Genomic DNA, 130,878 nt, shown 5'->3' on the forward strand with positions numbered 1-130,878 from the left:
AGTAGTTCTCAGGTGTTTTGCTAAAAAGCCTCTGTAGAGATCTTCACTCCAGTACGTCATCCACTGAGCAGCAACAACAGAACCTCCTCTTCATCCAGGAAAAGAAGCGTTTCATGCGGTTCTTCTTTTTCTTCTTGCCTAAAAATCAACAACAACGTTTAATACCTCATCACCCCAGATTAAACAACAACTCAACAATTTAGAAACAAGATTGTCATTTCTTACTGGTGCCATCCGAGCAGAGGCTGATGGTGTCCAAGCTGATGGTGGGGATGTCCCAGTAGATGCCAGTGGCAAAGTCGATGCTGGTGTCATCCGAGTCGATGCTGGTTTCATCCGAGTCGATGCTGGTGGCATCCGAGTCGATGCTGGTGGCATCCGAGTCGATGCTGGTGGCATCAGAGTCGATGCTGGTGGCATCCGAGTCGATGCTGGTGGCATCCGAGTCGATGCTGGTGGCATCTGAGTCGATGCTGGCGGTATCTGAGTCGATACTGGTGACAACCAGATCAGGGAGACGAGCTTCAGCAGGGTGGCAACTGAACGTATAAATGCACACAGTTAGCATGTTTAGTAACACATTATTGGAAGAGGTGTGCACCACTGTGTGCACAAGATTGCTAGATTAATACTGTATATTATAACTATAACAATAATAATAATTAATATTAAAGATAGTGCGACTTGACGCTGCTCATGGGGGAATTGTTGAGTCTCTGTAAATCATGAATAAGTCATGGAGTGTGGTCCTGACCTACTCTATATGTAAAGTGTCTTGAGATAGCTTTTGTTGGGCACTATAAATAAAATTGAATTGTATTGAATAAGACTGACATGACACATATCATTAAAATGAAGGAGTCTTTATGAATGCTTATGACTGCTGTCATTAAGTATCATTCAGTAAATTATGACACTTCTAATTCAAAGTTAACATTGTTTGAAATGTGTGTTGTGACAACTTGGCATTAAAAGTGTCATCATTTACTGTACTTAATGGAAACAATCATAAAAGACTCCTTCATATTTATGACAGGTGTCAGTCTTATCTGCATCACTTCAAATAATGTGTTTTGTCCTGACATCTTAAAATAATCGGGTTACATTACGGCTCCGTTTTATTTTTGTTGCAGAGATGAGCGTCACATCCAGAGAAAATGTCTTACCTCATTTCATTTTCCAGATCAGCTGACTCTTTCAGTTGTATTCGGTTCTCGGAGGCAGCGGGTTGAACCATGATGACACCATGTGACAGTGAGAAACTTGTGCTGTTGAATCAAGACAAAAAATTCAATAATGTTATTAATTATGTCATTGAGCTGATCATAAAACAAGTTAATAGCACTTATTCAGTGGGAGGATGACCATGTAAGGGATGAGTGAACACCTACCTGTCCTCATCACTGAGGGTCGCCTCTTTTGTCTTGTTGATCCAGATCTCGGCCTGGCCGGTGCTAGTTGTGGCTTCCATAGACTCCTGAGATTCATCACTATCAAAAGATAAAGTCACATTGTTAAGTTTTGGCCAGAAAATGTTGTGATTACTATCGTCAGTGCAAAGCCGTAATCTTAGAGCTCACAACTCACCATGCACAACACCAGGTGTTGAGGTGGGGTCTTCTTTGGAGGTAGCTCTTTGTAATAAAGGGGTGGTTTAAAGTACCAAGAGGTGTAATCCTGACCTTCTGATCCCATGTGAGTATTGCCTTCAACAGCTCAATGCTCTGCTCCCTGTCTTCAGCTTCTGTCTTGTTATCCTTCTCCAGGCGCATCTAGTTTAGTAAACAATTGGGAAATACAGCATGTCGTGGTCACATACAGTGGTCAAGTTTTCTTTTCCCGGATCATGAAAAGACATTGATGAAAGTCCCTTTTCAGAACACCTACCTCTTTCGCTTGGTCCAAGGAACGGAATGTGTAATACCTGAAATCTTCGGAGTCATTTCGTATGTTGTAGTACTCCACAGGCGTCTAAAAGAAGGTTAAACATTTAAAAAACACATATGGCAATACATTTAGCTGATTATGTTTAATAACCGTAGAAAGTACTATTGCAAATTTGAATAATTGGTATTATACCTTCAGTATCCACTTGTTGTGGACTGTTCTCTTGAAATACCGGGCAGATTTCCAACCAGTATGGAGGAGATGGTCTGGTGGTGGACCCAGGAGGTCGACAATTTGTTGAATCTGGAGACAAACACATTGCCACACATTAGATAATCGATGTTGAAATGAAGCAAACATAAAATAAGTAAAATTCATTTTTAAAGATATGCATTTAATTTTTTTTAACAGAAGGCACTGATCTACTAAGCCTCCTCTGTGAGTATGAGTAAGTGAGAACATGTCTGAGATGGAGAATATCGTGTTGTGTGCTGCATGTGTGAAAGAGAAACTTCAGATCAATCTACAGATCTGATTCTCCTGATGTTGTCCGGGGTTCATATGTAAGAAACAGCTTTGGATACTCCTAAATTCATGTGGTCGATGTTATAGCTTGGTTAGACAGGTGTTTTAGCTTGGAAAAACACCCTTTATCCACTCAGGTGAATCCAGATATTAGTATCATATATCCTGTAAAACATACTTATCATGCTACTGCAGCGGTTTGGTGATTTTTGAGCAGTATTAGTGGTTACAAAAACTGTTTTAATGTCTTCACCGTACTGCCCCGAGCTAATCAGCGACTGTCCATAATTTATAGTTCATACATGCCAAAAACTGTTTCGATGGGTGTACGTATTTGCCTAAAAAGAGCTTCACTTTAAGGTTTAAGAGACCCAGATTTAATGTATGATATCTAATCTGTCAAATGAAGATTGATTTGAATCTGTGCCAGGGAGTAGCTCAACAAAAACTCAAGGACATTTTCAGTCCATTAGTTTGAGTAGATTTCACCCCTTGAGTTTCATACTTGGTCATATTGTGTGTCTGTGATTTACTGTGGACACCATAGCGAACTTGTAGCTGGTAACTAAAATGTCAAAACAACTGGAAAATGAGTCCTAGTTTGTAAAATCCCAGATGATTTTCTGATTCATAGACTGAGGCTGACCAGTGTCTTCATAGAGTAGATGCAGCAGGGCTTAATCTTGGAATTAAGCCCTGCTGCATTATATTGGAATTGAATATTGGAAAGCAGCTAGAGAATCCAGGTATAATCAATTACTCACTGCTTCATAGTCAGTCATCGCAGGGAAGAGCATGCAGCCAAACAACATGACCGCCATCACACAGCCCAGTGACCACATGTCAATGGCCTCAGAAAATGAGTTTCCGAACATAATTTCTGGAGACCTGAAAGGCAGTTCATCAAATAAGAAACACTGTTATACTTTAATGATCAAACTGAAACCTGATTTGCAGTTACAAACTAAATAATAGCAGCAGTACAAGACAGAAGGTAGGAACTACTCAGCCCTGAGACAGCGCTCTCCGTGTAAAAAAGAATCAGTATAATTACCTGTAAAAAGGTGTTTGGAAAACATTGAAAAAGGTGGCTTCAGATCTGAAAACTGCCATGCCAAAGTCGATAAGTTTCACCCTGAATGGCTGTCTTTTGTGATCCACCATCATGATGTTATCTATTTTCACATCAGCATGGATTATGCCAACCCTCTTCAGGGCATCGAATGCTGTTGCCATCTGCAAGTAGTAATAATAATGATGATAAGAATTAAATGTACACATAAAAACAGAATTCTGATTTTACACATAATAAATGAATAATAAAATAAGTTAATGTCATAATTCAAATTTTAAAAAGTACACCGTCAGAGTTTGAAACAAACAGAACTTTTTTTTTTTTTGGGCTGATGCGGTACTCTACCTGCTCCATGACAATTCGGACATCTTCCAGACGCATAGGGCCCTTTAAATCGATTAGGTAGTCCTGAAGGCTGATGTCCAACATTTCAAACACCAGACCAACAGTGCCGTGGAGGTTGCACATGCCATAAAACGCGATGATGTTAAACCTGTCCATGTTCTTGTGCATGAGGGCTTTTAGCATTTGCACCTGGGGAGACATGACAAGTTGGAAGATGTTCACATGGAATAATTAGCCCTCCTCAACCACAACAACAATTATTTTTACCCAGAAATATTAGTAACAAAGGTCAACAGTGACATCAAAAACAACAGTGTCTCACCTCTCCATATAGATTCATGTGTTTTTTGTCAAACTTAATGGCCACAGTCTTTTCAGTGCTTTGTTCCACACATTTGAACACTTTTCCAAAGGTACCTTCGCCCAGAACGCTCAGGATTTTAAAACTCTCTTTTTGGAGCTGCTGCTCAGGGCAACGTGATGTTGATCCTTCCATGGATGTATTTGTTGGTTAAACAAACAACTGGAAATGAGGGGAGAGCAAAAGAGAACAAGTGTATATTTTTATGCCTTTTCATGTTATGTTATGGAAATATTGAATCAGATTGTTAAGACTTCATTTAAAATATCAAGTTGCTAAATGTAATGTACATTGTTACAAATTATGAGACATCCCTCCTAGTATTCACAATATTAACTGACACTTATCTTGTCACTAGGAAGACTCCTTAATAGTCCTAAAAAGCTTTTTCACAAAGCTGCTGAGACCAATTTTTACTAAGGAATTAGGAGAAGTCTTTAGAAATGTCACACGATAAAGTAAACATTAGCGTCTCACCACTTCCATTGTTTGCGAGCAAAGGGAAGAATGCAACATTAGTTTCAGGAAGTAGGGCAAATTCACGTGTAGTTTAATCTCGTCCACTAGGAAGAATCGCAGCATCAGGCGATGGTCTGTCGCCTGCATTTGCATACGCTTAGAGTAAGGGCGAGGTTGATCCCGTTTCTATGGATAATGTATTGGGCCAGTGAATTTTTTATAGAAATATTGTAGGAGGGATGTTGCCAAATCCAAATAAATATTTGAAAATAAAATATAGATCAAGTGTCACTGATTTAACATGAAACAAAGACTAATAGAGGCAACTAATGAGTAAAGTAAATGTGCATTTAATTGTCAGCCTCTTACATGTCTGGCAGCTTGTTAACAGAAGGTAAAATTAAAGCCAACTGGATGCAAAAAAGAAAGGAAATTCTTAAAGAGAAATTCAGAGCCAGTATAACTGCATAAGCCAAAAAAGAAGTGTGGGAAAATACAGTACATCAATGCAGTATATGAAGATTTCATTTTTAGCATTGTTTGTGATTGGCTCTTAGTGACTACTCCTAACTTTTCACAGATTTAGCAGCTGCTTTTAGTGCTAAAATTGTGAAATACTCTTAGACGAGTCCTAAAATTAGTACTGACACCCTCTTTGTTTAAGTAAGAAGCTACTTTTCGCCTTAAAAGGATTTGTGCATACGGCCCCTGTAAAATTGTGTTACTTTTTGTACAACATATGCTTAATTTGTTCCATTCTATATTTCACAGAGTTGTAGAAAAAAGATTATATGTATATATATATTATATATCCAACCTTTCACCTCTATTAAATTTAGAAAGGAAAATATGAGGCTACTTCTAACTGACTTAATAGATGTTAACATTGCACATTTCTCTCTTCCTCTCATTGTATTTGAGAGAATTTAGGATTTCATCAAAGAGAACAGTAGAGTGACTTACCTTACACAGCTAGGTTTCAAAGTTTGGTTCTTTGGGTCGGTTTAGCGGTTGATTTCGTTGACTATAGAGGTTCATCCAGCGCTTGTCTTGCCAGAAGAGCTCAGAAGAATTAATTACCTGGAACCTGGCTGTCTGTGACATTAGTTCTGGAACACCATTATGATGCCAGGGCCAATTCTAAAGGTCTGTTACCTCCAACAGCATTTGTTTTAAATCAAAACAAAATGTAATGAAGCATCCATTAAGTATATTCATCAAAAATGTATACTCTTCACTTCCATAGAATTGTGAAAACAGCACTGAATGGGTGTATTGGGGGTAGTGGGTTGATGCAAACATGCAAAAACAGTGGTTTGGTCTTTGTACAGTTGATAGATCTGGCTACTGTTATATTTAATGATGTTTTTAACTAACTCGATCAATTATAATGTCTCCTGATATTAAATAATGGCTCACAATCAGTCCCTGAGTTACTGACCAGAAACCAGAAATGTTGAGGATTTTTTATGATGGTGTTTAATGGAAGAGAGGCTTGTGACTCTTGTTATTTAGAAGCTCACTGAGCCAAATCCATAATTCTTATTCCCTTAATGAGCACATTGACTGAAAATGGAAAAGAATATCTACATTTTGACCTTTAAATTGTGTAAGACAAGTAACAATTGTGGGCGTGAGAGCAAGTTATAGACAGTTGAAGACGATTTTGTCACTCTTCTGCACCCTGGCTCTGCAGTCAGACACTGTAATCAACCCAATAAACACAGAAAAAAGTTGAAAATGCACAGAACTTTAACAGTGATGAAATGTCATACAGGAAAAGCAGAAGGATTTGGAAATGATTTTAAATTTGGAATAGAAGAAGCCCGAAGAGGATTTTACGCTTGCTCCATTGACTTTCCATGTTAAAAATAAAACATGAATTATAAAAAGTATAAAAAGCAGAAGAAGAAGAAGTCATAGTGCCTATGTCCTTCAAAGGCTGAACAGTTTGATAGTTGAATGTTTTTTGTAGGTGAAAGTATGCAGCAGTAGAAGCGAGCCAAAAATGTACGGAAACAAGAATGCATTTCCTGCAGAAATGGGTGGAAATGTTGAAAAGCTGAATTTCTATAGCTAAACTGTAGAAGGAGTAGCAGAAGTAGTAGTAGAATAGAAGCAAATGGTAAATGGATGTATATATTGCCTTTCTAGTCTTCTGACTAATTAAGGCACATTACACTATTTGTCACATTCAGCCATTCAAGCAATTAGGGGTTCAGTGTCTTGCCCAAGGACACTTTGATATGCGGAACGGAGGAGCCAGGGATCAACCAATCTCTTAAATGGAAGACGACCAGTTCTACCTCTGAGCTACAGCTACATTTTCGTTAAAAAATTATTTCTTCATTTTCAACCAGAGCAACAGCTTGGGTGAATTAGGGCGGGGGGTGGGGGGGTGTGGGGGGTTGGATTAATCTGCCTCACTGGATGTAGTCTGTTGGAAAAAGACATGCCATTGGCTCCATATTTCAGCCAACATTCTCCCAGTTATGCTGATGACACTCAAATAATACTGTCTATCTGAACTCTTAGAAACGCCTTTTTACATTGTGGCTGTAAATGTTGCTTTCAGAAGACCAAGAAAATGAAGAAGAACGATCCTCCTTGATGCATTCATTAAACTTCAGGCATGAAACTCATTGAGCTTTAGTGAGGTAAGGGGAATGTAACCAAGACTTTCGCTTGCTATTAGATTCCACAGGGCCCTTTTTCAATTTTCCCATTACTGCTGCGAAATCCCTGTTGGGTTTGGTTTCAGACATGTGAAGCTTTTTAAAGTCAGAGGTGAAACACCAACCTTAATCGGGGAGTTGAAATGCCTTTAGTCTAAAGAACAATCAGGCACTGCTGGGATTTCAACCCAGGATCTCCTTTTTTTAGTGTTTAAGAAAAGAATATTGGACCCAAAATACAACCCCAATGGTTCCAGTTGTGTGGCTGCAAGGTTCAGAGCCACATTCTCTCCAAGTAAACAAAGTCCCTTATTCGAGTTTGTCGAAACTTTGATTTTCCTCCAATCCACCAAAGTTTTAGTAAAAAAAAAGAAAAAAGAATCTATTAAATTAACAGACTGACTCAGCAATTTCTACGCTACACACGATGTAAGTATTGTGAGTCAAAAATTAATACATTTTTAATGAAGCACTGCTGGGATTTGGAATCAGGATCTCCTGTTTACAAGACAGCCACAGCACCTCCTATAGTTGTATCTACCTGTTGCAAGAAAACAAGGAGCTAGTAAACGTGGATGTAAACAGTACTGGATTCAACGTATTAAAGCTTGGCTTTGCAAATAGTTTTGAGGAACAAAATAGATTCAACTTCAAGGAACCACTCATTGAGCTTTATTGAGGCAAACTTCACATAAGTGTGACATTTGTTTGGAAGGAGATTTCACAGGACACTTTTACTTTTCACTGTGTTGCAGTGAAGGAGTACACAAACACCCAGTGACATGACTATTGGGTGTGGTTTCAGACACAGGTGAAGCTTATTGAGGTCAGAGGTGAAACCAACCTGAATTAGGGAGTTGAAATGCCTTCAGTCTGAAGAACAACCAGGCACTGCTGGGATTTGGAGCCAAGATCTCCTGTTTACTAGACAGGCACTTTGACCAACTAAGCCACAGCACCTCATAAAGTAGATACTTCTTCATTTTCTTGCGCTTCTGAAAGCAACATTTACAGCCACAATGTAAAAGAGAGTTACTAAGAGTTCAGTTAGACAATATTAGTTGAGTGTCATCAGCATAGCTGGGAGAATGCTTGCTGAAATATGGTGCCAATGGCATGTCTTCTTCCAACTGTCTACATCTGGTGAGTCAGACTAACTCAACTTGTAAATTTCCCCCAATTCACCTAAGCTGTGGCTTTGGTTGAAATTGAAGAAAGGAGTTTTTAAAGAAAAAAAAATGCTCACTATCAAGGAAACTTGATTAACAATCAGGCACTGCTGGGATTTTAACACAGATTCTCTGTCTACAAGAGAGATAGTTTGACCAACTGATCCACTACACCTCTGAAGTTGGCAGCTTCTTATCTGTGTTCTTGGTCTGCTGAAATCAATATTTACAGCCAAACGCACATACATTTATTCATTCGGTGTTCTTGTGAAAAAAACTATAGTGTATGCTATTAAGTCATTGCAGGAAACATCATACAGTGTAGCAATGTCATAGGAGCAGGAGAATATGGATCCCTATCACATAACTTTTCAATCGAGGCCTGACAGGCTGAAATAGCTTTACACCTTAGCTATTGCAGATAAGAAGACGGTTAACAAGGCTTCAGCTTTATTGGAGGTGCAATCTAAGTTAGCCGATGTCCTCATTAACTTCATAGTTTATTAAAACAAACTTTATTGTAAACAATATTATACAAACCGGATTCCAAAAAAGTTGGGACACTATACAAATCGTGAATAAAAACTGAATGCAATGATGTGGAGGTGCCAACTTCTAATATTTTATTCAGAATAGAACATAAATCCCTGAACAAAAGTTTAAACTGAGAAAATGTATCATTTTAAGGGAAAAATATGTTGATTCAAAATTTCATGGTGTCAACAAATCCCAAAAAAGTTGGGACAAGGCCATTTTCACCACTGTGTGGCATCTCCCCTTCTTCTTACAACACTCAACAGACGTCTGGGGACTGAGGAGACCAGTTTCTCAAGTTTAGAAATAGGAATGCTCTCCCATTCTTGTCTAATACAGGCCTCTAACTGATCAATCGTCTTGGGCCTCCTTTGTCGCACCTTCCTCTTTATGATGCGCCAAATGTTCTCTATAGGTGAAAGATCTGGACTGCAGACTGGCCATTTCAGTACCCGGATCCTTCTCCTACGCAGCCATGATGTTGTGATTGATGCAGAATGTGGTCTGGCATTATCTTGTTGAAAAATGCAGGGTCTTCCCTGAAAGAGATTACGTCTGGATGGGAGCATATGTTGTTCTAGAACCTGAATATATTTTTCTGCATTGATGGTGCCTTTCCAGACATGCAAGCTGCCCATGCCACACGCACTCATGCAACCCCATACCATCAGAGATGCAGGCTTCTGAACTGAGCGTTGATAACAACTTGGGTTGTCCTTGTCCTCTTTGGTCCGGATGACATGGCGTCCCACATTTCCAAAAAGAACTTCAAATCGTGACTCGTCTGACCACAGAACAGTCTTCCATTTTGCCACACTTCATTTTAAATGATCCCTGGCCCATTTAAAACGCCTGAGCTTGTGGATCTTGCTTAGAAATGGCTTCTTCTTTGCACTGTAGAGTTTCAGCTGGCAAAGGCGGATGGCACGGTGGATTGTGTTCACTGACAATGGTTTCTGGAAGTATTCCTGAGCCCATTCTGTGATTTCCTTTACAGTAGCATTCCTGTTTGTGGTGCAGTGTCGTTTAAGGGCCCGGAGATCACGGGCATCCAGTATTGGTTTACGGCCTTGACCCTTACGCACAGAGATTGTTCCAGATTCTCTGAATCTTCGTATGATATTATGCACAGTTGATGATGATAACTGCAAAGTCTTTGCAATTTTTCGCTGGGTAACACCTTTCTGATATTGCTCCACTATCTTTCTGCGCAACATTGTGGGAATTGGTGATCCTCTACCCATCTTGGCTTCTGAGAGACACTGCCACTCTGAGAAGCTCTTTTTATACCCAATCATGTTGCCAATTGACCTAATTGGTGTTAATTGGTCTTCCAGCTCTTCGTTATGCTCAAATTGACTTTTTCCAGCCTCTTATTGCTACTTGTCCCAACTTTTTTGGGATTTGTTGACACCTTGAAATTTTGAATCAACATATTTTTCCTTTAAAATGATACATTTACTCGGATTAAACTTTTGATCTGTCATCTACGTTCTATTCTGAATAAAATATTGACATTTGCCATCTCCACATCATTGCATTCAGTTTTTATTCACAATTTGTGTAGTGTCCCAACTTTTTTGGAATCCGGTTTGTATTAAAACAACGGAAATACCAGTAAAAGAAGGAGTTTTACAATGTGCACATAAATATACAGATCAAAGTTTAATTTCATAACACTTAATTCATCTGTCAATGCTGTCCATAGTGTTCTTCAAGATATGAGAAGTCTTTATGAGGCATGACATGTCACCTGTGATGGAAGTCTCGGGCCTATTGGCGGTTCATTCATTGTTTATCAAATATTAATCTCGTTATCACTGGGAAAAGTAGGAGAACTGTGTTGTTATAACGGGAAAACGGAGGAAACCCTTTGGGGATTCCGTAAAAAACAACAACAGACAAACAACAAACTTCCATATATCATCGTGTTGTTCCCTGAAGCAGAGAAACCACCGCTCACACAAACGAACTGCCAAAGGCCAACCGGAACCTGAATCGCGCTTGTAGGAAGACTTTGAATGCGGCACCGGTGTCCCGTATTCACTTCCGTAAACAAGCAGTTCTCTTCCTCTGATGAACACATGCGCTTGTGTATCTACCTTTTTGTATACAGTCTACGGGCAGTTATTCTGAATACACGTTAATATCTTTAAAAAAACCAACACACATTGTCCGTTAAAAGTCGACTGTTAATGACCACATCGAGTAAAAATGAAACCAGTTCGTCTTTTCCTCTCCAGCCGGGTCTTTTAGAGTAAAGACAGCTAACGTGACTCTTTAACATGGAGATAGACGGCCGGGACTTCTTCAACTCTCCTCCTGTCAAGACGGTCAGATTTGGAGGCAATGTGGAGGAAACTTTAGCTAAACATAAACAGGCGAGTAGTGACATGTCAGTCCACTTGTCTCCACTAACGTAATATCCCTAAAGAGTGATAAACGGAGACTATTTAAGTGCTGCTCGTATGATAATAGTAATACTGAATGTGAGCTCATTGTTGCTGTAGTAACCAGGGGGACGTGGACTTGTTGGCAGCTTTCCGTGTATGATTTGCTGTTTCTCTTCTTGTTTGAAGGGAGACTCGAGTGACTATGAACTCCTGAAACATCAGCTGGCCGACCCTGAGATAAAGGTACAGTAAAGCAACAGTGTGTTTGAGGTGATCTGGGGTCGGTGTAATGACAGTCATCTCTCTCTCCTTTGGAAGGATGCTCAGATCGTCAACTGGCTGCAAGAGTTTCGGAGTTGTGTGACCCAGCTAACCAAGGACCATGAGCAGCTCATTTATACAATCTTGGTGAGTATGCAAAGACAGAGACGGAGTGTGAAAGCCTGAAGAGTGCTCACTGTAGCCCATCATCATATTCAACTGCTACTGCTGCTTTATGCATGGAAAGGAAAACACAAGTGACCATTCAAGCTATAAAACCACAATGGAATATAATCGGTAAAGCTCTCATCTATTCTGTCTGGCTCTCAAATATCTGTTTTCCTCTAGATCAACTTTTCTCATTTTCTTCTTTTAGTCTTCCCTCCTCTTTGTAACTTTTATTTGAGAAAGTAACCTCTTAAAAATGTGCACGTGGCAATTGTTCACATTTATGATAAATGTATCCATAACCCCATGGACTCTAGCTCGTATGTGTTTCAGCAAGATTTCTGTTCATGGTAAAAACTTTTGGCGCATTCGTTCTTCTTCATTCTTGCAGTAAGTATTTGCGAGTGACGTGAGCCCCCGGATCGCCCTCTCTCTTTCATCCAATCAAATGCTAGCATGCTAGGTCTTGTCTTTCTCAAAGGAAATAGTTCACAATGTGGCTCAGTGACAGAATGGGTTGTCCTCCATTCGAGAGATTGGCAGTTCGCTCCCCCGGTCCGCATGTCAAAATGTCCTTGGGCAAGATACTGAACCCCAAATTGCTCCCAGTGCTGCACATGGGTGTGAAAATGTGGTGTGATTAAATGGTATGTAGATGTCCACTGCCATATGGGTGAATGTGACAAGTAGTGTGAAAGCGCCTTAAGTAGTCAGAAGACTAGAAAGGCGCTATATACAAGTCCATTTACAAAGCCTCGGAAGGGCAGTTTAATATCTATCTAATATGATTTCTTTCCAAGGATAATGCAAACATTAAAATATTGGTAGGGGACTTCTGCCCTCCCAAAATGTTTGCAAACCTTGATGGCTAATATTGTCCTCTGGTGTGTGTTTTTCTAGAGGCTTCCCTGGGTGGGCCGGAGCCAGGCTGTGGTTGAGGAGTACATGGCCTTCCTTGGTAACCTGGTATCAGCACAGACTGTCTACTTGTGTGCTTGTCTCAAGATGGTGGTCTCCCACTTCACTCCCAGTATGTTCCCTTGACTGGTGGTAAAATAATCCAAAGTGTATACGCTTAAATAAGGAAGTTAAGCTCTCACAGCGGTGTCAACGTAGTTGAGTGTTTTTGGTTATTATCAACATCACTAGTCTGTTTCCTGACTGTCTGCATTTTACGTCTTCAGTTCAGTATGAGTTTATATCTAAAGGCAAAGGGTGAACAGTCACCATGTAATGTATTTGACTGAACTCAACTTTATTTATATAGCACCTTTCATGGAAACAGGCAGCCCAAAGTGCTGCACAGAGCAACACAGGGAAAAAAAACAATTAACCAAATAATGCAACAGCATAAAGAAGCAAACACCGGGAGCAAAAATAATATTGAAAAAAGAATGATTCAAACTTAATCAACCCAAAACATCACTTCAAATACAAAGAGATAAAAAGGTCTTCAATATCCTTTTTTTTTTAAAAACAAAAAAAACAGAGATCTTGCCATTCTCATATCCACAGGCAGTGGATTCTTCAGATTAGGGGAATAAAAACAGTAAGCATAAGGAACATTTAAAAGAAAAGTAATGGAGGATCTTAGTGATCTGGCATGATCATAAAATGAAAGAAAGTCTCTAATATATGGAGGAGCAAGATCCTAAAGCCTTATGAATAAGTAGCTGGGACAGTGTCTTAAGCAGTTACGTTTCCTTGGTTTAGTTCAACTTGGTTAAACTCAGCTTCTTAATTAGCTGTATTTTTCTTTATGGACTCCTGTGGTAATCCAGTAAATATGGAATTACAATAGTCTAAACGGCTGGTACTAAAAGTGTGTGTGTAAAGAGTGACTGTGTATCTGTGTTCCCCTAACAAATAATGTGTGTGTTTTGTTTCCAGAGAGAGTGACCATCTGTGAAGGAGGAGTTTATATCTCAGATTCAGATGATGAAGAGGAAAGTAGGTGTCCTCCCTTTTATTTCAAGTGAACTTTTAATACATTACATTTGGGTTTCAAACTGGGCTTGGGTGTATCCATTTTTCCATACTTTCCTGACATTTCACCGGGGCACACGGTATAGTCTTGTATGAAATTGTCTAGCCTATAATCCTGTATGTCCAATATGCAATAATGTTAGCCTATGTAGTTAAGTCACGCTGGGTTTAAATACTTATAGCTCATAGAATAATGAATGGAAATAATGAGTGGAAAATAAGCGCCCTTTTTCCATAGATTCTTTCTGGGTGTGTAGGTGCGGCAGTGCCAAGCAGCCTGTAGGGCTGAAACGGGGGCAAAGGAGATCAAAAGACGGTCAGGCGAACAGAACATGTCACTTATTCCGTAACTGAGTCATCTATGTGACATTTGTTTATGTTCTCACTACAGTACAGTGTAGAAAAGGGCACTGCAGGCAGACCCCGCTGCCCCAGGGACCATCTTCAGCAGGGACCGGTAGAGCAGCATGTATAGGCCCTGATCCTCGCCAGAGGAGGCGCCACTGCTGTCAGGGTCAGAGGTCTCCATCTCCCGCAAGATCTCCGACTGCATGTCGAAGGCGGAAACTTTCTCAAGGGAAATGGTTCACACAGCTTTGCTCATGTTGACTGGCTCACCTTTATTGTCAGGACTAAAGGCAAATTAACAGGGGCAGCAGAACTTTAACCTTTTACTTGTCCACTCGAAGTCTCCATCTTTTTCAGGTCAGCTGCCTGTGCCACCCTATTTCAAACACCACACATCTTCTATGATTCAGGAGGATGTGTTTTATATCTGACCTTAGTGTGCAAGTTGCATTTTGCTGCTTGCTGAATTCTAGGGAGGTTCAAAGGGAAGGGCAGTGAGAATGTGATGTGAGCATTAGAGAATGACTTTAATCCTATGACTGAATTGTGAATGTTAAATCCAAACTCTCCACACTGCTCTTTTGTTAAGACCTTCCCAGAAACTTTGATCAGTGTCACCAGGCGTTGCAGCTCATCACCAGATACGTTCCCTCGTAAGTCACTTATTATTATGACGCCTTTTTTGTCTTTTTGTCTTCTTGTCTTCGTTGTAAAGATTTGGCTTTATACTTTTGCAAGTGCTGAAACTGAAACGAACCAGATCTGAATTTCAAATAACAAATGGTTTTCTTAAACAAACCAGATTACTGATCACTACATTTATTTCACCATATTCATTTGATAAATGTAACACATTGTATTATAAATGGTATACTTGCATGTACACCTCCCGATAAAGTTAAGTGAAGTTCAGTCTTAGAACCTGTAATATTTCGGGCTTTCCGGTGTAGCCAGCGGAAATACGGGCCAAGACTTGCTCTTCCAAGTGGTAGTCATTGTTTACAGTCCCATTAGCAACTTGAGATGCAAGAATGGAGCTGGAGTTGAGACATGGTGTCTCTATAAAAAGATATGTGCATATGAATGCAGATAAATGAAAAGCTAAATAGTCATCAGGAGATAGTAGATGGGTTGAGTCGTTGCGTTTCGGCCAATGCGTTCCGCCTCTTTCGCTCTCCACAAGGACTGTTTGTTTACCTGCACGTAACCAAAGTCTGCTCAAACCTGATTGGTCATTACTTCTCTGGCTACAAACGAAAACCAGACCGCATTTGCTACCCAGATCTTGTCCTGTTCCCTGCAGATTCTGCTTTCATATGCAGAGTCTGTTTACAGTGTCACAGTCAAGTTACATCTGGTTTAAACCCGATCACATACAATATGAAGCTTCGTAAAACATTGGGTCTGGCCACCGTTGATTCACTACTCAGACTATGCCCTGGGTGGCACTAAGGGCACACGCACACTGTCCGTCCGTACCGTGCCCTGGGCTTTAGGGTACTTGCCCCCCCCCCCTCCAGGCTCGTTTGTACTCACACTACCTGGGCCTCGGCGAATGCTTCTTGCTGCCTATACGTCATCACGCCGTAACACATCACACGCATTGATTGACGTCATCGCGATGCGTCGCTTTGTTTACAAATCTTTCCATAGACCTCAGAGTTTTTGTGCGTCTTGTCGACTGATTTTGAATATTTTCATCGACCAAATCTACAGTAAACACTCCACCTCCGCATCACACCAACGTGAACCTTTCGCCGCCATTGTTTTAAATGTCCACGCATGATCCGTCCTTCTTTTTTCTATATCCGAACAGGCGCACATAAAATGACATCAGAACCGCCGTAGGCCTCGTGCTCGTACACGTGTGCATGCTTGTGCTAGTACATGTGCAAACGTGCTTTACAAAAGCCCACCCCCAAGCACTCACACTGGTCAAACGAACTAGACTTTAGCCGTGAAACGTCCTGGGGCACGGTACGGATGGACAGTGTGAGTGCGCCCTAAAAGGACACTTGAAACCTCCCTTTATTTAACATTGTAGGAGGATTCATGGGTGATCCTGCATGATTAAGTGGTCAGTGAACACAGTCATAGTGTGTCGGTATCAAACATTACAAACAAAGAGGTTGTTTCAACTACACCACAGGGACACATTAGAATGTGTAGTAGCTCTGCCCTTGTGTGTATGCAACTTAACAGGGTTCAAGCCAGATTTAACTTCACTTACATTTAACTGCTTGTATGGATTACTGTTTTTGAAAACACGGTGCCTGTACTGTATTTATAAATACAGTACAGGCATGCGTTATTATGCATAAACTGCCCGAAACTTTAATGTTCTGTATTTTAATGATTTGTCCTCTTCTTTCAGTACAAGTCGCTTTCTGATGCCTATTGTGCAGGAGAACTTCCCCTTTGTACAGAAATCCTCCAGGACACTGGTAAGAGACAACAAAATGATGCTTCACTTTATACAGGACAATAATAACCACACACTCACTACCATCAACTTGTTACCTGGAGTTCTCTTCACTTCACCTCGTCTCCACGGTCAGAGCTTATCAATACTACGGCCTTTAATAATTTAGGGCTGCGGCCCGTTTAATACCGGGTTTCAGTTCCCATCCCTTGTGCTTACGCTAGGCTTAATGCACCACTTTCTCTCGTGTTGAAAAATTCCAATCCAGAGACAATTTCAGAGCGAATGTAACATGACCTGTAACATTACAGGGCTCCAACACTAACTTTTAAAAGTGGTTGCCATGCTGGTAAGAGGAGAGGGGGAGACCACTCGCTGTAGACAACGAGCAGACGCCTGTTCTGTGTTCTCTCTACATTGTTTTTAGGTTCAGATGATACAGCTTGGGCTGGACGCAAAAACACATTGGCAAGGCTTTTAAGATGTTCAGCCATTATTAGACAGTGTGAGTGGAAATGTTGGGTCTCTGTAAATCATAAATAAATCATCAGAATGGTCTAGACCTCCTCTATATGGAAAGTGTCCTGAGATAACTTTTGCTATGATATAACACTTTAAATAAAAATGGAATTGAACTGTATGTGATTAGTTTTGGTTGCAATAATCAGAGCGCTCAGACAAGCTGTGGAAGTGTGGAGAAATAGCAACGTGGTCACTTGTCTTTCTACAAAAACATCCTTTTCATTTATGGAGAAATGTTTTGCGGCTCAGACCCGATGCTCATTATGTACTGTGTATTACAAAATATTGTGTGTCGTCAAATGCAAGAACATTTTCGTATTCCTCTCTTATCTTTCTGTAAAAACTGTAAATGACCCAGGTAAACATGGTGAATGTCACCCGTGTGTACATGAGCACGCAAGAATTGTAAATTAGCATAAGTAAAGCTCCAATAATATCATATAAGGCTCTGCGTCCGGCGTCTTGTGTCCTGTTGAAAAAAGGAAAATCGATTATTTTAACAGCGTCAGCAGACTTAAGGGACCTGATGAACCTCAGGAATAGGGACAATAACCAGTGGGTCACCTGAGGATCGTACTGTTAGTGAAACACAGAAGAAGTGGTTCAATATGAAAATGGCTCGCCACAGTAAGGTGATCGATGATTGTAACTGGTGAGGGTCAGATCATTGAAGCCATTTTGTAGTTTGAGATGTTCATATTGACATCGCAACAGTAAATTGTGATTTTCATCATTAACCCAGTAGTGTTTTGTTGATGAAAAGCGTGTTGCTTCCCACAGGAGTGTTACGCCCACAACCTCCTGAGGGTGACCACGTACATACCGTCAATTCGACGAGACGTGCTGGAGGTGATCGTCGGAAAGATGCTCAAACTGGACGTAAGTGGTTGAACTCCAAACAACACAATTGATCCAAAGCGCTCTACAGGGAAGAAAGGGAGGTGGGGGGAAAAAACACAGTTTTATATTTAACTGACTCTGCTGAAAGTGGATGTGGTCTCTCTGGAGGCAGGAAACCTGGTGGCACCATAACATAATAATAGAGAATCCATGTTTGGCTGCAGTGAGGTAGTCACAGAGCTTCAGGTTATTTGTGTTGGTTGCAGAAAGACGCGTAGGAAGCCTTTCCAGGATTAAAGATGTTACCTGTTGTGCCTATCTTGTGTTTTTCATGTTCTATTTAAGTAGCCATATTGATTTCACATGTTATTTCATCATTAGACCGTAACGTCACATACATGACTTCTTCCACATGGTGCCTCCTCCTGTCTCTAACGGTGTGTGTGTGGTATATTTCAGGTGAGTGCATCCAGGTCAAACATTGAGGAGGCCGAAGAGAACGCCGTACAACAGCAGCAGGCGGAGGAGCGGACTGAGGAAGGACTTTTTGACATGGTAACAACAACCAGCAGTGCTTTGATGACTCCTCTGGGTATGGGGGAGAGTTTTAGAAAGAAATGCTCAGTGTAAGGACAAGGACATTTTAACAGCAGCTCATCATATTTACGCTTCATCACAGAAAAAGTACTTTATAAATTAGAATAGAAAAATCCTCCCTAACGTAGGGCTGGGCGATATGGGCAAAATCTTCTATCTTGAAATAACTCATTTCATATCTCGATAACAAATTATATTACAATATACCGTGTTTCCTCGATCATCAACTTATGTATTGGTTTGTTTGTTTGTTTATTTATCCATTTATTTTTATTTGTTATGTATTTATTTTGTCAGAATTGGAAAAAATGTCTGGTATCAAGCAAAGATTATCTGGCAGCTACACTATTGGAAATGACTGCAGTTGGGTTGGAACAAACTATATGACGCTAAATGAATTATTGTAGCATGTCGGTTGGGTGTGCAGACTGCTAAGCAAGATAAAATAAATTATAAATACATGAAGGTCTGCAAGAGAGAAGTTACTTTCAATGTATCACAACAGATGAAAATGTTCAATGTGGAGAAAAGTGACATCACAAATGTAGAGAGGGTGTGATGCATTTGTGTTACAGTTGTTGAACTTTTGATTCCTCTCTGAATGACACAGACTGTCTCTGTGTTTATGTGTCTCCATCAGGATGAGGACATGTCAGCAGATCCCCCCTCCACACCGGCTGGGATGGCTCACCCAGTGGCTGATAGGCTGGACACTCTCATGGCTGTTCTGATGGCTTATATCAAGGACGTCTGCCATGTCAATGGTAGCTGAATAACACAGCTTTTACACAAAAGGACCCTAGATGACTGACCAGTAACAAACAGAGTTTAGGGAGGCTCTGCCTGAGTGAAATATGTTTGAAAGAATTTCAGACATCTTTTTTTAATCCAATAAAATGTCAAATGTACTTTGTGAACTTGGAAGCTTTTGCATTTATGTGTAGTGAGTGTTTGTGTCTGTGAAGTGTGTCATCCTCTTCTTTCCTTTGTTTTCTCTCTCTCAGGCTCTCTTCATGTGGAAAGGACTAAGGATCTGTACAAAGATTTGTTGAGCGTGTTTGACAAACTAATTCTGCCGACACATGCCTCCTGTCATGTCCAGTACACACTCTTTTACCTCTGCAGCTTCAGAATGGTCAGTACTTCCCACACTGTGCGTGCGTGTATGTGTGTGTGTGTGTGTGTGCGTGCGCGTGTGTAATGATAGAGAAGAAGAAGGATGTAGGGTTTAGCCTTCAGTCTGGTCTTCAGCAGTGAGACACATAATTAGTTGGACTGAGGTGTCTTGACTTAGACAGACAGATAAGTTGCTGGCTAGCTGGTGAACATATTGGAGCATTTAGCAGCTAAAGAAACCAATATTAAATTCAGGAGTTGGTGGAGACCAAATGTAGCTAAAAAAGAGGGAATTGTGGGCTGACATTATTCAGATGGAAACAAACACAACTCTGAATGAATGCTAATGTTGCTCTGTGTTCCTACCATATACTGTATAACTGTATAACTGCATGTATGTTGGGGGAGGGAGATACGTCCATCTGGCTGACGTTTACCTCTGAGGAGAAGTGAGGGTCAGCAGCTAGCTGTCACTCAAGAGGCCACGCCCCTAATTATTCATACACTTTAACCTCCAATAATATAAAAACTAGCCTGGTACAAAAAAGTCACCCTCCCCTCAGTGTTGTCATGGAGATATGACCTAAGCATACAGACTAGAAGGTTTAATTGTGCTGTAAAAACGTCCTGTTTAATGGAGAGCTGCAGTTTTTGGCACTTCCTTATTGGATCAACCAGGAAGTCACTGTGGTGGGGGCCTGGTTCTAACATGTTCACCTTAACAAACTGTGTAACATGGTAATATTAGAGCCTGGACATCTTTTATACTGGTACCAATATGGTGGAATATATAAAAGAAAAGGACCTTTTCTTTGTGGACTATGCACATATTTTCCACCGATAAGACTGCAAAGGTACTCCGAAGAATACAGAAGCCCTAAAGGGTCATACACTACATACATCTTAGTTCCTCTGTTTTCCTCTGTTTTAAGGAGATATTTTATCGGAGATCTGGAGAAAAACGATAATCGAGTCTATTAAATCACTGCAGGAAACATCATTCAGTGTAGCAATGTCAGAGGAGCAGGAGAATATGGATCACCATCACAGACCTCTTCAATCGAGGCCTGACAGGCTGAAATAGCTTCATGTCTTTCTATTACAGATAATGTTCACCTCAGTGTGTGTCATCTAAGAAGACGGTTTAATTTCATAACAGTAAATAATAAACTGAAATCATCAGTGTCAGTGTTGTCTATAGTGTTCTTCACGATATGAGAAGTCTTTATGATGAATGACATGTCAGGTGTAAATGGAAATACCTGCGTAATGACACCGTTTCTTAATTGCCCTAGGCATTGTTTTCTGCATTATATGTTCTGTAGAAAAAGTTTTCATGTCGGCACTTATCTGTGGTGGAGAGGAGGACACTGAAAAAACTGTTATCCATCATGGATAATCCTCTCCACCCTCTCCAACTCACACTGGTCAGACAGCGGAGCACCTTCTCCAGAAGGCTGCTTCAGCTTCGCTGTCGTAGCAACAGATACAGGAAATCTTTCCTGCCACAATCCATCACTTTTTATAATAACTCTCTCACCTCTGCCTGACAGAGAACTCTGCTCTCTCTACTGTTTTTTTTGTATATATTATTATTGTTATAGTATATTTTGCATATTTTGTTGTAAATATTATTATTATTTATTGTTTATAGCCCACTGTGCACTGTATATATACACTATGTCTATATTGGATTCTATGTATGTTATGTACAAAGTTTTTATTTGCTGACCCACTACTGCTGTAGCAAAATAATTTCCTAGTCTGGGATCATTAAAGTCATTCTATTCTGTTCTATCTGACATTATTTGCGCCAAATACCAATAAATACCAATTTGTCTGTGATAGGCCGATATCGGCCAATAACATCGGCTCTAGATAAGATGTCATTTTTGGTGCCAGAGCTTCCAAGTGGCCAAAATATAATGAACAGAAATTAAATATTTTCCCTCTACAGAATAAAAAACTGCTTTAAAAAAAAAGAAAACCACTTGCTTTCACTTGAGAAAAATCCGTAGCCAAAATCGAGAAACGACGATTGTGATGTTTGACAATAACAACTTTTGGTTTTACATGCCAGTCACATTGTTGTCAGTGTTTTTTCCTGTGTGTCGACAAAGAACTTCACTTTCAATACAGCCAGTCACATGATCATTTAAAATCTAAATTGTTACATTTAAACATAATCAAGTGTCAAAGTGCCAAATGCTAGATCACCTGTGACACCTTTTCCGTACACTTGAGTATATTGATTCTTTTTATGAAGACAAAGGTCTTATTTAATTATTTCATCTACTTTGACAAGTGTTCTCTTTGTGAGATTAGGCATTTCTGGGGTCATGTATGTATTGTATTTCCTGTACTCTAGGCTTTGGCAGAGGCTTTCCTGGACCACCTGTGGAAGGTCCTGCAGAATCCCTCTCAGCCGGCTATCCTCCGCCAGGCTGCTGCTGGATACCTGGGGAGCTTCCTGGCCCGAGCCAAGTTCATCCCTGTGCTGTGAGTTCATTCTGCTGAAGAAAACTTAAAGGCAGCTTAAAGTGTAATTCCGGTGCAAAATCATCCCATGATCTTTTTTTTCTGCACTTCTCTGTTAATAGTTGTCTCGATGGCTTATGTGATATAAGCCATCGAGACAACTATTAACGGAGAAATCCCGGAGAGTCACCGATTAGCTCGGGGCAGAACTGTGAAGGCATTAAAACGTCTTTTTTAACCACTAATACGGCTCAAAATAACAGCAAACCTCTGCAGTAGCATGAGAAGAGTCCCTACACAGAAAACAAAGCACCAACAACATAGTCAGTGAACCCAGAGTTTATTAAAAGAGTGTTTTAAAGACTTACCTACTGGCCCCTTTACCAGCTCCTCTCATAGTAAAGTCCATTCAAGTGGATTACCAAAGTCAGTCCAAAAGGAAGGAGCCCATTGGTGCTTTGTTTTCTGTGTAGGGTCTCTTCTCATGCTACTGCAGAGGTTTGCTGTTATTTTGAGCAGTATTAGTGGTTAAAAAAGACCTTTGACCGTACTGCCCGAGCTAATCAGTGTTAGCCACATCTGACTGTTAGTAACTCTCGGTCTTCTCCGTTAATAGTTGATACACGAAAATTACAGGAATTACACTTTAAAGTCGAAGTGAGCAGTTTATTCCTCTGTGAGCATGTTCATCCTGCTGTTGTTCTAACCCAGTGTCCTCTCCCCCTCTGTCGTCGTCCTCTCTCCTACAGCACCGTGCGGGCCTGTCTGGACCTGCTGCTCCCCTGGATCCATCGCTACATTGACAGCCAGGACAGCAGCGGTAAACAGGCCTGCTGCGACATCAGCCTGCACGGGCCCTTCTACACCGCCTGTCAGGCCGTCTTCTACACACTCATCTTCAGACACAGAGCCATGCTGGAGGGCAGTATGAAGAAAGGTACACAGCTCTGATCTGTATCATCATGTCATGTCACCACCATGACAGGACCGCATCATTTCCACTAGTGGAGCTCTCTGTTCAGCAAAGGGTTAAAAATAATCCATTTCAATTCTTTGAGTCTTTATCTTTAAACCAAGAGCTCTATCTAGGCTGTCTCAGGAAATAAAGAAAATGCTTCATGAAGCTTAATTTAGTTACAATCACTGTTGGTTCTTAAACTGTGTCTAACCACACAGAACAAATAAAGTGTACGAAATCGTCTTTCAAATACTTTAATAGGATCTAGCATAAACACAAGCTGCTAAAAGAGCAGGAGTAGGATTAATTACAAACAAGATATACCCGAAGTCATCTAGACTTTACCGGGCAGAAATTCAGGTGTTTTTGTTCGTTTAATATTACAAATGAAGTGATAACCAATTTGTTAAATATTCTTTAGCAAACCATTAGTGTATACATTTTCCAGAATAACTGTCTTTGTGTGTGCGCGTGTGTTTGTGTGTTTTTCAGGTCTGGAGTACCTGCAGAGTCTGAACCTGGAGCGGGTGGTGATGTGTCAGCTGAACCCCCTCAAAGTCTGCCTGCCTTCAGTCACCAACATGTTTGCTGCCATCACCAGGTACACACCCTGCCTCTGCTCTGCCATTGCCTCCAGTCACGAGCCGGGCCGAGCTTAATGTCACTAAGATTAACAACCAAATGCTTATTACAACCGGAAATGTTGTCTTTTTCTGAACATTCTAACATAGTAAAACTATTTTAGTACAAGCGTTACAAAAGTAAAAGTACCTGTTCTTCAGTAAAATGACCTCTGTGACTGATAGATTATCATATATTTAATAATATTTAGAGTAGAAGTTATTAGACTGACACCGATGAATTAGGGCAGCATTTTACTTCTGTAGCTGCTCGAGGTGGAGCTTCTGCAGTTTGAACTACTTAAAGAACAGTTTAGTCCAGTGGTTCCCATACTGGGGTCAGGCCCCTCCAATACCCCTTTTCCACCGAGACATTTTGAGGGCCGGTTCAAAGCCGTTGGGATTTTAGAATTTCTGTATTTTATTGTTGTTTTTTTGTCAAAATTAACAACTTTTCTAAAGAGACATGTCTTCTTTAGTATGCTTAATCAAAAGATTAAGAAAGTAACAGATTAACATAGTTAAGTTTTTTTTAAATGTTTATTCACAGCACAATAATTATAAACAGTTCCTTTCAGAAAAGTGTGTTGTAGTCCACCATTGTTGTCCGCATTTCTGGGGAAACCTCAGACGTATACAGTGACCTAATGACGTGGCTCTCTAACCTGTGGAAAACCTAACAGGTTCTGAAGAAGGTTCCCAAGTTGAACCAACAGTGACGCCACCACCAACAGCAGCCCAGCACTAGAACTAGGTCTGGGTCGGTCAAAAATGGGGGCAAGAGTGGTCTCTGAGTGACTTTTGCAAGTGAAGGCCAGGCGGTCCCTGGCACTTTGGGCAATAATTAAAAATGCTGTTGTCACTTTTCATCCCTGGTCGTTCACAGCAGCTGTGTTTATGTCGCAGGAAGTATCAGGTGGTGTTCTGCTACACCATCATAGAGAGGAACAATCGCCACGTGCTGCCGGTGGTCCGCAGCTCTGCAGGGGGAGACAGGGTGACCATCAACACCAACCCTCTGGACAGCTTCTTCCCCTTCGACCCTTACCTGCTAAAGAGGTACACTGGCTCTTGATTCTCTGAAATGAAATGTTTTTCAAACTTTTTTATGTGCCAAATTTTACCTCCCTACAGCAATCTCCGTGTTGAAATTCTGCTGAAATGACACATTTCTTAGAGGTCAGGAATCGTGGATGGATTCTGTAAAAGTGGTACTACAGTTCATGCTATGATTAAATGTTTTTAGCTGAGGCATTCAGCCTTCACCTTAACCTCTCTAAAGAAACACAAATGTATTGCAAACTGTTACAATACATTTGTTATTACAAAACTCTATTGTCATCACAAAGTCTTAATCTTTAAAGGATTATCTGTGAAATGAATGTTCATTCTTGACAAAAAATACTCTCACCACAAGGTCCATTCGTAGCTGTAGCTGGAGAGAGGGTCTCAAAGAACGAGAAAATTAGAAAGTTCCATCCAGATGTTGTGGTGAGATTGTTTTATCACTAACTTGTGAAATGTTCATAAATGACAGTGTCCTGGTGGAAACAATCTCTGGTCTCCGAGGTGTTGGACTCGTGGTTGTGCGCAATGCAGTGATGAACAGAGGAACTAGCATGTATGGACAAGGGAACTCAGCATTTGATTGTTTTGTGTGCGTGTGTGCGCACGCGTGTGTGTGTGTGCAGGTCTTGTCAGCTGATTGAGCCACTGTACCAGGTCTGGGAGGAATTATCAGATGCAGAGCTGCTTCCCACAAAAACAGGACAACAGGTGGTGAGCATTGTTCAAGGAGTATTTACTGTGGAAAACTGCTGAAATGCACAATGTACAATCCCACCTTAACTGGAGCTGACACTTCCCATAATGCACCTGCTTAGTAACTTTTTGTGAGACCCTTCCTGGTCTTTCAAACTCTACAACCTAGTATTTGTAGCTTCGGGGGCGAAACAAGAAAACATGAACTAGAAATGTATGTCTTGTTGTGTCTCCTTGTACATGCACACAGATTCATATTCAGTGTGATTTTCAGGCTCACGGTCACTTAAGCTGAGGTTGTGTTGTTTCATTCTGTGTCTGTCAGGGCTCGAGGGAGGACGAGGACGACTTCCTGTATGGGGACACACCCCAGGCAGAGGGCATTGTGGGGATGACGCCCAGCTCCTACGACTCGAACCTCCGCAGTCCGAGCAGCTTGGGTTCACCCCCAATCGCCTTTCAGAGACACTGTTAATGCACATTACATTTAATCTATGAGTTTAGTTTATGTTAAGATTATAAAGATGCAAACACAAACTGAAAAAACACATGACGCAGTCACACTCGAAGAGATGTGACTGAACTATGTTCATACAGAAATGTTCAGTGTCCGGGGATTTCTAGGGCTACACGTTCTCATTCAAGCATTTTAACTTTTTGTTTTGATTAATCAGTTAAGGCCATGTCGGCACGTGCAAAAACACTTTCTGTGAGAGACCCAAACTCCTGATGATTATGAGAGGTATCTTAAGTTTTAAATAAACTGTACATAGACTGTTGCAGGCCCTCAGCGTGTGGCTGTAAGTTCTGTAGGGTAGAAGGTTCAACTCAAATTAAACTGAGCTTGAGAAGTTGTGTGGGCAGTGATATTTTGTTTATTTATTCCTATTGCAGACGACACAAGTCTCCCACAAACTTATCTGAGATCCAAGACAAGACAAGACCCCTTGAGTCTACACTGAATGCACACTTCACTCATTTTCCTGCGCATACTTGTAATTTGGATTTCTATTAGGCAAGGCAAGGCAAGGCAAGGCACGCCTTACATGCAAAGAACATGCTTTTTCTCATACTGTATGTCTTAATATACCTGCATTCCTGCTAAATGTATATCTTGCTTGATGATGAGCAGGTCATTAGAAAGTGTAGAAACCTAAAACATGCTGGGCAGTAGCTCTCCAGGAGCAAGGTCAGGCACTGACAGAGACCCACAACCCAAGACAGTGAATCAAGGTTTAACTTCATCCATAGCAACAAGGTCAACCTCGCCCTTTCTCTTAAGACTTCTCCCAGTTCTTTAGTAAAAGCAAGGCTATGGAAAGAGGCAAGGACACCAATCAAAGATGGCGGTGCTTTGGGGGTAAGACGCATGTGCAGTGGAACTGGAGCTACACTGTTCTCTTTCTATGATAGTGCGCCACCAGATTTTACCGTGCATGTGTCATACCCCCAAAGCACCGGCATCTTTATTGGTGACTTAGCCTCTTTGAACTAGTCATGAGTAAAAGTTGGTCTCATTAGCTTTGTGAAGAGGTTTTAAGACGAACGATTAGCTAGGAACTCTTGGTGGTAAGATAAATAATAAATACAGCCCCAGATTTGTAGGCATTCTATTATAAAATGGCCTAAGTCAATGCTGTAGACTGTAGAAGAAATGTTCCTGGGGAGGCATATTCCAGACCCTCCTGTTTGGAGAGAGCCCCAAATGTTTCCAACATCTGCCCCCACTTTTCATCAGAACACATAAGCTGTGTTCAAAACCGTTCCCTATCACGGGAATAGTGCACTATATAGTGTGTTTGCAGTAGTGGTTTTCAAATTGTCATTGGTTAATATCGTTCACTATAAATACCCACAATGCAGCTAATGTGAGTGTACATGCGATGTATGTACAATGCAATGCAGTCGTGTTTTCCCAGAGGAAAAGAAGAAGCAGAAATTCCAGCATAGTGTCTGAAATCTTGTTTGGTCATTCCCTATATTGTTCACTTTTTAATAAACACTATAAAGGGAAGAGTGAATCTCATCATCATCATCTTCAACCGCTTATCCGGGGTCGGGTCGCGGGGGCAGCAGCTTTAGCAGGGGACCCCAAACTACCCTTTCCTGGGCCACATTAACCAGCTCTAACTGGGGGATCCCGAGGCGTCCCAGGCCAGTGTGGAGATATAATCTCTCCACCTGGTCCTGGGTCTTCCCCAAGGCCTCCTCCCAGCTGGACGTGAGTGAATGAACACAGCTATTTTTTGAGATTACCTTTGTAACACATTAACCCTGAGATTTGTAAAGTCTTGTAATCTGAGAGGCTTTAGTTACTTCTCTGGGGAACTGTAGGCTGTTACACTTCTAATACTGTCACTCTGGGTAAAACAGTTTTAGTACTGTGAGAAACTGGAATAAATGCATCAGATTCAGTCAGCAGTAAGTCCTTTAATATAAAACAGTAACAGAAAGATATGAGGCCACACCAAAGATGCACTCTTGTTACAGTACAGGACATGTCAGTATGTTTAAAAGCTGTCCGTATAAATCAAATGAATGTTCCATGTGTAGCCTATGACTGATATCTGCCTAGACTCCTCGACTACCAAACACAGGTTTACACAGCAGGAGCTACAGCAACATTACGGCCACTCCATCAACATGAACCATGCGGTATGAAGCCACAGATGACGAACACTGCTCGAGTCCGATTTCCTCTCAATACTTCATTCTTTGCCTTTCATTAATGAATAAGGGCACGAGGAGAGTAACCAAGATGGACGAAGGGACACTGTTGGTTTTTTCTACTTTTTGCTCAACAGTCCAGAGCCCCTGTGGCAGAGCTAACGAGCGACGGTGTGTGATGGAGGCAGATGGCAGCGAGTTATTATGACACAGAGGAAAACTAGGAACAGACCAGCTCTGGATTGACCCTTCCAAGCTAACAAGTCCTCCTCTACATGCAATCCATGGAGTGGTGATGGGGGGGATAGAAAAGTGGTCAAAGAGGAGTATTAACAAGGTTTACAGCAGCAGTGTGTGTGTTGTGGACTTGGTCATGCAGCTCCTCCAACACCACCTGCTGTCAGAGTAACACAGAAGAGAATTCCAGCAGACTTTTTATTTGGCAGAGCACTTCTCATAGAGACTTCTGTACTGGCGAATGACGAGGGTCCTCGGGTCACGGCTGAGTGCCACACACTGCTGAACTGCCATAAAGATCGTTGAATATTTCAAAAGAAGACACTCATTTTGATGTGTGAGCAAGCTTTGGCATTAAAACAGTGGTTGTTCAATGTGTCACTGTAGATTTGAATTTATTGCAGTGATGATATTATTTTGAGGAGATGTATTGGAAGGAGTCCACTATGGGGTAGCCCATTCAGCCTCTTCAGCCTGCCCAGGTCCTCTCACAGTCCTCTTTGGCTCTTTGTTGCTCACATGTGATGACGGTTGACATCTGGGACTGGCGCTGCCTCCAACGCACATGCTGATGCTGCAGGGCAATCAAAGTTGGACAGAAAAAGACGTTCGGTACATACTGCACAGTAACAATTATTCAATGTCATCGTCTAAATTTGCATCACAGAAAAACAAGAAATAGAAAAAAGGATAACTGAACAACCAGCCAGGAACAAATACAAATATGTGCTTCAGGGGTGCACTACGGAAGCCCTGAGATGCAGGTAAGATTTTCTTTTTTTCTGGTGATCCATTTTCTAAGTCTGATCTGAATTGTTTCCTTTCCTGTGCTCATGACTTAAGAACAGAGGAAAAAACATTTTCAGAATCATTTTTGTATTACTTGTTTTCTCAAGGTCTGATTTATTTGGGAACCATTAATAAACAGAAGTGCTCCAATGCTGAAATGCTATCATGCTATCATGCTATCAGGTTAACTAGATTCATTTAGACAGCAAAACCATTCATTTAGCTCCCAAAGTGGAGCATGACAGAAAACGTTGGGACGTCTGAGCTACACCATCCATCTTGGAATAATTATATATATATATATATATATAACAACAAAAACGTCTCAAATTATTCGTTGATTATCAAATGTGGCTACAGCGTGGTGTTTTCTGTAGTTTTCTAGTACCTTTGTCATCAGCAGTGGGGGAGCATACTCCCTCCACCAGCTCCTTGGCCTCCACAGCCAGTTGGAAGGCGGGATCAGGAAGTGGTGACGGGGTGTCGGGGCTGTCGGTGGTGGGAGATGACCTGCTGCTCCTGATATACACAACACACACGACAAGAGCGGTTACAGCGGGACTGTTACTGCAGAGCTGTGGCCGACTAATGTGATGTTCAGAGTCTCTTACCCGCCTTCTCCTCCAAACAGGCTGGGTGCTGTCAGCACTTTGTGGACATTCTGAGGAGAGACGATGTAAGAGTTGTGTGAGGTTCTTTGAAAATACTGTTTTCTTATTAACACTGAACCAGTAGAGATGTCTGGGACCGTACTTACAAAACATCTTAAGGCTAGAGGCAGGCCTATCATGCTGATTTAGGAGTGCCCCGTAGCTTAAGACTTCTCTCATATCATTAGTGAAAGTTGAGCTCAGCAGTTTTGTGAAGAGGTTTGAAGAGGAAACTCTTAGCTGGGAACTTGAAGTGCTATTTATGGGCCCAGGTTTATCATGTGTTGCAGAGAGCTGCAGTGTGTCTCTCAGCCACTGGGGGACAGACCGGCTCCATGATAGTTTAGGGGACTAGTAGCACATGGGGATGTTTGGATGTATGAGACTGCATCAATGACATGTGGCAGAACATATGCTGATTGTCATTGGAGTCCGTTTCCATCTATTAGCAGGCCTGTTAAGTAATGAATTACCTTTATTGTGCTATTGTAGGCCAGAAAAAACTGTAAGTACTGAATGAGTTCAAATCACCTGAGAGATCTGTATGCTTTAAAGTGTATATAATAATTTATGAGTGATTCTAAATACGTTTACAAATGAAATAAATACATAGCACAATAGCATATAAAGTCTTCTGAAGTGATATTTAAAGAATGAGCACATTTAATATGTTAAAGCTGCAGGCGGCAAGTCTGGCAGATCAAGTTGACTCAGTCAAATGTCGTATGTTTACAACTCTCATGCCCCTCCCCCACTACTTCTACCACGAGCAATTGTTAACGTCATTCAGCGTATGCCTATCTTGAGATGTGTGCATGTGATATTGTAACATGCACAATGGAGGAGGGGGGATCTGTGGCTGAAAGTCATCTCTCACACAGCTCTGCGCTGAGTGCACAGGGTGATACGGGCGCGGATGATTTTTGCAAAACAACAGACAGACTGCTACTTTTAAAGTATATGTCTGGTGTTATTCAATAGTTTTCTCACTGTCAACAAATCCAGTGAAAATACCAAATGTGTTTGAGCCCGTCTCTCTGTCTCACTCTGTCTTTGGTCATCATCTCCAAGCCCATTGGTTCCCACTGAAGACCTACATCTTTAAAAACACCTCACAAATATAAAGTTTCATTTCTTAAAAAGAAGTAATTTCTTGAAGCAGACGTGTGTGTTCATGGTAATGAAGGATCATGTCATCCAGTGCAACAGTGTGGCTCGTTGATGTCTTTTTAATGGACAACGATGGATCTCTAAGGCACAGAGGGGAGTGGCGCGTGTTGACGATAAGAAAAATATAGAACTTATCTTTTAAAAGCAGAATGCAAACTGTGGTCGAGTCTCATAAAAAAAACAACATATAAAACTCATACAAATAAAATAAGAATGAAAAGAGAAAAAAAAGGATTTGAACGTATGCAATCAAAGCTGTACCTGTGCAAAGCCCAGCAGCTTCTTGTTGGAGATCTCCAGGTGTTTCCTGCTCAGCTCAGACCTCCTCAGCTGGCAGTCGATAGTTGTCAGCCTCTTGTTGAGCTCCATCACATCCTCCTGCTGAACACACACCACACACACACATTCAATCAATAAACAATGGAACAGCAGATACAGTGACTGTGAACTTGATTTGGAGGGAGTTAATTATACTCAGTCAATGATTTAGAAGAGTATTGACCTTGTGCATACCTCAACTGACATTGCTGTAAATAATAATCCACAGATTTTTTGTCGACAGGTTTTTCCCCTCCTCCGTTCTAGGAAATCCCGTCCACACAAGCAGGAGTTTTCTAAAAGATCCGACCCAACAATACCTGTGTACGTGTGTGCTAGGCTTCAGTTAATCACAAAATATCTTACGAAATATCAACTGACCATATAACCTTTTGCCACATGGCATCAGAATCTTTAATATGTTTTTTTACGAGACTTGTTGTGACATTTTTCCAGAAGAGGCTTCTTTCTTGCCACTTGTGAAATTGTTGTCACATGCACAGATCGTCCAACCTCTGCTATTAAGACTTGTAACTCCTTTGAGGTCACCATGGGCCTCTTGGCAGCTTCCCTGATCAATCTTTTCCTGGCTCGGTCATCTAGTCTTGAGGGACGGCCCGAACTAGGCCAGGTCTGGGTGGATCTATTTGCTTTCACTTCTGGACAATACTCTGAGCGGTCCTCAGAGGGAGGGTTAAAGCTCTTGAAATCTTTTTATATCCCTATCCTAACTTGTGTTTATCCACAACTTTATCCCGGAGCTCTTTTGAGAGCATATTTCCAACCATGGTGAATTATTTGTGTTACCATGCTCTACTAGGAGTGGAATCATCAAGGAACAGCTGATTTTATTCTGAAGTAAAATCAAAACCACCACAGTTGGTGTCAGGTGGAGGCCAGTTAACTTGGTGATCTGGAAGGTGATTGGTTTTACCTGAGAATGGTTATAATGGTTATTCTAAAGGGACTCATCACTTTTTCAACACTGCTGTTCTAGTTCATTTCACAAATTCACTTCTGGTTTTACACAAGGTGTTGTCTGCAAAGAAAGGCAAAGGGGAAACAAAGAAACAATAAAGATGGAAAGAAAGGGATGAAAGATATAAAGAAGAAGTGGTAGGAGGAAGGTTCTAGTTAATCAGACCATGTTACTCAGAAGCTGTCACATTTGTGAGAAGGGTGAAGGGGTTTCAAACACTTGCTGTCCTTATTTCTTTTCTTTCTCATTTCCTCATCATCGTTGTCACTGGATACTGCTCTGCCTCACAGCTGATTCATGTGAGGCTGTATGCCCGCGTACAGCCAGAGGATTTACCACCAGAGATGAAAAGCCACAGGTAGTGAGGCAGTAAGCCTGAGAGCCAGAGGAACAAAATACAAAGCCTTCTTTTCATCAAAGCAGGCTGCTGGTGAAAACCGAGGCAGAGCTCTGTGACTCAGTCAGCGGGACAACGCGGCCTGATGTGCTTCACAGAGAAAAGCTGATGGTGCTGCAGGGCCTCCAGCTCATGATGGAGGATGGATGGAGGACAGAAGAAAGGGAAAGCTTGGCTCAATGCTTTTTAAATTCCACACAACATTATCCGCGGGGAGAGGGTTGTTGATTTAAAGCCAGTGTGTGCAGATGAACGGTCTTTGGCGTCCCCTCTGTGAATCGGAGCAGCAGAGGTCCGCTGAGATTGGAAACGACGTTCATCTGCACACACTTCCCAGAGTCCCACACTGCCATGACGTGTTGGGACTAACGCATTACAAAGGAACATATTAAAGTTACTGTCCGCAGTGTCTCATTCACCGCTGTTATGTTTTATTCAGCAAATTGTTAGAAATGAGCGGAAACAAAAGCTGTCCGTATGTAGTCTAACTGTTTATCTTACACTCACCGGCCACTTTATTAGGTGCACCTGTATCAGCAGTTTAATGGATGTGCAGCCGACAAATCTGCAGCAACTGCGTGATGCCATCATATCAATAGGGACCAAACTCTCTGACAAATGTTTCCAGTATCTTGTTGAATCTATGCCACGAAGGAAAACGGGGATCCAACCCGGTACTAGCAAGGTGTACCTAATAAAGTGTAGTTTGCCACATATCTTATAATGTGGCATATTCTTGTGAACACCTGCTGGGTGAGACAAAGCAGCCCCTCATATCTGCACACGGCTAATTAATATGCACGTCAGTGACATCATCGGACCCTGAAATGTACCTGAGGACAGGAGAAAGGACTGACACAAACTGATGTCTGTGCTCTTCAGTGTTTATAAACTTGATTTTGATGTCAGGACTATCATTTATTTTTTTTGACATGTATGATTTGTTTCCAGTGAGATATTATTGAGTTTCTAAAGTGACTTTGCTGTTGTAAACATGACTGTTGCTGCTCTGGAAACAACATCTATTATATAAATAAAATCTAATCCTATTCTGAATTTATTCTTTTTTTAAATAACATATATTTTTAGACGCTATTATCTAGTAATGAAAAAGAACCAATAAGAGTAGTGATGTCCAAATGAAGCTTCACAAAGCCTTTTCTTTATTTTCTGAGTCCACTAGATGGAGCTCTCTGTTCAAAGGGTTGAAAACACTAAATTACCATTCTTTGAGGCTTTTTTTTAACCAAGAGCTCCATCTAGTGGGCTCAACACATACAACTCATGGTTCATGAAGCTTCATTTGGACATCAATACATAAGAGTATTGATTAAGAATCTATCCAAGAGTATCGAAGAGTAGTAGTATCAATACAATCCTATTGACAGCCTACCCGCCCCTACAGACCGAAAACGCAATATCAGCTGAGTTAACTACAACAACAGTTCTAAAATTAACGTTATAGACAGGCTTTCAAGGGCAGTATTTCAAAGTATGTATAATTCACTTATTCAGAGTTATTATTGGGATTATTGGGAAAGTATTATTAATATTGATGCCCTAACACGTAATCAGCATTGTAATGGTGCAGCTGGTCAATGCAAAGTTCATTCCAACTGCAGCTTTACCTTTAATTTCACATTCTCTATTGTCGGGCATGTATTTTAATTGTCGATCACATGCTTTGTATGTAAATTCCAAATCTACAAAGGAACTAGTAACTAAAGCACTCAGACTGAAGTTGTGGAGTAAAAAGTACAGTATTTCCTCTTCAAATGTTGTAAGAAAAGAAGTAGAATACAATGCACAATAGAAATAATGAGAGATATATTTTGATGATTTAAATCTAGCTATGTGTCCTGGCAGTGTGTGTGAGTGTGCAGATGAACAATGTTTGTCCCAGAGATCAGAGCATCAGAGGTCCGAAATCCACCTTTATCTGCCGAGCCAAACACCGTCCATCTGTATGCACTGCCAGCATTTCCACAGCATTTGGTTTGTAATCGTGAAAGTGTCCATTAAATGCTTGCGACTCACCTTGCCAGGCTCCGCTCCTCGTGCTTGCCTCTTGCTGGTCAGCTGGTTCTTCAGGTCTCTGATCTCAGCCTCCAGCAGCTGGATGACCTCCTCGTAGTCCTGCTCCGCACTACTGCCGTGCCGCTGGCCTGCCTCGGCCTCCGCTGCCTGTAGACGACTCTTCAGACGGGTGTTCTCCTCCACAGTCAAACATGCTTTCTGAGAAGGATAGCAGAATGTTCGTGTTGGACGCAACAGAGTTCTACAGCTGAGTTTTTCCTATCACATTTGTGAATAAATCTCACAGGCATTAAAACTGGTTTCAACATCCAAACTGATGTTAAATAACATGTCTCCACGCATTGCCCAGGTTCGTCTCTCACCTCTGAGGTCTTCTGCAGCTCATCCTCCAGGGTTTTCTTGCTGTGCTCCATGTCCTTCAGCATCACCTGCCAAGAGAGGCAGCAGATGAAGCCCAGGAGGTTTTTACAGTTGTAATCATTAGGTCTGAGGGTCTGAGCCTTCCATAGCTCGGTGAAACCAGACCATATAACAGAGTAGCATTTCCATTGGCCCTCATTTATTGCTCATTTTATTTAGTTACAATATGACAAATGTCAGTTGTTTTCACACGAGTGTCCTTGAGGAAGACAGTAAACTGAAGTTGCTCCAGATTAGTTCAATTTTAACTTTATTTATCCCACTAGGGGCAATTAGTATGAGCAACACAGTACGCCAACAGACACATTAAGGAGGGTGGTTGCCGTGGTGACGGAGACACAGGAAGAGAATGGGTAACGTTAACTGTCCTCGTGAATGCCTCTGTGTTTACTTTTTCATGAACGATAAACATAACGTCACCCCTCCTGATCAGTCTTTACAGTATTGTTTGAGGAAATGTGTCGTGTGTGTGGCGTTTTGTATGTTCATTGTTGTTACGGTAAACAGGAGAGAGCGAGTCGCTCTTCCTCATAATATATCGTTAATTCATTTTCTAAATTAATCTATTTGCCTACCACAGACATTATATATATTTTTGCAAAATAACGCAAATTATAATACATTTTTACGCAAAATTATATATATATATCAATAAATTAAAAAAATTCTTCCGATTACTCGATGGAATAACATTCTTTTTTCAGTCTTTTGTGCCGTAAAAAGCGAACACATTGTGTGAGTGTGTGTGTTCACCTTGAGCTGCTTCATCTGGGTTTGCAGCTGCTTCACCTCTGTCTGAAACTGCTCCATCTCCTCACTGCTGTAGCTGCATTCTGATTCATATGTCTGCACACACACACACACACACACACACACACACACACACACACACACACATTTATGACTATTTTTCACAAAGTCAACAAATTGTCTTCACCAGCCTTTAACAACTAACCACTATGATTTGGTCTTTTTTTTTTCCAAATATAATGTATAATATAATGTAATAACGATATGTGCTGCCTGTCTGTCTGTCTGTATCTGCTGTGAGGGTTGCTTACAGGGGAGTGGAAGGCAGATGTGTCCATCAAACTAGCTGCTTCGTGATAGGAAAACATGAAGGGACCGGCCCCTAACCCTATCTCCTCCAGGTTCTCCTGGAAAATGTTCCGGGTGGCCTCCACGAAGTCTGAGAGTGGACAGACAAGCACAGACAGAAAATAATTGATATGTTGAACCCGACAGAAAAGGTTATCGTGGCTACGAGAACCCCAAATAATACATCTAGGAAGAGATATGTGTTTCATACAGACATAAATAAATAAAAGTTTACATGTTGATTTATGCTATTAATAATTTGTCTTACTTTTTTTTTTTTTTAAATATCTTGAGCTAAAGTTTAATCATAAGTGTGTTTAATTATGGCCTCATCTAAGATCAGTTGGAACATTTTACAGTCAGGCCTAATCCACATGTACACAGGTATTTTGGTTAACAGGATTTTTCCCTTCTCCTCTCTCAAAAAAAAGGTCCCGTCCACACAAGTACTGTTCAAACAATTCGCTGTCCAAATGAAATGGAAAAACACAGTGATGCAATGGCATGTGCATGTCAAACCAACAGACAGCAATATACCCCTAGCCCTGAAGCCATGTTAGCCAGTCATGCATAGAAGAAGTAGAAGATGTTGGCCAATCAGAAGCCTTAAAAGGCTAGCTGGAAGGCTACCTGGCTGCAAAGGTGAAATGATCATTCTGTAGCGGACGTGTCTGTGTGTGTAGAGCAGGCCTTAAATTAAAAAAACAAACTGAAAAAACGTTGGCTTATGCTCCTTAACTTAAACTTCATTACCTTCATTTCATTGCATAGCTTTGTTTCAAATGACAGTTATAGAGCATTGCATACAGATTCGTGGAAATGCAGCCCTTTGACTGTCTGACTGGCTGCAAACAGACGCACAGACACAGAGCTGCTTCATGGTGACACAATGTGACACCAAACTCAAGTGACATAACCAGTAAGTGACGTGTAGCCGTCACACGGAGCCTGTGATTTGACAGGATTTCAACACAGATATTTCACCTTGCTGTTGAACCAACTGGAACTCTGTGTGTGTGTGTGTGTGTGTGTGTGTGTGTGTGTGTGTGTACGTGTGTGTGTGTGTGTGTGTGTGTGTGTGTGTGTGTGTGTGTTTCACCTCCATAGGCCACAGTGCCTTGGGGGTCTGTGATCAGACTCTGTCTCAACTTCTTCCTCTTCTCTTCTGTGACATCCAGCCCGAGGAAGGACAAAGCCTGAGAAACAGAGTCAGAAAAAAATAAATATAGATGAAGAAGAAGAACTATAAACTGTCATCAAAATAGTCTGTTTTGTAACAAAATAATTAAAATATGAGAAACACCCTTAAACAAAGTAAGCTGCCCTCTCATTTAATGAGGAAGTATTGTAAAATATTGTACTTGGCTTAAACTTTAAAACTTTCTGTTTCTCCTTCTCATCTTCTTTCATTGGCTTTTTTCCTTTATCACATTTGCTCACATATTCCAGTAGATCTCAAAGCTAAATATAACCATAATCCATCTCTGTCTCTGTCTCTGTCTCTGTCTCGCAAAAGAGCCAACAGATCAAGAGAGAATTGTACTCGACATTTAAACTCTCTGTGTCGCTCTAATCCCATTAATGAATTGGTAGATTAGGATCAACCTACGGCTGAGCTAAATTAAAATCAAAGCTGAATAACAAAATTGCACAGAGGGCAGCAACAGAAAGTCAGAGTACGAGGCGGAGGAAAATAGAGACCATCAGCAGAGAGATGGGAAGCTGGAGGGCGGGGGGTTGGGGGGTGGGGGGCAGTAAGAGAATGTGCTGATAGTGTAAAAATAATGTGCAGATGAAGAGTGCAAGTGTGATAAAGCAAGCAGAGAGAGACTGTGAGACAGAGAGAGAGATCAATAATTAGATGAAGAGAGAGCTTGGGGGTGGAAAAAGTTGCAAGCAAGTGAATCAGAATAAGAAGAATCATCCGTGTAAATTCCCTTCATGGAGTTTCTTTAAAACCCCCGAAAGAATGAGTGCAGAAACAGACTGAATCTTCCATACAGGTCACAAGGGTTCTGTGAATGTTTTGAGTATGAAAATGATGTGCTGTGTCCTTCACAATCATCAGATCTCACAGCCTATGTTAGACAGTGCTCTCCACCACCATCAACAATAATATAATAGTGAATACTAGCAACCAGTATTTGTCATTTGGTCGGTCTCAAAGTGTTAGATAAGAGAATCATGTGAATCGGGTGAGATAGAAAGGTGTATGAGCATGCACTTACCAAGAAGTGCCAGGAGAAATATATTTAACACTTTACCCAGAGGGCAGGACTCACCAAGTCTAACTTGTCTGATTTGAGGCGTATGAAGGGGTCCAGTGTTATCTTAGGTTTGGCCCCTGTTGGTGACCGCTGGCTGGTTGAACCTAAAGAACGGAGAAAAAAAGAAAGGAGGGTGGAAAAAAGAGGGGGAAGAAGAAGAAGAAGATACTTTTTTTTTTTAAATGGTTGATTTTGTTGCATACAAAAGGGAAGGCAGTGACCAGGAGTCAGGATGTGTATGGAAAAAATCATTGTTGAAAATACCCTATCTGTGGGAGATATCAAAGCAGAGGCTACTGGCCTTTAAACAGGATGAGGGGAGAGTATGTGAGGCCACAGAACACTTAGTAAACAACAGGAGGAGAAATATCATTGGATAATCTGTAATATCAGAGTGGATGGACAGATATTCTCTGTGGATTTGGTGGAAGTCGCCGTGATAGGGGAGGTGTGTGTGTGTGTGAGTGTGTGTCTGTGAGTGTGTTTGGGTGGGGGGGATGAAAAGCAGATGATTAAAAAAAGAGGAGTGGAGGAAAGGTGGATGATTATATAGATGAGAGTGAGGGAAAGCAGTGAGGGAGGGGAGGGCAGACAGCCAATGCCTAATATTAATTTGATGAGTTTGTCTGTCCCAGATTTGTGTGTCTGCTTTCTACGCAAACCTTTCCTCTGAGTGTCTGTGTCTGCACACCCCCTGTTGCTCGGGGTATGAACTCATTTCAGAAACAACCCTGCTCCTCATCTCATCCAAAGGATTTGCACCCTCTACTCCCGTCCCCCACCCCTGACTGGAGGTGATGATAGACAAAACCTATTAGATTTTGAGTTTGTGAAATAATGGCATATTTTCAAAGCACCCTGTGTAAACCTGAGAATAAGACTCTTCGTGAGAAATCTTAGTTTAGAAATATCTACAAAAGATCAATATAAAATGTGTGCATAAATTATATCATGATATGTTGAGGCAAGCCAGGTCAGACTGCCATAGTTAAAGTCGTATTCCTTTTTTGCAGGTTAATGGCCCCTTTCATTCATCCTACCCCTGCTCCCCTGCTTAGACCACAGCCATCTTCAATCTCTTGGATCTCAACTACACACCTTTAATGTATCCTGCATGGCTGGGACGTTATTGTGGTGGCAGAATCTAGCCACAGACAGACGTACAGTATAAACACTTGGTGAAGTACTCTGCGGTAATTCCCACAACAGATGGTGTCTGCAGGACCACATTTTGTCATGATGACAAACATACACACAGACTCATAAAGTTAAACTGAAATTCCGGGGTAAAATCACCCAAGGGTCTTTTTCGGCAAATTCGGTCATCAAATAAGTCATCAAGACAATTTTTTCATGTATGAATTATTAACAGAGATATTCAGGGGAGTCGCTAACAACTGGCCGTGGCTAACACTGATTCGCTCGGGGCAGCAAGGTGAAGACATTAAAACAAAATAACAGCAATCCTCTGCAGCAGCATGAGAAGAGTCCCTACACAGAAAACAAAGCACCAACAACATAGTTAGTGAACCTGGAGTTTATTAAAAGACTGTTTAGAAAGACTAACTTATGGCATTCTTTTTCAAGCCTGCCCTCTTTGGGTTCTTTGGGTCACAAGCTTTCCTAGGAATTATGAAGTCGTCCTTTTCAAAATGTTTGCTGCAGACACAGTAATCCCTCTGCGTAAGCGTCTCGATTGGCGCCTCAATGTCCAGATTCAAAACAATAAGCCACTGGTTTATCAGAGCTCCGTCATCTTACCGCAATGGCAGCCTTTGAAAAGCTTCTGGGTTCTAAGCTCTCATTTTTGTTTCACAGCCGGGAAAGATACAAACACAAACCATTCTGTCTCCCTTAACTTCAAGTTGCCGGCAAGTTGCAGTCACTGTCGAGTCACAATTAACTCATATTGACTGATCCAAATTTGAAGTGTCATCATTAAGATATACTGTGATAAGGATATAATTTCATGGTAGCATGTTAACATATAAACCTAATTAATATTGAACTATTAAGGTTGGATCTATTTGATTTTCTTTTAAGTTACTATCTATCAAAGAGTGATTTGTGTTTATTTAAAACAATGGTGATTGATCATGTGACCCCCTTATGAACGCACGTGTTGCCTTTTGCTGAGTAATACAATCTGTGTGTCTGTGGGGACATTCGCGGGCTGGATGTAAATAAGCCTCCATGTTAGTGACGCTGCTGACAGCGGTTGGTCTGTCGGCCGAGCTCGTCACTAACGGTAATGCTGCGTTTACTTGTAATCGGAAATCGAGAACTTTCAACTTGAGTCAGGCTTGTAGTAAGGGCAGAAGTGTAAGATATAGGAACATGTGTGTGTGTGTATGGATTTAAGAGGGTAACATATAGGGGACGGACCGTAAGTAGAGGTGAATGTGTTTCAATAAAGTTTACAAAAGAGTTCACCTTGAACGTGACAAGATGGAGGGCTCTGACAGAACAGGCTTGCCTGCAGTTACATTTTACAGCCGAAGAGGCCGCAAGAAACAATGTATCTCAAATCTTATAGATTACAACTTTAAATATAATAAGTCAGAAAAAAAATGACCTTGCAGTGTAAACTGTCCAGTACCTCTTTGACTAGTAACTGGCACACACAGAAGGTGCACACGGATAGCTATCCTGGTGGAGGTCAGAGGTCAGAATATAGACAACTCCAGCGAGACTAAGTATGCTGCTTATCATAGCTGAGCACAGGAAACTGTACTTGCCCCTGTACTCGCCTGCGACTTAATCCCTGTTAAACCAGTGCATCAAGGTACCGCTGAGTAGGACCCCAGGTGATGATAGATGCGTGCAAATAGGGTTTTACACATACCCACACCACTACGTTTATCTCCTTAACAAGATTGAAGGCCTTTGATGACGTGTCCCCATGCTGCGCTTTAGAGCAGGTCAGACACTGCATGAGAGATAAGAGATGAGAGGTAAGAGGAACGTCGGGCCGTCTGGGAGCTCAGCAGAGTCAAGTAGATGAATATTATGCATGACCCAGTGTCACCAGTGGAGTGAGGAGGCTTACGTTAAAGCACAGGTGCCTCCCAGCAGCAGGACAATCTAAGTAAACCTTACTTATTCTTACTAACGACTGTGATGTCGACTGTTGGGATAGAGGCCTGCAGTTCTCCCCCCTTCCCCTACATCCATTTATTTCTTTTGCAATGACACCCTTAGTGCATCTGGGGCTTAGTGCCGTCCAAGATTACTGTGAATGGTAAGACATACAAACATGCCAGACTGTTAACTTGTGCAGCCAGACTTTTCTCCAACACTGACACAGCGCTGTGCAGATCGACTAAACTTTACTATACCTAAATTGGGATTAAATCGTCAAGGCTTCATCCTTTCTCACCATAATTGAACGAGAATGAAGCCTTTTTAAATGATTTATTGTCATGAGTCAATGTCACTCTTTTATGTAAAAACTACATCCGGACAGTATTTCTATCTGCTCACCTCAACGCAAACTGCTGACATCTGTCATGGCTAGCAACTGGCTTAACCAATAAGAGTCTGGATGTGAGCTAAGTGGTCACAGCACCTAGAAAATAACCTTGACTGGGGTAATCCAGGCCAATAGGATTGGGCCAGTCTGTCAGGTGGCGTTGAGCTGGGACCCACAGACGACCCTTAACGTTAGAGCTCCTGGTCTTTCATTTTTATCGTCACGCATGCTCTCTTGAACTAAAAACTGCCTGTTTAATATTGTTTTCTGCCTTTAGGTTCCTCAGTAAAACTATGTTGTTTTCATGCACGCGGGTTGGACCTCAGTAAAACACTTGTTACACATTAAAAATCCACATGTCTTTTAATCTAACAATACCTAAACTGAGGTTACGCAATGTAGTGTTTATGATCACACCGGTTTTCTACTGTTTTCCCTGACCTGACTTGAAAGCACCAGGACAGCAGTTCCAGCTGTGATGCAGAAACACCGGCGATAAGCGGAAGGATGAAACAATAACTACATCCATTATTTTCAAGATGGTACTTTTTCATGATCCCTCGTATTCCTGTACACTCGGAGGTCCCCCGTGCTGTCTTTTTTTTAATTAAATCCCATCCTCTCCTCCCCTCATAATCTCCAATCTCTGGGAGGGAGCAAATGTTCCCCGTTTTTCATTCTCGGATCAAATGGGTTTATCCACTGTACATGTGTGTGTGATTTCCTAGACTTTGAGGACAAATCACTGAAATCTCAACTCTGATTCGGCAGGTGTTTTATAGTCATTTAAAGGTTATTTTGTGGCACAGCTGCTTAGTTATGTTTTCAGCTCCGTTTGTTTGTCTGTTTGTCAGCAGGATTAAAGAAAAACTACAGTAACGATTTTCATGAAACTTGGTGGAACGGTGAAGCATGGGCCAAGAGAGAACCCGATCAGTTTTGGAGTGTACCAGAATCATGGAATGGATTCATAAATAATTTTGCACTTCTGATGACATTTTGAGATGTGGCATGTGCTGCATTCATGTGGTGGCAGAATAATCGGAAAAATTAGACCCCGACTGGGAAAATTCACACAGCCTTAACATTGTGAGATGCCTTGGTAGAGGTCTGTGCTCTCTGAGTGCCCTTCTCCTTAAAGGATATTATACAAGCAAACAGGAAGATAGTGAGAAGGGTGGATGATAGTGGTTAAGGGAATGAAATGGGGGTTGGGGGTTTTACCAAGAGCAGTGATCATCACAGGAATAATAACCACCAATTAATAAAGAAAGTATATATATACATGCATCATTGTGTATTTTCTAATAGCAGAAGGCTAGCATAGTCTATAATTCTCTTATATATAATCAAACCCCCTCAAATGATCAAAACCAAGACTGTGTTTGTGTCTGAATATTTTATTAAGCTGACTGTGACTCTCAGCCCCAAGCCCATCGGTCTCTACTGAAGAGGTTAAAACAGCACACAAATACATAATGTACAGGTGGCTACTGCAGTTTAAAAAAAAAAAAATAAAAAAAAAATAAAAAAAAAAAAAAAAATATATATATATATAGTATTAAAACAGAAAGAAACAGTGCATTTGTTGGGGACTATTTACAGCTGTGGATTAATCCCTATTTGGTGCTCTAATTAGTATTGAGGGCAGCGGGACAGTGTATGTGGGATTGAGTCACACTACAGTGTGTTAATTGTTATAAAGGAACATGTCAACCAGTGCAAAATTGTGGCTCATTGATGTGGTTTTAACATCAATGGAGCTCTATGGCGCAGAGTGAGAAGAGATACCAGGCTTTTATACACACACACACACACACACAATACTTTTTCGTTGATGAAAAGGTTCTTAGTACTTCCAGTCCTGCTGTGAACCAACAGCCCACTCGGCTCAGCAGCAGAGGCGGAGGAACGGTAAATAAGAGAAAAAACTGGAAGGGAAACAACGAGAAAGAGTGTATGATGAGGTGTTTACCTGAAATATGAATATCTGGTGGGCAAATGTCAGGAGAAGGTGAGGACACTGGGGCTGGCTCCTCTGTACAGATCTACAAAGAAACATTGATTATATTAACACTTAAACTGCAAATTCATCATTCATCCGCTACTGAAGATCAGTGTGGAGGCTGGAGTGTGGCACCGGAATACATTTAGATTTTCACATAGTAAAATCCAAACTAAATCATACATTGGTAAATTGAGCAAACCTGTTATGAATAGATCAATTAAATTAGCATTTAATGATGATGAAATTGAATAAGCTTTGTCTAGAAGAATCGTCTACTATGCAAATGATCCATTCTAATTCCTTTCAAATGTAAATGGTAAATGGACTTGTACTTATATAGCGCCTTTCTAGTCATCTGACTACTCAAGGCGCTTCACAGTGTCTGTCACATTCACCCATTCACACAGACATTCACACTGATGGCAGTGGACATCTACATACCATCTAATCTGGTCTAACCATTCACACCACATTTACACACCCATGCGCAGCACGGGGAGCAATTCGGGGTTCAGTGTCTTGCCCAAGGACACTTCGACATGTGGACCGGGGGGAGATGGGGATCGAACCACCAATCTCTCGAACAGAGGACGACCCACTCTGCCACCAAGCCACAGCCGCCCTAATGTAAATTGTTGATTACATTATTGATTACATTTTGAGTACGCTGATATGGGAGCCTACGATGCATTTTATAAACCCACAATTATTTTTTGGTTCACTGTGAAATCCGGCGCATGCTGTTTCATAATTGTTTCTCCTGCTAAAGTAATACAATGTCACAACATCTGTAAATCCCCTGACAGAATGTCCAACACCTTGACATAATCTGGTCTGATTTTGATGCCTGAAACGAATCATAGCGGACCTCTGGTGATCTGATGTGGACTTTTAAACGTCCAGCGTTGTAGCTGTTTCCTGCGGCTCGCTGAACCCCGTTGTGGAGAGATGTGCTGCTTGGAAAAAGTCCTTTCCCTGGGATGAAGGCTATTTCCACAGCACTGTCTTGGCTGGAGACACAATCCATAAACAAAAAACTGTAAGTATGTACACAGTGACATATAAATAAGTAGAGGGAAGAGAGACGGCCGTGACAGTTTGTATAGTTGACACTAATCCCCACTGTGATTAAAGTTTCCAGAGACACACAGATGTTACTTACCTTTGAGTTACTGATTAAACAAGCACCACCCACCTGGTTTTGACTTTGTTCAGCATGCTTTTAGCCTCATCGTGGGTCACACCTATCAAGGACTCCTTGTTAACGGCAATGAGCTGATCTCCAGGCCTCAGACGTCCATCCTGCACGCAAAGAAACTTGAGTAAAAACAAGATTGCTAAATATTCCTGGCCTGTGCCTGGGCTGGGTGTGTATGAGAGTCTGGGCCAGTTACAAGAAAGTTAGCACCTGGTCAACATTATCTCAATCAGCTCTTTTCCACTGCAGCAGTTGTGTAACTTTTGTCACAGTTTCTGCTTTTATTTCCACTGTTCTCAGGCCAATACTTTAAACTGAACCTACTCAAAAAATATATAAAGAGACAATTCAATCTGTAACAATGGCTGTGGGACATGGATCAGAAACATAAGCGTTAAGACAATAAAAACATACTGCGTTACAGGTATAGTGAGTGATATAAATGATTAAAGGGATCAGCTACTGCACAATCTCGTAGGGTCTGTATGGTGTCCACTTAAAATCAATTTAATTAGCATGTTAGCAAGAGTGCAAAATCTGAAATGCTCATCCTGCTGCCTCAATAGTCTCCCTACAGGGTTTTTTAAACATATTATCACCTGCATGGCATGATTCTCTAGTGAGTCAACACTTCTCATCTCTGAGGCGGTTTACCACAAGGCCAAAAAACTGCAGTTATTAAGCCCCAATAGTCTAGACCTCCTACTAAGGACTAATTCCAGGCTAATATGAAACTCCCCATATTTAAGTGAGATTAGTGAAAATGCTATTTTAACAGTCAAGACTTGGCCACTCGTGTTAATGTCATGAATGAACCGACAATTGTGTAGTGGCCAGTGGCCCAGTGGTTATAGAATTAGCCCCATGTAAAGAGGCTGAAGGTCCTTGAGGCAGCAGCCGTGGTACGACTCTGACTTGCGGCCCTTTGCTGCTTGTCTCTCCCTCTCGCTTTCTCCCACCCCATTTCCTGTCTCTCCTATATAATAAAAGGCTTAAAAACTGCCAAAAATAAATACATCTTTAAAAAAAAACAGACAATGGTAAGGTTTCAGTCTTGGCTTTATTGGATCTCAGTGCTGCACTCGACACGTTTGACCACAACATATTATTAGACAGACTGGAAAACAAGATGGGACTTTCTGACAAAGTGACAGGAACTACTTTGTGTTGATCAGAAATTGTATATCTGAACATACAAAAATGATATGTAGTTCCCCATGGCTCAATTCTTGGTCTTCAACAGCTACACAATAAAACAGTGCAGAATGATTACAGAAAACCACAACATATCTCACCATAATTATGTGGATGACCCACAGATTCATATTATGATCAGATGACTATGGTCCAATACAAACACTGAGCAGGTGCACTGAAAACTGTGGCAGAAGTTTTTCCAGGTAAACAAAGGAAATGGGAATAATTGCCTGAACCCAAAGGAAGATTATTAAATGATCAATTACAAGATCAGCAAACTATCACCTCAATATATCAAGGATTAAAATACTAATGTCTCAGCAGGATTTAGAAAAACCTGTTGTTCTCCAGTAGGGTCGATTACTGTAATGTCATCTTTAAGGGTTTCTCTAAACAGCTGCAGCTGATTCAGAATGCTACTAAGTCCTCTTTAATACCAGGAGAGTGGATCACATCAGTCCAGTTCTCAGACTTAATTATTCTGTTGGTTTATAAATGTTATGTTTCAGGGCCAAAATATATTTCTGATCTCCTGCTCCGGTAGGACCCAGTAAGCAGGGTTTTGTCACCTTATATCGTTTTAAATATTTAGCCCCCCTATCTTGGAATAAACTACGGGATCATTTCAAACTGGAATCCCTCATCAGCACGGACCATTTCAAAAGCAGGATTAATGACTTTTTAAATACAATTTGCACATGTACTGTCTCTGAGCACTGAGCTGCTTTTTTTTATTTTTGATGCAGTTTTATTTTGTTGATTTATCATGTTTAGTGTGTGTTGGTTTTAAATGTGAAACTTGGATGTTTATGCTGCTGTCTTGGCCAGGACTCCCTTGGAAAAGAGATTTTAAATCTCAATGGGAATATTCCTGGTTAAATAAAAGGGTAATGAAATGAAAAATAGCCGCTACAGTTGTGATTAATGCATGGCTGCAACATCCCCCAGCTGACTCATCCCATACAGAAAATCACAGTACATGAAATGCTAGCTTGCTTCCTATATGACACAGGGGATTAAGAGTTGGGATTTAGAGGAAATGGACAACCTGCTTCCATAAGCAGAAGAGTGAGTGTCAGTAGCTGTTGTAATAGAGCCAGGCATTAGTGTGCAGTCACGAGTGAGTTGAAGAGACTTAATAACAGTGTGGACATACAGCAGTGGTGTACCGTGCCCTGTCTCTAACACAGTTGCGTGCCGTCTTACTACCCTATGCTATTCCCCATCTGTTATTGGGGCTTTGGAGCAGGCCAGTGGAAACAAATGGGCCAAAAGAATTGTTATGCATAAATGCCCGCTGAACTGCATCATCCCTGAGAGATGGCTACGACATTTAAAATGTCAGAACCTTATGTACAAGAGGCCTATACATATAAAGGTGACATTTTTGTCAAAATTGATCAGTTTATTGACTTAATGCTGCATTAACTGCTTTTTGGGAACTCTGGGGCAGTGGACAAGCTGAGGACCCAACATCTGACTTATCACCTCTTAATATCATCATGGTAAACGGAGATATCAGAAGAAGAGTTGGCTGAAATTTGATGAGCGAGACTAAGCAATCATAAGGACAATTGGACAAAAGGTTACATGACGGACCCCAACCACTCATTTCAATCTAACATGACATTTCTGATTCAACTCATGAAGAGAGAGTGAATCTAAACATGTAATACCGCTATGATATGATGCTAAAACCAAAAGGTACAAAATAGCGTTCAACAACTCTCCACAGAGATTATGAGATATATTCTTTGCCCTGAGTCACTCTTTGTGATTTTCTGTTACTCACGGGCATCTTGAAGGGAAATAATGTAAAAACCTACAGAACATATGCAACAAGAAACATCTGCTACACACAAGTGCATATTCCTGTATTCTCTGTAGTCTCTCCCCTCCGTACTTCTTCTTTCCTTCCCTGTCACACTGCCCACAGTTGACAGTGAGTGGGCGGCCAAGGAGGCGAGGAGGATAGCATTGGTAAGAGAGAAGCAGAGGAAGCTGGAGCAGCAATATGTGCAGAAGGGTTCAAGATGCAAGTGAATCCCGCCGGAAGAACAAATTCACCTTAACAAACACATGTACATAAACATCTTGGTTTAATCACCAATTCCGAAAAACTACAAGGTGGAGGGAATTGTGACAGCAAACTGCGTTGGCACAAGCATGTCTGCAGAGTCAATAGGAAGTGTCAGGTTACAGAGGTATCATGCGTGAATAAATCTGGACGTTACTAGTCTGGTGGGAGCCCAGCAGCTGATGAAGGCATTCAGCTTTTGCTGTTTAAGCGATAGACAAGCAAGAAAAGGATTCACTTGTTGGATGGTGCCATCCATCATCCGTCACAGGACATCACAGTTTCTGATATCCCGCTGGAAACTGACACCATGACGGACTCACAAACAAACAAACTAATCGATCTAGGCAGCGGTAGACCAGCAATTCCTGTGTTCTAAGAGGTAAAATTACAGTTGATGTCAAAGGAGTCTGTTTTTTTAAGAGAGCATAGATAACAGCTTCATGTTCCCATCTGAATTAGCTGTCTGATGACAAAGTGGTGAAATTATTCTAAATATAGAGTACACTTAAACTGATATTGACTGTTAGACATTGACTCAATCCACTCCTCCACAGTAAGATCACCCGGGAGGTCGAAGTTAACCTTAAATGTTTCCATTTTGTATCAGGTTTTAACTAGCTAATGCCGAAAATGCACAAAGCAGTGAAGTGCCGCAGTTGGCGAGCTGCCATGCAATGTCTATGGAAAGCTACAGTCTGCGGCCAAGTGGGGCCAAACCAGTTGGGGATAGTGTAACTTTTAGCTGTGAAGTGCAGCCAGAGAATATATCAGTGAACAGAGCCGTGTGACTCCTGTGAAATGTTAACCTATGTTTACAAAGAATTTCTTCCTAAAACACATGAACACGCCTCCCGGACACAAACATTTTTTTTTATTGCGGCGAGCGCCATTTGTGCTAATAGTGTTTTCAGTGTAACTTTTTCCAGACACAGAGTGATATTGAATTGTGCAAAGGAACGAGACATCATAGCTCTTGTGTGAGGTTATTATACCGCGACTATGAACCAATCAGATTGCTTGTTTTGAGCTACATGTTTTATAATACCTGTTTAGGTTTTGTGGTAAAAAAAATAAATATGAATGAGCAGCGATGGTGAAGCATGAATTTAACAATAAAACATAAGAGTGACTTCAGTGCTCTGCCAGGATTAGCACTATGCTCCATGACTGATAGCCAAAACAACAACTTGCTAGTTGTCCAAGTTGCTTTTAACTAGAATTATCCTTAAGCAGCAGGACAGTAAACTGTGCTGTGCTGTGCTGTGCTGTACTGATGAGGCCTTCATGTTAACAGCTGCTCTCAGGATATAAAAATGATGCAAAATGATCCAAGAATTTGATATTTTACACTTTTGTTTTTGTCAACCCGTGTTTATCCCCGTGCATTGCAAGCCCAGCAGGCTTTGTTTGTTTTTTATGTATTTTTAACATGATTTTTAAACTTAAATGTGTTTAGGAAGTGGCAAACTCCTTTAAGGAATAACTGAGTGCACATTTCTGTGTGTGCAACGTGAGAGAGAAAAAGTTATGCTGAGATGCATTTTGCTGTCATTTCTGCTCGTCGTGCCGAACTGTCCTCTCTCCTCTCTCGTGTCAGAGTTTCTCACACACACACACACACACACACACACACACACACACACACACACACACACACACACAGTCAGCAACAGTGAAAGCGAGCATGGTTGTGACGGAGAGTATCAAGTCAATAGTAACGTGAATGCAGCAGAGCAGCCTGTGTACACATTATTTGTCAGTGAATAAATGCTAAAACTTCTCAAGACCCAAGCCAAGTCACTCTGTCTTTGTCTGTTACATGAAGATTAAAGTGGAGGGCGTTAGCCCTGAAGCTAACAACCACTTCAGCTCAGGCTCATTGGACTGGCCCTTAAATTGGACCAGCTATATAAAAAGAACAAAAAGAACAATAACTTGATCCCACAAAGAAATATTGTGTGTATATCCAAAGATTGACCAAGAACACCTAAATTGAACTTTGTTTAACAAGGGGTGCAGCCTTTGTGCGAAAGCATCAGTCTTGCGTTTGAGTGCACCTTTCACGCTTTTACATGAACAATGGATTTGAAGGCACCAAATACGCAGCATGTATACAGGCTCTACATGAGCCACTAAACAAACACTACGTTACTAATTAACTATTCACTCATTTATTTTGACTTAATCCCTTATACACCATCACAAACCTGTAAGTAGAAACACTCACTAGAGCACCATATGCGGATGAATCCACTGCTGAAAACAGTCCCCAACAAATCTACTATTTCCTTTAAAAAAACAACTGTGCCCCACAAGATAGGGACTGCAGGTGCTGCTGCGGATCTACCAGTATGCAAGACAAAATTGTGTGTGTGTGTGTGTGTGCGCGTGTGTGTATGCGTGTGTGTGCGTGTGTGATGGGGGAGCAGCAGCAGGGTGATGCCCTAAGCAGAGTCCTGGCTTGATGTCTGACCTTCACACTTGGTGTAGTGTGTCTGTTCTGGGACTTTGGGACTCCTCTAATAAAGCAGCACTCACACTGAAACAACCCAAGCGCCAAGAAACACACAGTGTTTAACATTCTTTAATCCAGCATGAATTCTGAAATATTCAATAGGATTTAATGAACAGACAGGACTGTTATGTTTGTCACCTTATGGTAATTGTCTTCAGACAAGGTGACACTACAGAAACCAGAGAAATACTGTTCATATGCTGTGTTTTAGGGAAAACAAGGAAGGAGTTTGGATATGTGGCGTATTGTGATATTGATAGTATTACTTAAGTTGCACCCAGGATGCAGCCCCTGAATTGTCACACAGCTTGCAAGCCTCATCATCACAAGAAAATGCATCAAATACTCAGCTCAAAAAAAACCTATTGAGCCATATCCAACTTTCTTCACCTATTCTTTTGAAGATATTTTTTGCTTGGAATAATTAATTGCACATCAAAATAACAAAATAACTTCCTGCTACATCACTCTGTCTCTCCTCTACTTTCCTCAATCTTGTTTACTTCATCACTTCATTTCCCAACAAGTAGTCCATCACTGCTGCACAGCATCCATCTCAGTCATGTTTTATTCAGCTCTCCTCGTGGACACTCTCATGGGATACAGTGAGTATACTGAGAACTGAATGTGCCAGGTTCCTCAAGTAACAATATGATTCAGACTGTTGTCACCATACTGTAGGGAATTTTAGCTGTAATTGATTGATTCCTGAATTACTGATAAAGAACTACAATCTGCATGCACTTTATCCAATCAGAAACACTGCTGCTACCATGGAAACATTACCAAAACAAAGGGAAGTATCAGTCCACGATACTATGTCTTCTGGTTGTGTACGTTTTTGCTAAATTGCTAATGTATATTGTATATACACCATACTGTAGATGGTTGTGCGTTATCATTTTTTTTTACCCCTTGTTGCCAAAAATCAAATAATGCGGCTTTGAAAAGACACTCCTGATTTTGTTAAAGCTCCTAAAAGTAGCACTGAAACAGAAATTCTTTATATTCCTCCCAGGTCACTCTTGAAATTTTCATACTTGCCTTCATCTTGTAACATTACTCCCTTCACTACACCCTTCATCTTTCCTCCTCATTCAATATCAGCAGTATTGGGGGCATCACTTTACTCTGTGTATTTGCGGCCAGTGGCTTAATTTCTTACCCGGTGACAGTCTCCTCCAGACAGGACCTCCTGGATGAAGACAGCGGGGCCGTCTGGCCTGTTGGAGCCTCCTCCGATGGTGATGCCCAAACTGCTGGATCGTGCCACTGATATGAGCTGAATCACTCCTTCACCTGGATGACTGAGGACACGAAGACAAAATGAACATAAAAATCAATCTTTGTATATTTATTGTATATTTCAGCAAGTCTTTTGTTCGGGTGGTGAAGGTGGTGTTCTATCTTAAATTTAATAAGGCACTGTCTTACACTGAAGGAAGTTCCAGGCTGAGTTGCCAGGACTCCATAGAGAGTTCAATGTTTAACTCCTGCTCCCTTCCCAATTTAGTTTTGTCCCATGATGGTGGAACAGTTTTGGAAATATTATCCTTTGTATAGCGGCCCAGAGCAAATGTATTGTCGATCACATTCTTGGCCAGTAAGTGAGGAAATGGAAAAGTGTAATGGCAAAACTTCAAACCAGAGAGTTTGAACCAACGTTTGTTTCTGAACACAGAACATCTGATAGGGCGTCATCGGAAACTGACTGGGGAAGAGCAGGCGCTTTTAAAATCTACCTGGGATAGAGAGAAAACTCTCCAGTTCTGATAAAACTGATGCTACTGCAGCATCTAAGCTAACCTCTTTAGGAGCCGCCATTGTTGTTTTTGAACGAGCGGTTGCCTCTACAACTCTCTACTGTTCCAAATGCTTGTTGAAGCACTTTATATTTTGTGATTACATTTCCATATTTAGCTGTGTAGAATGTGCAGGTGTGGATTATTTAAAACTGAATGTCAACTGCCCACCTGCCAAGAGTATTAATGACACATAATGGATGCACATCTACAAAACATTTAGTTTGCAAATCTGGGTTCAGCACAAGTAATTTCTCCCCACAAATTCACCAACTCAGTCTCTTAAGGAGAGGAAAGCAGTGTCGTTTGATGTGAGGCCTGTGCAGGCGAATCTTACCTGAGGGAGCGCAGCATGGGCCCACTGTTGTTGTACATGTTCTGAGAGCCTGCTGGGCTCAACAACAAAGGACTCTGGGAGCGAGACGACGAACCGGAGGATGTACTATCCAGGTAGCGGCCTCCTTTGAAATGGCAAGAAAGTACAAAAACACAATTAAGACAAAGAGACAGCCATTTAACACGTGCTTTGCAAGGAGGTGTAAAATCAACGATTGTCAAAATGGCTTTAGATATATATTTAAATATTAACATATAATGAATAAGTCCTTATTTAGATGAGGGGTAGTACGCAAACATTCTGGTTCTGTTGATATGTGATCTATAAGGAAATAAATAATAACACATTTTAGACATACTGTAGTGAAAAAGAAGTCTTCAACAATTTGCTGCTGCTACAGATGGCTCCACTGGCACTGCGGCTCTCCACTGAAAAATGTGGATGTTCCTGTTAAACATTTCTTAAGCCTGAGTGACTCTTAGCAAGGAATAATACCCATTATGCTGATCAAACCAACTCCAGAGCAGCCAAAATAGGCCCCAGAGTTTTTATTCTCAGCCACTGCCTGGGGTAAACATTTGCTTCTTTCCTGTCCTAAGATTCAAAGGTAAAGCTCATAGTAGGGAGGTTATTTTGGAGAGAAATTAGACTCCAATTGGTCACAAATTACATGATGTCTACACACAAATATCAAGCAATTTGAACACATGTAACAGTTTTATAAATAAAAAAAGGTTTCTGTGTATACAAATGTCTAAAACTATGTGTGACATTATTTTGTATTTAATATACAGATTGTTAAATATGTTTGCACAAATCAGGTTAGATTTGGGTTTTGAGACTTTTTTAAGGGCTAAGATTAGAACATAAACATTAACCAACTGTAGACTCTATACAGTTGCCTATGAATGGCTTATACACGATACTGCAAGGTGGTATCATATTGTACAGTATAATGTAGATATAAATATATCATAAAATACATTTGTGAATTCTTCTGTAATGCCAAGACTGACTCCACTGATGTGCCTGATGCATCAACAGCATCTCCTGCACAGAGCACAGTAGACTGCTCACGTGCTGAAGCCCTGTTTTAACTAATGTGTACCAGCTGGCTGCCTCCATGCCGACTGAAACAGATGTTTGGTGTCTAATGGACAAGTGCACTTGTCATAAGCCATTTTTAAAGGCAGACTTACTCCATCTACCCTTAAGGCTCAATACTCAAATATAGAAACTCATATATGAAGATGTCATTTGTCTTTTTACATTAAAGAGACTTTGCACAGAGTGTGAGCACGGAAATTCAATTTCACATACATTTACATGAGCAGTACAATGAAACAGTACTTAATACAACATGTACTAAGTAGAGATTTTCCTACCTTGCTGTATGGGAGAGTTGCGTGTGGATCCTGTGCTGCCATTAGATCCATACTTCTCCAGCAACTCAGCAAATTCTTTCCTGTTCAGGGAAACAGAGAGAGAAACCTTGTCGGTCATGAACAAGACGGAAAGATGTATACATAAGGACTTTTACTGACTAAGTGTCTGAACCAGAACTAATCTAATTATTACAGTGGTTACATTTCAAACGCATGGGCCAGACTACCCGAAATTACCATAAATAATAGGATGTTTGATTTCCTTTTCCACACAGACTGTTACCTGGCCACAACAGGGTCAGCCGTTTAGCAACAATGTGTGTGTGTGTGTGTGTGTGTGTGTGTATAAAGGTCTAAATGGCCAAGCATGCAACTATTTACAGGTGTTTAAGCATAAATTAAACTGGCATAGGTTTAATCTGAGAAATAGTCTTGATCTCACCAAAATTCATAGACATGGTTTCGTTTGGATCTTAAGCATTTGAGTGTGTTGGGCATCAACATTTGGACAGGTGACCAAATAACGTCAGATACAGATTTTTAAAAGCAGATTTGAAAATGTTATGCAGGAAATGGAAAGAGTCGAGACGACTGAATGAAAATCAATACTGAATAATATCAAAACAACTTGTTTTTTGCATACTTGCAATAAACCTGCATGTGTAATGTCGAAGGCAAAGCAGTCTTTTTTCATACCACAAAAGCTATGGAAATAACTCATGGTAACTTTTAGCGTTATTATCCTATATCACTCTTCAATTGTCTGCTTAACATCATGTTTGTCACAACAATACAATATCCCTCTGAGGGTGTTGATTTGAATGTGCCGTATCTAAGAAGATTATGATAAGCGGTTGCATCGGCTCCGTGGTAAATAAGGACACAAATTGCTCTTGGAGAGAAGGAAAAGACGACCTCAGACTGAACCTCTTTCATAACCAGCAGACGATTGGGTTAAAGGTACCAACATCAGGGCTGGTTCATTCACTTCACACTTACATTGCCTATAGAAATCCATGATACCCTTTTGAAATAGTCACTTTTTTTGTATTACAGTCTAAATGATAATACATACAAAATATATTTACAAATTTAAGCGTCAAACACAGGGCTGCGGGTTTCCTCAAGAATTTGGGTGTATTTGGCAGCATCCATTTTCTCTTCAATCCTGACTAACTGCCCAGTCCCTGCTGAAGAGAAACAAGCCCACAACATAATGCTGCCACCACCATGCTAAACTGTAGAGATGGAGTTTGGGTGGTGTGCTGGGTTTGGTTTCTGCCAAACATAGAGCAAGGAGTTCAGCCCAAAAAGTTACATTTTGGTCTTATCTGACCATAAAACCTTTTGCCACATGGCATCAGAATCTTCAATATGTTTTTTAGAAGAGGCTTATTTCTTGCCACTTGTGAAATTGTTGTCACATGCACAGATCGACCAACCTCTGCCATTAAGACTTGTTACTCCTTCAAGGTCACCATGGGCCTCTTGGTAGCTTCCCTGATCAATCTTTCCCTGGCTCGGTCATCTAGTCTTGAGGGGCAGCCCGATCTAGGCCAGGTCTGGGTGGATCCATATGTTTTCACTTCTGGACAATACTCTGAACGATCCTCAGAGGGAAAGTTAAAGCCTTTGAAATATTTTTATATCCGTCTCCTAACTTGTGCTTATCAACAACTTAATCCTGGAGCTCTTTTGAACGCATCTTTCCAACCATGGTGAATTCTTTGTGTTACCATGCACTACTAGGAGTGGAATCATCAATGAACATCAGATTTTATTCAAAACCACCACAGTTGGTGTCAGGTGGAGGCCAATAAACTTGATGTGTAATTTGGAAGATGATTCATCACTTTTCTAACACTGTTATTCTAGTTTTGAATTTTTGTATTAATTTTCAGAAATTTTGAAAAAAGAATTCATTTGAATGTTGTATGGCAGAATGTGTAAATCATGCTGGGAAAATATATTTTTTATGAATTATTATTTCAGGCTGTAAAACAAAAAAAGTGGCTATTTCAATAGCCACTTTTTTTGTTTTACTTTCTATAGGCACTGTAAGTGACTGAACATTATACCAAAGAAGAAATCTTATAATCAAATCAGATGTCATGCTATCATTTTGATTGTTCTCTTCCTGTGATACGTTAGAATCTTCTGATATTTGTCATATTGCACTTAAAGGTGTATACGTGATTTTCTCCACTCAAAAGGCGATTTGTGACAACCGGCTAACAACGCCTACTACTGAAACTGGTCTTGACTTAGTAAGGTAGTGTCGTCGGCTCGACTAGGTCACAAACTTTTTACTCATTTTACAGCTCAATGGTACACTAAAATGTGTTTCTGAAAGCACTTTGACTAGGCCGTGCAGTTACAGAATCTTAATTGAGATTTCATCAGAGTTCACAAGTAATTATTGACATTGCATCAGAGACTCCTCGTCTCCGATTATCTGCTTATTTTAACTAAGTCACGGTGGAATCTTGCCGATGTCATTAGGAGAAGACAGGGAGCAGCAGGTGGAAGCAGAGGTACAGTACATGATTTTCTCGACAGCTCGTCTGTCTCATAGTGCTGTCAGGATAAGGTGACAATTCCATGCAAATATGAAAAAAAAAACAGATTGTTCTAGAACGTCACAGACTTCAGCTTTAAGGTCTAATTTATTCATTTCTCACTCATCCTCCTGATAACAATGCAGAGGAGAGGGGTGGATGGAGGCCGCATTTCAGAAATTAAATCCCTCTAGGCATTGTACCGTGACCACATATTCCATTTAATTTCATAAATATGTCACATTATAGAGGCTAAAAGACACTCTAACTGCTGTTTTACTGTGACATAAACTTAGGCAGTTTATTTTTGACATGTCCGTTAAAAACTCAATGATATTCTGTCATTAGTTAGTAATTCAAGTGTTACTGAGAGAAAACTAGACTTCTGCACCTCCACTTGGCTGTTTTCAGGCTTTAGAAAAGCTAGCCAATGACAAGAGATTTTGGCCAATCAAAGGTCATTTCAGAGAGAGAGCGTTCCTATTGGCTATTCATGCTCTTATAAACTATTGGTGAGGTGTTTAACAAGTGTTGGGTGCTCTTGGAAAAAGGTAATACAGTTGGATAAATAGTAAGGCAATACAGGCACTCCAAAATTATTTTTAATTATTTTCTTCCTTGTTTGTCATTTTGGAGTGCCTGTATTGCCTTACTATTTGCTTTCCATATCTCAGTAACAATAAATACCACGTTATAGAATGTTTTCCGGTAATTCAATACAAAAATATCAAATAACCACATGGTAAAGCCTAGTTGTATAGTGTGAATGAAATACTTGACGGATGAAAAAATTAAATGAGTATTTTCTCATTTTATTAAGAACTTTAGTGCAACATGAACACAACCTTACCTAATCACGATAGAAACAATGCAGAAAAGTGTTTTGAATATGAAAACGTATAATGCAAAGAACATTTTTTATTTAGCAAAACTAAATCTATGTGCTCAACAAATGTATTTGTGTGTTATCCAAATAAGCATACAATTATAACCTCTCTCACTCGCTTTAACTCATTTGCCCTGTCTTAAAGTCCTTGCTCTGTGTGCTCTCAAACCTCTGAACACAGTGCTTCTGTTGCTCTGTCAACATCAGCCAGCTGTCTCACGAGCTGTCACCATCATTATGACATTTATGGCAGATCAAGGCTCAGTTTTCTGACAGTATGAAACTATACCATATAGTTTGATTGAACAATACAATAATCCCCAATATGTGTATAATATGTGTATCATAAAGTATACAATGACAACACCGATGCATGCTCATCTTGTCTCTGTGGGTTTACCCTTTTTGGTAAAGAGCAGGCTTTACTGAGCTTATAATAATAGTAACATGATATGATTTTCTTTTAATATTTAAAGGCTAACACAGCTGTTAAGTATGTAGCTAAGCTATTTTTTTTAAAGAAGCAGAGGAGATCTGAGGGGGAGACAGACAGACAGACATAATCCCCCCCTCTTCCCTGCCATCCACTCTCCTCCCCTCCGTCTCGATCCTCTGCTCTGGGAGGGTAGTTAAAGCACAGAGCACAGATTAACACACATGGCTCATCTCGTCAGGGGCACAGCCCTAGGTTAAGCTCCCTCCTCTCCTGTAGTGTGCCGTCATTCCACCGCAAAGACAATGAGAGTGCTATCCAGCGCTACATTAAAGTAATTATCACCTCAAAACTACACAGGACATTAATGTTCTAACCTTCAGCAATCTTAGGATGTCACTTGTCAGCGCTCACATTCACGCAGTTCTTCAGATTCACACTAGTATCTGGCCAACAAATCCACAGTCTGCTGCTGGTCTCTGTGTCACAGAGCTATTACCACTATTAATTTATTTCTGGCATGTATCCTCTCCAACAGCTGAGGTGCAAATCCCGTCTCTACGCTGAGAATTACACTTACAGGCAGAAAATACCACATTTTTTAGGAAATATCAAAGTTGACACATTCCGGCGCAACAGTCTTGCTCATCTAAATGCAAATCCAGTACTACCTTTATCAACTTACAATTAAGGATCATGAGTCTGAAGTGGATTTGAGGGGGAAATGAGGCTGACAGCTGGCACTGACCTCGTTTCACCAAAACTGCTTGCGGTCAGATTAGAAAGCAGGTTGAACACTAATACTACCAGCTTTTGCCATCAGTAATATCAACGTTCCCATGTCAAAACCACCGTTCATGTCTTAACTGTATTGTATAGTATGTAAGTTTGTAAGCAGATACATTTCCCTTGTTATGTAATGATCAGAAAACTTAATTCATTATAGCTTGTGTGGTAGCAAATGTGTAAAAGCCTCCAGTGCAATCCGACCAAAGAAAAAAAATATCCATTGTTGCCATTATCCATTTCTAGTTCTGTTTCTTGAACACTGACGTACATGGAGACATATGTACTGACAGGTAACTCATTCATTGGAATGTTTTAGGAATGTCATCCTGCATTATGTTGCCTAACTTTATCATTTAGGGTCAACATTAATGTTTTAACGTGGGTCGTTATCGCTTATAATAGGCTTACTTATACAGTGGCATGGATGTGACACAATGTAACATATTAAGAGAGTTATTATTATTATTTTTTTTTTTTTGACCACAGATAACAAGCGCTGGGCTAACCCATGATTACTGTTAGCTACTGTAGCTGTATGGGTAGTTGGCTCCTCTCATGGTAAGTTAGAAAGTCAGCCGGTGAGGACTTTGTCGGTAGAGCTGACGGCAGGTCTGGAGACGGACGGCCGCCATGCTTTGATGCAACAACACAGAGATTAGCCTGACAAAATGAATCAGGCAAAAGCAAAATGCTTTCCTACACTGTGACGTGTGTGGATGAAGCATCATCGTTGCATCATAATCGTTCAATTTTAATGTAGCAGCTGGCTAGTTAGCTAACTAGCTTGCTATTTCCCCCATAATTCATGTTACCACCACAAAGAGTTAACACTGTAGCTATTTCCCTAATGGAAATGACATAAAGTGAATCAATGTTTTGAAAAGTAACATGAATAAAGCTTTCCATTAACTCCGAGTCACGTCAGATAAACTTTCATCTGCAATAAAGACTACAACTCCCATGATCTATTTCACACTACATGCTGCTTCACAACATCATCAATGTCCGGTGTCTTTTGTTGTGATAGTGTTTCATCGACCCGGTAATGAGGCAGGAGGTGGGCACGAGCCTGGAGCTCGGCAGGACACTTTTGAAATTTGAGCCAAATCAACGCAAGGTCATGATCTACTTCATGAAAAAGATTCAGTTGGAAAAATGACATGAGCTACAATGAGGTACAGTAGGTTAAAAAGTTAAGAATTTAAGTCTGGATTGATTCACTACACAAAAGCCTGCAGAATCTGTATTTAGGTTGGAAAAAAATAACCACTGAATTATGGACACCTTGAAAAGCACTGTGAGAACCAGTGTGCCACCATATCAATGGACTGTGTTATGTACATAGGCGTTTGCTTACTTTGCTTCCTCATCTCTGGCTATGAGAAGGCGCATGTGATTGGTTGCAGACGCTGCTCTCAAGACATCCACAGCTCTGTAAAACAAACAAATTGTTGTTAATGTTACAGCATCAGCTCAGCCAATCAGTTGGTTAAAGAAATGAGAAGAGCAGTAATTCTTTAGTGGGCTACCTTTCACTTGTGACTCCGACTAGACTGTCCCCATTCACCTCCAAGATCTGGTCCCCCGGCAGCAGGTTTCCTGTCAGAGAAAGATGAGGTCTTTAGTCCTTTAGTACACAGTGGAGGTATCAGCTACAAGAAGAGCTTGTAATACAGTATGTACTTCAGTACGCTGTTTGTCGGGACGTTGGACAAAGATAACTGCACAAGAGAATTCTTTCTATAGGAATCAGCTCTACATCATCATAGAGAAAGTAACCAGGCACCATCAGGTATGTCAAGACAAATGGACCAAAAAACACCAGCATTAAAAGATCGTAGGTAGTTGGACAAGAGCGATACACTTTCAGTCGGTCAAGTGGATCCAGAGCAACTTCAGCCTCATCTACAGTCCAGTCTTAACGCTTTTATTACTTTAATGTCCTGTTTGTCCTGGTTTAAGTTGGTCTTACTGTTTTCTTGTGTTGTTTTCATGTCTAACTGTATAGCACTTTGGTCAACTTTGCTGTTTTAAATGTGCTTTATAAATCATTTTGGATTGGATTGGATTTGGTGTTCTACTGATATTCTGTTACTGGTGAATAGCCCTATCTAAGAACCTGGACATCTTCTGCACAACATACTCAACTCATCAAATGTGTTATATGAAGTACAGCGTAAAGCTACAGTATAACTTTCTTTGTAAGAAGATTGCCTAGTTCATATGAGGCACTGGAATATCATCAGTCATGGTGAATGGTGCTGGTTTGGGGATATTCTTCTCCCCATTAGGCATGAGTACTGTATGTGTAGGAATGTTTTGTGATCAATGCATCATAAGCAGCCAATTATCATATGGACACATATCACCCCTTCACTTTGGCAGCCAGTGAGAATCAGCAAACAACTAGAGACCATGTTGTGATGGGATCATCCCTGGCATAAAGTAGATAGTAGTTATAAGGCCAGGGGCGTAAAGTGGTAGGCCAAGGCCACTTCCCCACTTCAGACCCCCTTGCTTGGATCACACTCATTTTTGAACTCAGCCTTCATTTTGATCTCAACTTCACACCTGTAACATTTTGTGACTGTATCTTGTGCGGTTGGGACGCTACCGTGGTTACAAAATCTGGCCGCTGACAGACAGATGTATGAACACCAGAATACTCAAAACTGCCTCTATTGTAGTTCCCATAACATTATGAGTCTGCAGGACCCCATTTTCCAATGACGACTCTCTCTCTCTCTCACACACACACACACACACACACACACACACACACACACACACACACACACACACACACACACACACACACACACACACACACACACACACACACACACACACACACACACACACACACACACACACACACACACTACCACAACCATAGTGTCGCATTTCAGGAGTATGGTCTGGCTACACCGGCTTATCATTCAGGTTAAAAAAACAATCTAGCTTGTTTACATTTCTTTAAACCACTCACAATCATCTTTGGCAGAGCTAAGCTGATGTTGGCTTTCAAAAACGGATAACGGAGGGCCGGATGTCAGGCTTTATCCAAGCACTGTACTTCTAGTAAACCTAACACTACTACAAACTATCTTATGTAATTTACTTGGCACAAACAGCTGATTCACATGACTAATTCTAATTGTATTGTTGTCTTACTGTACGGTTCCTGTTAACCACCCCTGTGTTGTCGGAGTTTACCTTTCTGTAAACATTTCACAATCCTTTAATTGGCTCTGTTTGTTATTCTTGCTGATGATGCTACAAAATGCTCTTTAATCTCTGAATTACTGTCCACCCGTCCACCAAATCAGACAACCCCCACCAGGGACTCCACCCAACTCTCTCATTGAACTACTTTAAAAATGTCTAGTCTCTGCAGTCCACTGATACGGTCTCCACACTGCCTCTCAATTCTTTTCAACCAAACCAAATTACAGCAGGATGACAACACACACAAAGGGAGAGTGGCTAAATTCTCTGATCAGGACACCATTACTCCACCTCAACATAGCAAAAAGCTGTTTCCTGCTATATTAATGTTCTGAAAGTACAGCAAGTTTACCTTAATGCAACGTTTAAAAAAAAAAAAAAGAAAAAAAAGGTTTATCTTTACTTACTTACTTTAACATGTGTGGATTAGTGTTAAGTGTCTGGTGTAGTGTTAAGTGATGGTTCCTTACCTGGTTGGACCATTACATATGGGCAGAAGCAGATTTGTTTGGTTTTTGAATGTCTCCTTAAGGAAATTATCCATCACTTAGCACAGAAGGGAAAAGAATAACGTAGATTGTAAAATAAAATAATGTGAGAAGTTGGGGCAGCCTCAGAGCATATCCCCAACCCTAACCCTAACCCTAACCCCATGAAGGGCTCATTCTTTGGCAGCAGGCTGGGTTCAAATCCAACCTGTGGCCCTTTGCTCAGCGTCATCCCCTCTCTACCCCTTCCTGTTACTCCTGAGCTGCTCTAATAAAAATGTAATGAAAGCCCTAAAAATAAACATGCTAACTGGCAACCGCTACCATAATTCTGTGTGGACTAAAACTGGCACTGATAGGATGGACACATCAGTTACAAGTGAGTGCTTAAAGTAAAATAATCTCTGTGCCCTTCCTATCATGGCATAGAGAAAGTAGGCCATGACAATGTTGTGGTGTGTTTTATTCATGTTTTCATACTCACATGAGAGAAGCTCCAAAAGTACTTGTTGTGTTACTCCAGGGGTTATCAGTCTGACTGCATGTCCACTGCACCTAACTTTAATTCTATACCTTATATTTTATTAAAGCTGTTCCACACAAAAGATACATTGGAGGATTTTAAGTAAAGATTTGCAGCTAAACAGTTGAGAGGCACTTGTCCTAAGCAGCACCACATTGACTTATTGTGTGTTTTGTTTCATGCAATATGTATTGTAAGGTGTTCCTGTAAAATATTTGCATCTACCCACTCCACTGAACAGACTGATTCACCTGGCATCATGACCTGACACTTAACGGAGCTATGGGCGCGACTAATGCTTTTGTCAAGCTCTCGTCAATTTAAACCAAACAACTCCTCAGGGCCCCCCAGAAGCATTCTAGTGGAGTTCCAAACTATTTTGCTTCTTCAAGTCACAAGGAGTCAGCATGTTACCACAAACCAGATCTTTGCTGATACAGCTAAAAATGCCAGTTCACCCAAAAATCAACGTGTTTTTTCTCTTACCTGCAGTGCTATTTGTCACATAGCTTTGATGTGAGTTGCCCGGCATTGGAGATATCGGCTGTAGAGATTCTTCTGATTCTCTTCAATATAATGGAACTAGATGTTACTCAGCTTGTGGTGCTCAAAGCACCAAAAAAGATACATTTGAAAAACTCAACAGCACTTTCTTTATGCGCCATTTAAAGTTAATATGCTGGTCAAAGAAAACTCCTAGGTTTTCTAAGGCTTGCTTAACATTCAGTGCTAAAGAACCACAAAACCAGGACTGTATTTTATCAGAAATACTCTCAGTGCCTATGATGGGGACTTCTGTTTTAGCAAGGTTAAGTAGGAGGAAGTGACATCTAGTCCTTGATAGCTGTAAAGACAGTCTATCAAGGTAGGTAGTTCACTGAGGTCATTCATTTAAAAAAAAAAAAAGTATAGTTGTGTATCGTTTGCATAACAGTGATAAGAAATACACTTGAAACTTAAAACGGACTAATTAGGAATACAGAGGAAGCAAGTACAGGGAGAAAAGAATAGGACCTACGACTGAATCCTCGGGTACACCACACGTCCGTCGAGCAGACGAGACAAAACGACCATAGGCCAACTCCTTTAGGCTGCAGTTTCATGTAGAAACTATTTTATGTCTACCAAACTACACCCGCCAACTGTATCATCACATATTACATTGATGTCTTCCTTGTGGTCTGACATTGCCAGTTTGTGGTTAGTAGTTTATAGCTAACCGAAGTGCTAGCTCACCCAAGCCCAGGAGGAAGGCATTAATGTGTACATCTCGGCTGAGTACACTTCCTTCCATCTGATAGGGTTGGCGGGTGTAGTTGGGTAGATATAATATAGCTCCTGCATGAAACTGCTCACAACCAGGTCTGTGGATTGTCTTTAGTAACCGGGTTATGATTCCTGGAAAGGCACTAGGCTTTTGAGTCTTTCAAATAAATTTTTTGGGCGCCTTTGAGCACCAAAAGCCAAGTGCCATCTAGTTCCATTATATTGGAGAGAAAGCAGACATCTCTACAGCCAATATCTCCAACACTGGGAAACTTACACAAAAACAATCTAGAGTGGTAAATAGTAAGAGGAAAAATATGTATCTTTCATTTTGGGGTTACTTTGAAGCCCCGTCCTGTTAAGTTACAGCATTCAGATGATCAAAGTTTTGACTTCAGATGACACCTTCTTCACCATCTGCCCTTTCCCACAACAGTGAGACAGAGAAACAGAGAGGGAGGATGAAAAGAAAAAGAAAAGAAGAAGAACATAGAGAGGATCTGTGTATTTTTGGTCAAGGACAATGGACATCAGGTATCCAATGTCATACTCAGGATACCTGCACAGACTCCCAAATCTGTTCCCTACATAAATTCCATTCACACTTCATCTGAGTTGCAAATGAGCACGAGTAAACGCCTCAGTGAGTTCATTCAGGGACAGGAGACTTCAACAACACGTCCTCATACACGTCCTCATATCTAAACTTGACCTTGGTAGCAATTTGGTTAGGTTCAGGCTACAGAAATGCTTAGTTATGTTAAGGAAAAGATCATAGTTTGGATTAAAATAAGTATGTTTATTATGCAGCTTCAGTTGTTTACGCAATGAAGCATATTGTAGATGATACATTCATTTTAATGAGAATGTAGTTGTAACAAAGTACATCCCGTTATGAAGACAGCAAGAAAGGGGGTGCTTTAATTTATAGGGGATGGGTAGTCAGCAGCACACTTACCATCGCTTGATGCAAGGCCACCCGGTAAAATCCGTTTGACGTAGACTCCAAACTCCTCTCCAGTTAGCTCCTTCACTCCACCAATCACTTTAATACCTGTTGGGAGAAGAAGAAAAATTACTTTTTCTTTAAAAATTTTTTAATGTTTATTCTTTTGTATTGTTATTTTTTCATTTGGTAAGTTGCAATCATCATAGATATCAATGACAGTAACTAGAGGAAGCAATTATATTCTTCTTGGGGGGGAAAAATTGGATTCAAGAGTTTCGAGATATTTTTTCATAATACATTTCTCCCAGCTCTTGACCACACAGCTGGAAAAAAATACACTGGTCACTAATATCCCACTATAGAGTTTTCCTGTCTCTGACACCATGCACTGCATCACTGAAACCACTGAGTTTAGAATAAAGTCATCAGGACAAACCATTGCTTTCTTCGGATTTAGCTCACCGTTGATTAAGATTCACTAAAAGCTCAGGTTTATTCAACGTTACTAGTTCATATCACTATTTCAGGGTCCACATTAACAACTCCAAATGGAACCAATGCTAATGAAAGTACATAAATGAATAATAATAACTTCGTACAGATGGGATTTTAAATATTGTCATCTCAGCAGAGTGAGGGGAAGGTCATTCGTCGGCAGCTGCCATTTTATTTGGAGTATTGCTGACAGAAGAGGAATGTGAGGGTCATTTAAGTAAGCTCACCAGTCATACTCTTATTTCAAGGAGCACACATTTTCATTCACTCCGGCTCCCACCGACATTTTACCAAGCTTCTACCTCATTGCTCAGAAAAGACAATAACCCACTGGATTGCAGTTTTTTCCGGCCCATATCACGTCTGTATGCTAATTACAAGACATTGAATCAGCACTGAACATACCGGTGTTATGAACAGTGATGCGTTCACTTTCCGATGTATAGATTATAGTGCAGTTGAACAGTGACGACAAATCTATGAACTGAACGATGCAATTTGAACAGACTGATTTGTAATTTCTACCTCTAGTAGGTACGTGTGGAGGCCTTTGTTGCTGTATATCACAATAAGTAATGAGTACATTAAATAATGTAAACACAGTTGTTGTGGGGAATATATAATTAAAGGACAATATGGCCTGATCAAATACATCGACCTAGTGAACTGACAAGAGGTTGGCTTATCCCAGGTTTGTCAAACTGATCCAGGGCCGCTGAGGCTGCAGATTTTCATTCCAACCAATCGAGAAGACACCTGATCCAATAAATCAACTGTGTGAAGACAATGCAGGTGATTGAATATGTTGAGTCAGGTGTGTTCTTGCTTGGTTGGAATGGAAACTTGCAGCCACAGTTTGACACAACTGGCTTATTATCCATTATTAGCAGATATCACGTGTGCCATCACTGTGCTTGAAGTGAGTGGAGCATAGATGGTGAAGTCTCTCTTTTTTAACCATTTGATCAGGGCTCCCTGAGTGTGAGGCTGCTGTCTGCCCGTAAGAGACAAAATGCTAACACTAATTGGGTCTGGAGCGAAGCGGCACATGTTAATTATCGCCTGTTGGAAGATTGGGGTTATAAAGTTCCCTGTCTCAGTCCTCCCTCCCTTTTTACTCTTCTCTGAGGGAAACAGTCTCTTGTTCTTTTGTTCAACCTCAAAGCACTCTCCTCCCCCAGCCTATCATCAGATAAGAAAAACATCATACTAATGCATAAGTAGCTGCAGCAAATATAAAAGACACGCTCCTCTCCCTCCTGTTCAGCTTCACTTTTTGTTTTCTAAGTTATTATGTCCTGCTCGAGATGCATCAAGGGCATGTTTGTTTCCAAAGGATTAAAAGTACCAACACTTGTAAAGATCACACAATTCAGTGTGATGAAAAAGGCCATAATTGCATCTAAAAATGTGTTACAATACCCCAGATAATACAAGGACATAAATAATAACATCTTTATAAAATCACACTGTGTCGTTCATCAGGAGACTTATTTAAAACCCACTCCGCAGACGTTAATTATCTGTAACGGAGAATATTCTCACTATGAGCACTGTCTCCCATACACACGCTGAAGTGGTACTGCTTTCATCTTCATTAGCAAAGAGATTAGCATGTGCTGTCCTTAGTGTAGGACAGTGTGACTGTTTGCTACAGCATGCACAAAAGACACTCTGCAGCTGAGAAGGCTTCAGATGTATGGTACGAGGGTCTTTAGGCTTTATGTATTGGAACAGTATGTACACTTGCACATGCTCAAGTAACACGGACTATAAGCTGCTTTGCTTCTCACCTGTGTGCTGCTTATATTACTGTGGGTACACACACATACACACACCTTTAGCCTTTCTTCCACCTGTCCCCACATGCTGTAATATGCTTTTCACCGCCACCCTTCATACGTTACATTTGTGTTGATGAGAATATGTTGTCTAGTGAAGCCCCATCAATGTATTTATAACTCAGCATTGTTATACAGTAAAACGGGTCAGAAATTTTTAGGACTCTGACAAACTCTGATAATAAGTTTGATTTGACTTTGACTTGGTATCCATGACTTGACTCATTTAGGTATTGAGAAGTTAACTTTTTGTTTTCGAAACACTGTCTTGACTAACAGCCGGGATTCAGCTTGACTTTGCTTGAAACTTGAAGGTTACAACTTGAGCCTTGCATGAGACTTTCACATGTGACTTAGTTTCCACCTCAAACTCCATTCTTAAAAAGTGTTATAAAGCCCTATCCACTCATATTACATCTCTCACTCAGTCAATACATTAAAGGTGCTGTACTCGAAATGCTGAAGAAAAAGTTGCCTCCAAACGGTTCTCACCGACTGCACGGACATTGTACTGTACATATGAATATCAGTTTGCTCTTCACAAGAACTCAGCCTGTGAAAACTGTTGTATTATTGTTTTATATGACTTTTGATGGAAGGAGCTTTTTTCATTTTTGCAGACAGGCAAAAAAAAAAGTATAACAGTTTCATACTGCGTCAGCCCCTGCTTTAGAGTGAAAAAGAAAAGCAAAAAACCCCAACATGAATCCCACTATCACTCCCAATAACCCACGTCAGACATAGTCACAGTAAACAACTAAGTAATTCAATAACGTATAACATAAGTAGATAATTAAGGTACATTGAGACAAAATAGAGTAAAAACTGCAAGTAGTAATAAAAATAAATAAAGAAAAAAAAACGCGGGGTGGGGGGGGGGTCTCTCTCCTGCACTAGGAAGTGTCGTCAGCATCGTCAGGAATAACAGTGATTCTATTACTAATTAAAGCCAGCAGTGGGTCCCAGGTTTTGTGGAATGCTGTCACAGATTCCCTCTGTGAAAACCTCAACTTCTCTAACTGTAGATATTGTAAAATTTCACAAAACCAACTATAATGAGTCGGTGGAGAAACATGTTTCCATTTAGGGAGAATGTTACGTCTGGCGAGCAGGGTGGTACTGTAAAGACCAAAAAGATTGCAGAGTATCGACTGTCTGTAGCTGTTGTTTGACTATTCATTGTTTAATCCATCTCTCTATGCAATAATAAGTGAACGAGGACCTCGTTAATGGAAGTTCAACCAAACTGCACAAAATATGCGAGAATTTGCAGAGCAGTCCAATCCTTTAAAATATTTCAACAAAATATTGTAAGATTAGAAGAATACTTGAATATTTTTGCCTCTGTCTCAATTCACTTTTCAACACAACAGACACAGTTGTGTTTCAAACACCAGCTGGAGCAGAAGGAAAATGATGAAAATAAAATGTTTAAATCATGTCCAAACTTTCCAGCCACAACAGATCCACAGTGACATGCCTCTCTGCACGGTAACTGGGCTGCTCTTATACATTGCTTCACCCAAAGTGCCCACATTCACACAATGATGCTACTGAACTAAAATGCATGGCACTGGTCTAACCATCAGTAGCAATTGGGTAAAATAAAATACTATTATGGACACTTTAGAAATCTCATAGGAAAAAAGGAAAAGAAAGCTGTAATGTGGCCTACATTTTCATACTTTAATGTAGAGCTCCTCAGCTGTCAATCATATTTAAGATGCTAATTTAAAAGCAGGTCTATAATAATACATGTGTAAAAGAAGTGCAACATATGCAGCTATATGTAGGAATCAATAACAATAAATAATATTAAATTGAAGACTAAGTTCAATTCTGATCAGAGGCACAATGGAGCTTTGCTTTTATGAGTATAAATGTATTTCCACTCATGTAAAGCACCTCTACTTGAGTAGGATATTTCACAGTTACACTGTAATCATATTCATGCATATGCACATGTTTGCGTATGTACAAGCTCCACCAGCGTGGGGATGTGGGAGTGCAGTAAGGATAAAAACAACAGCAGCTCCCTGCATTCTTAACCCAGCTGAGTTAAGTGGGTTAGGGCTTTGCCACATGACCTACTTCCCCTCCCATGCAAACACACTGATACTTAACAAGGATACCTACTCTGCAGATAAAAATCCCTTTAAAAGTAGGACTTCAGTTATTTCAGCTATTCAAAATCAGACCTCATTGGCAGAATATGGATGATTGAGTAGTTGTTAGTTGTTATTGTCTTGCGAGGGATGGCTGCTTTAAAATAGTAGACTTATAGTAGACTCACCAAAAACAGATCACGTTTTCATGCTTATAAACCATAAGCCTGTGGCCTTCACAATAAAAGCAAACATTTTAAAACATCTGGATAGGATGTGGTCTACATAGAGTCTACATAGAGTTAAAGTAATATCTACTTTATGCATTAACAATGGATTACTAATGGATCAAATGACTATGCGTAATGTGCTTCACTCATAGTAATGAAACCAGCTCATTGTTTGGGTTCAGTGTTCTCATCAGCTTGGTTTCCTGCAGCAGAAGACAGCCGTTTTTTCATTGAAAAAGCTCTGATAGATGCCACTGTACAGAGCAACAGACAGCAGGCGGACACACTTGGAGACGAACTGACCACAAACGGAGCTAAAATGAGAAGGAATATTGGACTGGCATATATCAGCTATATATCAGCTGGACACAAAAAAAATGCTAATGTTGCTCTGTGTCTGCTGGATTTTTAAATAGGCAACTTTTTGGTAGCCCTCCCGTCATAACAACTTTGTAACCGCTCATTCTGCTCACACAAGTGGTCCAAAAGTCAATAAATAAATAATACAATATTTTAGTAAAGTCCAGCAATTAATATTGTAACAATTACCATATTTAGTGGGAGGATGATATGATACACAGGCAATTTGTTCAGTTTTCGATAAATCAAGTTTTTAACCTGTCTCTATGTTTTCTATATGCTACAAAACATAAGATGAGCAAAATAAGCAGTCAGCACCATGACTGAGCGTTTCTACCTTGGAACTGCAGTGTAGCAATGACACTCTCTATGTTCTGCATTCAGTTTCATACATCACATACATAAGGTACCAAACCTGTTGGTGGTGGGTGATCCAGAATCCCTCAATGCGGGAGAAGAGAAGATTCTAGTCCTTTTCATTTTTTTTTTAAACTTTGTCATAGCAGAGTATTTATTTTCTCTACTTTTAGATTTATACAAATCTGGATGATGTCTTTGTTGGAGGATTCATGAGGATTCATGGATTTCCATGGCTTATGGTATGGTTCAAGTATTTTTCTGTGTGGAGTTCTCCCTGCACAAATGAGTGGGAGTTCATGGACATGAATATCCTGTTTATGATCGGGTTATTGGAGTAGCCCACTTATGAGTTTAATCATGTAAACACCATATCCCCTTTTCAGAAACCTGGATAATCCCTTGGCTTGTTTTTGAGAAACCCGAATATGCTACCTGGAGTACTCCAAAAGAAACCGGGATGCTGCTGCATGCATACACCGTATCCCGGTTATTGATCGCCACCGACTATCTGCACAGGTGCAGCTTCAGTAGTAAATGTACAATGTAGTGTTTACCTGCGCAAATAGAATACAGTAATCAGTATCTAGGTTACTACTATTTATCGTGTAAAAAGGGACAAAAATAACAGAATTTCTCTGTGCAAAGCCCAAACCACAGCAAATTCTAGGTTCATCCAATATGGAAGTGCCAAAAACTTCAGTTTGCCAAGTGTCCACTAGGGGCAGGTTTTATAATAGAGCAATTTCTCATTGACCCCCATGTTAATCAGGCTTGTTTTTTATTTTATTGGAGGTTAAACTTTTTGAATAATTAGGGGCGTGACCTCTTGAGTGACAGCTAGCCGCTGGCCGGCACTATAAATAAAATTGAATTGAATTGAATTGGCCCTCATTTCTCCTCGGAGGCTAGTTGTCAGGATTAGCACGCTAACTGTGTCATCTTTACCTGGACTGCGGTCATTTGTGCGGTGGTGTTACTATAAGTGACAAGATGGTTTGCTCTTTGATCAACTGAACCAACAGATGGTTTAGGAACACACGTGTTAACGTTAGCTCTGTTATGCTAATTAAATAGCCGCACTTGCACCATGACTTGCAGTACAGCCTGCTATCGATGGCACATACACTAGATGCTAAGCTGGAGCAGCGGGAAGGTCGGTGTTTTACAGTCTATGGGCATGGTACTGTGTTGAATATCAGTTTAAATCATAGTCATAAATTCTGGCTGCCTGCACTGTGGGATTTTCACTCCCACTCCGGTTTAGTAGTGTGTGCTGTTAGCCTAGGGGCTGGGCGGTTGTGCTAATGCTGATAATGCCCTTTTTTGGTAAGAGGAGTCAAAATCTGACAAGATGGCGACTCCCGTGGGTGAGGACAATTGGATCTACTTGAAATAATTCAATGTCAATCGATGTAGAGGCTACGTCCATTTCATATACTATCTATGCCCGTGCTCATGTGAACACTGTATCCCGAATATGATCATAACTGGAATAAGCCTCACAAACAAGATAATGTCCATTAAAAAACAAACAGTGTGGGGTTGCTCCCACAGTCGAAAAACATGAAACTATGTGTGTCTATGTGTTTAAGCTATTCTGATAGACTGGCAACTTGTCCGGGGTGTGCCCTGTCTCTCTCACAGTAAATGCTATCATAGACCCCAGTCCCTGATAACCATGAACTGTACTGTATGAACGTTTATAAACCACAAACAGTGGAAGAGATGGAGGGGACGTTAGTAACTGCTGAAAACACAGACTATACATGTTTACTTTGAGAAGTATTTCCTTCTATTCATGGCCACTAAAAAGAGAAGAAAAACATCACTTACCCAGGCCATTCTCACAGTCTGTAAACTCCATGGAGTGAACAGCTCGGTCTACTCCGTATGGACCCATTAGTGTCCTGGTAGAGATGGAGGGATGAGAGGACACAAGAGAGGAGAAAATAAGTACGTCACAAACTTAACTTTGAGAACTAAATCTCCTTTTGTACTTTCGTACCAGATTAGTCCCTTCTGTTGTAAAGCTACACAGTCAGACTTGACTTTGTGATGACTACAGAGCCATATGTTGTCTCAGAGAGCTTCTCCTCGGGTGTCAGTGTTTTGTGTTTGTGCATCTGCCTAAGCTATGTTGGACAAACAAAACAAAAGCTCTCTACCAAATCCAGACTACATACTAATTTGTACCAGGTTCGGGGTGTGTTTGCACTGCAAAGTGATAAGGTGCACTTAAAGTAGTAAGTATGCATACTAAAACAAATTTTGGAGTGTTGATGAACATTATTCTCCCAAAATGCAATGCACAAATGATACGGAGGAGCTGCTCACAGCTGTGAAACATTTCTAAGTAATTGTTGATGGTGAAGAAACAGCTCCAGGAACAACTAAAAACTACCAAGTATTGAATCCTTTCCTCTTAGTGTAAAATGTTAAGTATGTTGATATCTTTTATACTAACTGCAACTAGAACTAGGTCGACACCTAGAATATAGCTAGATCGTGTATGGCCAATGTGCTGGATTGTGGCACTGTTGTCTACAATGTTGACGGAAACTCCATTTCTCAACCGACCAATGGTGTAACTTCATCACTCACCCAGTCAGACAAACTTTCATGTTTGTCCTGTTGCAGTGAATGTGAATGACATCAACTGACAGGAAGTTAACAAGGAACAAGGCTGTTGCGTAGCAATGGAATTCTATTAAAAGGGTCTATAAAGATTAGTGTATACCGTATACAATTTTTCAATTAGCACTTAGGATGTAATTGGAGCACAGCTATTGACTTGTCCAACTCAAACCAGTCTAACATGCAAAACCAGCATACTGCAGCCGAGGGACCCAGGTAGTAAAAAGCCCCTATAATTCCTGAACACATACAGTAAGTCTTTCTGGTGGGAATACTGTTCTGTTGACACCATGTGCAATCACTTGCTGAGATTTGCAAATATACACCTCTGGATAAATGGATTAAAAGCATGTGACTCCTCCATGTACATTTTTAACATAAGAGCATCCCAAAACTGAGTGCTGGCTGTAAAAATCTGTTCAGTTTGCAGCAGTGCTGAATAAGACGTGTTGATGTTTCTGCTATTGCCGCCTCCGACTCCAATCCATCAAAGAATGAAGCCTCTATCTTTAGAAAAGTCTGTACAGCAGCTGCAGTGGTAGTCTTTTTTCTGACAGGTCTCACCCCTACGTACGCTCATTTAGCACATGTGAAAATATGCTCATCTTCAAATCATTCACAGAACCCAGGGATACAGGATGGCTGGAATTGATATTTTATTCTTGGAAGAATATAGATGATATGGAGTTAGTGTGGGCCAGTATTGAGCTAGCATGTATGCCCTAGTAACATAGAATATGTGTGAAACATTATCCATGTGTCTAGTTTCCCATACTTTCAATGCAATGCCAGTATATGACCTCATACTGCTGCAATATTGAATACAGATAAAGGTTTTGTTCAGAATATTGGCTCTGGCGTTTTACTCCTTACTTTGTAAAAGAAGCGGACGTAACCACCATGACGTCAACGGTGGGTGAGCGTGAAGCTCCTGGCACTGACACCATTCATCTGCAGGTACTGCGTCTGCTGCAGTGACTCAGAGCTTGTTGAAAATCGGCAACATTCTATCGGCAAAAGTTACCAGCTATCGCTAGCTAGTTTAGTTACCACAGTGCAACCCAACTTTCATGGAGTTAAAACACGCTGAGAAAGGGTTCAATGCTATTTGAATGTACACAGTTTCATGGCTATGTATTACTTAGCCTCTATTTTAAAATAAGTTTTGTCCCCTCAGATATATAGATACATTAGATTATTATTACTACACTATAAAATGTTGTGGTTCAAATGTTTCCTCTGCCACCTAACTTTAGCAGCTGTTCAGTTAAGCAAATTCAAACAGACAGGAGGGCTCTAGATGCCTCTAAACACATTAATACATAAGTGCCCCGCTCTCCATTTAGAAATAGCAATTTTAATCCCCAGTTGGCGTCCATTACTCAGCATTGTCATTTGTCATTCAAGTTTCTGAGCAGCTCTGTTTTTGTTTGGTTGTTTGGGTGTTTTTTTTTGCTGTCTGCTCAGGCTGCAAATAACCATGATTTTACTGCCAATCAATCTATCCATTATTTTTTGGTAAATACATGAAGTTATTCTAAAAGAAAACAAAAAAAAACATGATTCAGTCTTGCAATTATTTTCCTCTATTGAGTTATGGGATCATGAGTCACGTTTCTGGAGTTCCATAATCACATGAAATAATTCCATGCAACTACTGAGACTAGTTGGATCAGGACAACCAACGGGTTTACCGAACACATCTGAGGGGCTGTGACAGGAATACAGAGTGAGAGAAAAAAAACTGTTCTGCCACCCACACCTTTTCTTTCATATCTAATCTTTTTTTTAATTATTGCATCATTTTATATCTTCAGGCTAAATTAATGATGATAATCATAATAGAGGGGGAAATCACTCTTTGATTGAACTTATGACCCATAAACATGTTAATGCAAGCAGTGGTGAGGGGTCACAAGTATACATTGACAAAGAGTTACAAGGTGAACATCATGTTCCTGATGTACAACTGGCAACAATGCCCTAACCTTTGGCAAGCACTGTAGTTTAAGTTGCTTACATTGAATCATGCCTTAAAGGAGTGATCTGCAAATTTAGCATTGCCGTCCTACAGTATTGCTTTACAGTTAACACAAAAGATCAGAATTGATGCAACAAAACGAGGGACGTAGTCCGTTTTCTTCCAAATATTCTTCTTCCTTGTCAAAAGCTGGCACCTTCACAACCCACAATGCAACTCGACATCTGAAAGTTGGAGTTTCTTCCATTTTCAAACTTGTAGGCTTTAGCACACATACTGACTCATGTGACATCACTTGAGGACATTTATCAGACTTTGCACAGCTCTCTCTAAAGGAGACGCACTTTATACTACCTTTTCACATGCAGTAGTACTCCCCAACACATGTAAACACATTTTGATGTTCCCCTTTTACCTCAAGCTACAGGATCAATCCAATCTGACAAACACCTGTTTTGTGATTCAGGTATGAGTACTAACCAAAAAAATGTCTATATGGCCCTAGGCTACAGCTCATGAGCCCTTTGGCCCCCTACATATCCAGAAACTCTAGCTAACACAGAACTCTGGCAAGTTTAATCACATACATCCATGAAGATTAGCCATTAAAAATGCATCCAAAGCCATGATTTCTTCTCATCCACTGCATTCTATTGTTGTCTCATCCCCTACTGTTCTCATCCTTTTTATAAGAATGACTGTCAAAGAATGACACTTTAAGGATGTTTTAAAGATTTGCAAATTTTAAGATATTTAGACTTGACCTGGACCTTCATTTATACTCTGATATGATGACTTTGAATTGTAGAAGTTAATTATGTCAGGTGACCTTTTTTTTAAATACAGGTAAACTTCCCTTATTTCTAATCCATCTAACATTGGTTCAAGTAGCAATTACAGAACATAACAAGATAAACTGGTGCACCCTTGTATCTGTTGTTTACCTTTTAATGCTATTAGCAACACGTTGTTGGTTTCGTTATCGTGTTCACATTTTAGAAATCTGGAACAATGTTTTCTCAGAAATGGAACCTACACTTCCCCTGTTTGGTTGCCACCTGAACAACAAGGAGGATTATCAATATTTCAGATGCAGAGAGTTTACAATGAGGCTAATGAGGACAGACTGAACTTCAAATGAAAACACCATCCGTCTGAAGAGAGGAAACAGTGTGTTCATAATACTGCTGACCTGTAAACACTCAGCAGAGTCTCATCTACAGGTTTGTCTGATATCTTAAGAGAGGCTTTGGGTCTGTCAGGTGCCGACACTGTGACTATAACTTGTAGCCTGATGTTAAAGAAGCTGCGGGGCTCACGTGTTATTATCTTCATACGGTGCTTAAATATTGTTCATGTCTTATCTGTCACTCTGTTGCCGTTTATCCACATACAGATCTCGTGTGATGATATCTCATTCTCCGATTCGGAACCAACCCACCTTCCCTACGCTGATTTAAGCTCTCTCTCTTGATTTCCTTCTTTGCTCCAGATGTAATTTGGACAGTAATAAACATGTGGATAACATTATAATTACAGTATGTTTGTACAGTGACAGTGAATGAGAACAGCCAGAAACACGCTCTTTAAAGGATTCTCTTGAGAGCGATACTCTCACGCTAAAGGTATTGATGGCCCTTTTTTGCAATTGTCAATGTGGAAAAGTATAAATGCTACCTTTGTGCCAAGAAGCACAGAACAATGGCAAAAGGAAAAAAGAACAATGCAATGTTCAGTCCACAAGTAACAGATACTGACCGACAAGGTGCAGAGGCATTCGTCAAAACTTCAACGCAAGGAATTTAAACGTGACAGAGAGAAATCGCATTTAATGACCCAGTCTTGCTGTTTTATTGTCATAACTATTTCAAAGCTGCACCCTTTAAACCACACAAAAATATTTCTTTCAGCCAAATGAGAGACTCTATGCCCAAGCCATTTCTGAGGAGATCATCCACTATATTCATTCCATTTAATCGGGATGTTTTGGCACCAGAGTGGTAAACACAAAGAAGAGACAAGACGTCCTTCTTAATTCCTTCTTTTTTTTTTACGTTTGTGTGGTCTGGCTAGCTCTAAGCCTACATGTCGGCCAACAATATTGTCACAGGATTAAGGTTCCCAACGCCTCCATCAGGGAGCATCTTTTACAAAACCACAGTAGAAGATACACTGGCTCTGGTGGCTCTGGCTCAGCATTTGCATGATTATTACAAGTGCAACAATTAGTGAATTAATCCATTAGTCGATTAACAGAAAGTGTATTGGCAACCGTTTTATAATCCATTAATCAATAAATTGATAAAGTCCATTTTCAGACGAAACTGCCAAACATTTGATGGTAGCAGCTTCTCAAATGTGAGAAGGATCCTTGTCTCACAAATGCCTTTGGCTTTATGATTGTTGTTCCGACAAAAGACAACATTTGATGACATCCCCATGGGCCATTGAACGTAACCTGTTTCACTGTTTTCTAATGTTCCATAGACCAAATCATTCATCGAGAAAATAAACTGCAGGTTTATAGTGCCGGGCGATATAGCCGTTTTCATTTCCCAAATGATAAGACTTGTTCATACCATGGCTACCCACATACTGGTGCACAGCTGGAAACATTGCTGTAACTCTTCAATAGGCAGCTAAATATATAATACGGAGCACTACAGGGCAAGCTGTGAATGTGTTGAGAGGAGACCATTATTAACTGAATACCCTTCTTACTAATGGTTATAAATTGTAACACAACAAGAAGAAAATGTATAAAATTACACAGCAGAACAACATGACAGCATGAGTCACTTCAAACCTATAAACAAATACGGCCTCAAAAAAAAGCTGTAAAACCACTACGATCTTAAAAAATACAGTGATACAATGTTTTATTCATAAAGCCCCCAGGTCAACAGTTAATGAAAATGACCATTAGTTGCAAGCTGATCATTATAGCCTGACCATGATCTAAACAAAACACATTTTCTGCTGATGTACCCATTTTCTGGTGGTTATGATTTAAATAATTCATTGAAATGGTACAATCAATTATCTGAAATAAACTTTAAAGGGTTCACCATAAACATTTAAAAATGGAACCTACTGGTCCGACATATTCCAAACCCTTAAACAGGCTCTTAACACAAATGTGGAACCCAATCCCCTGAGTGCTCACTTTGGGCTCCCTCCATCTAAAAATCTGCCCATGACTACACAACGTGCCGTGGCCTTTACCACCCTGCCCGCCAGACGTCACATTCTCCTTAAATGGAAACATGTTTCTCCATTAACTCATAACAGTTGGATCTGTGAAATTTTACAGTGTCTACGGTTGGAGGGGTTGAGGTTTTCACAGAGGGAATCTTTGGAGGCATTCCACCAAACTTGGGACCCACTGCTGGCTTTTATAAGTAACAGTCTTGCTGTTATTCCTGACGATGCTGAGAACACTTCCTAGTGCTGGAGGGAGAGACAACCCCCCCCCCCCCCTATTTATTTATTTTTTGTCGTCTTTCTCTTTCTTGAATTACGTAAATTATTATCTTATTTTTTTTACTTTATCTGACTTTATCTACTTATGTTAAATTGTGTTGCACTGTGTCTGACGTGGGTAGTTGGGAGGGGGGATTCATGTTGGGGTTTTTCTGTATTTTTGTCTCTTTATTTTGTTTTGCTTATTTTTTCACCTTAAAGCAGATACACTGTACAACTGTTATACTCTTTCTTGTGTATTTGTCTGAATAATTCAATATTTAAAAAAAAAAGTGAAAAAACAGACGGTTGAAATACCAGGAGAGAGGTAAAGGAAAGGTCCCTATGGTTCATGAGTCTATTAGCATTTGGTCAATAGGAGATCACCCAGTGTTCCCCTCCCTGATACGGATCCATGCTGACTTCATCATTGGTTTCCCACATGACGACCTTTCATCTGAGAAAGTCACATTTTCAAAGAGCATGAATCACATGTAGCCTGCCTTTAAAGCCACAGAATGGCCAGAGAGTCACACCAAACACAGCCGCCTCTCGTTGCGCGTGGCGCACGAGCGACGTGAGCGACGGACGGAGGGAAGTCTATCCCACTCTGTGGAATAAATGACACTAAGAAAAAACACGCCACGCTCACGAGCTTGAACGGGGTCAATGTGGAGTATATTTACTGAACCCCCACATGGAATCCTTTGAGCACCTCCATTTCCAAACACCATGAAATGTTCAAACACCGTTACTGTACATGCGGCGCCGCGTTATTTATGGTGTACACAATGATGGTGCGCTCGAGCGGGACACGAGCCCCCCGACAGTTAAACCCTGTTTTAACCCACATAAAGGTGGACTAAACCTTTACGTCTCACTTTGTTCCAGACACAGAAGCCACAAACCTCACCGCCACTAAAACACGCTCAAAACACTTGACCAAAGTAGGACCACGGCGGCGTCACACTGTTGCCCATCACACGCACACGCTCCTCCACAACACACCTCTCGTTTGCGTTTTTTTCGTTTGATTGGTTTGGTTTGTTTTTACCTGCTGATGATGACGGCGCCTTTATACATGACTGAAAAGGTTGGCATGTTGACATTGGAGCCGGTTTCTCCCGTGGGACGGACGGAGTGACGGACGGACGGAGTGACGGTCGGAGCTTCCCCAGCCTTCAACCTGCAGCCAGCAGCCACATGATGGTCTGTGTGTGCAGGCAGCCTCTAATTCCAGTTAACCAGACCGTCCGCTCCAAGCATCTCCACCTTCACACACACATTTAATCTCTTACATAACGAAAGTCGCCGAAAAAATTAAAAAGCGGGCACAGAAAGCAGTGATGCTGGAAATGATTTCTCTGTCACACATTGACCGCCGGTCATACCTCTGCCTGTTGGACTACAGCGAGTATTTATTTGTTGCTGAAGTTGCATTAGCGGGATATCCTCAGCAAAGCCTGTCCGTTTAAGAACACCGTTGCTATGGCTTATTGATAAGGCTGTTCATAATTCCCTCAGTTATTTGGGATTAATGGGCTTTTTTATAACGTAAAATAGATACATATAAATGTTATTAAAACTTACATTTGAAAGTTTATTTAAAAATAATAGCACAAAAATATGTAGATACATTAGATTATTATTACTACACTATAAAATGTTGTGGTTCAAATGTTTCCTCTGCCACCTAACTTTAGCAGCTGTTCAGTTGAGCAGAATTCAAACAGACAGGAGGGCTCTAGATGCCTCTAAACACATTAATATATAAGTGCCCCGCTCTCCATTTAGAAATAGCAATTTTAATCCCCAGTTGGCGTCCATTACTCAGCATTGTCATTTGTCATTCTAGCGTCTGAGCAGCCCTGTTTTTGGTTTGGTTGTTTGGGTGTTTTTTTGCTGTCTGCTCAGGCTGCAAATAACCATGATTTTACTGCCAATCAATCTATTCATTATTTTTTGGTAAATACATGAAGTTATTCTAAAAGAAAACAAAAAAAACATGATTCAGGTTTCCAATTATTTTCCTCTATTGAGTTATGGGATCATGAGTCACGTTTCTGGAGTTCCATAATCACATGAAATAATTCCATGCAACTACTGAGACTAGTTGGATCAGGACAACCAACGGGTTTACCGAACACATCTGAGGGGCTGTGACAGGAATACAGAGTGAGAGAAAAAAAACTGTTCTGCCACCCACACCTTTTCTTTCATATCTACTTTTCTTTATTTAATTATTGTATAATTGTATCAGATTGTATCAAATCTTCAGGCTTAATTAATGATGATAATCAAAATAGAGCTGAAATCACTCTTTGATTGAACTTATGACCCATAAACATGTTAATGCAAGCAGTGGTGAGGGGTCACAAGTATACATTGACGGAGAGTTACAAGGTAAAAAGGTTGGAAACAACTGGTTTAGAAGGATATATATAACAATAGACACACCTTGGCAGCAGGGGCGTTTCTAGACTCAGACCTTTAGGGGACTCAGTCCCTAATGAGAATGTGACATGTATACAGTGCCTTGCAAAAGTGTTTTAGGGGAACTGAGGTGAAATTAAAGAGTCTAAAATTGTCAATGCATGATCTGTTGCCATCGGTGTGTGAGTGTGTGAATAGGCAAAAGGGCCTTACAAAATGGTTTAATCCAGTTTTATATCAATATAAGGCATTTTTCCTTCCCATCAAATATTTTAGTTGGTGTTGCCCACGTACATGATCAATCCAATCCAATAAAGTCTGACAAAGTTTTACTCAATGTGAGAGACACTGAAACATTTCAAAGTTACCGAATATTGGCAGAAAAATTCAACTACTGGCAGCTACCACCCTACATACACCACATCTGGATGTATGTGTAGGTCCATGCAGACTAGACATTCGTTTGGTACAAACACAAATAATCAACATTTGTTACTACCAAGCTAAATACATGTGAACATTTCCTAGAATACCAAATCAGCTCAGCGTCGCCTCATAATCCCTGGCACAGGGCACAAGAACTATTTGCCAGTAAATTTGGCTTAACTAACTGTGAAACAGTTGAAAACATACCTGGCAAAACCTAGTTTGGTTTTCTTTGTCACTTTCAACCTTTGGAACATGTCTCAGTTTGTGTGGAAATGCCTGGATATCTGATTCTTGTTGTTAACATTGGCTCTGCATATTCCCTCTCATGATGCAGTACGGCTGCCAAGCAGATATGAAGAGTGCCAATTGATGGGGAGATGATGAGCTTATGGCAAAAGGATAATACACACAAATCCATTTGGCACAACAGTGTGCTAAATATAGGCCTTTATTAGATGGCTACTCAATTACTCCAAACATTAAGCATAGATTATAGCACATTTATCCAAACTATACACACATTACATATTTGATACATATTATATTTACCTACTGTGTTTTTAGAAACAGTTTGTGGATTGGCAACAAGAACTAACACTAACACAAACGCAGCACGTTCACCCAGGAGACTGGTGTCCATGTCCCCTGTGAAACCAAAAGTCATCACTTTTGTTTAGGCAACCAACTTTGTTACGGATGTAAGTCCATGAGGCAGTAATGTTGGGGAGTCATTTTAGCCCAAGTACTGATCCTGATACATTAACCAAGTTGTTTTACTTAACTGTCATAGTGTTCTGGAGGTCAGTGACAAATGACAGAGTCTGTCATAAAGCTATGAGGACACTGGTTTCTGGAAATGAATGGTTTAGTACCATTCTTTTCCAGCTATCTGAAGGGTACTGCAGAGTTGATTTTTAGTTCATCATGAGCAACAGCTTAGAAGTCTCTTGGATGAGAGGTGAAACGTCTTCATAGACAAATAATAAAGTTCAGTTGCTTTTGACTGAAATCGATGACCTGGACAAATGAGAACATTCACAGGCTTAAGGACAGTGATGACATAATATTTATTTAATGCGTGTTATAGTGTGATTGTATGTGGAATTTTATGTGGTGAAGCCAAAGACAAATTTCCACATTGTGGACAATAAAGGTAAGATAAAGATTAAGATACATACAAACACATAGTGAGATTACTTCCTTTGTGACAATACTGCTACAGCAACACCCATTGGCTGGATGGCACCGAATTACATCACATTTTAACATGCCCATCCAATGTGGTTACCATAACACAAAGTGTTCATGAGATATTGCATGTTTTGTAATATTAGCCCTGCCCAAAGAATTGGAGCAAACTTTGAGGGCCAGCTATAGCAAAAACGGTATGAAACCCCAAATATATCCAAAGAGAGAGATGTTCTGAACCAAATTTGGTGATGACGGCTCAAATTTTAATTAGGTGAAAAAAATAGATTGGCACACTATAGAAATTGCGGAAAAATCGATCTAGACATGGATAGATTTGTCTAAGATTAATGGTTCAAAAGTTACAGGCAAAGGTGCATTGCTATAGCACGACCATCTGGCCAAATTACACCCCATAAGACATTGCACTCCTTTGCGTTCTCAGCAAAACACCCATGAAGGGTTAACTAGATTGGATAAACAGATCTTTAAATATGTAAATTACAGACACTCGCGCAGACAGTAGACCCACCAGATGTAGACTGTTGGGATAAAGCCTTCCATTAGCTGGCTATTTTAGCTGTCATCTCTGCTATGAAATTTGCATGGTCAACGTCACTGCATCCGGGGCCCAGTGCCCCTTGTGATTGGTTTAAAGCATTTTTTCTCCCTTTTCAAGAATGTTAACTTTTGCAGCCAGATTTTTTACAGTGCTGACGTAGTACTGTGGAGGTAAATCTGGCTATGCAAGACTACACAGACAGATATTCCTTGCTTTGTAGTTAAATGCTTCTCTATGTCTACTGAATGTGTAACATGCTCACCATAAGAAGGTGGATAACATGGTGCTGTTGTGTTTTCAGATGGTCCCGCTGCCACCAAGTGGTAAAAGTTCAAGTAATGCAGCTTAAAGTTTGTTTTAATTTTGATTGGCTCAAATCAAGCTGTAAACTTTCTTTGAATTTTGTTCTTAATTCATTTTCATTCATTTTTAAAAAGCCAATTTCAAACCATACATGGCACATCAAAATAAAACTTACTGTTTCAACCTGCTCAGGAATGATTCCTCTAAAGCCAGGCCAAGGTTCTGATGTTTACCCAGTTGTTGAGATTAAGAAGCTGGAGGCGATCCAGGCTCTTACCCAACCCAGATAGCAGCCTTGTACTGACTCCAGACACAGGCTTTGGGAGCATAGATGTAAGCTTGGCTAACACTTGACAACTTGTCGTCACTGCTGTCATTTCATTTGGTGAAAACATCTCTGCATGTACTACATGTACATGTACATTAGTGGTGAAATTGGAAACTATGGGATAGAAGTTTGAGAATAGGGAATGTCCATTCAGCATATTCAGCTTAATTCCACATCCTCAGGTCTTGGACAGTTGTAATTGTACAGTTCTTGTTTTGTATTAACTATAGACTGTATAAAAATTTTTGACATAGCCTCTCCGTCAGGCAGCCAGCGTTTAGGAGCTATGAGATAAACCAATATTCAACACAGTACCATTCTCATAGACATATGTGTCATCGATAGCAGGCTGTATTGCAAGTCAATGTGCAAGTGTGGCTGTTTAATTAGCATAACAGAGCTAACACGTTGTGTTCCTAATCCATCTGTTGGTAAAGTTGATCGAAGAGCAAACCATCTTGTCACTTATAGTAACATCACGCAGTCCAGGTCCAGATGACGGAGTTAGCATGCTAATCCTGACAACTAGAGAAGTGAGGTCCAGCAGCTAGCTGTCACTCAGGAGGCCACGCCCCTAATTATTCATAAACTTTAACCTCCAATAAAATCAAAACTAGCCTGGTACAAAAAAAATCCACCCCCCTCAGTGTTGTCATGGAGATATGACCTAAACAAACAGACTAGACTACTATGTTTTTTTGTTCCAGGCCTTAAAGAAGGTTTAATTATGCTGTGAAAACGGCCTGTTTAATATGGGGGTCAATGAAAAACTGCTCTATAGTGCAAACTACTCCTACTGGACACTCGGAGAAATGCAGTTTTTGGCACTTCCTTATTGGATCAACCAGGAAGTCGCTGTGGTAGGGGCTTTGTATTAACCTGAACAAACAAAATAAATCGTTTTTGAAGTCACAGATTTAAGCCTTTGGAAACCACCTTCTCATTAGTGATATCTTAAAGCTGCAGTCGGCAAATCCAGCAGATCGAGGGCACAAATTTCAAATGTTTACAACTCTTGAGCCCCTCCCCCACTACCAACGAGCTCCTCCACATGCTCCAATCGATGGCTAGCCAGTTCTCACGGGAATCCGGTGAACGCGCCAAAATACAACATTTTTTTCTAACCCTTATTGTCCCCCTTTGTTAGCTAAACTTAATTTTTCTGCATAACGTTTTGTAGAATATCATACAAACCTGTGGATGGGAATACGATGTGCGATGTGAGGCGAAGCAACAGTCTGCGCTAGTTCTTTGATGTTGGTTTGGTATGGGCCTTTATTGATTACCTGCATAACCTACGTCACTGCTGTTACTAAGGCTGAGTGGGCACTTCTATTTGAAAAACCTTGAATAGAAAGCAGAGGAAGTCAGCCTTTAAACAAATAAATAAATACATTTATAGCTTGAGGTCTAAACCGGAACTTCCTGCTTTGTCAATGGAACAAAACCCCATTCATGTTCAATGTCAAGATTATATGTGAGAAAATCAAGGAAGGTTTGGAGCTGTATAAAGGGCAGTGTGTTGTTCCTCTCATCATGCTGATTGCCTTTAAGAAGGGACATGACTCTCTCGCTCAGGACCGTAAGCCTTACAGTCATCAGCAGCTTCTCTTCTCTGCTACTGCAATGGTTCGGTTTGTTTGCATGTTTTTCAAATGGCAAGCCAGTGTTTGGGGTAAGCCACCTAAATTCTTTCAATGAGCATTTTTTTGGGTGACTTGTGTTTACTTTGATCAGCCGCTGGATTACATAACATATGAAATCCTGCATTTTTTAAATCTAATACCTAGAGAAGCTTAGCCGCTCTTCAAAGCATCTTTGTGGGGCTTTAAAGAACTGAAGGGGACTTTAAACCTGAACCAAAAAAAGGCTGCAGGGTGTTACCATATATTCACGGATCTTACTGTTGAGGTTGTGTGTTCTGTATTTTGGTAATAGCTGCAACGATTAGTAAATAGTTGTCAACTATTAAATTAATCACCAACTATTCTAATCATCTTTTCTTTACTCCTCTTTCACAAAATAGGAAATATATTTCAGTTAGCAATGCGCTGTATCATCTTTTGTAATTTTTTTTGTTTGTTTTGTGTCACAATCCAGTAAGAAGTGGTGATGTCCAAATGAAGCTTCATGAAGCATTTTCTTTATTCTGAGTCCACTAGAGGGAGCTCTCTGTTCAACAAAATGAATTACCATTCTTAACTGTCTTTTTCTTTAAACCCTGAACACTATCTAGTGGACTCAATACATACAACTAATGGTTCATGAAGTAGCTATTTAAAGCTGAATGTTTTGTTTTTTTGTCCACTTGAGGGCAATACAGCAAGATGAAAACCTTACATTCATCATCACCACCTTGTAATTTTATGAAAAATGTGTTAGATGCAGTGGCGGCTGCTGGTCTTTCAAGGAGGGAAGCTCATTTACATCATAAATTTAAAGTTTATTTATATGTAAATTCTACCCTTCGTTCCTTTTAAAGAAAATGATCTGTGACCTTGTCGTACCAACTAGGCGTCTTTTCCAGGGACTTGACCAGTGTCCTCTCAATGGCAGCAGAGCTAGGCTGCTTAAACGACCTTGGCCCAGCTGGAGCTGCTGCGCCAGGCTACTGTGAAGTGTGACCGCCTGTGAGTGTGAGTGACGGGGGGATAAGCTCCACAGCTGCCGCTGCTCGTTGGGGAAGGAAACCGCAGAGTGACAGAACAGAGTCTCCAAACACAACGCTAGTCGTTTTTAACCAAGACAAAGTCGCTCGGGATTGGTAAAGTCTCCGGATCAGTTCAGAACAACAGAATGAAAAATTTGGAAAATGCTCCGCTGGATGTTTATTCTTCAAGATCGCTGATTTGCTCATTTAGCTGTCAATCAAAAAAGGATTCCGCCTCAGACAGCTCATCCAATCATCACACAGAAGCCGAGAGTCCGGGCCAGCCCACTGTCCCATAGACCCCCAGAGACGCTGAGCGTCCGATGGGCGGGACAAAGCCCAGCATTTATCCAATGAGCATCTAGTTTGGCTGCAGTGGAACAACCCTCTCAACGCTTCCCCATTGAAGTCAGTAGAAGCTGAGCATCCAAAGTGCTGTGGAGCTGTGGGGATGAATGAGAAGGAAGTTGCTCCAGTTACCTGTGATAAGTTGCTGATTCTGAACAAAAGATGAAGGCTTTCGAGTGCGTATTCAGTCAATGAAATCTACACACGGCAGTACACATTTCACCACTTTTAGGGGGAAGTTGAGCTTCCCTTGCAGTCTTAGAGCAATCACCACTGGTTAGAATGTGTGTCTTATTACACATGCAGATGACACAGCAGCATTACCATTCATTAGGAGTAGGAGCTATGTTTGTTAGTCCAATATTCATCTCATTTTCGCTCTGCTTTGGTATCCACCGACTCCCGGCTGTAAGGTGAGCAGGAAATATTCTCTCCCCCACCCCCCTCGAGGCTGCAGTCCATCAACCTTGTGCCGCTACAACAGTCTCTTCCTGACTGCAGCCCACCCAGGATCCCCAGTGACACTGACTCTTATCCTACCTCACAAACACAACGTAAACTCTCTAAATCTAACTCAATGTGTTATATATACATTTTTGCATTGCACATATTTTTCATACAGTGAACAATTGCAGATTCTTTAGTTATTTTACAAATTTGTGTTGTAAAGTTATTTTTTATGATTCTTGAATTTTGCAGGACTTGTTTATTGTGACTGTTTTCACTAAAATACCAAGACAAATTCCTGTATGTGAAAACCTACTAAACCTGTTCCTGATGTGAATTACACATGCACATTTCAGCACATTTTGTCTTCCCCTCCCACACACGCACACACACACACACACACACACACACACACACACACACACACACACACACACACACACACACACACACACACAGAAATATTTGCACGCATATTAAGTCTCTTCTTCCTCTCTATGGCAGCCATGGCAACGACCATTTGCCTCAGAACTGTAATCACTAAATCTGCACAGTTGGTTGTTATCAGATTATGGGATTATCCAATCCACACTGAGAAATCAAACAAGACCGGATCCAATCAGAGAGAAACACGTGCACTCACTCAGGCGCGCGCACACACACACACACACATACACTCGTGTGAGCATGGCCGTGAGTTTGTGTGTGTGTGTGTGTGTGTGTGTGTGTATGTGTGTGTGTGTGATAGAGCGCAATACAAAAAAGCCAAAAACTACACAGATTGGAGATCACTGTCAAGTGTTTCCAGTTACAAGGCTGCCCTCCGTAGACGAGAACGAGAAGCTGCAGCTTCAGTGAACAGCAGCCGTTCTAACAGGTCCAGGTGGATGCAGGGATCTGGGTTCCTGGGAAAACCCCAGCAGTATAAGAATATTAATGTACCCTATGTAGTTGTCTACTAAACAAACTCACTAAAATGCTTTGTATGTATGTGTTGCTGTTTTGCGATAGAGCTGGGGATACAGGTGCTGAGCAAAACGGTTGCTCAGCAAAATGGTTTCCATGTTGGCACAGCGCGGGTCTTTTCACAGCACAGCAAAGAAAGAAGCACTGTATACACCTTATGCTGTGATGTACCTTGTGAAAGCACTGTTTCTATTTGTTTAAAACTCATCCACTAACTTAATACAAATAGCACAGAATGTTTCCATTACTGGTTATATACACACTTGTTTTTATTGAAGAAAATCACAATTTATGCAGTTCCATTGCTTTTTCTATATGTGCATCACAATTAGGCCATAATAATAATGATCAGTAAATGGTTACATACATGTGAACCTGAACTCCAAACCACAGAGCATCAGTTAGAAGCAAAAGAACCAAAAGCTGAACACAGAGATACTCTTAATAGCACAGTTGTCTCTCGTCTTGACACGCGTGTTGATCAGGTGGATTTAGTGCGCCGCTTTAGTTTAACGGGCAGGAACTGTCACTGTCAAAGGTTGGCCTTGCAATCAGGACCCAACAGCGTAATGTTATCCTAGTTTTCACTTTCTAGATCAGCACTGTCCTACGTACATACAACACAGACAGCAGCAAAGTATCAACATATACCACAAGCTTCATATCGATAACTTTACTGAGAATGAATCTGATCAAATATGAGTGTAAGGGGTAAAAAGGGGTGTAAAGTTTGAGGTCTGTGAAACCACTTAAAAAAAAAACTAGTCTGACTCAATTTCCTTGCGGGAGTCATCACAAAGGGATCAATAAAGAAAAGTGTAAATATCCCAAGGAAGGCCAGGATCTTTTTTTAACCTCTGATTGAAGGACATATGATGTTCAATGCACATCACACATGCAAGAGAGAAGAAAGAGACGATCCTCTGAATTACTGCCTTGTGGTTGTATGCTTTCCCCGAACCAGCCAAGTAGCAGTTTGCATCAAAATTGTCCAGAATAACATAATACATGAAGAATTTGAAGGAATTTAATGTATGAAGTATAAATATATAAAGTATTTTGTGTGAATTTTGGTGAAAACACACATAACAGCAGCTCTATACAGTCAGCACAGTTACAAGAGAAGTATCGGACCAAATGTCTCCCCTTCAGTTATTGAGTTGAATAATGGATAGAAACATTATGACTTCACAGTGAAGTTGACATTTGACCTTTTTTGTTCACCATTTTATCCTCTAATGCTGTGATGGATGTGATAGAAGTAAATAAAAAAAGTTAATTGAAAGAGGGTGGTGGATTACTTGCTTTACCCATAACGCGATAGACACCAATGTGTGAGTTGAACATATTCAACTTTTTAGCCGAATCGCATGTCGCTATGGCGTATCAGCAGACCAACATCCGGGCGATCACCCGCGATTGTTGCAGTTTTTGACTACACCAAGGAAACCGGACTGCTCCTATGGATATAATATAATGGATATAACCATGACCTGTGGATGGCAGCAACAGGCCATTAGGCATCTAGTCTGCCGGAAAACCAGAAGAAGAAGAAAGCCTCACTGCAGAGTATCCCATGAGCGTATCCGGGTCGGATCTACAGCAGAGCCGCAGAGGTTAAATCACTGACGGAACACAACGGCTCTTTTAAGAGCTGCACACATCTAAGAACTCACTTCCGTTCTTTTGAGCCAGGTCTGCCCGACCCTGCTCCTGGAGGGCCACTGTCCTGCATGTTTTAGGTTTCTCGGTGCTCTAACACACCTGACTCTAATGATGTGCTTGCTCGTTATCAAGTAGCTGAAGCTTGTCAAGGGTTTGATAATCGTTAGACTCAAGTGTGTTAAAGGCAGGGAGAAACCTGAAACATGCAGGACAATGGCCATCCAGGAGCAGGGTTGGGCAGCCCTGTTTTAAGCATTCAGATCCCTGGTTAGCACTAGCATAATTCCCAATTTAGCACAAAAGCGGGGTAAAGCTGCAGAGATCTAGCCACTGGCTGCTATCTAACTCGGCGTTCGAAACGTGCGATTGGCGCGATGGTCCAATATGATCCAAACATGTTCAAGCGGAGCGTTACAAGCATTACTTGCTTTTCTTGCGATTTCATTGCGTCTATCATTTACTGCGTGTCACAGCTTTAGACATTTGTGTGAATTGTTGTCAGAATTAGCGTAGGAATTCTTGAGTTTTGTGAGGTCACAGTGACCATGACCTTTGACCTTCAAAGTTCATCAGTTTATCCTTGAGTCGAAGCGAACGTCTGTAGGACATTTGAAGAGATATCCTACAGACGTTCCTGAGATATCACATTCGCCGGAATGGGACAGACGGACAGATGGACAGCCCAAAACATTATTCCTCCGGCCACGGCTGTCCCTGGAGTGGAGGCATTAAACGATGATCAAGAGGTAATCACCTTGAATCAACAAATTTCTTTATGTCTATCTCTACCTTCGACTTTAAAAAAAAAACCCATACAGAAACAACTTTCTCTATGGGTTGCAGCTGTGGTTGGCTGTTTATGTAATAGAATAATAATTCTGTGTTATTGTCAAACTAAAATAATTAAACCTGTGGTCTCTTCGGCCTTCTGTAGGAAAGTGTGGAAAAACATGACGAAAAAATATATCAAAGGCTTCTCCCTCCTCTGAAATATTAATTCCAAAATATGAATAAGTCTCTTTTGGCATTTGCATATTTCAAGGATAAAAACACACCACGGCTGTGTGGCTTCTCAGCTGATTATGGGAAGTTCGCCTGGGATTATTTCACCAATGTTTTCTCTGCTTCTCTTTGTGTTCCAAGTCAATTTATTTTGTGAAGTTAACTTGCTGGCTTTTGAAGTAGAAAGTTTTGAAGTCAGGAAGGATGACAGCATTGTCTACCATGTACTCTTGACCTTTTTGGCACTAATTAAAGACTGCAAAAAGGATTGTTAGGTACCCTTGTTATCTTATCTCCATTAGTGGTGGGACAAAAAAATCAATACTGCTACATCTTGTCATTTCTCTTGCAACATGTTATCGATACACTAGGGGCAAATATTGATATCTCATTACAACATGCAGGTATTCTTTATTACTGATTCCCCACATTTGCCATTTTGACAGTCACTATTCAATGTCTCCTGTGGTGGCGCTAATCAAGTGAATGAGGTTAAAGTTGGCGAACTTAAACTACCATGAAGAAGACGAATGGATACAGCTGCCATTTTCAAGTCAATAGTCTGGAAAAACACTCGACAAATACTACGCAATCTGCTCGGGAAGGTGAAATACAACGGCGACACATCAAACAAGCACAGCCACCTCATAGGCATCATCCCTAGCTCGTCTCAGAGGAGAAAACGGCTAATGTTAGAACACTTGGAAGTTAGTCTACACTCGATTTAGTTTTTAAAATAAGCTTCCTTAAGCGTCCCGTAAAGGTTTTCACTGTGCCTTGTGAACCATCTTGGAACGAGCTGTCAGTGCACAGATGGAGGTTTTTGAACACTGAATGGGAAAGACCTTGGAGAAGTTAACTGCTTTGCAAAGGCGTATGGATTATATTGGTGACCAAGACAGACATTTAGAGCAGTCGTGTCTATTGAAATACAACTGCTCGCCCTAACCGTAATAATGTAATCAGCATTTCTACCCTACCTCGGTAGCTGCCTTGACTCTGGCTGGGGCCCAATCAAGGATGTCTCCATGCCAACTTGCTGTGTTATCGCACTGACACTCTGCGGACTGAGACTGGGTAGCTGGTCGAGGCGGCTCTACAGGCTGATATCACACACGCACCCATGGTCACTTACATCCCACGCCTTCGCAGCTTTCACCCTCCTGGGCGACAGCCGTGGTCCGCAAGTGCGCTGGTTACGGCTGCCGGCGGGCTGCCTGTCTGCGTAGGAAACCTCACCCTCACCCACTATGCAAACTGTTTCCAGTTTTATGTTTTATGTGCTGGGATTTTTTCCAAATCCCGCACTGTGCTTTTCACAGGAGCGCAGTGTGGGGAGTGCTTTTTTTACCCCACCACCCTCATGTGATGTCCACTTTATACCCTCTTTTGTAGAAAGAATTTCCCCTCGGTGATGAATTAAGTTTGATTGATTGAATGCTAACAACACTGGAACCGAAATCAGAAATAACGAGTTGGATATACTTCACTCATATAGCTGTCCCAACATTGTATGCAGAGACAAGAGCAAAAAATGTAGTACGCATTTCAGTCTGCTGAAAGAGTTGCACTTGCACTGCAATGGCTGGACTTCCAGGGCCACTGAGTCCTACGTGACCATCACTGCTCACTGTATTGATAACAACTGGGCGCTGCAATCCTACGACCTTCAGACTGAGGTGATGCACAAGAGTCATACAGGCGCTTACGTGGCAGAAGAGTTACAGAAGTCGTCAGTATGCAATTTGTTGTATATTGTTTTATGTGTGATTGGCCAGTTTGTAATGCACACTAATGAATCTGATAAGCTTTCATGTAAGTTCTGTGAATAAATACATCATTCCTGCTTCATTCCTGGTCATTTTCTTCCTTAGTTGCACAGATATTGTGATGAATTGTAGATGGAATTTCTATCAATATATCGATTATCGCAGATATTGTGTACAGTGATATTAATGTCATTGAGAGCCAAAAATCGTATCGTATTGGGATTTACTCATATTGTCCCAACCCTAATCCCGTTGTTATGTTGTTATTCCATCTTGATTCACTGGCCAACAAAAGAACTTCCACCAACCGAGGAAAGAAGCAACAAGCAGCCACGTCATGGTTCATTTGGGGGATTTGTGTCAAGTCCAGAAGAGATTAAGATATATTGAAATACTTGAACTTTGAGTTTTTAAAAGAAGTAGTTCCTCCAAATTATATTAAGACGAAAAAAGGTTTTAATAATAAAAATATAAAACCAAGTTGGACGGATACAGGTTGAGAAGAGATAACATGCATTAGAGATTGTGTGTCTGCTCCGTTTAATATCCTGTGAGTACCTCCACATTTTTTTAAACTGCCACATAAGCGGATCAGAGGGAGGCTAAAGTAGGAACACTGTAATAGACAGGGGAACTACACTCTGAAGAGCTGTGTTGACTTTTGTCTATTTCAGGTAACACACGTATGTAAATGTATGCGCAGTATATATGCTCAGAACCTCTTACACTATTAGATATAATTTACCTTGTTCCACTCTCCCAGCTCTCTTATAGTGTGGTCTTCAGCCGCAGCAGGCAGCAGTTTTCAGTAAAAGAGCTCTGATAAAGCCACTGTAGACCACCTGTTCAGCAGCAAACGGCAGACAGACACAGTTAGAGACCAGCGTGTGAACATAGAGGGGCACTGGGCAGCTAAAGAGACAGATATTCCCCTCAGGAGGAGACCAAATCAGAGCTGAAAGATTGGCTTCCCATCATCAGGTGGACAAAAACACAACTGGAAATGAATGCTAATATTTCTCCATAACGGCCGGATGTGCAAATAACCATGGCGATGATATGTCAATGCCGTGGTCCCAACTTGTTTCTGCTGCTCCAGAAATGGAAAAATAAGCATTGTAATTGAAGGTGTAATGTTCAACAAGTCTTTAAGTCCAATTGAAACTAAAGAGCTTTCTTAAAATTCTATTTATTTTCTCATTTCTTTATTTTGTCTGCTACAGCACACATGTCTGCTCCAGAATCCTGTGTTCTCCTTAGAGGAAACGGTAATGGTGCGCCTGTGTTTTGTGCAAAATGCCTACATGCAGAGTCAATGCAAAGCTACCCATAGATGCAAAATCACAGCGAGCGGATAGATGTGACACTAACACGTTAAATTGAGCGACCCAACTTGAACGAGAAGGCTAATGCGCCATAAAGCGAATTTACTCAGCCTGTGCGAACATGATACAGCGGATATTCATACTTTGTGATTTTTGGTTTACCTGTTATTTTTTGCATTGATTCAATGGAACTCTGTGTATGTACAGTAGATGGAAAACCTCCATACAACCAACCCAATGGCTTCATTTTAAACCATATTTGCATAAAGCTGCCAGCTTTCTATCACAGGTCACGATTCAGAGTAGAGGTGGAAATCACAAATCTCTTTGCTCATTTGAATTACATTGCGCACTTTTTTTTACTAGGCTAAGCAGTCCTTATAGCTTTTCAAATGCTGTTTGATATATTTCTTCCTGATGGACTAAATAAATTTCTAAAATTGTCATTTTTTAGAATTAAAGTCACTTACTAGGTCTGAAAAGCTGCTAAATCTGAAGCCAAATTTCAAATTGTTGTAGATTAATTGGATTAGCTGAATGGCCATAATGTAGCCTGGTTTGTCTTAAAGGACCCTGACTACCAAAGTTTTCTACAGTGATTGTGTAACTGTGGGATGTTGGTGCAAATTTGATCATGAAGAACTGACAGTAAAATAACTTTAGCCATTTTTGTAATAACTGGAACATTTTTTTATATCGAATTACTTTGGAAATGATCTCTAGGTGACATTACGTCATCTGCTACATCGGCAACGACATGTTGCTTTGTATTGGATAGGACATTTTCTTAAGGGTGAAACTAAAAAGGAATAACTCTCCGCATCGTTGTATATTTTGAGTGAGCCTTTGAAGCTTTTGAAAAGAGGTAATATATAACTAAATACAAGAGGGGAATTCTAAACAGCACTATCCACGAGAAAAAATAGACAGTGAAATATTTGAGTGAGGGTTTCCTTAATTACTTAATTAGCCCTCAGTTGAATGAAAGGCACTTAGCTTGTCTCAGCTAATTACAAGTGCGGTCACACACCAGCAGCGCACTCACATCCTCTCACTTGAAATGAAGGAAGAGAACAGGACAAGTGTCTGACACCTTTGACTCTTCTAAATAGACACAACAGACCACTCAGCTATGTATGGAAACATCAATAGGTGGAGGGGGAGAGAGAATAAACAAGCCAACTTCCCCTGGAGTCAAACCCAGTCAGCATTCTGCTTCAGGATCCACATCTTCTGTGGAGAGAAAATCAAACCCCAAGAAGTCATTCCCAGCAAATCGATCGTCAGCAGAGGGAATGGGGACGAGAGTAGTCGATGAGAGGTGAATTGGAATCCCATTACTGCAACCTGACAAGGAAGAATAGAGCTGATTCTCACAGCGTCCGTTAAAAGTCGGCAGAATGTGAGAGACAACTACAGAAGGAGATAATAATGCAGGAGTTCAGAGGGGTACAGTAGTCATGGACGTCAGTGGAAACCAGGTTTGATTCGAATGTTCGGAAAGTATTTGAGGTAGTCTGATAAATGCTTAACCTGACTCCGCCAGATGGATTGATTCGCATGATTAGCATTTGCTCCGCATATCCATCTGGGAACTCTCGGTTGGAGATCATTGGGAAGAGGTGGAAATACTGGTTGCTGATTGGTTGATTTGGCCTGTCTATCACCATCATAGGTGGTGATAGACAGGCCAAATCAACCAATCAGATCAACAAAGCACATGACTTTGTTGATCAGGATATTTTCCGTTTGTGTAACGTGAATCTACAGATCAAAGGCCCAATATCAGGTTCCGGGTCCATATTCCAACGGATGGATCAAAGAGAAAAAAGTGTTAGCGAGCGGCTTGCTCGATAGCTGCGCTCATCTCATCCGTGGAAGCCGCCATGTTGTTTACGCTGAACAGTCGCTTCTCGTTGCGTCACATTTCGAGCCGCCTCAAAACCAACGCTGATTGGTTCGGTCACTTGGGCAACCTCTGACGCACGTTACCAGGCTGATCTGCGAGTAAAGTACAATGGAGCTTGCGAGATCAGGATGGTCTCACGAGGCTGACAAATGCTCCCTTTTCAGATTAAAACACTAACATAAATGCATGGATAAACTTAAAACAGACTTGGATGGAGATGCACTGGATGACACTGAAAGCAGAAGTGCGTGCACAGAAGTCAAGTCATGTCACTTTATTTTTTCAGTTAACCTGGTTGATTAGACCTCTTCTCAGGACTGTGTGGGTGTGTCTACTGTGATTGATTGACATCTTACTGAGTCTCCTGTTAGCTTTGTTTCACATGTTAAGGTGGGACAAAGTACACCTTAATCATTCTTAGTGGTAATCGGACATTTATGACATCATAAAATCCCATCGAAGCCCCGTCCCCCTTCAACCCAAGTAGAGGTCTAATCATCCAGAATAACTGAAAACACCTGTGTGGGTGTTCAGGGGCTTTAACCCATCCCCTACCATCAGCTGGGCGATGGGTTAGAGCAGCAAGTTTACTATGCTAGTAAAAGAGCTAAATAAACTCACAAAGTGTCACAGAAAGACATATTTTTACACTTATTTTACTTATTAAACAAAGAATAACAAGCTTGAATTCAAATTTCTCTTTCACCGACCTGAGACGTTAGCTTAATTGCCCTGTTAACTCATTGTAAGACACACTTCACTCAAACCGGACAGAAACAAAACAAATTTCACAGCTGTTCCATCCAAACACCCGCGACAGCTCTATCTTCCAAGGCAGACCATTAAATTAGCAAAATAATAATTTTAACTATGTCTCCAAAAACAATCATTCCAAAAAAGTACACCCATTGCCCAATTAATACATTTTGTGAAAAGAAGATTGCAATCATGGAAAGTATTTTCACCAAAAGCATCTCGACATGTACATTTTCCAAAGAACAACGACAAATTACATCTGCACTTCCAAAATGTGTACTACTTAAAATAATTTTCCACTTCACATGAAAGAGGAAGTCATATAAATACTCTCTTTCCGCTGAAAACACACCACAACTGCAGCTCACGGCATTAAGGAACTTTTTCTGCATCCGGGGTGCGTGTTCTTGGGTTTCAGGTGAGAAGAAATTCTTTGGGACATAGGGCAACATGTTACAGTACTCTGTTTACTCATTGGTGTGCGTATTTTCCACATTGTTAGACTGCATCTAAAATAAATACATTTTTGTCATTTACATTTTACGTTGACAGACTTTGAATGTTTGTAATATTAGATTACTTTCGCAACCTTAAAAAAAAAAAAAAGTAAGTTTAAAGAGCAACATGTCTTTCCACAAAATGTCCCTGTTCTGGATCATCCACTTACCTTTTTGTGAGTAGCTTTTGTTTGTTTTTCAAACTACTTTACTGCACACCACCACCTATGATAGAGGATAGTTTCTGAGTTGGTGTGTAATCGTAGATTTATTTTCTAACATTTTGCATATCAACACACATGGTTTGCAAAGACTTCAAGAGGAAAGATGTTTTCTGAAGACGCATTGCTGTTGTTTTTCATATGTCATTTCAATGCTTTGAGTAGCGCAAATTAAATTCCATTGACCTCTGTTTTATTGGAGGGGGGGCAATTTCAACATTGTTTCTAAATAAGTGAGAACATCTTAAGACTTGATATAGGCCCGAAGGACCTTCCAAGAACAATAACTTTAACCAGAACTATAATGATGTGAGAATCCGCACTGATGAACATTAACGGCAAGCACGCGCTGCCCCCTCCAGCTGATAATAATACAGCATACACCACACATTTTATGAACCTAGAATAATTATGCACCAGTGGATCCGGGGACCTCTGTGATGCCAATACTGCTGCAAATGATTTTTAAAACTACATATTTACGGTTAAAGTTATAGTTATTGTTTTTGGTGTGGATGGCCCTTGAGTCTGGTGTTATCCTCACTGACAGCAGTTTTCCCCAAATCAACCAATTAGGCCTTTCTAGGTGAGATTTAGAATGGGAACATCATCTTCCTACATTGCTGGCTAGCTACTTTGTTATACCCATTAAAAATATCAACAAATAATGGTTGTAAAAATGAACAAGTGTTGATGAGATCGGCACAGCTTTACAGATCTTAAGTCAGCATACTGTATTTCTTTGATCGTCATGAAAAACTGCTACCGTATCTCATGTGTGGAGTGGAAATGACATTAGCAAGAAGCACACAGCACTCAGTAGGCACTGATTGGTAAGAGCAAAATACCAAATAAAAAGTCCAGCCGATCTTTATGGACAATAGGGATAAAATGAGGTAGAAGACAAAGTTTTATCTAAATGACAGCATTTATATAGAACATAGGACACTTGGACATGTGGACAGGAGGAGGCGCACCAACCCTGGACCTCTACGTCTTAAGCCCCAGCTGCTTGTTGGCCAAGTAAAAAACGTACTGCTGATCACTTGGATCACATCATTCTAACATCCCATATAGGATGTCCCTAGCAGCAAGGAGGATGGTCAGGGTTGAAGGGAGAATAAATGAAGCCAAGGGAAAGCTCTAAAGAAAAAATAAACTGCAAGCGCACCTCTCTAAACTAGAGCAATGATTCACCTTTCAGCATGACAACCCAACAAGCAGCTTTAGGACAGGAGGTCTAAGAATGTCCCGGAGTGGCCCCGGCCAAAGCCCAGATTTGAACCCCACTGAGTATCTGGACAGACCTGAAGATAACAGTTCACTAATGATCCAAATGCAGTGTGACAGAGGACAGGAGGAGCTGAAATGGGTATACTGCATGTTCCCAGGTGTGCACAGCTGGCAGAGGAATAACCACAAAGACTGGAAGATAATCACTGCAAGAATAAGAGACCTACTTTTTGATACATGTTCACGTTGCCATCAAATATTGGTCAGGCTGCCAATCGAGTTGGTTGCCTACTGTATTCACTCTACGCCACTCATTAATTAATTAATTTCTGCCTTCAGCTCTGGTCAAAAGGGGTTTTTGACCAGGTTTTTAGTCACTTTAGTGGGACGGTTGTGGGGAAGGCATCGTCAGTTGGTCCACCACTTTGGTCCACACTGAAATATCTCAACAACAACTTGGTGGATCTCCAAGACATGACACACTAAAGTAAGATGGTAAACATGGCAAACGTTATATCTAATCATCAGCCCAGCTGTGTTTGAAACTGTTCCTTCATTCACTCGCACACTATTCCCTTTATAGTGTTTATCAAATAGTCGACTATTTAGGGAATGACCAATCCAGATTTTGGACACTACACCGCTTCTCCTCTGGGAAAACACATCCGCATTGCACTAAGGTATCGTATGTACGCCAAAATAAGCTGTGCATTGTGGGTATTTTATAATGGATAACAGAATATAGTAAATGAAACTAGTCACTGAGAATTCGAACACCACTATGAAATGGCAAACACACTGTATAGTGCACTACTTCCGTGAAAGGGAGCGTTTTTGAACACAGCCCCCGTTGCCTCACAGAGCTGCTAGCATGGCTGGCTCTAGCCTTGTTATTCCCACTAACATAATTTGATCAATTCTCTCTGTATTTTGAGGCAAGAAATAGTAATTAATTAACACACAGGCAGATCCCAATGTACTGGTATATACTGATAAGTGTTCCTGAATGTTTATGTATTTATTGCAGTTGGTGATGATTTAATAATCTTAAGGAACTGTCAAACAACTTGGGGTCTCAAGAGCATTTTTGTTTTGATAAATAATTCTGTCAGAGCTGAGGCTCGGATCACCAGTGCTGCAAACTGTATTTTACCAGTGTGTCTAAGCAGCATAGAGTTGTGCACACTGTCATCCCAGTGCTTGCCTTTAGATTTGTTGGTAATCTGATTGAATCCTTATGAAACAGCTGATTAAAAGATCAATATCATTCTTTTTACAAAACACTGACGTGATAAGACACATTACTGACTTAGATCTGGACATCACAGTCATAAAGTTGGGGTGGGCGTATTCATTATTTTAGGAACTTCTCCTATCCTAACCTTAGGATGGTTTGTGAAGAAAACCCTGATCTCTTTTCGCATCCAAGTCCAAAATAATAGACCAATAAAGACCTGTGCTGTGTGTTGTAATGTAACCTGTCTAAACTTCTATAGGGTTTTCCTGAGCGATCAGAATGCCTTTCATCAGCCTCTTGAGAGTTTGTCTTTTCACATTGGGAGGAGACAGAAATGAAAAGCAGCAGTGACAGTCAAATCACTGGGGTTAAATATATAAGATAATCATTTCTGTACTCAACCTCAGAATGTATTCTACATACATGCAAGAATGAAACCCTTGAATTAGCATGAAAGGAACAAAGGACATCGGTACATCATAACAGTGTGTGCCAGATGAGGGGGTGAAAGATGCTAAGGCCAGGTGACTTAATGAGAGCATGTTGTTTTCCTGTCACAGCAGAACTAAAGTGATGTTTGTTGCCACCAGAGGCCTGAATTCCACAGGACAGGAGTGGAGTAAATAACTTGTCAAAGTGAATCCAGTCACACCTGCCACCACTGCCACAGCCTGCAGTCATGTTTACTATAGAAATGAAGTCAAGGACACCAAGAACAATATACAAAATAATAATGTAACTTTAAATGAATGGTGCTATCTGTGAGGTTTCGACCAGTGTTTTAAAGAAAGTCTGTGAAACCATGCTGGATGGATGGATGGATAGTTTTTTACAGTATACTGTACCTCACGGTGGCTAATGTTAGCTAATGTGAACAAATGTTTGATGATGCCAGTTTACTGACTTTATGGCTTTTCTACTTGAGCAGTCATCGACACTGCATCAGATACTCCTTGGTAGGTTGAGTGCGGTAGAATCTAGCAAATGTCATTAGGAGCGTGCACCAAGCTACCAACTTCAGCTTTAAGGTTGTCAGAAGTACCAATATTTTGATACTTTCGTGATACCACTTGCTTAAATGATAAAATCTTTGTTTCCTTTATTCCATGATATCGAATGTAGCAAAGCTACAGTATAAAAAATACAACAACACAGACAAAGTGTAGCTTACTCGGCACCATGTAGCTATCGTTAGCTTACCAGTAGCCTGCAGTTGTACTTTTTAATACACAACATGAGCTCCGGACATTTCAACTTCACTCTTGTTGTTACACTTCTGCCATCTGTACCTGCTCTGTGTGCAAGTTAAGACATTTTTGTGTACCTAAGACTTTTTTACCTTTTTGCTGTGGTCTCGAGGTACCGTGACAACGTTTAATCCATTTATATATGTTATTATGCAATAAAAAAAAATCTGTTAATCAAAACAAGATGTTGTTTTCCCATTGTATTTTAATCTCTAAACACTCCAAAAGGCTAACATTTTCTTTTGGTGGACAGTGCTCCAGGATGCTCATTCTGAGTTCACTACACTAGAGTTTGCAGGATCTTTATTTTTAAGTGAACAGATTCATTTGGTAAATTCATAAGTTATGTCTGCTTTACATGTATATAGGTTTGTTTATTTCTGCATATGACATGGTAAATATAACCTGAGCAAATAACCCCTAAATTTTTTTCCTGTCCTTCCCATTAATTCCTTAATTCCCACCTTAAAGTTTTTTTACATTGAATATTCCCAGAATTTTACAACCCTAGTGTTAACTCCAGCTGCCTTACGTTGATCTGAATGCTCTAACCTCTGGTTCCTCTTGTCAGCTCATCAGATGAGTCATCATTGTGAGTTTTACAGCAGGGTTGTCCTGACTTTTCTGCTTAGCCTGTGACCAGCTTCTAACCTTTGTCTCTGGATTCCTGCCACAGTTCTACCATTTCCATCAGTCCTTCCCAGTCTACCAGTGTTTCGGGTTTTACAGACAGCTGACTAAAATCCTCCCCCAACACACACCATTTGTAACAAGTCACCTGTTAGAAAACTGGTACAAATGTGCAGCAGGAACCTCCTTCCATCATATCAGAGGCGAGCGAGACTGACAGGCTTCTATTTGAAATTGAACAAAGTGCCAATAGTGGCCTGATGCTTCTTTTCAGCCCAGGTATCTAGTGCCAGGGGCAAAAGATGAAATTCAAGTGGAAGAGACAGAGGAAAAAGAAAAGAGCAGTGTTTGCACTCAGCAGTGCACCATCTGTCTCGCTGTCTCAACATCCTGTTTGATCTGTGCTGGCAGCTGCATTGTGTTATACATGCTCCATGTATCTCTGTTCAAATGTTTCAGATTTCACAGAATGAATTAAATTAATGCATCTACATTAAAGGATATTTATTTACCCAGGGATAATTGATGAGCACAAATGATCAATTTTTAGGCAATACAAGTAAAATTATCTTAATTCTATATATTTTTAAACTGGTTCCATACTCAATTGTCCCGTTCCAGTGTCAACTATTAATGCTTATAAGAAGCCCCCCACCACAGCGAATTCTAGGTTCATCCAATAAGGAAGTGCCAAAAAAGGCAGTTCGCCAGGTGTCCACTAGGGGCAGGTTTCATAATAGAGCAGTTTCTCATTGACTCCCATGTTAATCAGGCTGTTTTTCACAGCATAATTAAACCTTTTCTTCTTTTTTGTACCAGGCTAGTTTTTATTTTATTGGAGGTTAAAGTTTATGAATAATTAGGGGCGCGGCCTCTTGAGTGACAGCTAGCCTCTGGCCCTCACTTCTCCTCTGAGGCTAGTTGTCAGGATTAGCATGCTAACTCCATCATCTTGACCTGGGCCGTGGCCATTCGTGTGGTGGTGTTTCCATATGTAACAAAATGATGAGGACCAACAGATGGTTTAGGAACGCCGTGTTAGCTCTATTATGCTAATTAAATAGCCGCACACACCATGACTTGCACTACAGCCTTCTATCTATGACACATACACTAGATGCTCATCTGGAGCAACGGGAGGATTCAGTCTGTGAGGGTTTGTGTTTTACATTCTATGTGCATAGTACTGTGTTAAATATCTGTTTAAATCATAGATCATAAACGCCAGCTGCCTGCACTTCACTCCCGGACCTGCTGCGTTGAGCATACCGATGATGCAGGATGACATCACCAAAACTGTCCAATGGATGAGTTACCTGTCAGTCCATATGACTCCATGTTTACTCCTTGATTTATTTGTAATAAGTCAGTATAAACAAGAAACAAAGCCAAACTATAAAGGCAACAATGGACCAAACTACACCTGTGAATGCTTTTGCTGACAACAAATGCCAACCTAAAAAAAAGACCACAAACATTAGGCCACACACACACACACCAGCTTTTACACATTATCTCTGGCTCTGGTACCAGAAATGATTTTCCCTTTGCAGGAGACCACCTGGTGGATCAGGGACCACGGATAAGGAACCCTTGCTGAAATGAACATTAAAGAAAGCTTCGGATGCTTCACATCTTCATTACTGAACGGTTCTTTAAAACAGGCACAATGCTCTCTGTCATTTCACACGTGCGTCATCATGGTTTTATAACCGCTACTGCAGCCATACAACCTACAACATCGATTAAACTATAGCTTTCAGTTTGAGTGACAGATTATGCAACTACAAGGCAGGCATTGTATTTTTTTTTACGCATTGCATAAATAAAAAATACAGCAATAAGTCAGGATGACATGGATCATTTCCAGTCCACACAGTCACTTCCTTCCTTACTCTACTATTTAGTAGGATGACCACCCCCTTACTTTGCATAGGTTACAACATTGGTACATTTTAGTTTATAAGATTATTATAGGCAAAGTAGCTACCCATTTAAGCCAGATGTTTTTATTTTTGCAAGGCTGAATAAATGGTTCCAGTTCAAAGTGCTTATTATTAGTACGGAGGCGGGTAAAACAAGCCTTTTCTAATACTGTTCTTGGTCCTAGAATGATCTGCAGGTTTAGCTCAAACTTGAGAGGTTTTTCTGTAATGTATTCTGTCATATCTATCCTAGCTGTTGTTGTTGTTGTGCTGTTATGCGTTGATGCTACCACGTGATTCTATCCTGGGTCTCACTTGCAAACAGGGTTTTCACTCTCAATGTGAATTAAATAAAACGTTACATATTTAAGATGTTATTCAGAGAATACATCATTTTAATTATTATCAAAGTACTGCACAGTAACTTAAAGTGTATTATATGTTTACAGTACACTGAAAACCAAGCCATTTAAAAAAGTACTGCTTACAGCTTTCAAATACGTATATGCACTACTAGATTACCAAATGCAAACCCAACCAGTTTCTGGTTTCGAACACAACTTTAACAAAATGTTGACTCGCTACAAAGACGCTTTCCACATATGACTCATGCTCCTGTTTTCTCATCAACTGACTTCTCTCCTGGCAGCCGTTTAACGCAGCAGTTTCTCTGCACATTATTAAGCATCCCACCCTGTGCCGCACCTACCTGGTCTTAATGGTGGGGTTCATCCTGAGAGGAAACAGTCCCAGGTCTATGTCTTTGCCGTCAGGATTAAACTCTAGGGCTCCCGAGATGTAAATGAGAAAGTAGTCCCAGAGCTCGGGTAACTTCTGGGAGGAGAGAATCATGAGGGAGACTTTAGGGGGGGTTCTGTGTGCGGGAGAGACGGCCGGCAAAAGGCGGGTGTCATCCGGAAAGAGGGGTACCCGACAGTGTCGTATCACCTCCCTCCAGCTTGCCTTTAAGCACGCTGACCCAGCGTCAACAGTCCACTCAGCACCTACATTCAGCTGACTGACTCCTCCCTGGGGGCAGAACACTGGAACAAAATGAACTCCCCGTCTCCAAACAGCCCTATTTTCCCATTCATCTTTCAAATGTTATCTTTATCTAAGTAAGTAACTAATCTGTTGCTTTATAGATTCAAAATCATATTTGCTTCTAAACCTTGACATTCAAAGTGTGTGTAATAATAATAATAATAATAATAATAATGATAATAAACATGTAATTGGCATTGTGTTGCATCATTTTGTCAGTGTAGCTTAAAAAGGACACTGGAAGGAGCCTTAAATAGGTTTCCTCCCACTCCTTAAATAGGCTACTTGAACTTGTTGGTGTTATGAATGTGCTTAATCTGCAGGGGTTTACATTGAGTAGTTATTGAAACAGGTTGTACAATCACTAAAAGAGAGAAAGCAGTAAAGGTCTGGCCTCAATGACCACTTTTTCTTTCATTTTGAAATATCTGTAGCTGATATTTATCTTTATCTTATCATAGTCAAAATCAAAAGAAAACTTCTAAATTAGACACAAAATCACAATTGTGAAATGATCATGAATAAAAAACCTAGGCTACACACATTTTTACTATTAGTATTATAATATTAGACTATTAACTTTGGTGTAACTGCGCTATAGTTTCACCACTGTGCGTAGGCTACATTTACAGTGGGAAGAACACTTTGTTTATTACAAGTGCAGCGGTATTGCTTATGTGTGCGGATTCTATCAGGGGAGCGACACTGGTTCGGACGGTGTTCGGGCATGTTTACGGTAATGAAGTTTGGTGTTGCATTCTCCCGGGTCTGAGCCCGAACTTGTTCGTGTGTCACGTACCAGTAAATGAGCGACAGTCCATCGAAACGCTCGAGCTCTCTCCCCCGCTGTTTCAGCAGAGACATGTTATCCGAAGGTGGTCCAGGTGTTCGGCCCCCCCGCGCTGCTGCTGCTGCCGCCGCTGCCGCTGACGCCGCTTCTGCCGCCGCCGTGGAGTTTCCGAGGAGAAACTAGAAGTGCCCCCGTCCCACAAACGCATCACTCCGCCCGCTTCAACTCGCCAAGCGCGCGCCTTCGCTGCCCGCGTGTGTCAGCAGTCATTCCCCTTCAGATCAATGAGACACGCGCTGCTCGGCTCGCCGGTAACGGGACGCTGTGTCCGTCTCACCGGTTCTAATCTGACCGACACGTGGGGTTTTCCCCGCTGGCCGACCTGTTTCACTAAATTTCAGTGTCTCTCCGGCTGCACCACGGTTCGGACAGCTCCCACAGCGCGAGACAGTTGACTCCTGAGGCCATAGACATATAAAGAGTAGATGCCGCATCGAACGTTGGGCCGCGAGAAATGCGGCCGCCATCTTGGATCGGTCCTTCTCCCAGATAAGTTCTATGAGTGACTAGTTGAGCCTCTGAGTTGAGCAGCAGAAGGAACAAGATGCCAGAGCACTGTGCAGCGTATTCCTGCTCTAATCTAATATTACAATATTACAATTCATAATCAGTACGGTACAGTACAATTTTAAACAATTAGACATAAATCCATGCATTTTTGAATGTTATAGTGAGTCCCTCAGGCTGTGGCAGGTAGATACATATTTAGCTGCCAGAGGAGCTGCTGTCCCTTATTTTATTATTATTATCTTGTCACAGTAGAGGCGTGGAGATTAGCCTCTGTGGGAATGTTAGTTAGTTTACCCCCCGGCCAGATGTGTGTGTGCAAGCCTGTGTAGATATGAAAGGAGAAGCAGGGAGGAGAGGGGTTGTCGTACATGTGGTCCAATGGTTGCACATTTCCAGCAGTAGGTCAGCGGAGGATGTGCTGTGGTTTCATGAGAGGAAGACACTTCAGAGACAGTTCATCTCAGGTCACCTCAGATATTCTCAGTTTTGTTTTTTTAAATATTGAACATGACATTGAGATGAATTATGAGATAATTTTTCATGTCATGTCACTTTTTTTTTAAAGTTTAGACTATCAAAGGAGAAGTGACAGAATCTGACCAATATCCTTTGCTGTTAAACTGTTTCATCAAACAGGAGCAACATGATGTGGGGTTTATTATAAAGAATGAATTAGAGATTTACGAGGCAAGCGTGAACATGTATTTCCACTCTGTGCCCGATATTCCCACAGCTGAACAAAATGTTCCATACATTTTTACTTGGTTCTCCACATCTCCACTTAAAGCAGGACGAACGTCACATGTTTGTAAAGCAGAGCTGATGAGTCCAGGCTTTTTTAGTTCAGTTGTACCACAGAAGTTGAAACAGTCTGAAAAGAAAAAATCATAAATTTATTTAACTAAGGAAAAATCTTAAATCGTTTGTATAATTTAAAATGGATATTACTGAACTATGCCCCGTGTTTTTGTTTGCACATTAAATACAATTACTACATCATTAAAATATGTAATAAAGAAGACATTCACATAATTAGACCTTGCCTAAAAACAAAGGACACTATACAAAGTACTCCTACAACATCACTGTCTTTTAGAATGAGAGCTACACTCTACACTTGGTAACTGTGCAAGAACAAAACAGTGTGAAAATGATCGATTTAACAAAATGTTATATATATTTGTATACCACACACACTCGCTCAAATGTGGACCCTCCCTCTCCTCTCCACTACCACGACTATGCGACTGGCAGAGCATGGATCATTTCTGAATATTTATAAACATATAGGGTTCGGCTCTTGTTTTTGTTTTTTAGTGCTTTAAATGGAAGTGTGTCTGTTTGACTTGTATTTAGATGTGTCCAAAATGTCATCTCTCTCTCTGACCTAATTGTATTGATACTCTTGATTTATATGTATTTTAATTTTCTCTGTGGGTGTGTGTGTGTGTGTGCATGCGTGTGTTTGTGTGTTTGTGTGTGTGTGTGTGTGAGTGAGAGAGAAAGAGAGAGAGTGAGTGAGAGAGAGATTTATGTATTCATGTATGAAATACAGCCTATTAATACTCTATAAATGATTTCTATTGTTGTGTTTATATTTATAGTGTTTGCAAAACACCTATCATACATCACATATATCATATATCAGAATATTCTATTACTGTTAATCCCACTGTGAATATTAAAATACGCTGAACCGTGTCCTGTCCTTACACTGAGTGGAGCGGGCGACCGGGCCAAGATGGCGGCTCCACCGCTCGTCAGCGCCAATAGGACCAACGTTCGATGAGGCGTCTACTCTTTATGTCTATGCCTGAGGCTGTGTGCTGCTGCATTCAAGGTCCAATTAAAGAAATAGTCCCTAGGCGGTAGGGAATCCGCGGGCTACCTGCCTGGAAAAATCCATTACAGTCACCTTATTTAACCCTATGAAGCCACTGACTGACTTTTTATGTTGTTCTGGTCCACGCCGTTATTTAGTTTGTAGTGCTGTAGGCTAGTTAATTAGATTAAATACAAACTTTAAGAATGTGCACAGGTATTCAAACCTCGCGAGACCATCGTGAGCTCTATTGTATTTTACTCCCAGATCAGTCTGGTAAAATGTGGAGGCCTTTGCCAAGCGAACGTCCAATCAGAGTTTTTTATTTTTATTTATTTATTTATTTTATTCTTTATTTGCAATTTGAACAGATATAGTACAACCAGAACAGTGTGGCATCATACTTGACAAAGATAGATGTGTGTGTAAAGAGTCAGTTCTCCTTTCAGAAAACAATACATATTCAATTATAACAACATTACATAAGAATACTTAATAAGATACAAAGGCATAGAGAAAAAAAGGACAATAAATAAGGCAAAAATAGATACATGTAAAGAACTTAAATTAAGACGAGGGCTATACTGTTAGAAATCTTTTAAAAAGTCATGTATCTTATCTGTGGTTTTATTACATGTCTTATTATTGATGAACGTCCAATCAGCGTTGGTTTTGAGGCGAGTTTACTTGTGACACGAAGAGAAGCGACTGTTCAGTGAAAACAACATGGCGGCTTCCGCGAATGAGATGAGCGATGGAGCAGCTTTTTAGCAGAATTAGAGAGTATTCCTTCTATAAAAGAAGAGCAAAAACAGCACTGGAGGCTTTTATGGACCCGGCACCTGAAATTGGCGCCTTTTATTTCTAAATTCACGTAACACAACTGGCAAAAATCCCTAACCAACATGTTGTTCACTTTCTGAGCTTTTATTAAGTCATACGCTTCGCTAGTCTGATTGGTTGATTTGGCCTGTCTACCACCAACATAGGTGTTGATAGACAGATGGTTTATCCAATCAGCAACCACTATTTTCGCCCCTTCCCAAAAGATCTTCAAGGGAGAGTTCCTGGATGCAGAGTTATGCGAATCAATCCATCTGGCGGAGTCAGGTTAACACTAAAGCACAATAGCTTACCAATTTAGCCCCAAAAAAAACCTAAAGCTGGTTTTCTTATTTGTTAAAGATCCCACATATATGTCTGATATGTATTTTCCACAAAAAAGGAAATAAATAATCTATTATTCATCTATTATTGCTACTTTAAATGTTTTAACTGAGTCTCTGTGTGTTGTGTAGCCTACATAGACAGTTTTTTTCAGGGTTTGTTATTCTTTAAGATTGAGATTTAACACACAATTAGCAAATAATAGACATTCTCATGCTTACATAGACTGTATGAAATATTGATGTAATCTCTGTGAAGTCGACGACCCATAGGTTTTTGAAGAGCCAATATAAAGCTTAAAGCTCAAGCTCTAACACGTAAATAAAATAATACATAATAAGAAATTAGAATTTCACTCATCTAAAAAAAAAAAATGGAACGCTTACTTCTTGAACGGTAGGCTACTTTAGTCCAATTTAACACACGGCAAGCCATGTTATTAGTCCAATATTTGGATCAATAATTCCCCAGAAGGCACCAACACATGCATCCATAGATTCAGTTTAGTATCTAGGCAACAACACCACAAACACGGCCAAGAGCTGAGGTGTTGGTGATGGTAGCAGAGCAAACAGCTACAGCTAGCAGCTATCGTTAGTTTTCTGTGACAGCTTGTAACAGGGTGTAAACATGTCTATTTCTGCTCTGAAGTTGGCCATTTTAACATGGGCTCTATGGGGTTTGCTCTGTTTTGGAGTCAGCCCCAAGTGGCCACCCGATGATCTGCAGATTTGGCATTTGCGCATTGGCTTCATTTCTCAGTTGCCATTTGGTCGTGTACAGGACTCCCTGGAAAGCAATATACTACTGAACAGATTATCATCCTGGTGAAGTTTACTTTAAGTACTGTAGGTAACTGAACACAAGATGTGACTTTTCACATCACACTTGACTGGCTTCCAAACTAGTTGTGATGTCCCAAAACTCTAGGCTTCTTTACTCTTGAGTAGATACATGTGAAAACAGTGTTATGGTGTCAAACTCTTCACATGCATCATTCTTCACTGTGAACTTTTGGGAGGGTAAAATGGAAGGACCAGTGTCTTAATTTAGACACCCGCTGGTATGAAATTCATTGAGTTCGTCAAAAGGTTCCCAGTCCCTGGGGAAAACATAGTACGTGGACATGGGGAAACGTTATGAGGTATGACAGTCAGTAAGTTAGTGAGTCAGTAGTCTTGCATTGCCAGACATATCTCCACAGCACTGTGTCAGTGCTGGAGACAATCTGACTGCACTGTTTTTCATTCTGGTAAAGAGGGGAAAATGCTCAGGCTTGTTTGTATTTCTAATCCAATCACGATCGTCTTGGGCGGCACTAAGCCCTGGATGCAGCGACGGGGCCCTGGCCAAATAGATTCCAGACTAACATGCTTGATGTGATTTTTCACTCACAGCAGCTTCTTCCTGTTGTCTAACCAAGCTGGCAGCCTGGAGAGCCGCCGCCCGCTGGATGTCCTCTGAGGTCAGGTATCCAGCCGATCCCTGCTGTGGACCGTTTACCATCCCACTGTCTGTCACTGTATCAGAGCATTAGAAGTGGGAGCTGCGTCTCGGAAACAGTTGCTACTTGGACGTCATCGGAAGTTTAGACAGAGGAAGGGATCATGGTGAGAAGACAAAGATCAACTACTGTTCTTTTTAAATGCACAGCTCCCAAACTAGGCCGTAGTTACCACCCAGGACTTTAAGGGATTTAGCAGCCCTGAGGAGCTGACGTGCTACCATCGAAAGTACACATTATTTACTCACGGTGCTGTCCCCTGTGGAAAGCATGTATCTCCTAAACATCAACTTTTTATGAGGCAAGAAAAATACCCTTGTTTTCACCTCTGTGATGATGCATTTCTCAAGCGAAACCCAATGTGTTTTAAATGGTTTATTTAGCATAAAGCCATTAAGGAAAACTTAGTCCTTCAGGATTTTCCGAAAAAAGCATTTTTCTTGGACAACAACAATGCAATTTGACTCATTATATTTAAATTGGACTCATTTTTGGTGAACAAACACATTTATTTGAAACTGCATTAGTTGAACAGCTTGCTGCATAAATATCCTATTGGAAGAATATGTATATCTAAATAAATACAGCTTTTTTTATCCAACTACAGTCTTGCCCGTAGAAGATTGCTCTTGAAATAAATGTTCTATCAAGTCTATAAAAGTATCAAAATTATTAGTGTGTTGTTTGCAACAGACCTCGTACTTAAACGACAGACCAGTGGGGTGTACTACGAAGCTCGATTAGTGGGTTAGCGAGGTGTGTTGCGCTCAAAGCCTTGGTCAGCTGTGTCAGGAAAGTTGCTCTCTATAACGTCGCTTATGCTTTCAACCAAACCTGGTCTGAAGGAGGTTTTCAGCTCAGACTTAGAGCTGAGACCTAGACTTTCATGTTAGATCGGCTTCTTAAAGCTGAGCACAGCTTCCTAGACTTCCTTTATGAGAGATACTGGTTCTCATCAGAGGGTATTCACTATTTGATCATTCGTGTTGGACCTTATGTTGGCAATATTACACAAAGAAGCCATGCACTTAGTGTTGAGCAGTGTGTCTGTGTTTCACTGTGATTCATTGTCACTAGTAGGCAACATATTATCGTGCAGTTGGTGATGCCGGAAATCTGAGCAACAATACGGTGTGCCGTGCTATCTGCTGGGTTGTAGCTGAGCTCAATTCATTGCTCAATATGTTTGTAATGTTTCAGAGCTTTTTGTCCACTCAAACTGACAAGGAAGCATTTCATGGGGTTTCAGGTAAAAGAAAGCCTCCAGGCTGGGAGACAGTGATAGAATGGAGGCAGCGAGTCAGTCTTGTTTTCTTTGTTCGGGGTTCATCTCCAATGGGATGTGCATTTAAAACGATTATACAATTCTTATGTCACATGGAAAATGGAAGGTTATGGAGGTTATGGAATTATGGCCAGTAGGGTTTATGACACCTTTGCAATACCTGAAATATAAAATAAAGCAGGTTGGATATGCATTTTTAAATCATCATCACTCTATTGGGATACATGGCGATCAATTCCGCCATTGGCGTAGTTATTTTTAGACAAAATGCAGAATCTTTTCAATTACAGATTTACACAATCTTGCCTCACTGCAAGAGGGTCGCTGGTTCGAACCCGGGCTGGGGCCCTTCTGTGTGGAATTTGCATGTTCTCCCCTTATCTCTCTGTGTTCTCCGGCGACCTCCTGCAGTCCAAGGACATGCACGTGTTGACTCTTAAATTGCCTGCATGTGTGTGAATGGTTGTTTGTCTCTGCCACGCAATAGTCCAGGGCTTACCCCGCCTCACGCCCAATGTCAGCTGGGATTGGCCCCCGCCCCCCCCGCGACCCCCTGTTAGTGACAAGCGGTTGAAGATGGATGGATGGATTGATGTTAAAGTAATAACAGCCAGATACACAGATTGTGCCCAATGTTATGGTCAGAACCCTAAAGGGTTTGCGGTTATCATCACAGTAAAATGCATAACAAGCTATGATATGTGATTTCATTTTCCTAATTAAAAAAGAAAAAGAATGTTCTTTTTTCTACTTTCTGCTCTTTGTAAGGCTGTTAACCCCTGACTCACTTTCTCGCCAATACTTGATCTGATAAACCTCTTCACACTCTCTGGTTGAGATAACATCGGGTGTGACTTCAGTGAGTCCCCCGCTCTTGATCATGTGAATTCATGATGCATTTGTGTCCCTGCTCTAGCTCAATCACAATCATTTCCAACATCTTAACGTCCGATAAACCTTAAGTGATGGAAGCTTGTCTGGGGCAATCCCTCTGGCTAGATAGGGTTAGTAAAAACACTCTCCCATATGCTTCTCATCAGGGTGTCAGCACTCCAATCCTCCTGTTACCTTAATCCCACAGTGGAGGTTAACGAGCCTCAGGCCAAGCATCGGCGCTCCGACTCTGTGACTTGTAATGGCTGCAGATAGGATTGGGGACAAGAAGCTAATCCAGTCAAATCCAAGATGTCACTGTCAAACCCCTCCTCCTCATCAACTGATTATCCCTAAAACTATCTCAGACACCGGCGGACACACAGCTACGTCCACAGCAGTTTATTGTTTATAGCACACTGTATATAGCACACTGTGCACTGTATATATACACTATGTATAAATTGGATTCTATTTATGTTATGTACAAAGTGTTTTATTTTTATGTTTTATATTTTGTCCATTTCTGAGCTTATTCCGTCAGTATCAAGTGTCACACATCAAATGATTTCGTTCTGGTGCCTTTGTATAAGCATATTTGAATTCTTAAAAAAAATGAAATGTGTTTTGTTAAAATAACTATAGTAAACCAGTGCGTTTTTCTTCTTTCAGTCTGAAAAGTTGTATTTTGACGTCTTGGAGCTCCGTGTGGAGACCTTGTCCTCAGTGAGTTACAGCCATTTATGAGTTATTCCTCATAGTCCTGGGTGTTTAGTGAAAATAATACGTTATGGTGTCTTTATATTTTGGTCAATATCACCTCTGAGAGTAAATATCAAGCTATCACACATCATTGAAAAACAGACAACCCACTCTGTTCATATATGGAAGACTGAGGCTCAATAAATGCCCTTTATTGATTAGTGCAGCTTTAAGGCTTTGGACATGAATTAGACATGAAATTTTATTTTTTAAATGTATGTAGGTACATTAGTACATTCCTGCCACATGCCATCACACTGTACAATAACAGCTAAACTTTTCAGAACAATACAATCAGAAGCACCATATGTTTTCTCTCATAACCTGTCCACTGCACCTTAGATTATTATATGTTTACATTTGCACAACAATTAGTCTGCTTATTTATACATTTTATTTTTTAAGTATCTTTTATATTGTATTATATTACTCTGTTGATGTGTCTCTGTGTAATGCTGCTGTTACACTGCAATTTCCCAGCCTGGGATCAATAAAGTATTTCTATTCTATTCTATTCTATTCTATTCTATTATTCATTTCCTGTGAGGTCAGGCTACACACAACTTATCTCAAATGTGTTCTCCGTTTATCAGCTTGTAAACAAGGTCTTCAGAAAGAGTGTTGTAACTCATTACATTTTTACATACCAGACTTATTATGGAATAATACCACCCTTCCTCAGAGGCAACATTTGCATATTTGCACTCTGACAGCAGCTGTATATGAACTACCGCACAGTGTCATGCAGCACATAAGCTAGCTAACCCCAGTGCTCATAAATATTCCACAGGATTACATATAATGAGCTTGAGCACGAAGGCTTTAAAACAGCAGAGAAGCCCGTTAATTAACTCGCCGGTCTATATTTCTGACTTTTAAAAAACTTCTCACCAATTAAGGATGAATTGAAAAGTGACCCCAACCTTATTTTAGACTTCAGTTATCTATATGGCGTTAGACGCTGTCAGAACTCGCAGTTTTCCCCCCAAAATTCAAAAATACGTAATTTGTGTCCAGCCAACACTGTTAGATGAAAGCAATCTTGCAGGTTGTTGATGGTCTAAAAGAGCTTTGGTAGCATCATAGTGCTATGATGGAATTACCAAAAAAAGGATGTAAACCGAAACATGCCATCATGTGGTATCATCCATCTGCTCATGTTTAAAATGAAGCCACAACACTTAGCATACACACACACACACACACACACACACACACACACACACACACACACACACACACACACACACACACACACACACACACACACACACACACACACACACACACCACGGTGATATCTGAAGGTGGAGAGTAGCTAAACACGTGCCTTCACGTATTGCGCATATGCCAAATTTTGGCCTCATATTTACGTTTATTGTAGTGGCGTTCTCTAGTGGCCATAGTTATTATGACAGGAGCAAAGGAGGAAATCAGGTGACGTAGTATAAAGAGCCAAAGTAGGTGGAGGCGGTCAGGGCAGATGGGTCAAACAAAAACAGCACTTTGACCCAAGAGACACCTGTTTGTGCCCTGTATGAAATCAAAAGTCAACACTGACTTGCAAGTTAAGTAACGCTACGTAACTTTGTATAAATTGTTAAAGATCAAATCAGTGGGTTCCAACCTGTTTTACTTGTGACACCGTATAGAAATTATGTGTCTTTTTGGGGCCCTTGTCATGTCTCTTGTTTATTGTAAGCAGTTCCCCCAAAGAGACATTTCCCCTCTAAACAGCTCAGATGTTCGAGGCTCAACAATCTAAAAATGATCCAATATTAATAATAAAAAAACAAAACATAAATTACAGAAAAGTATACGATGTGATTCATGAAGCAGCCCCTAAATTTTAACACCAGAATCAAAATAAGAATCATAAAGCAGGTGGAGGTGCGTGAAGTATCTGTGAAAGTTAAGAAACACTCAATACACAGAGAAATACACACAGCCCATACGCAGAAACTGTGTCTTTAGACCAGCGGTCAGGACTCCTGTAAGTCTGTGATGTCACAACTATAATATAGGTAGGAAGTGTAGAAAAGGTGCAGATGTGGAAGACCAGGAAACACTGACCAATCAGAGCAGCCTGGGTGTTTCAGACAGAGGGTGAATACAGGTCTATTCAGACAGACAGGAGGAGAAACATTAAAGCACGTAAACATGTTCTCGTAGAAACCAAAAATACAAGTATGGAGCTGAAAATGAGCATGATATGCGACCTTTAAAAAAACAAAATCCAGACTTAGTTCAGTGAATTATCATTGTCATATTCTATCACCTTAGATGTGCTTGTTTCTACTGTTCTGCTGTATTAACTGCCATAACATAAAAGGCATATTCACATTACTATAGATATTATTATAGTTACTGTTACGTTTTGGTTGCTTGCGTCTCTGGAAGTGTGTCTGTCTCTCTGTCTTTTGTCTGTCTTAGTCTTTTCTCTCCTTCTCTCTCCTTTTCTTCCTCCCCAACCGGTGCAGACGGATGTGCGTCCTCCACAGAGCTGGGTCTGTCTGACGTTCCTGTCTGTTATAGGGAAGGTTTTCAACGCCACCGTACTCTGAGATAACTTTTGTTATGATTTGGCACTGTAAATAAAATTGAATTGAATTGAATTGAATTGAAGTTTGTTCGGATTTTACATCTGTTCCATTATGGTCGTGACCTCTCCAGATCACTGTCAGTGTCACTGTGAGAGTTCATTCAGTTATTCAGAGGGACTTCAGTGATACAAACTGGGCTTTCCCAATGAGTTATTACATTTGCATCTATACGGTGACATTTATTACTGGCAATAGTGTTGCAGGTTGATGTTGAGGCCTCCTGAGGTTCATAATATTTTAGCCCCACCTGGACGTCTATTTAGCTTCGTGGTCACTGAATGTCAACACATCAAACATCCCCTTGACTTCATCAGGTCCTTCAACAGTCTCCTGATGGTGAAGCGCTGTAGTTCAGCTGTTAGATTCTCTAAATAGGCTTACACGTGCACTGGCATGGTGCAGAGGCTTACAGAAGGCAGCACAGGCACACGGGCAGATGAACATGTAGCACCCTCTTCTGGACAATAATCACACCCCATACTTCACCTCTATCTTTCTTTCTTCAGGCCCCTGCTGCTACAGCACAACATATCAAAGGGGGCTCATTTTCAGCACTGCTGAAGGAGATGACAGCAACACTTTGAGAATAATGATGTTCACGTCTCTAAAGCGTACAAAGATACAAGTCAAATGGAAAGTCCCAGTCACAATGTAATAACTTGATCAATAATGTAATAAAATGCCCTGACTGATACTGTAATAATATGTTAACTGATGATATAATACTTTTCAGGTACTTTTTTAATCTGAAATGTGAAGTGGGCAAAAGGTGTGATACTGTAAGCCTTCTGAAAACACTAACATTTAACATGTTTGGAAATGTAAACTCTACAATTTACTACAGATGGAATGATGTATGTAGGCAAAGATGCATTAAACAAAAATCTCTAAATCGAAATGATTGTATAATTGTATTATTGGGTGTTAAACCATTGAAGTTGGTGAATATCTATTACTCCAAAGTTACATTCTTATTGCCCTATGCTGACAGTGTGCATAATGCTACACTGATGGCGGTGCTACAGGAGGTCAGCAAAAATAAGTAGTAGTAACAACTCTTTGGTAAACATGAATGCGTAAGGTTTTGTTCCAGTGGAGCAAGTGAATAGTAGCCAACCTTTTCAAAAATAAGAAAGACAGAGAGCAGAGAGAGTCAATAAATTATTCTATAACTCATTTTCACTCCTGGTTGTGATCAGGATAGCAGCCTCTTATCTTCCCCTTCTTCTGCTCGTCTCCTCACTTTTACGGCCTTCTAACCCCAGGCGGGACCTGTTTTTGTAATGCATTCTGTAGGTGCCACTGCAGTGTAGTCATGTTCAGTGCAAAAGAGGACTCGGCTCGCAGCGCTGATCAGGCTGCAATGTTTCTCTCCTGTGGTTTGGGGCCGGGAGGGGAGGAGACAGTCTGAGGGACTGTCAGACTCAGGATATCAAACTATCACTCGAAGCCTGATCTGGCTAAGCAGGTTCACACAAGCAGACACACACACACACACACACACACACACACACACACACACACACACACACACACACACACACACACACACACACACACACACACACACACACACACACACACACACACACACACACACACACACATACACACACACACATACACACACACACACACACGTGCACACTGCTCACATGACATACCAGTTTGGGGTGTGGTTCTTTCAGTCAAGACACTGTCAGGTTTCAGGTGATAGAGAATATGATGGGACTTCTCCAGCTGGAATGTGGCTGGTTTGATCCCCGAGAGGGGAAATATGGAGAAGTGAATAAATAATTACTGCCCTTGAGCAAGGCACTAAGCTCTCTCTGCTCTAGAGGAGTCCAACTGGCTCTGACAACAGGTACAAATACAGTCGTTAAAGAATAAGTTGAAATCATAACAACTTAGGTCTTTTTATTGTACTCACCAAAATAATTGTTGAAATTGCTCCATTGAAGTCTGACTGGGCGAGAAACACAAGCATACTGTCGTTAGTTGTAGATAAAACAGCAGTTTATCCTAGGCCTTGATAATTCAGTGTGATAATTAATTTAATGTAAATGAATATATATGAATATCTTTCAATGGAATTGTATTGTGATGAAATCCTATAAAAGATATCCTGATACACAATCATGGGGTCTAAATTGATAATAACAATCACATACTCACTCAAATTTCTCAATTATGTATTTGTGTGAATACAGTACATGTACAAGTCAGTGTTCATTATGCACTAAAGTTCTTAATGAAATGAAAAAATAGCATACAAAACTAGACTTTACCATGTGGTTATTTCATATAAACTATTCATTTATGGAGTCATCAGAAAAGATGCTATCATGATGTATATCTTTAAGAAGATATGAAATGATGGGGATAGTTAATCCAGATAACATAAACCATTGAAATATAATATATTTAATTGAACTAAAAACTTGGGTGCACAACTAATGTGATGAATGTTCACCGACAGTTTGGACAATAATAAAAAATAAAAAAATAAAATAAAATGCTTGGTTCTGTAATTTCTCTTCTTTTCTCTGTGAGTCCGTCACTACGAGGAACATCCATCACATTAGTGGCTCTGTGAGGCTTACAGTCCGGACACACAGAGCAGCAGTTTCCTGTCAGAGGGGCTTTGCCAGGGGTTTGGGGCTTTAGCTTCTGCTGGTCCTAGGGCTTGGACACACACTCACACAGATTTCAAACAGGCTTTTGGTGTTGGTGTCGTACGTATATGCATGCTTTGAATAATTATTCCATGCCTGTTTTTACAATTGGTCTGCAGTGTTTTTGTTGGATGACGTTGCAAAGGTCTTTTTTTTTTTTTAAACTGACTCTTTTCCTCCACAGCTTTCAGCACTGAGACACTTCTTCACATTCCATGTGTTTTTATAAAACATTAACAATAAGGGTTTAATGTGAAGGGAACAGCCATGTGCCAGTCCTCCACCAGTCCCTGGTATAAAAAAAAGGACGTAGCCTCTCCGTCGAGGTCGTATCTCTCAACTTGATCAAATTGTACTCGCCTACAGGAGTCACCATCTTGTCAGACTTTGACCACGCCTCATTCCCTCTTACCAAAAAAGGGCATGTATGTGACGTTGGGGGGAGGGAGATACGTCCATCTGGCTGACGTATACCTCTGAGGAAAAGTGAGGGCCAGAGACTAGCTGTGACTCAAGAGACCACGCCCCTAATTATTCATAAACTTTAACCTCCAATAATATAAAAAATAGCCTGGTACAAAAAAATTCACCCCCTCACTGTTGTCATGGAGATATGAGCTAAACATACAGGCTAGAATGTTCTTTTGTCCCAGGCCTTAAACAGGTTTAATGATGCTGTGAAAGTCCTTCTGTTTAACATCGGGTTCAATGAGAAACTGCTCTATTATGAAACCTGCCCCTACTGGACACTTGGAGAACTGCAGTTTTTTTGCACTTCCTTATTGGATCAACCAGGAAGTTGCTGTGGTGGGAGCCTGGTTAAATGTCACAACACTATGAATTGTGGGTCATTCCCTCAGCCCAAGTGTGCAGAGATGTGGACTTACAGAAAATGTTCAGAAAGGGCACAAAATGTCTACTAGACAGCCCCTCAAACACTTGAAGAAGGATTTACAGGTCAAGTCAATGAGTCCTGTTTTAAGCTCTTACTTTGTTATGAACGTGACAAAGTTATACCAGTGGTGCACTCAGGTCTGTCTCTTTTAAGGCCAACCCATGATCCTTTACTAACTCTAACCAATTAGTTTTGCTGCCTGAAATTAACCAATTAGTTCTGAGTCATTGGCAAACGAGCCAGTCTTTAAGAGGATAGATCATTAAGCTAAGCAAGCAGTTCCTTTTGAGTCTGCAGGAGTGTTTCTTGAGTGGATCACACAGTTGAGGGCAGGGTGGAGTCGCCGGGTTGCCAACAGACTATTTTAATAATGCTAAACAGCAAAGGGTTTGGCATAGTTGTGTGTGAGTGAGTAAGTGTGTGTTTGTATGAATGCCTGCATAGATCTGTGTAAGAATACAGAATGCATGGCTGTTTTAAACCTGAAGAGTGGGACACTCCTGTCATTGAGAGGATCTTTCTACACACACACACACACATGCACACACACACACACACACACACACACACACACACACACACACACACACACACACACACACACACACACACACACACACACACACACACACACACACACACACACACACACACACACACACACACACACACCCTTCACCTGCTAATGAAATAGCTCAGAGAAACTGCTGCTTTTTGCTGACACATTTAGGATGAATAATTTGTGACTTTGTAGATATGTTCATTAAAATGTTTGTTCTCTATATTGGGAAAGAAAGGAAAACTGCGTGGCATGTATTTGTTTTTGTATATTTGACAGGGTTGACATGGATATTCACCACACATGTCTTAGGATAAATGAATGAAAAATATTAATTATTTACCAGGTAAGAAAAGGTTTATTACATTTGTTATAACGCCGCCGAGCAGTGTTAATTCAATTTGTAGGGAAAAAAACAAGAATGCACTTTACTATGTGCCATTGATTATCAAATTACCAAAACTGCAGTGACTTCAACTACATGTTTTTATTCTGCTTCCTTCTCTTTTTCATCTGTTTGCCACACCTGAGCTGCGATGTGAGTCTGGAATGACTTCCACACCCTGTGCAGTTCCCTGTTTGTGTGCTTCCTCACACTCGTGGTATTGACCCAGCAAACATGTTGGTTTGACATATAGTTTAAACAGAGAACAGCTTACTTTGGTCTCACTGGGACTAATCACTTTAACCACAACCGATCACCACTGCATCCATAATTAAAAATATAGATTTCTTTTGTAGCCTGTGTGGGTTTCAAATATTTGTTTCTACCTCAACGTTGTAGGTTAAAGGGAATGTAAGAATGTGAAGTATGGCCGAGCCATGTAACTACAACACACACACACACACACACACACACACACACACACACACTGCAGGATTTCCACGAGGGACAACACCAGCACCACCCTTGGCGACAATGTGTCTAAAGGTGAATATGTCATACTTGTCATACCAGCAGTGAACCCACCTCCTCCAGGTAATATAACTCTGGTGACAGCCAGACACACCTTAGCGTTACCAAGATCACACCCCCCCGGGGAATGTGGAGTACAAGCCTAACAAAGGCATGTCATACCTGCACACAGAGTATCGCTGCGACTTAAACACCTGCCCACATTGTCACTCACTCGCATGGTTGCTATGAACATAAAAACACAGACAGGTATGTATGTGAGATGACAAATAAATGTTCTATGTGAAGGTATTGTCAATGACTCCCACATGCTCTGCACAAAAACTGGATGTGGGTGTCAGGAGTGTGAGGACCCAAATGCAAACAGGGAGAGTTCAGTCACTTTAAGTTAAAATGAAAATAGTTTGTCTCTAATGCCGTGACACTATTAAATGACACTAAAAGCACAGTGTATAACAAACACTGTATAATAAAGAGTTCTTTATGCTGCAGGTTTATGGGACAACAAGCACACTTTCTGATTTATTTATTAATCATATCTTTCTATATGAAATGTTGTGTCCAATATATATGGGTTTTTTTGTATTTTGTGATGGAACCAAAGGCAAATTTTCACTTTCACTGTGGACAATAAAGTTTGCGTATTCATGTTCGTAAATATAAATGCAAAGGAAGTTTTCAGTGTTTCCTTTATCATCTCCTTCAGCATAGGATACACTGGACAGCCTATACCCAAGGAAAGAAGTTAACAGCGTCCCACAACTCCTTGCGGCTTTCACATTTAAAGCGACACACCATTTGGCCATTCATAATCAGAATGTTAAAGTGTTATTCTGGCGTAAAATCATCCCATGGTCTTTTTTGGCACTTAGTGTATATACATCAAAAAGGCCATTTTCGTGTATGAACTATTAACGGAGAAATCCGGGAGAGTTGCTAACAACCGGACGTGGCTAACACTGATTAGCTCAGGGCAGTACGGTGAAGGCATTAAAACGTCTTTTTTAACCACTAATACTGCTCAAGATGATAAAAGTCCTTAAAACGAAGCACAAACGGTCTCCTTCCTTTTGGATTGACTTTGCTAATCCACTTGAATGGACTTTACTACGAGAGGAGCTGGTACAGGGGCCAGTTGGTAAGTCTTTAAAACTATCTAACCAAGTTGTTGGTGCGTCGTTTTAGCTGTAGGGGCTCTTATCATGCTACTGCAAAGGTTTGGTGTTATTTTATACACGGAAAAAAAAAACTGTCTCCGTGGCTTATTTAATGTATGTAAGTGCCGAAAAAGACCATGGGATGATTTTACGCCGGAATTACACTTCGAGGGTAACACTGAAGTCTGTCTGTCAGAAAAGGGATATCAGATGTTTTGAAACTTAAGAATGATGATATAAACAGTAGTAGATTTTAAAGACCTAACTTACCCTAGCATACATTTAAAAGAATAAATAAATATGGTGATTGTGATTTCTTTTCACTTTTGTTACGGCAATCCTATATTCATTGTTTTATTTTAATTTCAACCTTGGTAAAAAAATAAATAAGATGGAAATGAAAACCCACTTGATAATAATAGTAACATCGCAAGCGCTTAGTGTTTCAAAATAGACATAGAATGGACATAAAAAGCAGGGGTAAAATGCCACAAAATAAGATGGACAATAAAATGTTAATATTTTCATTCCGGGTTTATAGAGTCTGCATGAAACAACACAGTAAGAACGCACAGGGTGAAGTATCTATAAGCTGCTAGTAGTCCAGCGAGTCCTTACGAATTCTCCTTCACAAAAATGAAAAATGGTTAGGAACAGACAAAGGGCGTCTTTTTGTTTTTACTATTTGACTACAGAGTTGATTTCAGGGTGCAGGTTGCAGGATTCAGACTTCATGTTATAATCTTGCAAAGAGCAGGTGGAGATGGGCTGGTATAAATGTGAGGGTTAACCGGAATGAGGAACAGCTGAGCAGGTGGCTGGGACTGGTGGGGAAGTCTGAGGGATTGTGGTGGATGGATGAAGAAATACAGAGAGTTCCTAAGAAATGCAATGTGCCTGGGGAAAGTGGGAATGTGGCTGGAAGGAGGGACAGAGATGCAGAGGTTGGGGAAGGGCTGTGCTTGCTGGACACGGGGCACAGAACAATGTGGTTTTTGTCCAGTGTGTGGCAGTGGTCCAACTTTTAACCCTGTCAGAGATAAATAAAAGGCAGGCGAGTCTGCACATCAAAGCCGCAGACAATCCTGCACCGAGAGCTCAGTTTGCATTCTTGGCCTTCAGTCAAGAGTGTTCAAGGCTTGTGTCTGTCGTCGAAGAGCTCATGGGACTCGTAAAAAGTTACCTTTCCTGTCAGGATGAGGCGTGAGGAAGGTATTCATTCTTTGTGATTTAACAATTAACAATGCTGCAAATATACACACAAAAAGATTCAACAATGTGAGCCAAATGCTCATGTTATAATGATATTTTAGTAATTTTTAATTTTTATAGTTTTACAGGTCTTCTGCTGCTACTTTTTGAGCCTCCACTTCTACTTCTTCAATAATTCTTCAATGCTTGGATGCTATGTTACCTCTGTAGTGCTTCCACTTGTACAGACACAGCACTTCTTTTGCTACCTCTACTCCTCGTTTTACTTCTACTGCTGCTTTTACTTCTATTCCTAATGCTACATCTACCTCAGCTTCTACCCCCGTCACACCTTTGGCCCCTGATCAAACATCACTGGATCCCCTTGTGTAACTAAGGTGAAAGTGGACCCCGTGTTTTTTTCGGCATGAATATATATAAAAGGAGCCATCAAGGCAGTTTTTTTCATTGATCACCTGTTATCGGAGAAATCTAGCTAGCAGACGTGGAACACTGAGTAACTCAGGTAGCATGATACCAGTCCCTACACATATGACGAAGCACCAAAAACGTTTAAGAGAACTTAGAGGTTTTTTTTTTTTTAAAAGACAATGCCACAAGCCTTAACAGCCAGCTACGGCCAAATTGACAAACAGCCCAAGTGGATTACCAAACGCACTGGAGTTCATTTCTATACTTTCCTCCTTGATTCTTAATCGACTTGTAAGGACTGCCTCTCAACACTGACCTAGCCTTCTGCTAAGGCTTGTAGCATTGTAAAACAGTCCTTTTTAATAAACTTCTGGTTCACTTACCACGTTGTTGGTGCTTTGTTTTATGTAAAGGAAATCTTCTCATGCTACTGCGAAGGTTTGGTGTTATTTTGACATCTTTTGGATGGTTCAGCGCTCCGCCCCGAGCTACTCAGCGGGGAGCGTATCTATGTACAGCTCTGAGGTGCTGCTCTGCTCTCAGCCCTGACCCGTGACCTCTGCGAAGAGGAGGCAATAAAAAGACGATTAGAAATAAGGTTGAGTCTAACTGCATCCCCGCCAGCTGGATCTGCAGCAGAGCAGGCCACCGGTGTTGAACGCACTGGAGAAATCGGGAAAAAAAACGTTTCTCTTACAGAGCTCCATGTCCTGGTGAAGCAGGAAGATTACGGCTTCTTTCACTCCCACATTCTGCCTGTAGCAAAAAATTTAAAGTGTAACTCCGGCGAAAATGGACCCAACAGTCTTTTTTGGCATTAATGTACATCTAATAAATACATTAAATAAGCCATCGAAGCAGTTTTTTTCATTGATCACCTATTAACAAAGAAATCCCAGAGAGGCGCTAGCAGCAGGACATGGCTAACACTGAGTGGGGTGATCTCTATGTTCCCCGCTCTGTATGTGACCGGAAAAAGAGTTACACTTTAAATTTTTTCCCCTCTCACAGAAAGGGTCCTTTGTTCCCCAGTCTGTTATTTTTTACACAATAAGTGTCGAATTCCACGGCAAATAGGCCTATGTAGACCCTAACACTATCCCTAACCTTAACCCCAACCCCTCTTAGGCACCACGTTTCGCGTTTAAAGCTAACAAAATGCAGAATTAAATCAGCAAAGGCATAGGCTTATGCGGCCAGGGAACATAGGGATGACCCCACTCAGTCAGTGGGTTTACATGCACATCAGTAACCCAAAAATGGCCTTACCCCAGTTAAGGGAATGATCAGATTATTGAAGTTCCCCTCGAATACATGAGCAGGGGTTGAATGGGAAAATGATGGAGTAACTCAACCTCCGGTACAGTAGGTGTCGCTCCACCAACATACAGCTGGACTGAATACGGTTCACCTTTGTCAAAATCCCAAAGGGCCGACTTTTGGACAGAATTACAGCAGAAACGGTTCTTCTTGATCGAAATGTTACTTGCCATTTCAAAGTCCTCCCTTGGTTTGAAGGTAATACTCTATTATTTTTGTTTTTTTCACGTTGTTTTTTCGACGCCATTGCCTCAATGAAAAAACTGTTTCGATTGCTTATTTGATGTATTTATTAGATGTATATTCATGCCCGAAAAAGACCATGGGGACCATTTTCACCCGAGTTACACACTAAGTTTTTTGCTAGAGGCAGAATGTGGGAGTGGAAGACGCTGTAAGCTTCCTGCTTCACCTGGACATGGAGCTCTGTGGGAGAAATGTTTTCAGATGTCTCCAGTGTGTTCAACACCTGTGGCCTGTCCTGCTGGGGATCAAGCGATGCAGTTAAACACGCCCCTATTTCTAATCATCTTTTTATTGCCTCCTCTTCGTAGAGGTCCCGGGTCAGGGCTGAGAGCAGAGCAGCACCTCAGAGCTGTTTGTGATCCAGGAAACTTGAGCGGCCGTGTTGTCTAAAGTATCAAGCACACTAGTTGAATTCATCTGGAAGTATTGTACTTCATCGTGCCTTCGTGAGCCTCTCCTGACGGCTGAATCATGCCTGCGCTCACGATTAGAATGCTGCCGGACCGGTTCGACAGTCCAGCCAAACATTCCAGTCATACAGTACCTGGATCCACCGCCCAGACTACACCCTGTAAGAATGTGTTACCTTTACCAGAGAGACAGACCACCTCTGCTACATTAGCATTACCTGAAGAGAAACGTTCCACTCACCACAGATTACAGCCTCTTCATAATTCGTCTCTCAGAGGCCGTAGTGGGCTTAGTATTCAAGTAGTGATGTAGCCATTTCATTGGAGTGAGAGCATTTTTTGAAACTCAAGCTCACTATATAAACTGAGCTGTTGTGACCTCTAGGATAATCACAGCCTCATGACACTACAACCACGAACTAAAGACGTAGGGCATTTAGTGTATGGCTTCCCTACGTATACTGACAATAAGGGGGAATCTGAGCAACTTGCACAACTCAATTGCTCGCAATCCGATCACAGCAAAGTCTCCAAAGTTTTTGAGACCATATCACAGCACATAGCATTTTCTATGGTGTTCCACAAGGTCTGGATGTCTTAATTTGGTCATTTGGAGGGATTTCTGACCATTTTTATCATTTTCTCAGGAGGGGGGCTGGAGTCTCCCATAGAATACCTGGATCTCCACACCACGTTAGTTGGACCAGTCCCAGCCTGGTCAGATGCGTACATGAACTGATGAAGCCTCTTGGATGAGAGGTGAAGCGTCTTCCTAGACAAATAACCAAGTCCAGTTGCTTTTGACTGAAACTGCTTTGGGGATTTTCTATGTAGTAAAAAAAAGGATTCATTTAACACTAAATGTGCATAACAAATGGCATCAACCCAAAAATTGTGACATACAGTAGAGCATGAGGATGAGCATTATAAACTTCCATCATAATGTTCTAAGCCCTTATATGCTACAGATTCGTGGCTAGACCTGACACACATCGTTCAGATGATGTACTTCTATGTGGCACCTGCTGCTGAACTGTTACCTGCTCCTGAACATCCACTGTCCCTCCCAAAGAAATTACATATATTGGTCTTTGGAAAGAGGGTTGGAGCAGAAGAGGCTAAAGATAAAGATAAACCCATACATTTAAAGGACCAGTCCAATAATGTTATAAATGTAAACTACTCAGCCCGTGAAAACGGTTTAATGTGGTCGGTGGCTTTGAGAAAATCACTGTGATGAGAATGTTTGTGTTTTTCACAGCTTTGGATGCATTCATTTTGACCATCCTTTTAAAGTTATAAACAACTATCATATTTATTTCATAGACAATAGCTTTTTTTCATATAGCTATATAGCTATTTAGTGGGCTATATTACGCACCCTTATCATTGTTGATAATGATCATTTTCCAAAGCATATCGTAGTGTTTTTACTGGTTAAATGTCTGGATCCTGAAGAACTTAAAATGTTAATCTGTAAAATGTAAAATAAAAAATTGTATCTGCCTTTATAGCCCATCCATGAAGACCCTGAAATGAAGTTAAAAGCTCAGAATAAAAACTATAAAGTGATAAGATTATTTTGTCAAAGTGGCATTGTCGTTTAAATCTATTATTGTATTTCAGTGCTATTATCATTATTACTATAATATGTTATATTTAGTCTAATTAAAAAAAACTTGATTGTGTGATTATTAACTATAATTTCATCAATGATTATCACTTCCTGGCCTGGAGATGAAAGGAAAAGAGGTTTTTAATCATAAAGTATGGTTGTTGCAGAAGTTGTGTCTGTTTTACACTAATGTTCATATCAGGGTCCAAGGGTTAAACCCCTTTATCATTCATGTACAGGCAGACTGAAGACAATGAATACCATTTACATAGATCACCTTTGTGGAATTATGGATAAAATTGAGAGCTATACATGTCACCTTTTCATATCAAAAAACCTGAAAGGAAGCTTTAAGGGAATTAGTGGCTTACGTTCCCTTAGTGAAATTGATAATCAGTGTGTTTTCTGCCTAATATTGTATTCATTGGTTTAACACTCATGTAAAAACATTTTCAGAAGTAAAGTGGACACATTAATGAATCAATTCACCAATCAGAGTGTTTATACTTTTTTCACCCACTCACAAATGTAGATGCAGGTATGTTTACAGGAAAGGGTTTGGCGTGATGTTAATGTTTAAACAGAATGGGCTGTACCCTTCATTGATCCATCAAATACATTGACTCTCACCTTTGTATCAGTGGAGGAATGCAGTGGGGTTGGGGTCAGCGGGAGGCCGTCACCTCTGCAAGATATCACTGTTTGCTGCTGATGACATGACATAGTGCAGATTGGTCGGACGCACCAAATCTCCTGTTAACTCATTCGGATGTGTACACTGTTTGTTGCTCTGTTTGATCCCTGTCTCTTGATTCTTGTGATAAATCTTTGAACTATCTATCTCCAAATCACCGCACTACACCCTCATTATCAAATTACAACCATATCCCCGGATGAGACAATGCATTTTTGTCTGTCTATGTAATTCCCTCAGCAGATGTGAATGTCCTTCAGCTGAGCAAAGAGCAATATCACGTCAGATATGTGTTCTACAAAGGCGTCTTTCCTCTGCCTGCTTCTCCCACTTTTCATGCATATTCATACTCACATTCCTTGGGCCATTTTGTTGCGCCGCGCTTCAGGCTTTGAGAGTTAAGTTGGGGTCTAAAATATGGCAGTACCAACAAGTTCAGTTGTGTTGCATCCTACAGGCACAGGTGTCAATTTTAGACACACAACTCTCGTGCTGATGTCACATCTGTGTCAGACTTAACAGACAGTCAGCATCTGAATATCTTATGTGGATCAGGAGAAATGCATGGTGACCCAGTGGTAAATGTGCTCAGAATTGAGTGTATCATAGTCAGAATGTTATTGGATCGCACATCTCTCAAGACACCATGCAGCCTACGCGACAAGATTACATGCAAAGTCAATGTACAGAAGTGCTTACACGCGATTTCAACACAAGCGATGCGACTTTTCAGGTGAATTTGGGTGATGCTGTGACAGCCAATCAGCGTTGAGATTATCACATTTAGCACAACAGCAGTGTAGGTTGTAGCTGCAGTCCCAGAGACCGCTATTTCAGGACCCTAGTTGTGGTTATAGTCGGCCAAATAGAGCTAGCTAAGACGAGACGGCTGCTAGCTTGGCCTTCCTATGTATCTCGGACTACTACAACACGTACAATGCAGCAACAGTGTTTATCTCAGCCATGATGCCAAAATGTTATTATATAGGCCAGTTGCATCATCGCATCACCGCTCCAATCAAATCAATGACGAAGAAGTGATGATAAACATGATCAAACAGTTTTTATGTTTTAATCTTTACATCGCATCCAGTCCAAACGCAGCTTAATGAAGTTGTGAATGACATTTGTAGGATCACATTCTTTTAAAAAGATTTGAGCTCCTTCTCTACAGAAGAAAAATGAGCAGAGCCTGTACAGCAGTTTTGTTTTGGGAAGACCACTACTACGTTCAACAGTATGTTTGATTATTTGACTGACTAACACAGGATGACATCACGTTGTGCTGCAGCAAAAGTTCAACCTAGTTCAACCTTTTTTCCAGACAAGCCTGCGTTGTTTTTCTGAAGCCCTCTTTGTTGTGGCACCAGAGCTCTAGTAAATGAGAGGGCTTTTTCATGCCGTTGTTCTGAAAGTGGCCTTACAGTATTAATAAGATTAGCCTATAGGCCTTTCAGACTCCTGCAGCCTGAAACACATTACTTCCAATTCCTGCGCTGTGCCACTACGCTTTTTTAATGCATGCAGCAAAACACAGGTGAACCCAAGGGCAAGCATAGCTCAAAGTGTGTTGTGCTGTTTCTTAAAGGATTCAGGAAGGATTTTCCAGTAAACTCAAAAGGATGTGACATTGTATGCGGTCCCAAATCTCTGGCCTCTCTTCGGCCCATCTACAGCCAACAGTAATAGCTAAACGTAGTCTCCTAACTACAGCAAATGAACCGGCAGAGTCCACACGTGCTGTTCTTCCGTTATATATTCTGCAGTGGCATTCTGTCCTTTCTGTGCACGCAGGGACAGAAGGGTAAAACTAACCTGTCTCACAACGGTCTAAACCCAGCACAGTTATACATTCTAGACCTTGGCTGTTGTCCTGTGTAACGATGGTAGTCTGGCATCAGACACCAGGTGCTGGGGGTTAGGCTTCCTGAATGTCTATGGGCTGTGTGTAGCAAAGGTAGGACTACAGAGTGTGTGGACAGAGTGTGCTGATGCAATACGATAACAATCACGCTGACGTGTGAAATATATTGTCGTTTTAGCAGGCTAATGTTAGCTAATGTTAGTTAATTTTAACTAATGTTAGGCCAAATTGCTAGCTAGCTAATTCAAATGTTGTGTAAAAGAAGCGTCTAATAAAGGTTGTATGATTGCTGAGTTTGTGCTC

General features: G+C 40.7%; 2 protein-coding genes across 3 annotated transcripts; one reads left to right on the forward strand and one right to left on the reverse strand.

The window, feature by feature from the left end:
• Positions 1 to 11,113: 11,113 nt before the first annotated feature.
• Positions 11,114 to 26,644, forward strand: rrn3 (RRN3 homolog, RNA polymerase I transcription factor). Of its 2 annotated transcripts, none has more exons than XM_083930523.1 (17): positions 11,114 to 11,415; positions 11,614 to 11,666; positions 11,742 to 11,831; positions 12,753 to 12,882; positions 13,743 to 13,802; positions 14,776 to 14,839; positions 16,561 to 16,630; positions 17,911 to 18,009; positions 18,430 to 18,525; positions 19,208 to 19,331; positions 19,572 to 19,702; positions 22,052 to 22,182; positions 22,911 to 23,098; positions 23,612 to 23,720; positions 24,646 to 24,798; positions 25,431 to 25,518; positions 25,826 to 26,644. In XM_083930523.1, exons 1-17 carry the CDS (start codon positions 11,316 to 11,318, stop codon positions 25,973 to 25,975), a joined length of 1,836 nt encoding a protein of 611 aa, XP_083786649.1. In that variant the 5' UTR covers positions 11,114 to 11,315; the 3' UTR covers positions 25,976 to 26,644. The 2 variants fall into 2 exon arrangements, with proteins under 2 accessions (XP_083786649.1, XP_083786650.1); XM_083930524.1 differs by having other exon boundaries at positions 25,431 to 25,515.
• A 2,275-nt stretch (positions 26,645 to 28,919) lies between these two features.
• LOC310960133 (syntaxin-binding protein 4) lies at positions 28,920 to 80,212 on the reverse strand (the record flags this gene model as incomplete). The annotated part of the gene is made up of 21 exons (XM_083931752.1): positions 28,920 to 28,978; positions 29,582 to 29,712; positions 29,805 to 29,854; positions 31,275 to 31,394; positions 34,745 to 34,942; positions 35,107 to 35,199; positions 35,918 to 36,010; positions 36,226 to 36,353; positions 37,362 to 37,458; positions 38,545 to 38,633; positions 43,977 to 44,049; positions 44,878 to 45,019; positions 45,205 to 45,311; positions 52,165 to 52,306; positions 53,139 to 53,262; positions 54,524 to 54,603; positions 60,547 to 60,621; positions 60,719 to 60,788; positions 65,653 to 65,748; positions 72,868 to 72,941; positions 80,166 to 80,212. The coding sequence occupies 21 exons, from the start codon at positions 80,210 to 80,212 to the stop codon at positions 28,920 to 28,922; spliced, it is 2,088 nt and encodes a 695-aa protein (XP_083787878.1).
• Positions 80,213 to 130,878: the final 50,666 nt, after the last annotated feature.

This window comes from Echiichthys vipera, assembly GCF_963691815.1.
Source record: "Echiichthys vipera genome assembly, chromosome: 17".
NCBI classification, from domain to species: Eukaryota; Metazoa; Chordata; class Actinopteri; order Perciformes; family Trachinidae; genus Echiichthys; species Echiichthys vipera.

Coding starts and splice junctions, on each gene's coding strand:
- rrn3 (XM_083930523.1), top strand. CDS start 11,316: ATGGAGATAGACGGCCGGGACTTCTTCAACTCTCCTCCTGTCAAGACG. Junction 18,010..18,429: donor GAAAGATGCTCAAACTGGAC/GTAAGTGGTTGA, acceptor GGTATATTTCAG/GTGAGTGCATCCAGGTCAAA. Junction 23,721..24,645: donor ATGTTTGCTGCCATCACCAG/GTACACACCCTG, acceptor TTTATGTCGCAG/GAAGTATCAGGTGGTGTTCT.